Source organism: Amblyomma mixtum, chromosome 1 (genome assembly GCF_055824585.1).
Source record: "Amblyomma mixtum isolate Tamu chromosome 1, ASM5582458v1, whole genome shotgun sequence".
NCBI classification, from domain to species: Eukaryota; Metazoa; Arthropoda; class Arachnida; order Ixodida; family Ixodidae; genus Amblyomma; species Amblyomma mixtum.
The window spans coordinates 64,021,278-64,143,173 of NC_143012.1; the positions used below are offsets into that span (position 1 = coordinate 64,021,278).

Consider the following 121,896-nt stretch of genomic DNA (forward strand, 5'->3'; position numbering starts at 1 on the left):
TTCTTTGTTTGCTGGCAGCGGAGGGCAGGAACGATTTATTGCCACGACCAAGCACCTTTCAAGGGGTGGCAGCTTGGCAACTTTGGAAGGGGACCGAAGAGGATTCCGCAGATTGAGCGAGGAAGACTGCGTTTTGCCCTTACCCCATTGCTCGTTTACGTGGACGTGGGTGCGGGTCAGAGTTCCACCATGTCGCTGCGCTAGGGGCGCGGGGGTCCTTTGCCGTGCGTCTCAGTCGGCTGGGGGGAATGCCACTTAGGTTGGCTTAGTTTGGTTTATGGGGTTTAACGTCCCAAAGCGACTCCCCGAGTTCGCTAAAGGATCTCCCTGCCAGGCCCCCTGGCAACTCATGTCTACACTCTAAAAAAAAAGGTAGTTGAGGTTACTACATTTTGGGGTAGTAACGACTGTCACATACACTCTAAGAACTGATACTCTCTATGATAGAGTATACCGGCTACTGTACTCTCTCTAGCTGCAGTTTACTCCGCCCAAACTGCCTAAGGAGTGAAACGACTCCTTCGGTAAAGAGTAAAACTGCGAGCGCACTCCCTCTAGGGCCTGAGGGAGTTGGAGGTTGTTTATTTTCTTAGCTTTTGTACTGCAGCGGAGCCATATATATAGTCACCTGTGACTCGCATCTCATGCAAACTAGTGATAAGCAAAAACAACCAAACAAGAAAGTGCGCTGTGTTCCGCCCACAGAGCCAGACCTTGTACATAACCGATACTTGCAGTGTACACTTTGGAGATTATTGTGTTGCATTCATACAGCATATTTGATTTGATTTCAATGGATTTTACGTCCCAAAGCAACTGCACTGACATCGCGACATCCCAAAGCGAAGTGCACTAACATCGCGCAGTGCATGAGGCTTTGGAGTTTCGCATTCATCGAAATGCGACCGCCGCGGGGTTCTGAATAGTCTATACCATTCAGCGAAGTCATGCACTTCCGTAGAATGCGTTTAAGAAGACACTGTCGTGGTAACTGTCGCAATTTATCCTAAACATTAGTTTATTGCTGTGTGAATATATTTTATGCCCTTCGGAACCGCCATTCACATTTTGCAACATCTATTTCAGCACAACAACCTCCAAGAAAAAGCGGTTCGCAGAAACGAGCGATACTTCTGTTAAAGGAAAACACTTCTGTCAAATCCCGTAAACCTTCGCGGTCGACGGCGAAGCATTAGTCTAAACACTTTATATGGCATCCCTACTACGGTATGAATGATCGACGAGTGCTCTAGGGAAGCTAAACATCATTTTAATACGAATAATAGTGCATCAGGACACCAGTTAACTCGTTCGCGAAGGGCTAGTCAACGTACTGTGCACCAGGAAATTGCTGTCGAGTAAAGATTTACCGTGGCGTTGTGGCGTTCAGATGTTGCCTTTACTGTTTCAGCATTTACTGAGCTGTGCCAACTCTAACGAGCCAGCGATCTACCAATTTAAAGAACAGAACTCGCGACATATACGCACGAAACTGCCGCTGAACTCAAAATGTTAGCATATATAACTGCTAAAAAGCGTTACCACTCGCCCCAAGCATAGGCGAAAGGTAGCGCACTCGGCTCGCAATGCAGAGTTTCCCGGTTCGAATCCTCCCTCCGGCGCAGCTTTTTTTTTTCCCAGCCATTCGTAATAAAGGAGTGTTTCTACTCCTGCAGAGGGAGTGCGCCTAGCAGGAGTGCGGCGACTCTGGATAAAGGAGTGAAATATGGGACAAGCGTATACTCCATCGAAAGGAGTTCCCCGCACTCCTTTTGTTCTTAGAGTGTATATGACTACCTAGGTAGTAACTGTGCGTAGTAACTGCAAGGTAGTAACATTTACTACCTCTCAGTAACTGTACGTAGTAACTGCGGGGTAGTAACATTTACTACCTCTCGAGAGAAAACACCTTAAGAAATAATCTAATGACTTTTGACATTAGAATCTTATGCATATAAGATAGTAATAGTGCAAAATAAGAGCCAAAATAAAAAAAAAACTAGAGCAAAAAAAAAAATTTGCCTCCTTTCAGGACGATTCGAACCGCCGACCTTTGACTTTCCATCCTCAAGTTGTTCCTAACCTGTTTCTATCCTACCACGCTAACCACTACGCCACGCACCATACATTAACTAGACATCTTATGTGCCGTGATATGTGCAGCCACAGTTGTTTCTTGTTCTTTTCATTGCGTGTAAATGTAGCAGCAGCATCTACATTCTCGCACGGGACAACAATGTTGTTGAGAAGGACCTTTCAGTGGCTGATGGCCAATGACATAAGGAAATCTTCTGTGTTAACGAAAAAGAGTCTCTGCTGAGTTTTTATTGTCGAAAGACATGAATACCCGACTTCGTGGTGACTTTCTAATGTGTCACAAGGAGTGCATGAACATGACATCAGAAACTCAACGCCCATTTTTGTGCATCTTGTAGTAAACCAGAAGGAAAAATGAGCACAAGTCAGGCACAATAGCTTGGGGTTGGTGAAAAAGTGCAATTAAGAAATCAAACTAAAGAATGGAACACATACGCGCTGCGTATATTGTATTGAAAACAAAAAACAGCGCTGTCAATTTTGTTAGATTTGCTGCCAATTAGGAAACCCTTTTCATTATATAAAAACATGGGGCATTGAGTAGCAATGTCACCGGGAATGTTAGTATACCTACATGTGCATATTCCGATCATCCATTTCCAGATCAAGGTAGTAATGAATACTACCAGGGTTATAATGAGGTAGTACAAGTGTAGTAACTGCCAAAAAACGTAGTAACAGCAGAAGTTACTACCTTGTTATACTTAATTTTCTTTCGAGGTAGTAACAAGGTCGTAGCAACATAGTACATAGGTAGTAAGGGTTAAAAAAAGGTTGTAACAGCAACCGTTACTACGTTTTCACTACCTTTTTTTCTAAGAGTGTACGATCACCGCCCGCCACTCGCCAACCATTAGGTCATGGCTGGACAATTAAAAGGGTGCATAACTTGACAATGTACGCACGCGGCCAATTTTAACGATATCCTGCGAGCATCACGGAGCGATGAAGCAATCGAGAATAAGCGCATGCATAGCACAAGCGCTCAGTCTAGCTTCTTTCACCGCTGGTTGCCGTGATAAGGCGTTGACAGGCCGGCGGGTCGATCGATGGACGTACGATACTGTGAAAAAATTGACCGGGTGTAGAACGCGAAGAACTATCCTGCTTAATACATAAGCCCCCTAGTTATTAGAAATTGCTGCAACATTATCGGAGTCACAATGGCTGCGGGGCATGCAGTCAAGCGTTTAAGCGCGGTTAACGTTATCGCTGGCGCATTTGCCGCGCCTCTGCCTGCGGTGTGGGAAAGAGGAGACCTTTTTAATTTTCCTTTGTTCTTGTTCCCAGGTTTGCTTTCAGGCACGATCGCCCTCGTGGCAACTAGAAATTAGCTTAAGACAGCGATCAAACTGCTCGAGGTTCCTCCGCGTTCACAGCAAAAACGAAACTACGCCGCCAGACACTCTGCGGCTTCGAGGCTTTTTTTATTATTTCATCTACTTTTTTCTCATCTCCTGCGGCTTGGATGAGTTTCTCAACTCTGATAGCCGAGAATTCCTTTGGATCAGAGCGGTCAAAGTGAAGAAGAAGAAATGCTCTTGGGCAGCGCATGCGATGCGAAGGCAGGATAACCGATGGTCGTTAAGGGTGACGGTCTGGATTCCAAGGGAATGCAAGCGTGGCATGGGGACGGCGGAAAGTTATGCGTGCGGATGAAATTAAGAAGTTTACGGGTATAAAGTGCCCGCGGCTGGCATAGAACAGGGTTAATTGAAGAGATATGGGAGATGTCTTTGTCCCGTAGGCGTAGTCAGGCTCATGATGACGGTGGTAATGATACAGAAGTGCTTGTTGTTGTGCTTGTTGGCTCATCATAAAATTTTTGAATGGCGCAATTGAACAAACACAGGAAAACTCAGAGGCAGAAATAGCGCCTACTACCAACTGAGTTTATTGCGGAAAACCCCACCTTTGTTTTTATTGTTAACTTGTCCGGGCTATAACATCACTAATTTGTCACTAGCTAACGATCAGTAATTAACCATCACTAATAAGTCACCAGTTAACGATCACTAATTAGTCATCAATCGACAACCACTAACCATCGCTAATTAGTCACGAATCACACTCCATAATCAGTCGCTCATTAACTATAACTAATTAGAGATCACTAATTAACACTGATTATCATACAGCAGCAACAGAAGCAGCAACAAAGGAACACAAATGCTTTCGCATTGATGCAGGTACGGTGTCGTGAGTGCCCCAGAACGTTTTTATTACGGCGCTACAATGAAAGGAGTCAAATAAAGTAAGCTAGAACTGTGAAAAGACGCAGTGTTGATTTCTGGTAGCCAATACCGAGAGGTCATAAGCACATGAGAATTAGAATTCCCTGATGTTCATGACTGCGACTTAACTGTTCACGCAAAATCGTGGGGAATCTACAAGGGTAGAAGTTAGGGCGAGATGGCTGTTCGTGACAAGAGTCATCACCGCGCGAAATGGGCAGCTCGAATACAAGAACAGCATGCCCAACATTACTGGAAAGCTGTTTGTTGCGAAAGCAACACTACGCGGGTCGCCCAGCCATTTCGCGGAGCTGAGGAAAGGCCATACTGCGCATGCGCGAGGAGCAGTGACGTCACACGGCGCACAGCTGGCGCGCCGCCGCCGTCGCTGCGCGGGTGACTCAGAGGTGCCGCCGCCGCGCTCGCCAGTTGCGCATGCGCAGTAGCGGTGCATAGCTAGCGTGCCGGGGCAACACTGGGTCAGGGCAAGGTGGGGTGACGTCAGAGGGTTTGCCGGAGAGAGTGAACAGACCTGCTAGTAGTCTAGGTGGCTCTAGCCGGGGCCGCCGCCGCGCGCTCTCCATCGCCCCCCCCCTCTCTCTCTCCTCGTTGCTTTCGCTATCCTCCAGGTTTAAACAGAGCTAAACCACTGTTTTGAATATTAGAATAGTAAGGTACTGTCAAGGAAATACTGAAGGTAATGGCCCATACTTCCGATGCGTAGCAAAATCTTTCTTTTAAAGGTTTTTCATCGCTTGTCAAGCCGCCGCGGTGGCCCAGTGGTTACGGTGCTCGGCTGCTGACCCGAAAGACGCGGGTTCGATCCCGGCTGCGGCGGTTGAATTTCGATGGAGGCGAAATTCTGGAGGCCCGTGTACTGTGCGATGTCAGTGCACGTTAAAGAACCCCAGGTGGTCGAAATTTCCGGAGCCCTCCACTACGGCGTCTTTCATAGCATAAGTCGCTTTGGGCCGTTAAACCCCATAAACCAAACCAAACCAATCATCGCTCTTATCGAGTAGTTAAGACTGTCATTGAGAACCAGTGAGGAACGTTTTCGACGACAGCAAAAATGTTAATAGGCAAAAACTGCAAGTCTGGTTTGGTTTATTGGGGTTTAACGTCCCGTAGCAACCCAGGCTATGAGGGACACCGTAGTGAAGGGCTCCGGAAATTTCGACCACCTGGGGTTCTCTAACGTGCACTGACATTGCACAGCACACGGGCGTCTAGAATTTCGCCTCCATAGAAATTAGGCCGCCGCAGCCGGGATAAGTCTGTCGAGGGAGGATCTGTGGATATATTAAATTTTATAGTTAAATCTTACAATATGTGAAAAAATTACGTTTTTAAACTCTTTCCCGTCCAAAAATTATTTCGTCCAGAATTGCTGGGGACGCGCGCAAGCCGAATGCGGCTGATTGCTACGCGGCGACGAACTGGAACCTATTTTCGGAATAGTCGCCAAAGAAAAATGTTTCGCTTCTCCGCACCACGTACTTTAAAGCTGTTTAAGAACTATTCCAGAATGTTGAAAAAAATTTCTTTGAAGAGTTTCGAACAATTTCGTGTTATTCAATTCTTGAGCGAATCTGATAGAAGAATAATCGATTCGCTAACCGAAACTTCGGGTGTTCGCCCACCCCTATTAATTCTCACTGACGCGCGGAAACAGTATATCAATAGTTATTAATGTATTATGATCACCAACATATACCTGTCATCAATGAATATGTTTGAGATCCGCCTGCCATTGATGCTGTCTCCAATATAGTGGCCCCAGTGGGCCCAAGGACCCAGTGGGGTCTAAAACTTACCTCCAGCAAATAGTCTGTCCGTCCGTCCGTCCGTCCGTCCGTCCGTCCGTCCGTCCGTCCGTCCGTCCGTCCGTCCGTCCGTCCGTCCGTCTGTCTGTCTGTCTGTCTGTCCGTCCGTCCGTCTGTCTGTCTGTCTGTCTGTCTGTCTGTCTGTCTGTCTGTCTGTCTGTCTGTCTGTCTGTCCGTCCGTCCGTCCGTCCGTCCGTCCGTCCGTCCGTCCGTCCGTCCGTCCGTCCGTCCGTCTGTCTGTCTGTCTGTCTGTCTGTGTCTGTCTGTCTGTCTGTCTGTCTGTCTGTCTGTCTGTCTGTCTGTCTGTCTGTCTGTCTGTCTGTCTGTCTGTCTGTCTCCAATACAGATAAAGCCTTGGTCAAAAATCTTGCGAATGCAGTAATTGCTTTCGATAAGGGTAGCCGGCAACTTACAGCTCCCTTGACGCCCCTATAAGACTGCAGGTATGAGAACAGCCAGTCTTCCTTTTCCTCTCGAGATTCTGAACTCCAGATGTACGGTGACTATCCATCTACACAGCTTAAAGGAGCGCAAGCACAAAATTTCGAACGCAAACAATAGAAATGATTTGTTTCGTGGGCGTGAGGATATTCCTTCTAGCAAGTTTTAGTCGCAGGCTTTAAGTAGAGCATAATTTAAATATAATTTTGAATGTTGTCCGAGGTGCCGCTCGGCATTTCTAGACGCATCGAGTGACGTCAAGGGGCACTTTCCCCAATTGTTGTGACGTCACTAAACCCAGTAATTGTTCACAGGAGCAACCTGTACTTGCCGGTGACGCCGACGTCATCAAGAATGTGGTAGTCCAGGCTGACCTCGAGGTCGACCGGGACGTCAAGCTGCAGTTTAGCTCTGGCGCCGATCAAGACCGGAACTGTTTGTAAAAAATCGTTTCTAATTAATTATTAAGGCTGCGGTTTGGTGTTTGGAGCTCATTTTCATTATTACTAGGTCTGTAGGCCTCTTTCAAGGAACAAAAAGGACACCCAAATACTTTGTTTGTACCCCTTTAAACTCAAGCCCTGTGTCCTGAAGACTTATGCCTAAACTGCACCTATCTTGGACGCACCCTGAATGATACGCCATGCTCCACTCTATGTTATTCGGTCTAGCATACTATCGTATAACGATACAAAATTGAATTAATAAGAACATACACGACGGCTGCACATATGCCGTTTTCAAGATAACGCTTCTTAAGGTGCAGCTTTATTCAGTCTGCGCGGCTTTCTGTATAAACGCTTCAAAGTTAACTACGCTTGCCAGCACGTGTTTGTTCAAGCCTAGCAATGGCTATATTAAAGTTTTAAAAAAATTGTAGGGGAGACTTAAGCTACACCTTAAAGGGAAGCTGAAGCAGTTTTTTGAGAATTCGAGGTTATTCAAGAATTCAAATCTATCAGGCTTCTAGATAGACCATGCAATGTATTTTTGCACTAGGATTTAAAATGGTGACATAATCGTCAATTAAAACCGCGACGATGTTCAGGCTTCTCCTCACTACGCTGAAGGAGTGCGAGGAAACTCGGCAGTGACGTCATTATCGCCGAAACTTCAGATGTCCGCTGCTTACACCTGCATGCTGCTGTGCGTCGTCAGATGGCGCCAAACAACGCATTGTGAGCTTCACCTTCCATGGCGTCGGTTTTATTCCATGAAATAACCCTTTCTTCGCTGGAAACGTAGTGCCGTCATACGTGACGTCATTATCGGGGCCTCTGCCTGTCGCTGTGCACTTCAGAGAAGCCTGAACGCCGACGACGACTTTAATCGGCTATTACGCCACCATTTCATATGCTAGAGCAAAACAATTTCGCAGGCTTTACCTGCACATTTCGGACATTCGGCAACCTTAAAATCAAGGAATTCTAAAACCGCTTCAGTTGCCCTTTAAGTGCACGACGCGATAGCGTAATGGGTTGATTCCCATATACGCAGAAGGCCATTCTTTAATTACATTTATAGGTTCCTGGGAGTCCTCATACCCCTCCTGGTGCAGTGGTGCGGCGGTTAAGCGATGCGCCACTGCCCTGGGATATGGCAGGTGCTGCCATCTGTGGGGACTGTATGAGACCCCGGTTGCTCTTCCCGAGTACCATTCATTAATTTAACCGCCACGGTGGCCACTTCGTTCACAACGCGGCGGGCAGGCTGTGAGGACGCTGCAAGGTCACGTGACCTGGGTGTCCCACCTGCCTCCTATGTTCACATTCAGATTCAGATTTATTTCAACAACACTTGGTTGTAGAGGAGGCTAACAAAAGGGCAAACAAAAGTTGCCTGACGAAGCGTCCGCCCCCTTTACACTCTACCACTGAGCAGTGGGCAGGTTTAACCAAAGAAAACAGACCATATCACCGAAGAGAGAGCCGCCGCGGTGGCTCAGTGGCTATGGTGCTCGGCTGCTGACCCAAAAGACGCGGGTTCGATCCCGGCCGCGGCGGCTAGAATTTCTTTGGAGGAGAAATTCTAGAGGCCCGTGTACTGTGCGATGTCAGTGCACGTTAAAGAACCCCGGGTGGTCGAAATTTCCGGAGCCCTCCACTACGGTGTCCCTCATAGCCTGAGTCGCTTTGGGACGTTAAACCCCACGCAACCAAATGAAATCAACCAAAGAGACATTGCATATAACATTATACACGAAAACTGCAAAAAAAGAAAAAACAAGAAAAACAGCACATATTCACTTAAGGCACACAATTAAGAAATGCTGCAAAAAGTAGATTCGCGAGTTAACATTGTTACACAGAATTGCACATAAAATACAAATATCGGTGTCAGTGAAACATAACAAAAGGCATGAAGAGCTTAACTAAGCGGGCCATAGTAAAGTTTTCTTTTCTAATAAAACATAGATTTTTTCTATAGGGCAGATATGTGCAGAAAGAGTAAGCCATTGCTAATCCATTGGTAAGCCATGTTGCTCTCTGGGGACCACCTGCCAGAGTCATGAGCTCGGGATTTCTCGCTCACCACGCCGACAACGCCAATTCCGGATTTTCTGCGTAACGGGGCCGTTAATGCTATCGCGGTAAATTATCACAAAGCTGTCTGCTAAGTAGTTAGTTGGCCTCAGGCGTTGAGCGTGCTTGGCGTGTGAGTAGCGTCTTATAGCTTCCTGGTTCGCCTTGTGACTCAGCTGCTCTTTGAGTATCAAAGCCAGATCTTGTGGCAAGGAGAAAGCAACGGCACCGGTGTAACCGAGGGTCTCCGAAAGCGGAGGAGCTCGGCAGTCTGGAGAGAGGGTGTTGACGTCCTCCTCCTCCTCTTCCAGCGCTGGACCGGTCGCCGGCACACCCCGTCTCCAGCCGACCAAGAGGGGCCCCCCTCTCAGATTCGCTTTCGCGCCAACCGCGTCGACTACCGCGCTCTTCCGCCGGACAACTCCGCCGGGTGATGCTCGACTGTGCCCGTTTCTGCCGGTGCGTCGTCTTCCCAGCGCTGCACAGCCGCTCCTGCTGAGACTCGTCGAGGGCCGTTCGACCCGTGGCCTCTCTCCAGGACTGACCCAGACGGCGGTCTCACATAGAGGGAGAGGGAGAGCCCCTGTTTCTCTGCTCGATCGCAAAAGCGTCTCGCATCGCCGACGCGCCTAAACGCATTCACGCAGTGCGGTACTGCATTTTCGCCCACTTTTTTCCCCCAATTTCGGTGGCCCGAGGAACTTCAGCGTGATCCCCTATTGAACACGGTGTTGTCTTTTGTCTTCTTCCCTGTGCGTTTTTTTCTCCCTGAACCATAACCGCGATCTTCTGTAGTGACCGGCGACACCAGCTGTTCCATTCGGAAGACTTCGTCTGTCGTGGAAGAGACGGGACAGGCAAGAGACAAGTAACGCCATGACGTGCCTAAGGAGTTTCGCTTGGATGGTCATCGCGGCCGCAGCTGTGGTCAGCGTGGTGAGGGCGCAGAATGGCAGAGGAGAGCTCGAGAAGCAAGTGGACTCCACTGATGGTGAGTTTTGGATTTATCCTGAATCATCCATCCCTCCCTACTGTCTTTGTGGCTGAGCCCGTTGTGTCGCAAGACGGTGCGGGCAGGGCAATTGTTTTTTCTTTACCCCAATCTAACCTCTGTCTTTGTGGCTGAGTATGCCGTTTTCACTTCGTACGACATTCACTTCTAGAAGGTCAGCTCACCAACACTGGGGGTTAAGAGTCTTCGAGGAATCCCTGAATACAAGCTCTCCAGTATTTCGCGCATAATTAAAAGACAGTGAGCACGCATTTCGAACTACCGTCTGCTTTCAGCGTGTGTTTTTTTTTCCTCATTGGTTTCTAACTACTACTAGATTAGCTGCATTAGCACGTGGTTCTGCGGCAGGGAGAGGCCAGTGGCAGACACTGTCGATCAAACCGCATATGCTAAACCTAACCTCCGGCTACTGATCGTATCTTCAAGACAGACCCGCTTTCGCAGAAAAACCACAGTACAGATCACTTTTCTTTCAGAAAAGCTTCCAAACAGCGGTCTGAACACAGTACACCGAAGAAGGCGACCAGAAACTATCAGGATTCTCTTTAGAGCGCAGCTGTTGGGAGCCCGTTCCTGCGTTCTGCGGCGTCGGCGTTGTTGGCGTAACGGGTTATCCAAGTGGCAGAGCGAAACGCCACCTGGAAGGTGGCTGCTCCGGGAACATCCCGGAGGGTGGCTAGGAGTGTAACATGCTACCTGCCAGCGGTTGTAGGTTGCGTGTGAAGAGCTACGCTCAAATCTTGCATTACCGACTATCGTACGTCTGTCAATTTTTTTTTCTCATACAATGAACTAATTAATCCGTAGTTGGTTCGGCAAGCTTTCTATAGCCGAAAGCAATCTCTGGCTTTGCCTAGGAAACTACGCACATGCCTGCCATGCACGCAAACAGCTGAGTCGTTAGCACGTGCTCTTAGATTCAAGTAATACATGATGGCACCTGGGCATTCTTTTTTTATCGGCTCTCGCCAGTGTTTCATCAAACTCAGTCATCGATTACCTCCATGAAAACAGGCAATGCCAAAGCCTGCTTGTGGAGTTGTGCCACCCTCATTGAACAAATATCCGACGGGAACTGAGTGACGGAGGTAGCGGTGGTTCCTAACGTATTGTGTTTGTCTTGTCGTATACAGGGGCTATGCGCAGCGTTGCTTTGAGTTTCGCTTGACGCAATATCCGGCGCGGTGCTTTGCTGCAGCGAAGGACATCGTGCGTCAATCACGTATTGGAGGATCGGTTCACTATCCCGCAAAAAAAAAAAAGCTACACCTCGCTGAATTTCCTTGGTTGTACACGCAAAGCTTGCGGGAAATTAGAGTCATGTAGACCTGCAAGCGAAGTGAGCATGAGTATGTTGCCTGAAAAAGCACTGTCTGCATTATGATTTCACTGATTTTATTTTCTTCTTCTGCGGAATATTCGAATGATGTACAGTAATTAACAGTACTGTGCAGTCGCCAACAAAAATCTGATACGTGCGCACTCCGACAGAAATTTATTGTGGCAGCAAGTCACAGCCCAGTCACGCCTGATAATGATATCATAGGGTGCACATGGAACATGAATGTTCCCTCATAAATACCTGCAGGCATTTCATGCGATTCACTAATGTCTCTGCACAAGTAATTTTTTTTCCGGTACAGCCGCGTCCCGTAAACGTTTGCGGCCGGCCCTGCTTCTGGAGCCGCGTCCCGTCGAATCCGATTCTAGCCAGGTTTAGCCTCCAGCTGAAATAGCGGCGCCAGGATGTCGGTCTTGGTCGAGTCGCAATGTCACTTCGACATCGCACCCGAGAAGTCGTCTATCGCGGTATCGTCTTCTGCTCAGGGGTTTGGGTGACCGCTTGCAGATGTTTGTGGAATAATATGTCTTTGAGTCCTTGTCATTCAGCTGTGAAAATTGTTCGCTCAACACTTCCACTTCCGCTGATTCAGCCAGTCAGTGACGTCAGCGATGGACATCGTTCGGAAAGCACTATCTCTCATCTATGCGTACAGTTTGGACACAATGGATATGCGTGTAGCCTCGGAAAACACACAGCAACGAAAGACCTTGAAGAATAACTGATCCTTCTTTAGCAGCTGTACTCACAAGGTGGCCAACAACTGTTTGCAAACTGGTCACGTGGTTCCTGCATGATAATGCATCACGCAGTCGTGAGCTTCACTTGAAACGTTTCACTCAACATATCGGTCTTGGTAGTAGCATAATGCGCAAACCTGACGACGAACGGAACAAAGGCAGCACAAACGAAACGTTTCTTGTACTCCTATTCATTTTTAGCTCTGCATTCATCATTGTAGCAGAAAATGACTAACAGATTCGGAGAACAACAGCTAACATCTCATTAAATGAAATTTTAAAAATCCACCCTATTTCTGCCATTTGCACTTCGTGCGTTGCCCTTTAGTGCAGCCATACCCAACAATTCAGGAAAAGTCATTTTTGAACGGGAACCAGTTTAAGAACGCGTTTATTCATATATTGTAAGATTTCAGTATAATAATGAATACACCCGCCGATGTTCCGTCGGCGGGCTTTCTTTTTTTTTTTGGTTATTAGCGTTTTTGCTCTTTCCAAAAGCGCTCCCCAATGGTTTTCTAGGGCAGTCTTAACTGCTTGACTCGAGCTAAGAAAACAATGTAAAAGAAAGTACCGTATTTTCCGGTGTATAAGACGCACCCTTGTATAAGACGCACCCGCCATATATGAAGGCTCTCATTGAAAAAGTTGGTATATAAGGCGCACCCGTGTATAAGACGCACCCCAATTTACCCGCTTAGTCTAGTGAGGGTTAATTAAACACGCTTGCTCGACCATCGCGAAATGAACCATGGATGGACTCATCTGATCGCATAAAAGCTCCGTAGCTCCGTAGGCCCGCAGCCCGATTTCCGTTTTCGGTAGCATACTCGACCGCAGATAATTTGAACTTTGCGGTGTAACTCTTGCGCAACTTCGGTGGCATACTGTAGTAAGACCGAGCACGACAGGTGTAGGTAGTGGAAAACACACGCCGAAGTCACCAACACAGACGTAAAACGTACACGGTTGCGAAGCTGCAAAGAATGACTAAAAAAGAACGCCGGCTTGGCTTGTTTTGACAATGGCGTGAAGCGCGACTGTCGCCATCTTTTGGAATTTCACATTACTTTTGCTTGCGCCTCCGAAACGACCGCGTGTTTGCGATTCAGGAAGTCGTCATCCCCGCCGTTTCATGATAAAGTTCACCTAAAGAAAGTTGCGCACGGCGGTCCCCGTATTGAAGTATTAACCGTGTTACTACCGCATCATTGGTAGTGATATTTTTTCGCTGAAAAAAGCTTGAGCATGAACCTGAGTAATTTCTGAACTCGCAAAAAAAAAACGAAAAATTCGCATATAAGACGCACCCTTGTATAGGACGCACCAGCAAGATCTTTGACAAAAAACCGCGTCTTATACACCGAAAAATACGGTATTTGCTGTACACTTGAAAAATTCACGATTCCCTTCAATATTTCCATAGCAATACCTTAAATTTTTCAAATATTCAAAACTTTTTCTCCAAGAATGTTGGACATGATGGAACCATGGAGTCCCTTCAGCTCCCCATGGGTCTGCGTCTAATACGGTTTTGGCCATGTGAATGACCCTAGATAAGCAAAGTGGTTTTATTCGTTCCGACTCCAGGAAGTTTCATAGCCATTCCTTTACTTTAGCGGCACCTAACGGCATCAGCTTACTCACTTGGCAAGGCGTGTAGTCCCTGCCGCTAAGGACACCTAGGCCTCGCTACAGTGAGCTCACTTTCGCTCTTTGTGCGTTGCCAGTTACGGCCGCTGGTCTCGCCTGAAGAAATCTCTTGTGTGTTTGCGCAAGCACTTCAATGTTATTTGCCGCCGTGAGGAGATTCACGCGCCACCTACAGTGGGTCTGGCGAGAGCACTCCACCATGTCTATTGTGTCAGCGTGACTTTATTTTCTTCGCCAAGGACCCAGCGGCCTCGGAAGAGACGTGTCGTGCCTGCTAGCCAGGTTCGTTTAGGACGCCTACCTGTAGTGTTTCGAACGCGACGCGAGGACATCGCCCGGAACCTAGTGTCTTGAGAGCTACCGTTACCAGGACCCTGGAGAAGGCAGGGTCGCTTGGGTGACACGGTCATGACGTCGATGTATGTTCTTCAGACCAGGGAAAAACTTCCGTTTATGAACGTAATCAGAAAATATTTCTCAAATCTGGGTGTTTCCAGGGGCATGCGAAATTTATTTTGCTGCCCTAAGTACAACAGTTCTTTCTCTGTGACCATCTCCTACCATGATTTCTACGGACCACTCTGCCTTCAGGGGCATGCAGCAACGTCTTATGGTGCATATCTAATTAAATAAACGCGCTTAAAAAAGAAAATTTAAATCAAAACTTCTAACATTACCTCGGCGAAGAGTGTGATAGATGGGAAGCATTTGACCACTGAGAGCAGGAAGATGATTTAGACGAAGTTACTAGCATGCAAGTCTGCACAACACGCCACTATTGCGGCAAATTTCTCGGGAAGGTGACATTGTGGGAGTGCAGTCAATAGTTTCGTACTTCCAGTGGATCTTTTAGGCTGCTAAACATATGTTGTTTTTTTTAAAGCCGGTTAAGACATCACGTGGTCTCTAGAGGAGATGTTGACCTTAAAGAGTTGTTGCAATGACGTCGCTGTAGCAATTTGAACTGAAGCTATCCCATGGTACAATGAACAGCTGAGAGTCCTGCGACTTGTATAGGCATCACACATGTAGCCTGTTCTTGCCTAGCACAAATTAATTAGCGAAAGTTTGAAGCAAAAAAAGAGGAAGGCGTGATTTTTTTTTCCAGAAACTCTGGGCAGGGATGTGCCAAACCCTGACAATCCAACCGGCTTCCAAAAATCTGTAAATTTCGAGAATGTTCACAGTAACTTCAAATAGCCCTGCAGATCGACACTTTCACTGCATAATAGGAAAATAAAACAGATTTTCGTACTTTAAAATAGGCAATAATTTAAATGTGGCTACTTTTACTTGGAGCTGAGTCCAAGAACTTCTCGTAGGCATTTTTTTTGTGTGTGTGCCTGTGACACACTTAACAAGTGGTAATGCTGGTTTGATTGGGAAACAAAAAAATGAAAAACTTAGATTCAAGCCGAAGAAAAATCGCATGACCCTCGGGCACCTCATCAGCGGCAAGCGAAAATAAGAAGGACCGTGCGGGTGGATATGCAGGAGAGAGAGACGTTACTTTAATGTTCCAGCTCAAGGCCGAGCCTTGATAAGCAGGATTAGTCAAGTGTAGAGTAACACTGGGCAGTGGGAAGAAAGAAGGGTCCTATACCAACACGCACAAGCAAAACACATTGCCCGAGGACGGAAACACAAAGAAACAAAATCAGATAGCTACTCGCAGCCAATTGTCTTATCAGAGTCCCTAGGCTTTGAAGCAGGAAAAAAAAACCAGTTCAGCGGCTTTCAAGTAAAAACGAGTACGGCGATTTACCATATTACTCTCCTATAGTCCTAAGAAATCTATTCCCTCATCAAGGTTGCCGACGAAAGTGATGCCTTCACCGCCTATGAACTCAGTGTCTTGGCGCTGCTGGCGTTTATTCAACAAGTTCTTCTTGGTTTTGTGGCCTAATTTCTCCGCGCTTGATTACTTACATAACGTCAATATCTCGGTTCTGCGCGCCCAAATGAAGATTGATTGAGGACATGAGCGCGGAAAAGAGCGGCCTGTAAGCTGCGCCCATGAAGGGGGAAAAAAAACGAGACCATTCGGGTATTCCGTTCAATGCACAGCAAACGACGACGGTATCTTCATGTGAAGGTCGATACCGAGTGGTTTGCTTCTCCCTATTAGCGCGAACTGAAGCAGGTAGTCGTGGACGGCCTTCGCAACGATTACGGCGACCAGGAGCCGCCCGGCCAAGCCCACCGCGGCCGGCCGAGTGTAGGAACAGTGTCCTTCGCATACAGTAGCCCCTGAGGCAGGATACCCAGCGGCTGTCGGATCCGAGGCAACGCAAAGAGTTCGGTGTATGCTTGCATGATGGCGCTGCGCACTGCAGATCCGTAGAAACAATTGAAACCTCATACTCAAGTGTGATGGTATCCATCTTAAAGCAGAGCGAAACACAGGACGTAGTGGAAGAAACGAGAGACGACACGAGCGCTATCTAACAACTGAATTTTATTTCCAGAAGGGTTAGATATATAAACACCAAACACAACGATAAAACACAAAGACACATCGCGATAGCCCCCACAAAACCCGTACGCGCATGTAACGGAATGCAAAAACGCCTCATCCCAACAAAGCCATTCAGCATCTTAGCACATGACAGGCACCCGCTATCACCCTGTCGTCACACATTCCCCGAGAGCGCGAATCTCTTTTTCCACGAGATTAATGGAAGGTGATGCGACACATGTTTCAGACTCCTGGCTTATCAGAAACGCCTCAACTAATTCCCTGCAGGTTAACATGAATCCGTTCCAACTTGCCCAGTTTTCTGTTCTCGTTGATGGTATCCATCCGGATGTCAATGCAGGCACATTCACTCTTCCTGAGGGCCCAGGGTTTAAAGATAACAATGGTCATGCAAATAAATCTGCAGTGGAAGTTAGCAAAAAGCGATTGGAGGATTGGTGGCTGAAAAGCAGAGCGGTGACATCAGGTTAGAAGTTTAGGAAACCGTAGTGAAAGAGAATGGCGAATCTTAATGAGAATTAACAACACAGTTGAACAAAAAATAAAGAAAAAAAGCTGAGCATGGTTGCAGTTGCCACTACCCTGTTTCAAAAGGGGCGCTCCTATCCATCCATCCATCCATCTATCGAAGCAACATGGTGATTCTTGGCCGGCCCATTTACACCCTTCCTCCCAGGACACACGTCCTCCACTCAAATCAGTATAGACACCTAAGTTTGGTGGCATCTTCTCTGTAATGATGCGGAATACATTACTATGCATAAATCACCAGGTGGTATTCGTCTACAACCGCTAGATAATTCATAATCGAATTTTTTCTATCATGCTGTTTCGGTTTCGGCTTAAACGGACGAATCATGGCTGTGACGCGAAAAAGAGGTCATAGGTGACGTGAGGCATGGAAAAATTGCGATATAATCACTGCTTCATCATTTTAATTCACTGCAGTGCTGAAGCCAGCCTTCCCCAATATATAACCGATTATACTGCAGTTTTTCGTGCCTCACGTGACCTATAACCTCTCTCTGACGTCACAGCCATCGTTCGACTGTTGAAACCGAAACTGCACGAGAAAGAAATTCGATTATGAATAATTTAGGGGTCGTAAGAGAACAACACGTGATAATTTATGTATAGCAATGCCTTACCCATCATTACAAAGAAGAAAATACGCACCCAAAAGTTAGGTGTCTATACTCCTTTAAGGAGGCGACATTTCGCGTGTACTCACCTGTGTGGAATAAACTTAAAGACTAATGGATAGGCTTCAAATTAAAGCGGGGCCAACGCTGCGAGTTATGGCAACAAAAATGGCAGCGGCAACGTCAATGCACAGGAAGACAGCAATGAAGGTTAGTGAACAAACGCGAGTTAAAGGTATCCTAGCTGAAATCATGGAAATCAGCATGGGCAGGACATGTAAGTTGAAGAGCAGATAATCGACGACACATTGGGATAACGGAGTCGATTCTATGAGAAGGCAAACGTAGCAGAGGGTGGCAGAGATTTCGGTGGCCTAAGGAGATTGGAAAGTTTGCGACCGCTCCTAGCAACGGAAAAGGTTAAACAGATGAATTAGAGAGGCGTACGTCTAGCAATGTGGCCGCATTAATCATGATCATGATATCAATAGTCAAAGCCCTCCACTATAGGACAAGTTGCTGGTCGCATTGGTGCATGTTCTCGATTGAAAGTGCACTACGACGACAACACACGAAAGACGACACATAGGAGCGTACTACCAACTGCTTATTCCACGGAGCAGAAGTCATATATATATGTCGCAAATCCCTTCACATGACTCATAGCCACGGGCCCAAGAACCCAAGCAGCCATACGATAACGTGTAGATGCATAGATGCAGAAAACAAGACACCGGTAGACGACATGCGCAAAGTCTAACGTCATCTGCCGGTGTCTTGTTTTGTTGATCTACGGATCGGTATGTTTTCTATGGATCTGCATGAGTGGTTGGGTTCTTGGCCCCGTCGCATTGAGACGTCATGTGATTTCTGATATTTACGCTACAAATATGCGTCCTTCTCGGCGGAATGAATGTGCGCATGTGTGTCGTATTTCATGTGTTGTCGTCTTACCGGTTTTCAGTCGCGCCCTCCACTACGCCGCGTGCATATGTAGACATCGCAGTCACGCCTATTTTCGTCTTGATTTCGTCTTCACCTCTACACTCACAGGAAGACGGCGAATGGATACAGCACTGAACAAAATCCCAATTACTGCTGTAAAATTGTACCCGTAGTGGCACTGGAGTGGCACTGCAGCGGAAGCAAACAGAAGATGCGGAGACAGGAGGGCAGTAGAACAGGGCACTGGAGTTATCGTGTATCTGCGGAAGTGTAGATCAGAACTAGACACAGGAGGGCACTAAAACAAGCCACTGGAGTTCTCGGGTAGGTTTCCGCAGGAAGCATACACGAGAACTCCAGTGCCATTGTGTAGATAACCACCGTGTCCTGTAGTGGACAGTAGTTCCATCTTTTGCCACTACGCTTCATTCATACATAAATGAGGGTGCGCTTTAAATGACATACAAATCACCTCGAAGCAACGTTTGGACATCCTCCTTGAGTTTTCTTGCCGTGAACAATTCATGTTTCGCCCTTCTTTTTCCTTTCACACCCATCCTCTAGGGAAGCGATTCGAGTAAGTTCACATCTCTTTTATAAAAGAAAGTACGCCTGAGGACAGTTTACTCCGTTTTCACTTCTTTTTGTTTAGGGTGTTATACACTGTACGGTGGGCAAGTCGGTGATAAGGAGCGCTGGGAAAGTTTCAACAGCCTCGCTGCATCCCCAAGCACGACTATACACTGTGCACGTCAAAGCGTCTCAGAATAGTGTTCTTGCAAATCAGTTAGGCGTACAGGAGAAAACGTGCGGGCAAATAGAACAAACTTCAAACAAAATAAGATGGATTTAGTAGGCGGCGCATCTACGAGCTGAGTGGGAGCCGTGAATCAAGCGGGTAGCGGGATAAGGGCAGTATTCATGTACCTTACTACCGACTCCTCACGACTGGCCACTTGGAAAACATCACTCAGCAGAATTTATTTTCCGTCGGCTTTTGACACTTCTGGGGCATTTCGCAGACCGCATACATGCCTGTTCTTTTCTCATCCGCCAAGGAATACTTGATGTGAAGGCTAATAAATATACAGACACAAGGAACGCGGAGTTGACCGCGAAAGTCCACGGCATAGCGCAGGATCGCGGGATGTCGACGCTAACTTGCATTCTGTTTAGTTTTGTTACGACTGACAGCTTACATTACCATATACAGCGTCGCTAACAACACGTACACATCTCGTAGTAGCGTAATCCCACGAAGAAACGTCAGCAGCCGCGCTCTCTCAGTCATCACTGTCCCTACCTCTATCCTATAGTCTAAAACGCTGCTTGACATTGGCCTCTTCTAGGGATCTTGTAGCGCGTTAGTTGCGACACTTTTATACCTGTGGGCTCAATCACCGGTGATACAATGGGTACAAGCTTTCCCCTGGTCGGGTGCTCGGCCTGTTTAGGGTGAAATACTTGGAACATGGATTCTTGACCCCGCCTTGAGTAGAAGAAAAAAACCTTGTGCCATGGCACTCTTTAGCCACAGATGTCCTTGCGCCATAACAATCCATCATCACCATCATGCACCTTTGGACTCATCAATCGATCAGCTCACCACTCACCCGCCGCTATGGTTCAGTAGTTATAATGCCTCGACTGCTGAGCTTGAGGGCGCGGGTTCGTTCCCGGTGACGGCGGCAGCGTTCTGATGGAGGCGAAGAAACGCAAGACGCCTGTGTACTGTGCGATGTTCGGAGCTCTCCACTAATGCGTCCCTTATAGCCTTAGATGATCTGGGCCATTAAGCCGTACATGTCATAGCATAGCATGTCATGCTATGCCATGGCATGGCATGACATGCCATACCATACCATACCATACCATACCATACCATACCATACCATACCATACCATACCATACCATACCATACCATACCATACCATACCATACCATATCATACCATACCATACCATACCATACCATACCATACCATACCATACCATACCATATCATACCATACCATCAACCCATCACTTGATCCAGTGCTGCAGCACCCTACAACTCTTCTGCGGGTATAACAATGGCTGTCCGGTTTATGCGTACTGTCCAAACACATTTGGTCGCCGCCTTCCTGATAGTATCTTTCAAACTTTCCACGCAGACCACACTTGCCATGTTCGTGCCCAGAAATGAGAAGAAACGCAAAAAGTATCGCAACAAATTATCTAGCATAAAAAGCTTTCTATTTAATAAACCCGCAGCGCTAAAGACAAGGACGGCGCAGGAATCGTCAAGACAGGCGCCGATACAAGCTTTGAACCACACCTTGCTCGAGCTGAGGGAACGACATTGAATGCTACGCAAAGAAAAAACGGACCAGCCTATAGGCGGAATGTTACGGAGGCCTTCACGCCCAAAAGGTGACGGCGGAAAGCGGGGATCGGACAAGGCGCGCCGAGCAATAAAGGCCTCCGCGCCCTAACCACCCTCGATGCACCGCGGTCCGAATGCACCTCTCTTGGCGCCAAGGCACGCGTGACCGAAGCGTCCTCATTTCGGGATCGGTCACGCCGACGGGCCGCGCCTCAGGCGTGCTCACGGAAGCCTGCAGAAAGGCGAGAAGAAAAAAAAAGGTTATTAACGACGCTGGCCATTGAGGCTCCGCGCACTGGGGTTTTTGTCCCTTTCGCTGCGGCCGTCTCTTCAAGGACGCCGAGACGCGGAAGGCTCGGTTTCAGCGCGAAGTTCCGCGCTTGTCATTTAGCGATGAGCGCTTTCGAAAGACGCGCGCAGGTCTTGTGAAACTTCGGAGGAGGGAAGTACAAATGTACAGAGGGCAGTGTGAGTCAGTAAGCTTCTGCAGTGCTATCAACGCCTCCAGGGACTTGCGAGAGAGGTGAGGGTTCAAAAGCATATGGCTACAGCACGCGCAGCTCGTAAACATTTACTGAACTCTAATGAAAAGCAGGACTGCCATTGATGACGGCCTCACGAAATACCTTGTCAGTCAGGCTGTGCTTACTGCTTGCGTGATTAACTCGTGTGCGCATGCATGCTCATTCTTTATGATGATTATTTCACTACAGCCGTCCGCATTAGATTTTAAATGTAGCTTTTGATGGGAATATTAATCATCCGCTACTGGATAAAATGTTTGATCATGATCATTTAGTTAGAGTAGAGGTTCACTCTATGTCAAGGAGGGTCTTCAGTTGCACTTCTTTGTGCGTGAAATGCAGTCATTAAGTTTTCCTGTGAAAGGCACCAGCCTCTCGTGCCTTCTTTGGCATAGTCCTGTAGGTGCCCCCAAAGCAAGCTATGTCCATCTAGTGCTTCTGCTAAGACTCGGGCATCCAGCGCTATACCAATGAGACCTCGAGTTTCATCGCTCAGCCAACACCCAGTACAGAATGCTGGCGGATGTAAGAATCGTTCCGAATAATCGTGTCGTGAATCGTGAATATTTTCGAGTCTTTCGTGACGTCACTCCCGGGAGCTGTAGAAGAGCATACACAGTGCCGCCTTGAGTGCTAACGCTAAATCCTCATACTTTTCCGGCCCGGTTATTCAGTGCAAGTTTAAAGTAAATAGAGCCTCAGTTTGCAACACCCTTCGCATGCGAAACTTCGAATAGGTGATGTAACAGTGCCTTGGCTGTCGTCTACATTCATTACCACAGTTGCTCCTTGCAGGGGAATGGGCCAATATTGATGTAAAATAGAACTGCGCGAAGACGACGGGACAAAAGAAGGCACGAATACACACACACACAGCGCACTGTGTGTGTGTATTCGTGCCTTCTTTTGTCCCGTCGTCTTCGCGCAGTTCTATTTTGCTCTAACCATGACCCGACTAGCCCAACATCATGTCTTACTTCGATACATTTCTTCTACTCTGGCCTCTACCACTCTTCCTATGAACAAGGGACAAGCGACAACCACCCATGCTAACCTCATCGCACTGTCAACGTGCCAGTAAAGAGTCCGCGCTTTGTGTGTGTGTGTTCGTGCCTTCTGTTCTGTTTGCTCTAACCATGAACCGACAAGCCCAGCATCATGTCTTACTCCAATATTGAACTCCATCTACGTACGAACCACCGTGTAAACATTGTCCAAGTCCATGAAGCAACGTACAGATCGCACACGGCCTCTGTGCCCCTACCCAGTCATCATCTACATCATTGGAGCTTCTTGTTAACACTGGCTGTCTCTCCTCGCTAGGCGACCAGCTTCTCCTCGTCCACCGCGCTCAGCGCATCGCTGAGCTTGTGAATTAAGAAGACCACCCTGTATACGACGACATAACGTTACCTCTCGCTCTGTATGCTCTAAAAGGAGAAACTGAAAGTGAACGTGCATGTTGCAACGGCTCTTAATTAAAATTCAGGTCACTAACTTAGTAAAGCGGAGCGTGCAGCCTTGTCACACTGGCACTATCAATTAATTCTCAATGAACTCGACCTTCACCGGGCTTTTCGAGCGCCATTGAAGAGGGCCGCTGCTACTCGCTTCGACTCAGTGCTCATTTATGCGGACGATGACCACTAGTCTGTTTTCAGCTAAGCGTGACAGCTTTCCGCGTAACAGAGAGAATCCGCTTAAACACACCCGGGCAGCTCATAGAAGGCAGGGGAAAGTTGGCAAGAAATGTTTACGTCAAACAAGGCCGATGACTTCAAGCGGCGCCGCTCAGACCTCAGTGAAGAGACAAAGACCGACAACATCATTCATTTTCAGTTCTAATGTATACGTGAAATGGAATTATTTGTCTTTGTGCGACCTTCTTGTCTGTCGTTCGGCACTGAAATACATATTTATTACTAGAAAATTGCGAGCTCAAAGTAGAATATTGTTTTTCTCGTCACAGCGTTCAAAGTCGTGACGCTGACGATGACGTCAAGAGAATTATAAACTCCGTGACCCTTGAGTGGAAGCGAATAACTGTGTAATATAGCCTCCGAGATTAGTGTAGAAAACAGCACCTGACGTCATCGAATTTGGCATGTGAAACGGGCCTGCGGTGACGATACGAATTTTATTAATGAGCGCGCAGAAGAAAACGGCGAAGAGATAGATAATACGAATACGATAGCAGACGATACCAATACTTCACCAGACCAGCTTTTCCTATTTAAACGAAAATTAGTTTTCAATTAAAGTAGAAAATTAGTAGCGCCACCTGCCAAAGCACTTCCGGTGTTTGTCTGGTGGCTCCCCCACGCAGAGTGGCGCAGGCCGGAACTAGGAGGAGGGGGGTCTGCTATTCTTGCCCCCGTTGGTATGTATACATAATTCTACACGGTGCTGTCTGCGTCTGGTAGCTGTTGTTTGCATGAGAATCCTCCGTGAAAAGCCACCTCCTACGCCCTGAATCCCACGACGCAGCGTCTCTTAATAGCGATACGTAACCAAAGTTCCGTCTAACTCCACGCGAGTCAGCCCAGCGGAACTAACACATTTCGTACTTCCGCGGACGCTTCTTCCGGCGTGAAACGGTTATTGACAGCCGCCCCTTCTCTCAGTGCGGAACTGACCACAAAGCAGCAGCTCGCCGTTTGTTCTTCCTCGCTGAACGGCCTCGCTTTACATCGCCAACCCAGCCACGACCTCTAACGTCTTTCTTCCCTGCCTTTGTCGCCTCTCCTACGCGTTCATCCTGGCTGCTTTCGTGCCGTCTGCACAGATAACGCCGCGGCCTCAAACAGAAGAGCTCCCGTTCGAAGCCGCGGCGTCTGGCATCCTGCATGGTTCTTAAACCACGAAGCCGCGATGACCGCGGACGCGATAAAGGAGTACATCGGAAAAGAATGAGGAGGAGGAAAGAGTGGGAGGAAGGGAGGAGGCGGAGAAACCGGAAGCATCTCGCATTCCATCCCCCTTCGCCACGGAAGGCTTCCGCACCCAAGCGTGAGCAAACAGGGCCGGGCGATACCAGGTCGACGTCGTCCAGGTGTATAGTAAAGCCTCGGCGACTCGGGGAGAAACAACAAGAGCAGAAAAAAATGGAGCAACCGTTCTTCTGCCGTGAATAATAAAAAAGCGCTCGCCGGAGCGCGCCCGAGAACGCACGCGACGCTACGTAAGCTAAGACGGCCTCTGGGGTGGCCAAAGCGAATGGATTTATCGAAGGCTTGACAAGCGCTTTCGCAATTCAGACCCTGTGCTCCTCCTACAAGCTTCCAACTCTCAGTACTTCGATCGTCCCATCCATCGATGGCCGCTGGTCATTGTGAGCGGGGCGACAGGCCGGCCTGTTTGTTTCCGGCCTTGCTATCGACGTCCAACATTTGCTTTTTTTTTTCTTTTTCCCTGACCGGCCGACTTTCGGGCTCCGCTTCTACACTTTCGCTTTTTCTTTCCTTTTTTTTTTGATTTCCTTGCTTACGCTCGAGTCCCCCACATTTCGGGTCGGCCGCAAGGCGGACGGCGAATGAAACGGAGAGGGGGGGGGGGGACGCGGCCGTTCGCCGACCGCGGCCTCCCCCCCCCCCCCCCCCCCTTTTCCTTCTCTCCGGTTCGTATCCTTGCTCTAATTAAGGCGCGGCCGCGAACGAAGGCAATGCTCCCCTCCCCCCCCTCCCCCCCCCCCCCCCTCGCGCGATGCAATTGGATGCCTTCGGCTAGGGACCTTGGAGCGCAGCGTTGGCGTAAGACAAAGACGAAATGCGAACAGAAATGTTCTTGAAAGGTACTCACGCGCGCGAGATGAGAATATTATCTCGAGACAGAGAGAGAAATGAGACCAAATATAAAAATTCATGAGCTTTTCAGCCTCGAAGCTGCACTGTTAGGCAGCGCCGCCTAGCTGAAAGCTCTAGACTGATAATTCCATCCACGTCGGCTTCATTAACGACCACCAAAATTCCGACACAGAGGCCTTTTTCGTAATTTGCTTTCGAAGAAATGTTTTCGCCGTGCTTGGGAACCGAACTCGCGACCTCGTGTGCTGCAAATGACATAGAGTCATGGCTACTGGGCTACGATAGCCGCAATAGCGACACACCCGCTAATCTTAGTCAAACACGAAATAAAAGCAACGCAGCTATACGTCGACACCATGAAAATTATGGATGGAACATTCTGGACTCAAGATCCCTCATATAACGGCGGCTATCAAAAAAAGTTTTCGGCTTATTCGAAATCCGACATAATCTCAAAGTGACGAAGAATCCTCGCTTAGTTCATCTGTATTGAACGTGTATTCGTATGAGATGTCGCGAATCTGTGACATCACGCCACATATTGTGTGCTCTATGCAGTTAAATCAGCGGTTCATTCAGTCATGCGACTGCACATTTCACGTCTTGTGCAATAACGGTGAGGCCAAATCACAAATTAGGACTGTTGTTTGTTCCGTACTACAAAACCTCTTTACTGTGTTCGTTGTGATGCCGCCAAAGAAATGTATACTTGATTTTTACAAGGGTAGACGTGCAGGCTAGTTGGTGAACCATGATTCTTTAAAACAGCGCAAAAGACAGGGACACAGATAGAAAAGACACACTTCTACTTGATTCTACTTGATTGTAGTTTTTGGATAAGTTCTACTTTATTGTAGAACTTATCCCAGAATATCTGATGCCAGGCGAGGCGATAAGACCGAGCATTAATTCTTCATCTGCGTTCAGAGCCTAAGGCTTGCGTAGCTGGCGAAATATGTCAAAAATTAGCGGCATACGACGTCTCTGACTGTGTAAGGAACATAAAAGGCTCATGGGGAGATTGCTACGTGTGCTCACTCGAAACGGCAACCTTCATTCAGAAGGCATTCCTTTTTCTAAATTACCAACCTACCAACCCTGTAACTATCACATAACACTGAAAATTACAGATAATGTGGTCTAAATTGCTTCACAAGAAATATGGCTGCTTAGACTGTGGAGCGTTTAAAATTTATGCACATTTTTTTCCAGATACGGTCCTTTACGGCATATTTTAGGCACTCAGCCTGCAGTCCGCAGTGGCAATTGGGCTGAAATTAAAAGCAAGTTTCTTTGCTTTTTAGAGTAGGGTTGCTCAGAAACAAGTTTTTCGGTATTTTCGGGAGACTTCTCAGTCCCCTCGCATTACCTAATCCACTGTCAGAATGCGATAACGAAGCAATGACTCAAGTCCAGCCTGTTTGTCGAATTATGTACCAAGGGTTATTATGCATCAAAGCAGTGCCCTAAATGTTGAAACGACCTCAAGTAAACACTCAGCAAAAACTGATATGCGCTGAAAAAAAAAAATGCGTCAGAAAGTATCAACTGCTTTACGAGCCAACCGTAGAAAGCACACATTTTGTTTTTGCTGTCACGCGTTCCAGACTACCTGCCTAGCGTAGCCAAGGCAACCTCGCAGAGATATACAAATGGTCTTTTTAATCGCCGTTGTTTTTTATCAACTCATCGCGCCCTATTTTCCGGCGAAATTATCGCAGTTCAACGACTCCCAATAACTACCTACGTCCCCCAGTTCGCTACATGCGTTAATGCGTCGTAATACCTCCGCTTTGTTTATGCTAATCGGCCCTGCATAATTGCTAATGAGACGCGTAAAGGAAAAAGCAGCCTTGAGATCAACGGCCGAGCCCATCGTTCGCTTCAACAGTGCAGGCGAGCCGAGCCACTCTATAGAGTGTATACACTCTTAAAAAAAAAGTTAGCGAAAAGTTAGTAAAAAGGTAGTAAGTGCAGCAGTTATTAACTCTGACTTCGTTTTACTACTTTTTAGGAGCTATTTACTACAGTTAGTAGAAGTAGCCCTAGCTACCTTTTTACTAACTATGATCGCCAGTTACTACCTAGTTAGTAACCGTTCCTTTAACCCTAAAATAAAGTCAAAGAATACAAACTGACGCATATTGTCGTGCTAATAAATTGGTTTTGTAATTGAACATTTATGCAGGGGCATATGGTTAGGTAGACTAGCCACTTTCTACAATCTCAACTTCATAATCAACGCTGATATCTTAGCTCAACCGGTAAGAACCACTAGCCCGTAAATGAGAGTCTGATTTACGGAGTATATAAGACTGGGAAAGATTTAACTCAATGGGCGGAGGTGGTGACGAAGCGCGGCTACGGCCGCTTATCTGTTTTTTCAGCCAGCGTCCGCTTCGGCGGACGCGATTGTTGCTTCGACGCGCATCTTTTCTCTCCTTTTTCTCTTTCCTCTGATCTTTTAACTCTCCTCTATCTGCACGTGGCAGCGGTGGTGGCTCGGCTTGAGCCAGTCCGGCAGGCAGGCCCCGTGCACTTTCCTTTTCATCCTTCTCTCAGTCGCAACAACTCAATGGGTTAGTAACTGCTACTAATCTTCCCGTTACTAACTGCAGTTACTCACAGGGTAGTAACATATGTGACAACCAGTTACTACCCCAAAGTTATAAGTACTACTACCTTTTTTTCTAAGAGTGTACAGTCTTTGTCAAAAGTAACCAGGTTTGCTTCTAGCTTGTATTGTGGAGCCCTTGTGACTTTCCTAAACATCAAAAGTTGTTGTAAGGTAAGAAGCCTCGCAGTCCTTACCTTTAACAACCATTTCAGCTTCAGGGAAGCTGTAAGGGCTGCACTGTACGAGCTAGAAGCAAACCATGCAGCCTGGTTACTTTTGACAAACCCCAAAGTTAGTACGAGCTAGAAGCAAACCATGCAACCTGGTTACTTTTGACAAACCCCGAAGTTAGTTTCTAAGTTTAGTTTTTTCTAAGAGTGTACAGTCTTTGTCAAAAATAACCAGGCTGCATGGTTTGCTTCTAGCTTGTATAGTGAAGCCCTTGTGACTTTCCTAAACATCAAACGTTGTTGGAAGGTAAGAAGCCTCGCAATCCTTACTTTAACGACCATTTCAGCTTCAGGGAAGCTGTAAGGGCTCCACTGTACGAGCTAGAAGCAAACCATGCAGGCTGGTTACTTTTGACAAACCCCAAAGTCAGTACGAGCTAGAAGCAAACCATGCAGCCTGGTTACTTTTGACAAACCCCAACGTTAGTACGAGCTAGAAGCAAACCATGCAGCCTGGTTACTTTTGACAAACCCCAAAGTTAGTTTCTAAGTTTAGTTTTTTCTCAAAAGTAACCAGGCTGCATGGTTTGCTTCTAGGTTGTATAGTGGAGCCCTTGTGACTTTCCTAAACATCAAAAGTTGTTGGAAGGTAAGAAGCCTCGCAATCCTTACTTTAACGACCATTTCAGCTTCAGGAAAGCTGTAAGGGCTCCACTGTACGAGCTGAAAGCAAACCATGCAGCCTGGTTACTTTTGACAAAGACTGTACGTCCTACAACGTACGCTGCTAGCGTCACGCATAAGTCGGCGCTGGCCACCAAAGCGCAAACGAAGCCTCTGCATTCGACCCGCGTAGCTCATCTTGTTTCTACCAGTTCTCTCCGCAGCGACAGTGTTGACGAACCCATGAGCGACCCTCGGCGCTTATCATCCACACACGCACAGGAGTCGTGTAAGTGGGGCAGACAGACGCGTGGAGAATCTCGCCCCGATTTTGCAGTCCTCTATTGCGTGCGTTGTACTAGCACGTAGAACGTGTTACGACTGACGCCCAGAAAGAAATACAGTGGCTCCGGAAGAGCAAGAAAAAGTGTGCCGCTACGGCCCGACGGATGTGTGCAATGCACGCATCTCGAAGAGGCTGGCGAGACGGAAATCAGGTCGCTGTTGTTTTGACTGGTGTACGTTGCGATTAAAGAGAAAAGCCGCGACGTGTTACTGTCGAGTCGAAGCTTGCGTTAGACAGAAGATACAATTCTTCACGAACTATTAACGAACGTCACTTGAACAACCTTTTCAGCTCAGAAAAGTAGTATGAAAGTTTCCGGCGAAACTAGATTGTATTCCACAGCCTAGACACAAATAAGCGTATTATGAGAGTAAGAATAGTGTAATCTCTCCTCTAGCGCAGCCCCTTCTATGAAAGAAAGTGCGCTTGAGGGCAACACACTCAATTTTTACACCCTTTTCTTTAGAACGCATGCAAAAGTGTTCCACTTGAGCGAATTTTGGGACACTGCCACTATAGATTCAGCGAATTTTTAAAAAGCGTCAACGTACCGCTCTGTGTCAGAATTTTTTTGGTTTGGGTTTATCGGGTCTTAACGTCCCAAATTGACTCAGGCTATGAGGGACGCCGTAGTGGTGAGGTTCCGCATATTTCGGCGACCTGAGATTCTTGAATGTGCACTGACACCACACTGTTCACGGGCCTATATAGCATTTCGCCTGCATCGAAATGCGACCGCCGCGGCCGGGATCGAACACGCGTCTTTTGGGTAAGCAGCCGAGCACCTTAATTCTGAGCCACCGCTTCGGCCGTAGTTTCAGCATGTATAACTAGGGACAGAAAAGCAGCAATTTTTGTCCGCGAAGCTTCGAACACCGCAATCATGAAGATGTGTCGCTTGCAAACTTTCGCTGCACCGTACGTTCACCAGCGAACGTTCAGGATTCTATATCTCTCTTAGTTGGGCATGCCTACGCCACTGGCCTTATTTTGAGGAGTTAGCATAAATTTGGCTTGAGCCCCTGCCTCGCTCTCAGTCTCAGGAAGAAGACGGCTAACGACCTGTTTTCGACAATAAGATTTCCCCCCTCCCCCCCCCCCCCTCGAAAAAAAGTGAGGGAGGGTAGGTATCGCCCTCTGGTTTCCTCAAAAATGCTATGTTACGCAAGAATATGAAAATGGGTTAAGAGTTCATTTAAGCGTCGCCCAATCAGGGCTTGGAAAAACGACTTCACCCATTGCGGCTAAAAACATTCTATAGGCGAACATTGCATAGACCCTGTCAGATCTGTTTGTGCAGAACAATAATTTTTTATGACAATCAAACATTGCATGATGGCTGATCCTTAGGTTGCGCAGCATTGCATTGCGCTCGTCATGAAAACGTGGGCTCAGTGAGAGAAAATGCTGTATTTCCCCCTGGTCCAGTAAAAGAAAATGTTGTGCGTGCGCCCAAACAGCGTAATTCGGTGCTTCGTGGCACGGTGGATCTTGTGCATTGATGCCTGCGTGTAGGACGGAGCCAGTGTGCAGGCGATTCAAGAGAGTATAGCTTCTGCTTCAAGACAGTCCCCGCGTATGATAATAGACGTCTACAGGCGGCCGAAGCGAGGGTAAGTGGTTTGACGCTATAGCCGCCTGGCGAAATGGTGGTCTTGTGAAACTGCCACTGATGTTGTGCAGGATCCCTCACACTTAGAGGGAACACGGCTCCGCGTGACCACGTGCCTGCGGAGTGCCATTGCCTCTAACCCGTTCATGAATCAATGCAGAGTGGCGCGCGATAAAAGAGAATTCCACGTGGTGCTTCGTGTCGTCTGCCCCTTTGCACGGGTTTGCCACCGGCTTGGTCGCAATAGTGCTCCGCGTGTGCGCAGCCACACGGAGCAGTGTTCCCTTTAAGTGTGATTGACCCTGTACGTGCCTGAGCCTAGTGAACAAGGGAAGGCCCTGGCCCGTTTCCAGTGGCTCCGATGTGGGGTCTCTCATCCCGGATCATTGCCATGAACTGCGGATGGAACTGCCAAACCAAACTTTCTTTGCGCTTCCGGCACTGTTAACAACGAAGGACAACAACCATGAAGAGGAAACGTAACCTCGCGTATTTGTTGTATTTTTTTTTGCTTGCGCGCAGTCCTGTAAACAATGGCTTCCCCTCAGCCACCGCCTTTTCTCCTCTCATGCTTAGCCTGGCCGGTAACCAGTTCTCGGAGGCATGTGGCGGCTGTAATCTCACTCGCTCGAACGGAGGCCCAACATCACTTTCTCCCCTCACGGAAGACGACCGCAAAAACTGTTTTGTCAAAAAACTTTCAGGAAGAAAGGAAGGGAGAAAGAAAGAAGGAAGGAAGGAAGGAAGGAAGAAGGAAGGAAGGAAGGAAAAGCAAGGAAGGAAGGAAGGAAGGAAAGAAGGAAAAGGAAGGAAGGAAAGAAGGAAAAGGAAGGAAGGAAAGAATGAATGAAGGAAGGAAGGAAGCAAGGAAGGAAGGAAGGAAGGAAAAGGAAGGAAGGGAGGGAGGGAGGGAGGGAGGAAGGAAGGAAGGAAGGAAGGAAGGGAGGAAGGAAGGAAGGAAGGAAGGAAGGAAGGAAGGAAGGAAAAGGAAGGAAGGGAGGAAGGAAGGAAGGAAGGAAAAGGAAGGAAGGAAGGGAGGGAGGGAGGGAGGAAGGAAGGAAGGAAGGAAGGAAGGAAGGAAGGGAGGAAGGAAGGAAGGAAGGAAGGAAAAGGAAGGAAGGGAGGGAGGGAGGAAGGAAGGAAGGAAGGAAAAGGAAGGAAGGAAGGGAGGGAGGGAGGGAGGGAGGGAGGAAGGAAGGAAGGAAGGAAGGAAGGAAGGAAGGAAGGAAGGAAGGGAGGGAGGAAGGAAGGAAGGAAGGAAGGAAGGAAGGAAGGCATTGAGTGTTAGCTCTAGCAGTGCTCTGGTGCTCTGTTGTAGAAAACCGCAAGGAGGACCGCAGTAGCTCAAACATTCAAGAATATAGTACGATCCAACTAGCCGACTTTGAGATATCATATTAACTGTACCAAGCTTTTACAGCGCCATTCGAACAGCATGACAGACATGGACAATAGCAGTGTTCGCTTAGGTTGCATAATACCGTTACAAGTGTGTCTTGTACGTAATCGGGCTAAGCATATGGGCTAGTGTAGACCTATAGGATCGCCGACCCCAAGAGCGTGTGAGCGAAAGCACGCTCCGTCCCGGACAATCAATTCGTCGCGCTCCAGAGGAGAGGGTCATCATGGGCGGGCACCGCTCTTGGCCGAAATATGTCCTTGGCTTTCCAGCTTTATTGCTTCTTCCGCCCTCAGGCTACACACAGGTGCGCACACAGTGACCCATTGAGCTCAGTCGCCCAGCCCGGGCTGCGGAAGCACTTAGAGATAAAGGGAGCAAGAAAAACGCCCTAGACCGACAACAAAATAGAATAATCGCTACCGCCATTCCTTTTTCCTTCTACACGGGCGCGTCTCAGATTATGCAGCGAACCAATATGACGGCCAGCGCCTATGGAGGCTCCGTGCGGTAAACGCATCGGCCGCTATACGAAGTTGCGCAAACGCCGATGTCCGCTTGCTTCCAGGGAGCTTCGCCCTGGTCGACCGTATTACATAAGGTGGCACGATCGCTTCCGCCATTCGTCCTTCGCACCGTGCAAGCCTTTCCACGCGATTGACCCGCACGAAGAGGCAACGCAGCTGCACATTATACGCCGCCGCATCTGCACGTCCGTCTATCCGCATCATTGCACCACAGTGCGGAGCCTAACGCTAACCACCCCTCCTCGGAGTGCACCCCGAGCTAAACTCCTCCACCCCGGAAATGAGTGGAAGCGGGCGATCGTTAATCAACGCGACCACGGGAGTGAGGCTACCCCCGCACCAGCGTAACTGGAACGTCGAAATAGCAGGGAAAGGGGGGCAGGCGCCTCTTCGAGTAGGAACCTGTTCAAGATGTCCCCGATGAGCGCCCCATCGATCAAACCGCGAGTGAGCTGCCTCTCGGACGCTTGAAGGCGGTCGGACTGGACAATAGAGGTGTTCCGCTAGGAACGTGCTCCCTGCTTTCGATGTCTTCACGGATATTAAACCACCACCATGACGCTGTTTCTTCTCGCATGCATCTTACAGCACCGCTGGGAATCTGCACTCTAAGCACGAATACTCCTATACGGGAGGAAAAAGGCAGCAAGCTATCCTCTAGCGCGCACCCTTTCATAAAGGGATTGTGGAGCATGGGGACGCTGGATGAAATCCCGGCTGCGGAGGCCCCGTTTCAGTACAGGCGAAACGCTAAAGACGTCCTTGTTCATATGGTTGAAATTATTCCGTAGCTCTCTACTAAGGCACATCTTCTTTCACTTTCATTTTTCTTGCTTCCCCAATCAAGGCATGGTTGACGTGTCCACCGAGGAGTGAGACAGTTACTGCGTTTTTAGCAGGGTTCGGGGGGCAGGCCCACACCATGTGGTAGATGTCCGAAGACTTCTCCGCACAGTGCGGACAGCTGCCCGAGAAAGAAGGGTCGAAGTGTTTGAGACCTGCCGGGCACAGCAAAGTATACAGGCGAAGCAGAAGCCGCTCCTCCGCCTTTGAGAGACCTTTACGCCTTTGAGAGACCGTGGACAGATTGATGTCAAACCAGCAGCTCCTAGCGACCAACACAACGCCTCATTCTCTGCACAATCCTTAAACGAACAGAGTCCACTATCTACGCGAGAGATGGACACCTGACGAAGGAAAGTGAGATTACGGGGAGAAACCCCAGAGTCCATGAGCCGGAGCGATTAGAGCGGCGAAAAACCAAATACAAGCGTGCTAAAGCAGGGGCAAAAAATTGCGAGGACACTTTGGCACCTAAAGTGTTGAGAGGCGAAAGCCGAGGACACTACGACGTGACTACTTCCGGTGGATGTGACTTCACACCGTTCCCGTGGCTATATCGACGTCCGCGCTATTTCAACGCAATTTCGACATTTTTGTCTATAATTCATTAACTAATTACTCTACAGTCACCAAACTTGGCGTCTGGATTCATTTTTCCCTCCTCTATCTGAAGAAACCATTGGTTTTCTTCTATCTTGTTTAGTTCCCGAGTTAAACGCGTGTGACACGCTTTGTTGACGGAGGACAGTATGAGCCATTAAAGGCTCTCGCCTTAATATTCATTCTTTGACAATTTTCACTATGCCGTGACAACTTCTGGTGGATGTGACGTCACACCGTTCCCGTTGCTATATCGACGTCCGCGCTATTTCGACGCAATTTCAACATTTTTGCGTAAATAATTAACTAATTAACCTATTGTCGTCAAACTTGGCGTCTAGGTTCATTTTTTCCTCCTCTATCTGAACCAGCCATTGGTTTTCTTCTATCTTGTTTAGTTCCCGAGTTAAACGCGTGTGACACGCTTTGTTGACGGAGGACAGTATGAGCCATTAAAGGCTCTCGCCTTAATATTCATTCTTTGACAATTTTCACTATGCCGTGACAACTTCTGGTGGATGTGACGTCACACCGTTCCCGTTGCTATATCGACGTCCGCGCTATTTCGACGCAATTTCAACATTTTTGCGTAAATAATTAACTAATTAACCTATTGTCGTCAAACTTGGCGTCTAGGTTCATTTTTTCCTCCTCTATCTGAACCAGCCATTGGTTTTCTTCTATCTCTTTTAGTTCCCGAGTTAAACGCGTGTGACACGCTTTGTTAACGGACGACCGTATGAGCCATTAAAGGCTTTCGCCTTAAAAACGAAAGAACTGTCGCCTTGGAGAAAACGGGGTCGCCCACTTCGCTCAAGCGGAGGCGGACCATTTCACTCCGTCACGGCACAACCGGCGGACGTGGAAGGCGCGGCAGCGGTGGCAGAATGACGACCGCGCCGCCCGCTTGATACAACAAATCATCTCCGCGCAGCGTGCTTCGCAGCGAGCTGTATACACACACGACCGCTCCCTGCGTGCTTTCTTCCGAAAGTTAATCGATGATGCGATATCGCCGGCTGCGTTTTTCCAGGGCGCGCCGATCCAGCCTGCTGCGTGTGTCACGGAATCGCGGTAGCCGTGTACGCTCACGCCCAGTTCTTTTCACAGAACGCCTGTTGCGTGTGGCGCCCCTCCAGCCTATCTCTCTTGCAGCCCTCCCCCCTTTCCCCCTTCGTTTCTCTCTCTCTCTCCCTTCTACGAACGTAGCAATAACGTGAAAAAAGAAGAAACTTGAAGAAACGTAATCAAAGAGAAAAGAAACATGAGGCACGTCTACCGACTTCGAGCAGAGAAATAAAATAAAAATAGAAAAAGTTATAAAAAAACTTACTCAGAGCGAAAAGAAACACCAAGCATGCCTACCGACTTCAAGCAGAGAAATAAAATAAATCAGAAAAAGTTACAAAAAAACTGACTCAAAGAGAATAGAAACACCAAGCACGCCTAACGACTTCAAGCAGAGAAAATAAAATAAATAAAAAGTAATAAAAAGCTGACTCAAAGAGAGAACAAACACCGAGCACGCTTACTGATTTCAAAAAGAGTTCCGAACTTCCGATGTAGACGTGTGACACGAAGGAGAGTGGTAGGAAAGAGAGAAAAAAAAAAGAATACCGGGAGCTCTGCCAACGTTGATCACGCGAAAGCGAAAGTTTGTTTTTCTTGTTTTTTTTTCGGCTTTGCTTAATTTCCTGCGATAAAATATCAATCAGGGACAGCTGTCGGAAGTAGGGCCACGCGTTCGGTTGGACAGCTTCGCATTTCATGCCAGTCGTTCCTATAATGTCCGCGTTGCCGACTCGATTTAGAGACGGCGCCTACACGGTGGCGAGTTCAATTTGGAGATGCGGAATGCGCGGAATGCCCACCGGCGATTATTTCCAGCTTCGTTTTGGGGGAATTAGGAGAAATGAGAGCGCCTTATCCCTTGACAGCGCTTGTAGAGCGGAGCGATTTTCGCTTCCCAATGTTTTCGCTCCATATCCGTCGTATGTCTTCCTCGGGTGCGCCAAGTATACCGACGGCATCAGGCTACTCACTGGGAGCAGCCTGGAGTGGATGTCCTCTTGAAAGAGTACAGACTCCTAATTTTGGTGGCATATTTTCTTCTATACAATGATGCGGAAGACACTGCCATACATGAATCACCATGCGGTATTCACCTATGACCGCTAAATACTCGATAATCGTATTTTACGTCAACGAGTGGTCTTATGTGACCTGAGGCATGAAAAAACGTCGCTATAATCGCTGCTTCATCGTTTTAATTCACTACAGCTCTAACGCCTGCCCTCCTAAGAGCTACATAACGTAGCTCTCTTCCAACGATTTGTACACGCTTCGCAAGATTCTCACTCACAAGTGCAAAATAAAAGCACGTCAGAATGGCAGCGCATCACATTTGCGGCTGCGCAACCATCCAGGCTTTTTTTTTTTTTGCTCGCACATCTGTTGCGCTGGTGTCTGGGTCGTTAAGTGCTGTCGGTGGAGAAACACGTAGTCCGCAGGCCGCCACGCAGTCCCAGCTTCGCAAAAAAAAAGAAAAAAAACGGCATGACCGACCCGCCATCCTCGTCCGCATAACTGGTTGACGTCTACAAGAAGAGGGCGATGTTGCTAAGCTGTACGCATTGTGACCCCAAGCGCCACTGTACCGGCTCTCTACAACGCAGTACACGTCCAGTTCTTGCTTGTTTTGCCTTGCAAAGTCAAAAACAAAGTAGGCGTTCTACCGTCAGGCGTCATAGCGCGATAACATCTACCAGACTAGGATTTCTCAATGGATGGTGGGCTACCCGTGCAGAATTGTCTAATCTCAAATTCCAGCCTCCATAAACATAACATAAACCTTGATAACAAAGGAGAAATTTTTATCTCTCTGTCTCTCTCTGAATGCCTAGGAGAGGATAGCGACAGGAGACATATCCGGGCGCATTGGTGTGGCGTGATATTGCAGATTCAGACCCCGCGAAAGACGATGGACATGAAACGACCGCGCAACCGCTTGTGTTAACCAGTGCAATCCAATTTATTTCAACCTCAACACCTACAGAAAGGGATGTTATGGACAGTGGACAAAAATCCTCAAAATAGAGCTTGTCAGCGTCCATTGAACTCCTGACTGAGCGTTCACTGACGGCTGTCGTTACATGTTCCCGCCTTTCGCGCTGCTTGTATCTGCAATAAGATAGCGACAGGATTGGGACGGTGGGGGGAAGAGGCGACAGTTACGCGAATACGATACTTTTACACCTAAAAGTGCCTTGACTTTCACTTTCTTCATGTATGCAGTAAAGGAGTGTGAAGTACTTAAGGGAAGGCAGACGTTTTTCATGCCAGTTGAAGTCACAGATTTTTGTTAGAGTGGGCGGCATGGAGATGTCGAACAGAACAGTCTGGCAAAGAAGTCATGTGCTTGGCAGATAATCGCTTCGGCGGCAGACTGAACCGGAAATGTTGGAATGGTTGGGGCCATCGGCGCTCAGGCCATTTTAATTCTAATGGGGGAGGCAATGGCCAATGTTTTAAGACGACTGTTAAATGATACCAGCCTGGATTACTTGCTTACTAGTTATACAGCTCAGCATGGAAAGATTTAAGGCACGCTCGTCTCGCGCGACGAATACACTCTAAACACGAATACACCTATATGGGAGTAAAAAAGAAGTAAACTGTCCTCTAGTGCGATCTATTTTACAAAAAGGAGTGTGATTTAGGTCAGCTTGAGGACTGTAAACAAAAAGGAGTTAAAAGGTGTAAACTCTCCTCTAGCTGTCTTGAGCATAGCTAGAGGACTCTGAACATAAAGGTGTGAAAAGGGAGTAAAACTGTTCTCTTTGTGCTAGAGAAAGGGTTTGTGCTAGAGAGCAGTTTTACTCCCTTTTTTACTCCTTTCTGTGTGGACTGTGTGGCTCCTGCATGCTTGGCTGAGTGGTCCTACCAGACTCGAAAACAAAGCAAATGTTCTTGTCTCCTTGACATAGTGCCACACTCGCAAATTGCTCTTGTCTCCATACACCTGCAGCAAGTCGAAATAACTCCTCTGCTTCCTCCTCTCTTTCTGCCGCCTGTGATGGTCACGCACCATACAGAAGTCATTTCGACTTCCTGGATGCATACTGACAACAGCCGTAGCTTTGATTCCGGGTGGGGAACCCTGTCAAGGAGCTTGGTTATGACGCAGACGACGTACTGAACTCTAAGGGCGTCATAATGGTGGTGCACACAGGAGCCATTCCGACTTCCCGGGTGCAAAGTGACAATAGCTGTAGCGTTGATTCCGGGTGTGGAACCCCGTCAAAGAGCTTGGTTATAATGCAGACGACGTACTGAACTCTAATGCCGTCATAATGGTAGTGCTGTGTTGAGGTCTTGATTCGATCGAGGGCCCGTACTGAACACCATTTCGGCAGCTGCACCAATGATTCGTCCACTAATTGCTCCGAGCCTAACGCGAAAATTATTCGCTTCCGTCGTTATCACCCCAAGGCACTTTGCGTTCTCGTGGAGTCAGACCTCTTCCGGTGCCGACGTGTTGTTAACAGCGAGCAGTTCGCTTTGTGACAATGACGAGGATAATTCCCGAGCCGGCGAGCTGCGAAGGCGACTCTCTTTCCGCTAATGGCCCGCGTAGTCGTGCTTCGGGGGAGACCCCCTCTTAATACCGGGCCACCGTTTTGTCGGAGATCTGTTCACGGGGCCGCCCGACCCCAATCGACAGCGACGTCTTAATGAGGGGGTCACGCTCCCGAAAGACGGAAGAACAAGACGACCGCCATCTATCGACGCCCGCCATAGGTGTTCCGTACGCTTGTCGAGCTGGCGAAGCGCCACGAGAGTACAGTCGTCCGGGTATTTAACGCAAACACTTTTTCTGGACGCCTTTTCGCTTCTTTCGTCGGCGTAGCCTCAATTTTCTTTCAGCAGAACTTCTTAGCTAGAAGCGTCTGAGTAGCAGTGCATCAAAATTTTCCTTCCACACCCTGTCCATGATGTGTTCGGCTTTTTGGCGGGGTGAAGGTGAAAATCGGCGAGTTCTCGGTTTCCAAAAGCTAGAGCGAGCTCTGTTGCCGCGGGTGCTCCATGATTTTGGCGTTCAACTGCCTTGCCACGCTGGGCATTATCACGCCTGACACCACCACGTCGGACACTACCATGCAGGACACTACAACGCCAGACATTATCACGCCCGACACTACCACGCCGGATACTGCCACGCCGGATAATACCATTCCGGACATTACACAGTCATATGCAGGACACTGCCACGCCAGACACAACCACGCTAGACACTACCACGCCGGACACTACCACGCTGGACCCTACCACGCTGGAAACTACCACGCCGGACACTACCACGTATAGGACACTACCACGCGGGCACTAGCACACCAGACAATAACACGCCGGACCCTAACACGCCGAATACTGCCACGCCGGGCACTACCACGCTGAACACTACCACGCCGCACACATGTCAATAGAGGCAAAAGCGAAAACGCACAACAATGATTGACGCCAGCTTTGATCAGAGGGCACCAAGTTAGCCTTCTGCGATGAAACAATCCTTGCGTATGCCGAGACATTGCTGCGTTGGCAGTATCGGAGAAGAAGCTATAGTTTAATATTAATACAAGTGAGGTTTCGAGGTGATTAGTTTTTTATTAAAAATACAGAATTTAAACACAATTATAGCGCTTTCCTGCTTTTGCGTGTGCTCTAAAGGAAAACAATAAGCCGACCTCTGGGACCATGTGTTGACTGAACAGCTACGATCCCTCTCCATTTAAAAAGCCCTGCTCTCCAGTCACTATAGGTGGCATACGAAGCTCTTCCATTCGGTTACGCACAACTTTCGCGACTAGTACAAAAAGGATCAAGAGACCATGGTTCCGCCCTCGCACTGGAAATCCACCCCGGTGAGGCTGTAAGGTCCGGCACCATTCCACTGCTGACGGAAGGGAGTCATTTACTGACAAAGCACACACAAGCGATCGCAAAGACGGCGGGCCGGACGCCATATACGTGACAGGTCGGGCACACGAGCCAGACACCGATGATGGAAAGGCCCCCGACACGCGACGTCAACGGGCTGTCAGCCGCGCTGCGAGCTCTCGAAAAGGGGCGGAAGGCGGCCTGTAGCCGAAGAACCGTGATAGACAGGTGGGCAAGGCCGCTCGGTCTTGGTCGCATTCCCCGCCGGGCCTGATGGAAAGGAAACCAAATAAAAACAATACGAAAGGATAATAAGGTATACAGACACGTCATTGTCACAGGTCATCTCATCATGGGTCGCGGAGGCGGGAAGGAAATACACTCTATTAACTTGTTGCGTGCTTCACCCGTCAGTTGTCGTGCTTTTTTCGAATTAATGGGCCCCTGTCTGTATACGTTGTTGGCCACGACGAATACTTAATCCGGAATCTTGGCTAATGCCGGCTTAAGTCTGTACCGTCCGCGACCATGCAATACATGCTTTCACGACTCCTGCCCAGAACTGCCGTCAGTTAGAATCGTCTATCCTTTGACATCGCTGAAATCCTGGATAACAGTGCGTTTCATCAAGCTGCTAGCAGTTCCTTTTCTGCGTAAGCGCCTCTCACCTGGATATATCGTTACCTGTTTTTCTTGTGCTTGTATATAAAACTAATGCATCATCTCAATCCTTTTAAGCAATAGCCTCAAGCCGTTACGCTAAATAAATAAAAATCTCACAACGGGTTTGGCACCATTAACACGTCGAAGGCGTCTTACTTGTACCTTCACTAGAGTGTACTTACAAGTGCAACGAACCGAGTAATGAAATAGTAGTCGTGATAATGCGGAAAGTGCGTTCAGGTATGACAAAAATTGGTTACCTCCTAGTGGCCAAGGTTACTGTCTGAAACAGTGGTCAGGAAATGTTCTCGGAACATGCTGGCATTCGCCGCTTTTGCGTTGATTGGATAAAACACGAGATCAAGAGAGTTCAGCAGCCTGCTCAAGCCTGGAGTTAAACGCGGGGTTTCCAAATAGTACACACACTGAGCACGAATACACCTATATGGGTGCAAAAAGGGAGTAAGTTGTCCTCCAGAGCACACCCTTTTATAAAAGGGTGTACGCTAGAGGACAACTTGCTCACTTTTTACAACTTTCTGGTTTTAGTGTAGGACATGTTTCCGGAAGTCTATCCGCCATACGCTACGACTCTCGTACTTGTCCAGAGTGCTCGTAAAACACCCAAGACAAGTACAAGAAAACTGGATATCTTGCGGTGACGTCATATGCAGGACGTCACTGTTGAGACCAGAAGCAAGGTGAGAGTTCTTTTTTAGAGCGCAGCTCTTAGGCACCCGTTACTCGCTTCTGCGTTGTAGCCGTCGGCGTAGGCGTTGTCGGCGTAACACGCTAACCTGACAGGTCACAGGTCACCCTGCCACCTGACAGGTGGTAAGTAGTAGCAAGGCGAAACGCCACCTGTCAACTGTGGCAGGTGTTGTATGAAGCGCTGCGCTCAAATTTCGCATGCCTACTATCGTAACCGTCTGTTCATTTTTATTTAATCGACTGATCGCTAGCTGCTCAAACTTCCTCTGTGAAAGTTGTGAGCAATATATGCTCCAGAACTATGCCCACGGCGTCGCATTCTAGAAATTTACAGAGAAAAACCACGTTTTTAAATTCCCAAGACACGCCCTTAGACAAAAGTGACTAAAAAGGGAACAGGGTGAGTCGTTAGATGTTAACTGCGTTGCCAGACCCATCCATCGTCTTCTATCTATCCATTCGTGCCTTAACAGCTCCTACTACCTCCGAGACTAATTGCAAATAGACGCCGCCGCAATTAGGCCCTTTTTGCGCTAACCGTCCTTCACGATGCCTAAGCTTCTCACTTGGTCCCGTTCTCGCGGGTTTTGCCTCGGAGGGCACGCCTCGCCGTATCTTTAAGTCCAATCGCGGGCACTTTCTGCGGAGATCGTTATATAAACAAAATAAATAAACAAACGGAGATACTACGTGACAGCCGCTGAGTGCCGATGATTTCTGCGTTCCGGTACAATGCATATGCAGCACACATGCAACTTTGTTCCGGATACAAACGTGCTCGGTAGCAGCCGCGCCCAGGGTGCGCTATAAGGATCGGTTGCCGGCCTCGATAACTCTCGCAATCCATTATCGCCTGAAGCGAGGTCCCCGTCTCCTAAGGTTCACATAACCACGTCTGGTTAAGTGGCCCCTCACGGCGGGAGCGGCGATGACCGAGTCATCAGAAGCGCGTCTGCATGCGACATCATCTCACCTAACCTAGCCTAACCTCAGCGGGGGCTCTCTTCGACCTCGCCAGCGCTCCGTGAACGCATAAATTGCCGCCGGGGGCCGTAATCGAACCGCAAGCGAGCTCCGATAACGCATAGCTGCACGCGATTTCGTGGAGCGATACAAAGGCTCGCTCAGAACTCCTTAACGGAGTGTGTTTGGGGCAGAGCTTGAAAAGAGGCGGCGGCGACGACAGTGTGCATGCATGCATGGGTGTGGGCCGCTTCCGTCGGTCTTTGAACGTGTGTGAAGGCTGAACCTATCGGACCGAGACGAGCGCGTATAGACTCTAGGCGTTTCCTGAGGCGTCGCTTGCCGGTCTCTTAACTGGCTTCTCTCTCTTTTACCGGGAAAAATGACGGTGGCAACGTTAAAGAGGCGCTGGCAGACGTCGTTGCGACCTAATAGTCTGCGCAGATGTCGAACTGCGAGCAAAACAAAAACAAAAAGAAAACGAGGCAGCGAAGAACTTCGTGTCTGCTTTCCTTCTCTCCTCACTACAGCAAAGTGGATGTGTCGTAGCCAAGACTACTTTCTCTCTAAGCACGCCTTCGGTGCCAGGCGTTTTTGGCAATGTTTAGGGCAACAGTCAGACGTAGCGAAGTCTTTCTTTCTTTGGTTAACCGTCAGTGGCTTTGGCTTTCGACTGCTCATGCGCCAAGGCCGCGAGACTGAATCACGACCACGACGGCGTTATTTCGATGGAAGCGACTTGCAAACACTTCAGTTGTTGGTCTAAATCAAGCCAAAGACGTCCACTACGGCGTCCCTTACATCTTGCGTGCATCTTCAGGATGTTGCACCCCACAAACAACTGCCTTTCTCCCATTGGTTGTGGAGAGCGGATTCTCGGGTTTATTATTGGCTGTGAGGAAGAGAGAGGAAGGGAGAGGTCGCAAGCAGACGCCCCGCATTGTGCATGCATGCAGGAATTCCCCAAGTCCAGCGCTGGCACACTCCAGAACTGCGGCCAACATTTCTGTCCTTGCGTGTGTTGGTTAGCAGGATACTGGAAGCTGGCAAAGCTTTCTCTGGAAAGAGCTTCGCATTCCAAGTTCGCGAGCACGTGTTTTTTTTTTCTTTTACGGCTCTCGGGCAGCACAATGACACCGTCTAAATATGGGTAAAGAACCAGCCAGAGCGTAGGTTCTGACTTGAGTATAATTCAGTGTGTGCAGGACTGATGCCACTTGCTGTAGCATGGCTCGCATAAGAAGACATTTAGCACAATGAGAAGGGGGCCCAGTGGAGAGGAGGCGCCACGAACATCAATATTAAGTTGCAAGCTAGTTCTCTTGATAATCCTTGCCTTGTCTGTTAAGCAGTCAAGGGGCTCAGCAGATGAGGGGCTCGCCTAGATTAGTATACTAAATGAAGTCAACATTTAAAAATTTCCTTTAGAGAGTCTGTAAACAGTCCATACACGTTTGTTCATAAAGTCAATAGAGTTTCTATAGACAAAGGCAATAGTCTAGTCTAAAGGAAATACAAATCCTACAGGCATTCTTTGGGCAAACTATAGATTTATGGCCGTACACTTTTAGTAGACTTTTGACTAGAGGCACTTCATAGACTATGAATTGACAAAAATAAATATCTTTAAGACAGCTACAGAGCCCATAAGAAGTCTATAGACAGTCTTTAGACCATTTTTATAAGGGAAAGCAGCCACTGAAACCAAGAGTGTTGGGTAATGGTAGTTTTTTGTGCCGGTGCATACTAGTGTGGGAAATTAGTTCCGTAATCACTTTTACACAGACGGTATTGTTTATAGAAAGTAGATGAAAAGAAAACCCCATGCCACTGGCGGGATGTGAACCCTTTACCTCCAGATGCCGCTTGAAATACTCCACCAGACGGCTTAGTTCTGTTGGTAGAGCGCTATATGCGACGTTCATGGGCCATAAGTTCGGATCCCACCAACGGCACGAGGTTTTCTTTGCTTGAATTTCCTATACATACCCTCCCATTCAAAATTATAACGGAACTTATTTCCCGCTGCAATAAAGACCGCCACAGAAAAGCATCACACTCAAAGGCTTTCGTTGGTTTCACCGGCTTTCTGGGTGTTTTGTCTTCTGTGTATCATTTGTATCATGCTCCTATATATGCACACCCTAAATCATATATACACAATATATGTTATGTGCACCTCATGCATGCGATAAGCATTCCCATATTCAACATTCTCTAATGTGCGAGCAAGTTCGCTCAGATTTGAAGGCAGAAATAAATCAATTAACGTAAGTTCAGCTACTAAAATAGCATACCAGGTGATATGAGGTGATCTCCGTACGTCTCTTCTTACGTCCTATTTTTTTTGATACGACATTGCAGCAACTATCCAAACTACAATGTGGCGTCTGGTTTTGGCGGACACAACTTTATAATGATGGTAAGTTTTAACGGGGCTAACGGCGCAAGGGCACCTTTGGCGAGAGAATCCATGGCACTAGGTGCTTTCTACGTACGGTGGGGTCATAGACTCAATTTCGAAGCATTTCACCCCCGAGAAACCAAGCACCAGACCAGAGGAGAGCTTGCACCCATTGTATCACCGGTGAGTGCCCGTTGGCACTGGGGATCGAACCCGCACCTTCCATTGCGATGCGGATGCTCAAACCATTAGGTCACCGCTGCGGCAAAGAGAAGTTTAGTAAGACAGGTTGATAACAGCATGAACATTTAAAACGAATGTTGGAATTACTTACCCCAATTTGGAATCATATTTTTTCCCTTTGCTTTTGCCGGTTCTTGATTCATCTATCCATGACGGCACGTAAGCCACGCCAACTGTCAGGTGCTTGACTAGAAGCATGCGTGCTTATTGAGAGGCTATATGAACTCTAAAAGGACTGTAAATCTTTCTCTGGAGCCCTTTTTTGAACCCCTTGAGCACTGTGCTCGGATTACTCGTAATCCTTCATGGCATCAGGGTTGCGTTTGTTTCGTCCTTCAAAATGAATGAATGAATGAATGAATGAATGAATGAATGAATGAATGAATGAATGAATGAATGAATGAATGAATGAATGAATGAATGAAAAAAGTGGGTCAGGCGTCTTTGTAGGCCGCACGAAATAACAACCAATCCATAAAACTTTAGGCGTGGCTGCTTAATTTCCCGCGACATTTTAGAGCACTGATTTGCATAGTGCATTATCTTCAACGTATAAGCTCCTTTAAGAGCAATTAGAGTGGTATTCTCGGATTCGACGAATTATACTTCCCTTTTTTTTTTCTCGAAAGCGGCATAGCGATGCTTGTCTCGTCCGGTTCTTTCCCAGGCATAATTTCCGATCGCCGTCGGGGGAAGTCAAAGCCAAGAACAAGAGCAAAGTTTCTCCGGCACTCACGACGCACGATCCGGAGAATGCGACACGACATCAATGCATATACCTCCTGATATCACGCTCTCACGCAGCGCATGAGTTCAGAGGTGCATAAAATAAGGAAAAAACGAAATCCAAATTGCCATTGATCTTTACAGACAAGCACAGCGGCGGGATTTCCACGGGCTGCATTCGAGTGCGACCTCCTTGCGTTGCATGACCTCACGCACTCCGAACTGGTTACGCACACAGATATTAACATCTTTCGAGGGGTCGACTCGTGCACTAGTAACGGCCCGCGAGATAGCGACCGCGCATTCATTATCGGAGGTAAAAACCCGTCAGCCATCAACTCAGGGCGTTTCCACATCGAGCCCGCTTCGACCACAACGCTGGCAACGCTCACGAAGGCTGAAAGAGGCGCTGAATCGCGTCGACGGAGACTGTCGCAATAACTTCTGACTCGGTAAGGAGTAAAAAAGAAAAACTCGGACGTCTGCATCAATAGGTATCTGAATGTGCACGCTCTAAGGCATTGCAGAGCCATCGGCGGTAGCGATAAAACGTTACGAATTACATCACAAGCTGAGGACGCCGGTCTGCACTCACCATCCCCCTCTCGAAGGGGTTCGTGTGCGAGTTGAACTCGTGATTCGAGTGCACGATCAAGAACAAATCGTCAGGAGCTTGCGTTTCCGCTACCGACGCGGCAGATTTCGTGTAGCCGTCTTGCAACCAAGTGTACAACAAAAAATGAACAAGGAAAAGAGAGTGTTCTGCCTGCGGAGCTCCCGCCTCTCCCCTCGACCTCCTCTCCACCCTCCTTCAGAGCCTCACGTCGATGACGTCACGGACGAACTAGGGCAGACGTGCGCTCATGAGCTAAGGGCCCTTATCGCCCCCAGACGGCCGGCAGAAATTTCCGTAGTAGGCATATGGAAACGTGCCCGCTCCTTGCGAGATCGCCGCGAGATAAAATGGCGGCGCGAGAAATTTCAAGGACAGTGGGAGAGCTCGGCGGACTCAGGGAGGGGCGAAGAAATGGGTGCCAGGAGACGCTGACTCGACCTCTTTCCTACAATACCGCTCGGCACGGCATTATCCTTGCCAGTGCATTGAACACGAGGTGCGGATGAAAGCGCAAGCGCAGTGATGCGGCTGCATCGGTGCACGCAAGCTGGAAGGCGACTGCCAGCGGCGGGAGATTATGGCGGAAGCTAACGTCACGAAGTGATCATCGCTTGCACGTTAGCCAGAGGGGGACTAATTATCCTTGCGAGAGTCCGGCTGGTGGTGAAAGGCAGGAGGAAGGCTTCCTCGCATTCAGGACAGTGGTACGGTTTCTTTTATGTTTTTCGTGGTTGTTGCGGCCCATAGCACCGAACAGTGCAAGAACTAAACTACAGACGATGAATGCTGGATATCTTAGCCATCAAGCTTGAGAAAGAGGTTTGATCAGCTTGTACTGTAGGAACGCTGCTGAAACGGTTGTGGCTTAAACGATCTGAATGCGATGTGAAAGTGGCCCCTATTTGGCCATTATTGCAGTGAGAAATTATACACGTGTAGAAAAAGAAAATAAATACATCAGTAGAAACATTAAAATACGTAAGCGCTTTATAGTCTTTCTTCACTTTTGCTTCCCTCTTTCTGCTCTTCCACGACGTGGTGCTCAGAATGTGTCCTTTTCGAAAGAACAACCTTATTGCTTAATCTCAGGCGTTTGTAATTTAGTGTTCGCCGCCCTGAGTACGATATTCTGACCACGCCGCTCAGCATATTACACATCATTGGCCTGCTCCTATCAAGATCATGCCAGATAACAGAAAGGAAAGGTGTGCTGGGGATAATATAAACCGCAGACCAAACTTATTTAACTGCCGGGTCCACCGGAGTTGTGCTAGAGGGACTCCTAACAAAGAGCACTTTGTATGCTTTGCGCTTTCCTTTCAATGGCTAAAGCAGTGTACGTTTCTTTAAGAAATGGCTAGATCAACTGCATCACTAATTACCCCATTGCTGTCACTTCCCCACTTGAAGCATGGCCTCAAGTGCCAATTTTTCGTTTCTAAAGCATTTTCGACGCCCTATTATACAGCTGGCAGTTCTAAAAAGTACTCTGCTCACGCGAGCTCTTCGTGACAAGAGACATTACAGCTAGCAAAGCAAGAAATGTCCTCCAAATCCACGAAGGAGGATACTTCGCGGAATTTGTCTTCAAAACCGGGAGCCCAGATCGCATTTTGAATCGGCAGTTGCGACATCCGCTAACATTTCCTCTTACATGATTTCTAGACGATTACACCTATCCCGAATGCAATGTCGCAGAAGCGCTAAGGTAAAAGAAAAATCTCCTCACAGGACGGTTTAGACTATGTAACTCGATTTTCATCTACAGCTGAGGTATTTATATTTCACGATATACTAAGATGGACAATTGGAGAATGACTTCATATTTGGATAGTTTAGTTTAGGGGGTTTAACGTCCCAAAGCGTCTCACGCTATGATGGACGCCATAGTGAAGGGCTCCAGAAATTTCGACCACCTGGGGTTCTTCATCGTGCACTGGCACCGCACAGCACACGGGCCTCGAGAATTTCGCCTCCATCGAAATTCAGCCGCCGCGGCCGGGATCGAACGCGCGTCTTTCGGGTCAGCTGGCGAGCGCCATAACCACTAAACCACCGCGGCGGTACAAGTTACGACGTTCAGCTGCAGCTATTACGGTGTTTATATGTCGCGATATACCGCGGTGGAGAGTTGGAGAATGACGTCATATATGTATAGTTATAGAGTGCTGTTTTCAGTTTTTCACATATACTCGTTCTTCGAGTAGCGCTCCACTCCGATCCGCCGCTCTATAGGCGCGCCACTGATCTCCTATTCGGACGACGCGTATCGCAGAAGACGCCGCAGATTAAACGTGCTGCATTCCTCCGCCCTCTCCCTATTCTCCCTCCTCCTTCCACAGTGAACCCCCTCCCAGTGGTTTCCATGGCAACCGCTCTCGGTTTCGCCGACTACTAAACTACTATAACCGATGCGAAACATAGGAACGGGCGTTTAACAGCTGTCGCTGTATGCACCATGGCCATCGCCACAGATCTGCTGGCCTCTTCGGGATTAAACGGCAGGCCCTGAAATTCCACTTTATCCATACTTCACCCATACTTCGTAAAGTTAAGACTCAGTCTTTAGCACAATTTATTTTTGTCCAATTCATGAAAACAAGCCGTTCACCATAACAGTCACTCAGTTGGCACTTTGGGCTATAACATCCCAGTCGAAATCAAGAGGAAGAAATGGGCTTGGGCAGGGCATGTAATGCGAAGGCACGATAACCAGTGGACATTAAGGGTAACGGAGTGGATTCCAAGAGAAGGCACGCGTAGCAGGGGGCGGCATAAAGTTAGATGGGCGGATGAGATTGAGAAGTTTGAGGGAATACGGTGGCCGCAGCTGGTGAAGGACAGGGTTAATAGGAGAGAAATGGGAGAGGCCTTTGCCCTGCAGTGGGCATAGAGTTTCTTACTATTACCTAGAGGGAAAGCTGGCGGCGCTGCACTTCAGCCACCATGGACGCCCAAAGCATCATGGGGTGGTGAGCTACTTGTTGCGGCAAAGTCGTAATTTTTCGGGAACATGGAGTGGCACTACTAAAACGTTTCATTTCGAAAACGCTGTTCGTGTGTGCGCAGACGACTTTCGCGCGAACGCAGTGGGCAAAACCCATACTAGTGAAAACGCGACGACACACAACGCCAATAAAAGGTTTCACTTTTCCGAAATGCCATTAAAAAACTTCTTAAAGTATCTAAGCAACAACATTTTTTTGGAAAACATATTTCCTTTTAAAAATGCGCCTGTTAATTTCGAAATGTTAGTTTTTATAGTGTTCACTACTTGGCCAATAGGAGAGCGAGTCGTCTCTTATTTTGGGCAAACTTTGCACTTAAATGCTTTTCTGCTCGTTTGTTGCAATCATTAGGCAAGATATTGAATGTTAGGACGTTTGTAGTTACAAACAGCTTTATTTTTCTATTATTTCTTGGCCAAAAGTTGCAGTTCCGCAACAAGTAGCTCACCGCCCCATGATGCTTTGAGCGCCCATGGTGGCTGAAGTGGTCTCGAGGGGTCGCCATGCAAACTCCCATAGACGGGCTGCCAGCTTTCCCTCTAGGTAATAGTAAGAAACTCTATGGCAGTGGGAGTAGTCAGGCTGATGATGGTGGTGACGATAATGATGACCGCGTGAGAGACGGGACACAGAAAGGCAGCGAGTGTCCCGTCTCTCCAGTGGTCTACACTTTACCATAAAACTCCTCAGACCTTGAAGGTAGATCAACCGCGGATAGTGGATACTGCTTGTCCACTGCCCACAAATGCCGGAAGCGCAGCGGCACTTGTTGATTGCTGCCTTAGAGAACGTGGCTGAAATTTCATACATTCAAGCATTTCTTGGCCAGCACATTGTTTTGTTATTTTTTATCTGATGCAGCTTTCATTCGCACGGTACGGTTCCTTCGTATCCTGAAACGACTTATACGCTTCATTTCACCGACTCATGACAACGGAATAGTTGCAATTATTACCCATTTGAGCATAGCAATACAGCCAGAAAGAAAACCTTCGACATTTTCGTTTGTAGCCAAAGGAAAGCTCACAGCTTTCATCCTCCAAGTCAACGACTAGCCCAGGTTCACACTGCCATCTGCGATGCATCCTAGGTAGCAGTTTGGTGAAGCAAGTGCCCCAGTCTGGAGGTCTGTTGGGATGAATTTTATGAATTAGGACAAAAAAAAACGTCTTGAGCTACGGAATGTATGGAAAATCGACACAGTTCTTATTTTTCCCAGACGCTTCCTCGGCGTTCAGGAGGATATTAATTGCGACTGTTCCTTCGTAAAAAGCGGACACCGTCCTTGGAGTTCGCCTAGACAGATTGTGCCGTAACCCGCCGCGGTGGCTCAGTGGTTACGGCGTTCGGCTGCTGACCCGAAAGACGCGGGTGCGATCCCGGCCGCGGCGGTCGCATTTCGGTGGTGGCAAAATTCTAGAGGCCCGTGTACTGTGCAATGTCAGTGCACGTTAAAGATCCCCCAGGTGGTGGAAATTATTCCGGAGCCCTCCACTACGGCGTCCCTCATAGCCTGAGTCGCTTTGGGACGTTAAACTCCCATAAATCAATCAGTCATTGCGCCGTAATACAATCCCGGATTCGGCGCAGAATTGCAGCGCTTAGCGTCAGCTTGACTTTCAAGGAGAGGTGAAAAAGAAAAAAAGAACTCCGCCAGTGCAGGAGAGAGCCGCGCCGAAAGTTCTCGGCCTACACATCGCGTTAGCGGCTCGCCGCAAACGGACGGCCGACTGCGGCGGCGGCCTCTGGCAAGACTGCTGCGGCCGTGAAACTGTGCCACCGGTCACCGCCGCGAGAGAGAACTGAGAAAACCGGCTGCTCGCGTTGAGACAACGACGACGAAAAGATTGACGCTCGTGTCAGTGCACGGCGTCTGGTCCATTACTTTGAAAGGACACAATCCGTATGGTGGTCGACAGGTTGACTTCAGTGACAGCTCTCGGTTCGACAGTGTTTACATAGCTTTCTTATTTTTTGTTTCAATTTGCTCGGGTATTTGCCTAGCTCACTGGACGAATAGAACAGCTGCTGACTTGCTTTTACCGCAGTGCGTCTCTCTTTGACTGCATCCTTCTTTCTCGCAGTCCACTTCAGCTCACACTTGCTTTGAACTTACATAGGATTCAAGGAATCCTTGACAAAAAGCTGTGAGGACCGCTTTACGAGGTCAGGGAGAAGGGGAGCCGTGTTGATGAAATGGTTTCGTTGGTTTTGTTGATGTGGTTTAACGTCCCAAAGCGATTCAAGCTTGAGGGACGCCGTAGTGGAGGGCTCCGGAAATTTCGACCACCCAGGGTGCACTGACAGCGCACAGTACACGTTCCTCCAGAATTCCGCCTCCATCGAAATTCGACCACCGCGGCTGGGATCGAACCCGCGTCTTTCGGGTCAGCAGCCAAGCGCCATAAACACTGGGACACCACGGTGGCTGTTGGCGAAATGCTTTGTCACTTAGCCGCCAGCTGTATATCTTGCCGTATAGACTGACATCACGAGGCACTGCATTAACAGCGATTCTCGCTGCACCCAACCACCTTCCCCTTTACTAATGGTCGGTACTTGCTGTGACGTCATGATCGATGGCCGGGCAACAATTTTGACGCAAGTTCAAGTGTCGAAGACGATGCTGACCAATGGAAGAAGGGCGAAGAACTAAAATTTAAAAAAAAAATGGCACACTGTACAATGGCTGATCGCGGGTTCTCTGGAAAAATCGTGCCGATCAATAGAGGATCGGAAGGCGGTTGGAAGACGGTTGTGGTCAGTCCCATACCTACGCAGACTACGAAAAGTCTCAGAGCTTTCTTCAATGTCAGTAACAGTGCACTGACTACTAATGAACTTAAACCACAGTTCAGCAGCTACTAGGACCGAGAAGCGGTATTTTCAGGTTGCCGTGAAATATGCACTGGTGAGCTGAAGCTTTATGACACGATTCAAAAGGTCATCTTAGTTATAGAGCGCTACTACACAACACAATTGACAGGCTTAGAAATACACGCAACAAAGGAAGCGCTGTTGCTAGAACCAGGGCTAGATGCAAAACCAACTATCCCCTGTTATAGCACAAAAGATCATGCCCTTCGGGATGCGATTCCCTCACACGTTACTAATAGTGTAATCAGTTTTGTGTGGAAAAGAGACAACACTTGCAGACACATACGCAACAAATCTGTAACCTTCTATAAACGTAGCGCGGGCAGCAGAAAGTTAGGGGGGGAGGGGGGGGGGGGGGGTTAAGGTCAATAAGTTTGCGGGAATATGGAGGCTGCAGCTGACAAAGGACAGGGTTAATTGGAGAGACATGGGAGAAACCTTTGCCCTGCAGTGTGCGTAGTCAGGCTGATGATCATGACCATGACCCAAAAAATTTGGACAGATGCATTTTTCAACGGGAAAGAGTTTATGAACACAATTTTTATATATATTGTAAGAATTCACTATAACAATCAATATATCTGTAGATCCGGCCACCAGCAGACTTGAATTTCTTTTTCTATTAATCTTTTTGCTGTAATCAAAAGTGTTCTGCATTGGTTTTCAATGGCACTTTTAACTACTCGATGCGAGCTAAGGAAATACTCTAAACAAAAGATGTTGCTATACACCGGAAGAATGGAACATTACCTTCAATCTTTCCATAACAATGCCTTAGAGTATTTCAGTTTTCAAAATTTTTATCCAAGAATGTTTGACGTGCAAACTGGCGAGCAGTTTTTAGAATGCACTATTACCGTCAATATTTCCATAACAATGCCTTATAGCATTTCAGTTTTCAAAATTTTTATCCAAGATTGTTTGACGTGCAAACTGGCGAGCAGTTTTTAGAATGCATTTCCGTACTGAAAACTTATTTTAAAAGGAATCGTTCGCCCCTTTCCTTCTCCCCCCTCAGCTCCCCCGAGCGGCAACAGCCTGACCCGCTGCTACGGCAAGTACGGCTGCTTCTCGGTGGGCGAGCCTTTCCTGTCCATCCAGCGGCCGCTCAACCTGTTCCCGCTGCCGCCGGACGCGCTCAACGTGCAGTTCTTCCTGCGCACGCGCCGCAACAACGAGTACTACCAGCGAATCAAGGCGGGAGACACCGACAGCTTCGCCGACTCAAAGTTCGACAGCACGCGGCCCACCATGTTCATCATCCACGGGTACCTCGAGCACGGATACCTCAAGTGGATCCTGGTGAGTCCAATGCAGGGGCCGACTTACCCCGCCACGCATAGCTCTCTGGAGGCTTGATTAATTAATTAGTCGTTAAGCGTCAAAACAACATTGCTTGGTAATTGGTAAAGACATCGAGAAAAACCCTTTATTGATCTCTTCAATTCATGGGGGGGGGGGGGGGGGGGGGCGGTTCTCCAATGTCCAGGAGTCCAGGGGTGGTTACTAACCACCTGGCCCTCTTCACCAGCTGAAGCTGGGTCGAGGGGTTCTAGCTAGACAGTAATGCTTCCACTGCTCGAAGGTCCTGCGGTTTAGGCAGAGAGTAACGAAGAATGGAATGATTTCGCCCCCCCCCCCCCTCCGGGGGGATTCCTCAAAGATTAACCAATATCCCATTCGTCATGCACCGTGTATTGAGCTATCGAAGTACACTATATATATATCTCAATATCTTCAGCAATGTTGAATTTTGTCTTTCCCGAAATGCGGTCGCCGAAGACGGGATCGGACGCACGAATTACAGAGATTTGCTTTTCGGGTGTAAAAAAAATCGAGTTTCAATTTCTGGCATTTCCGTGTTTGTGAAGAAGGGAAGCATGCAGTAGAGTGGTCAATCAATCAAGCTCCAAAATAGGTTCACTATCATGTGCTGCAACTTCCACGAAATCAAACAACAACTCTATAAAACGCAACATGCAAAACGCAGGCAAGACCCAGATACGTTTCCCACGTCTGGCGCTTGCCATGATCCTTCTCCTGTGGAACTTAGTCAAAGTTCCGGACTTTGTTACACGTGTCGTCGGGCTGAGCTTGAGCAGAACGCCGCGACTGAGGTGTAACTTCCGGTTTAGGCGAGGGAATGGAAAAGAGCATTTAGGAGATTGTGCAGATTGGTTGAATGGCGTAGAAAATAACACTTCAAAACTGCATTCTTAATTCCTTCATTTCCTGCTTTGTTGATTTCTGTGGGAGTCAAAAATAGACCGTTTCTCTCTGACGGTGTAATCGCGGACATAGAGGGGAACCTCGGATTCTGAATGCATAAACGCTACCTGCATAGCGTTAAAAAATCTGCTGTTATTGAGCAGCCGCCCCACCTTGACGACTCGTTGACAACTTTCTGCTGCCAGCTCATACAGATCGCCTAACCTGTCTTGACTCCTGGCAGCAGTCTTGGTTCCTGCCAAGGCTATCTTTGCACAACAGCCTTGCACGACTACTGGATAGGATGTCATGGCCTTCACAGAAGGTCTCAGACCTTTAAAAAAAAAAGCAATACACGAGCGATCGTACACCAGCCTCAGCAAAGATCTAGCTTAGGCTTAACACCTCATCGACTCTGCCCTGGACTTGATGATCCTCACGATGGCGTTGCAAAGTGATTTAAGACAATGCGTATGCCTCTAAGTTTGCGGGCGCCACTGGCGGATTAGGCAAATCACGAAGTTAAAAAAAAAGAAGAAAGGTTAGCGGGGGATATATGGTTCAAGGGAGAATAACTACAAACGGAAATATGCACCTACTGGATATCAAAAAGCACTCAGATAAGTGCCGCGTGCGGAGGTAGCTTTTGGAGCCATATATGCCAGAGAACCTAAAAGGAGGTCGGTAGCGACGCAACGACAGTAACCTCTTAAGATATGAAGTGCTGATAAAGCTTTTCCGAGGGCAGAAAGGTGAAAATTTTAAGCAGCGAAAAGATGGTTATCGCGCAGTATTGGGGATAGTTAATGGGCCCGATAAGCTTTTGACGCCGAGCTGGAACCCATATATAGCAGAAGCGAATATAAAGCAGTGACTACGCTGCGAACAGCCACCGGCTTAGACCGAATATCAATGAGGGTAGACACTATATCCGAGCAGCAAAATTAACATCCTTGGTATGCTGTTGTGAACAGCATACTCAGTAAAGGAAATTCCGTAGTTCCTGTGAAAGCTTGCAATGTCTGAAGTATGAGTGGAATAGATAAATAGCATCAAGTCTCAGGGAGGTAAAGCAGTGAATTCGGCTTTGCATAGAATAATGATGTGAGAAGGAAACTACAAAAGTGGGTACAAGAGGACGGGATATCGGCGGACTACAAAGTATCTTTGGTCGAGGTCGCCGACAGTGGCCTTCGGTCATATCAAAGAACAAGGGACACGCAAAACATTGCCTTCTGTAGAAGATTCTAGACCTTGATATATTTTCAGTCGTGAAGGTTACCATGTTTTTTAGCGGGGAGCACAACGGAAGAAAAGAACAGGGGACTGGAAGAATTCGCAGCTTTTCCTTCTCCATATTTTTTGTTTTGTACAAATTCTCGCTCTGCGTCCCAAAATTATCAAAATACTCCATTCTTTGTACATGCGTGCGTTTGTATCCGCTATGCACCCTGGCCAATCCCCCGCCGCGGGTATGTACCATTAAGCCTGAGGACATCATCATCATCATCATCAAGCAGTTCGCAGAGGATCTTGCTGTTATGGAAAAGAAGACAGGCATTGTGCTCACCGCCCCAGTGAATGTAAAACATTGGCACTTTCGTGTCGTAACGCTAGAAATGCATAGAGGAAGGAACAGCTTGAGTGAAGCCGTACGTTGTTTAAGCTAGCTCGTAGCGCTTGGTGTATAGATATCAATTTTGGCCATGAAAACAAGCCTATATCTTATGTGCCGCCCACGGTGGCTGTGCTGGGTATCTCTCGCGTCTTTATCGACTTAGCTTTGCAAACTCCGAACTACAAAACGGCAGCCGCTTGACAGGCAGATACCATCGCAAAAAAGGGCGCTAGACAGACTGGAAGATAAATTAAGCATGACAAACTTTTTTCCCTTTTATTATTTTGCCTTAAGCAGTCCGAAAAAGTAACTTAAGCAGATTTACCTACTTAAAAATTGCATAAATAAGTAGTCATAAGCTTGAACATTACCGAAAGAATAGTTACGCCTTCCAAGGTTCATTCTTTGTCATCAGTATGAAGATTCAAAATGTGGATACTTTCAGCTCGAGAACTGTCGGCAAGTAACCTTGGGAAGCAGCCCTTCAATGCACTCTGTGCTAGCACCGCGCCTCTAAGCGCTGAGAAAGCAACAACCACACATGAAATCAGCGTGAGGCTACCTGACTCTGCGAGCTCGTCGTAAGAAAACGAGTCACAAAGAAAGCGAATGTTTCATTGAGTTTCATGGCGCCAGTAGTTGTGATTTCTTTCAATAGGCCAAAAAGGACTGTCTGTTGCCGCTGTTAGGCAACAATCTCTGCTTTCACGTCCGTGTAAATAAAATGAACAAAAGCAAGTAGGCGGAAGTGAGAAGCAAAGCGACGTCTGCGGGTATTCCCATCGAGTGAACACTAACTATTCTAACGCTCTTTCCAGACCGAGCCTCTGCTGACCAGTGCAGACGCACGGAAGAGACGTGGCCTTTCTCAAGGCCAGGTCTCTTCCTACAATGATCGCTATTGGGATTGGCAATGTCTTTAAATGAATAAACATATATAAAAGTACAAGCTGACTAAAAATAGGTGTGCTATAAAGCGCTTCGTGCTTGCACACGGAAAACACTACGCCAGTTTTCATTGGCTAACAGCCATGCAAACAACTCAATCGAACGTGTACCGCTAGTTCCAACCAGGATCCTTTTTGTGCTGCTGTTATTCTGCCTGACGTCGCCCGAAGTATGGGAGTTCCCCGTTCAGGCAGCTGAGTGATCGTCTGCGTCGTCTTGTTTTTCAAAGTAATGCCAACCGCAGACGTGGGGGGTCCCCTTCCTGTAATGATAGCGTTTGGTAACAGCGAAAACTATTGATAGGTATAGTGCTAGACATGATGCCCAGCGTAATGTCAGGTATCATCATCATCAGCAGACTCACTACGCTCATAGCAGGGCTAAGGCCTCTCCCATGTCTCTCCTATTAACCCTGTCATTTGCCAGTTGCGGCCACCGTATACCCGTAAACTTCCTAATCTCATCCGCCCACCTAACTTTCCGCCGCCCCCTGCTACGTTTGCCTTCTCTTGGAATCCACTCCATTACCAACCCGCCGCGGTGGCCCAGTGCTTACGGCGCTTGGCTGCTGACCCGAAAGACGCGGGTTCGATCCCGGCCGCGGCGGCCGACTTTCGATGAAGGCGAAATTCTAGAGGCCCGTGTGCTGTGCGATGTCAGTGCACGTTAAAGAACCCAGGTGGTCGAAATTTCCGGAGCCCTTTACTACGGCGTCCCTCATAGCCTGAGTTGCTTCGGGACGTTGAACCCCAAATAAACCAATAAACCAAACCACTCCGTTACCTTTAAGGACCAGCCGTTATCTTGACTTCGCATTGCATGCCCTGCCCAAGCCCACTTCTTCCTCTTTATTTCAACTAGGATGTCATTAACCCGCGTTTGTTCCCTCACCCACTCCGCCCTCTTCCGATCTCTTAACGTTACACCTATCATTTTTCTCTCCACAGCTCGCTGCGTTGTCCTTAACTTAAGCTGAACCCTTTTTGTTAGCCTCTGTCTGCCCGTCTGTCTGCTTCGTTAGGCAGACAGAAATTACTATCCTTACAACACAAACTACCGAAAACCACTCTCAACCACCGGCAGCTTCCAGGTTCATGTCACTCCCTCATACCCAACAATTCTGGACAAAATAATTTTTGAACGGGACACCGTTGATGAACGCAGTTTTTTCCATATAATGCTAGATTTCAGCACAACAATCAATATATCCGCATATGACCCCACGGCAGTCTTGAATTTTTGTTTCTATCAACCTTTTTGGAATCTTCAAAAGCGTTCTCCATTGGTTTTCTATGGCAGTCTCAACTGTTCGATGCAATCGATGGAAAAACTTCGAAAAATATTTTGCTACACATCACAAGAATGGGCCATTACCTTCAATATTTCCATATCTGTACCTTACAATTTGCCAATTTTCAGATTGTTTGTGCGAGAATGTTGGACATGTTTTACATTTCATTCAATGAATAATGCACCTTACCACTAAGATGTGCCCCCAGATAATGTGCTGTTAAATTTAAGGCAAGGTGGACTGACTAGGCACTATCCGTGCCGTATGAAATGCGAAAAAAAAAATCCAGAATGCCTCAGATGGTGGTGGCCGAGTAAGGGCGTAGTCGATTTTCACTTCGAAGGCTCAAAGACAGCTATTTGGAAAAATTATTAACGGCTGCTCTCGGGCAGCTAACATTTTTGTGCTTTTGTGTTCGGGTTTCATTTGTCCCCTTCTTGTTTCAATCGACGCTGACGGCACTTTCACCATAGAGATGTATCCTTCCAGTACTCACCAATGGCGTTCCATACAAAATTATATATGGCCGGCTTTAGTTAATTGGCCCACATGGCTATGACCTTTTATGTAGCGGTCGATAGCTGTAGTTTCTGGTGGATATACTAATCTATAAACAGCTAAAAACAGTCGTATGGTTGCGAAGCTATAACTCTTGTGGCCTAGATTCTTCAATAGCTAGCAATAAGCACCGCTCTAGGTATGTATAAAGTTTTTCCATAGACACCCATAAACCATTTTTGTATGGGATGGAATCCCGATTTGGGCGGACCAGCGCGAAATGAGACGCACTGAGTAACGAAAAGGAAAATGGTCGGGATATATTGTTATGAGAAATAGCCCCAATAGCATGGTTGGACAATCGCCAGATGACGAACTCCTCGTTGATATCAGTCGGCGGAAATGTACAGCCTTTGTCAAAAGTTTGGAGCCCAGGCGGTTTGCTTCTGAAGCACACTGTCTGGTTCGTAATGCATCTCCAGCGCTCCAAATTTGCTGAAGGTAAGAAGATTTCTGGTCCTGCCTCCTCCAATGGGTAGGACTACCACGAATGTTACAGGAGTCCCACTGCGAGGCTTAGAAGCAAACCCCCTGGGCTCTAAACTTTTGACAAAGACTGTACTTCGGCTCGATTTGTACTTAGGCGAACGGACTACCTGTGATCGGTTGAGGTAATGTAACGAATATCAAAGGAAAGGAACATAGCCGAGTACGGTAGAGAGTCACGTGGGACTATGACGTCAGGAAATTCGCTGGAAAGCGTCCAATTGACGCCATACACGACTGTCTAGCTGCGCACAGCTTGAACAGGTGATGGTGGTCACCTTTTATCGCCATTACCGCGGCTATAGTGTACTCCTAGGTACGTATTCTAGAACTGTTCACTCCTGTCGGCGCCGACTGGTGCGAGCTTCATTCAATTGCGAAGGTGACTGCTCCACGCTGAAAACTGACCTGCCTTTCATACTACGTCATTTCGGCTGAAATTGCGCCTGCCATTACTCCGAAATCTAGCATATTACAGAATCTGCGCTAAAAATACTTGCGATTTGTATTAAAGCACTCAAAAGCAGAAACAGGGGCTGTGTTTAATTTAAAGGCGATGGGGGCTGCAACGTAAGTAACGTGATCCCAGATGGTGGTGAGCGCTTGCCGATTGCTTTATTTATTTTTGGTGTTGTTGTTCTTGAACACCAACAGAACGTACAGTTCCCGTCAAAAGTACACGGCCCAAGGGGTTTGCTTGCGAGGCCTATACAGCGTGTCTCGTAATGCATCCTCAGCGACCGCAATCTCTCGAAAAAGGAATCTCTTCGCGTCCTCGATCCTTCCAAGCTTTGGACTGCTAGATGTGCTAGCGAGCCCCGGTAAACAGCTTAGATTGGTATATTGGTTTGGTTTATTGGGGTTTAACGTCCCAAAGCGACTCATGCTATGAGGGACACCGTAGTGAAGGGCTTCGGAAATTTCGACCACCTGGGGTTCTTTGACGTGCACTGACATCGCACAGTACACGGGCCTCTAGAATTTCGCCTTCATCGAAATTCAGCCGCCGCAGCCGGGATCGAACCCGCGTGTTTCGGGTCAGCAGCCGGGTAAACAGCTTAGAAGCAAATCCCTTGGGCTGCATATTTTCGACGGGGACTGTATACATCTTTCAAGCGACGCATATTAAGACATGACTACTGGGTGCAGATACAACTGCGGGGCTGTAATAACTGCATGGCTGTTTACGCAAACCCAGCTTTCGTGCGCGCACTAGTCTCGGGAAATCCACGAGCGCCTCTTACGGCATTGCACGCGCTTGCACAACCGTGCGCTACTGCCAACAGCGCCACCCAAGACCCGGGCCCTCCGGGCAGGAATTTTGCGCCGTACCGCGCGCCAAACAAATACGGCGCTTAACTCGACGGCGCACTCCGGCAAGTAATTACCGCGCGGACGCGCGAGTCTGTTGTTTCGTTTCGAAACAGAAACGCAGGAGGGAGGGGGGGGGGGGGGGGGGGGGGGGGGGGGTCGTGCCAAGCGTGTGCGTTGAGGGAAGCTCCCCCGCAGGGCTTCGCGTTGCTGCCTTTGCGTGCGGTTGTATAGTTGTTTCTCCGCGCAAGCATGCCTTGAGTTGTGGCCGGGTAGGCCGTGACTGTCGTCTGCTTAGGCACCGCCGCGAGCAGACGACGAGGGTAGAGCAGACGACACGACACTGACACGATTCACACGCGTGACCGCCCGAAACGAAAATTGCACCCGGGAAAAGCCGGCGAACGTGCATTCTAGATAGGCGGCGTTGTTTGTCGCAACCGTCGTGTCACGGAGGGGACGGACGTTAAGCGAATAATAAGCGCGACTGGAAGAAGTGCGTGACGCTTCTGGCATTTTTGCCGATCCCGTGACGAAGCAGCTAAGCGCCATTGTTACTCAGCGACGATAATTGATGTTACACAGTATTTATGCTCTGTGGGTGGATGAAAGCTACGACAAGAAAAGGAAAGGCAGAGGAAAAGTCTTGGAAAGCGAATTTCTTTTGGGGCATGCATAATGAGCAACGCTTAACGGGAACACTTGAGCTCATGGTTCTGCGCCTTGGGCGGCTGGTGCAGTGTTAGTGTGCCCTGTCACACTGTCGTATAGTCACGTCGTCTATGCTAAGTGCCCGCGAGTAGCAGAACTAAGTACTTATGTGTTCCAGCTAAGTGTGGTGCCCACTGTACATGTTCATCAATACTCACTAACCGTATAGTACCGCTTAGCTGTTCATTCTTCTTACATTACAGCACAGCAATGAAAAACTGAAGGCGGCATTAATGCCAGCAGTGTTACTGCTGCGTAGTGGCAGCTGGCGGGAGTCCTGCGTGTATTGCGTTCGCTTGCCTTTTTGGACCGGAAATGTTCTTTCACCGGCTCTTTCTCCTGATTCGCACTGGTGGGCGTAATTGCTTTCACTTCGATTAATTTGCTTTCCCTGACAAGTTTCCGTAACGCTGCCCGCAGCACCGACTGGCACAAACTGTTTCCGCTCGAAGAACTGCGCCAATTTGAAAATTTAGCAATGTCATTCATCAGTACTTGAGGAAGGGGGGAGGGGGGGGATGCTCCCTGTCTTTCTTGAACTCGTAACTCCATTTTCAGGCGGTCTTGAAATAATTGCCAGACAGTGCTTAAAAGCTTGAATTTATTTCACGAGCACTATTCCTTTTTGTTAGTGTAGCTTTAGGCCGCAACAATTTTTTTCGTTATATTTGCTTGGTTTGGTTTGGTTTATTGGGGTTTAACGTCCCGAAGCAACTCAGGCTATGAGGGACGCCGTAGAGAAGGGCTCCGGAAATTTCGACCACCTGGGGTTCTTTAACGTGCACTGCCATCGCACAGTACACGGGCCTCTAGAATTTCGCCTTCATCGAAATTCAGCCGCCGCGGCCGGGATCGAACCCGCGTCTTTCGGGTCAGCAGCCGAGCGCCGTAACCACTCATCCACCGCGGCGGGGTCCCTTAGAAAAATGTCTTTAGACAGACTACAGACGGTCCATAGACTTTTGTCTATAAAGTCTATAGACGTTCTATAGACAAATCCTATAGACCAGTCTGTAGGCAATACAAACCCTATACCCTATAGACAGTCTATACACAATCTAGAAATTTATGGCCCTACACCTTTAGTACACTTCTGTCTACTATATGCAGTCTACAGTCTACGAACAGACAAAATAAATATCGATAGGAAGGCACTTTAGTCTATAAGAAGTCTATAGACAGTCTATAGACCGTTTTTATAAGGGCTATCTTATCTGTCTTCTGTTCCTGTCCGTCTGCGCTGCTTGCCGAAGTATAATGGCCCCAACTATCCCAGCATGCATGTTATCTTGCCCAGAGGGCGGGACTGTGTGGTGTAGAACAAATCTAAATTGTATAGAAAGTCGTTGTGTTAGGGTAACGGTGCTCACGCCTCTGTCCCTTCCATACCCAAAAACGCCTTCTCCGTAACACAACAACTAGCGCCAACACTAACTTGAGGGCTAACTGGAGGCTGACTTCAGGCCTAACCTAGTCGGATTACAGTGGGCTAACGCATTTTATTCTAGCGATAAACCTGAATGAAATACACTGGCGTCGCTGCTCGCTTATATCATCGATTCGGCCCCGTCATTTTAGAGTGCAGCTCTTTGGCGTCCGTTCCTGGGTTTCGCGTCGTCGTCGGCGTTGTCGTCGGCCTCGTAACCAGCTCCGCCCCCCTTTCATCCCCCCAGCGCTAGCAGCGACCGACTGATACCGCTGGATGCCGCTGACGCCGCTAGAGAGTCAAGATAACGCGACTGCATAGAACACCGTCGCCGCCATGCAGAAAGAGGAGGAAAGGGTCCCCCCCCCCCCCCCCTGTTCTTGTGTGGTGGTGGTGGTGGTGAAAAACTTTAATCTAGAGAGCTTGAGGGTTAAAAAAAAAATAAATAACCCTGCTGCATGGTCGGTATCCTTAGTCCGGGACACCGCATGACGAGGCCCCGTCTCGCGCCCGTTTGACCAGAGCCCTTTGGGACTCCAGTGTGGAGCAGTTGAGGAGGGCAGTCTCCCATGCCTCTCGGGTGGGGGTGGGGGAGGGGGGAAGGTGAGGATTCTGAGTACATGCCCACACCATGTGAAAGATATCGCAGATCTCTCCACAGTGCGGGCAGCGCCCATCTGTGTTCGGATCGAAGTGTTTTGCTATTGCAGGACAGAGAAGGGTTCCTGTCTGCAGGAGCCGCAGAGTTCGCTCCTCCGCCTTACTCAGCCCCTTGGCAGGTGCCGGGTAGAGACGGTGGCTGTCGCAATAATAAATTAGGATTTCGCGGAACCGCAGAAGCGGTTTATGAGCTTCTGAGCCACGAGAGCTAGGATGAGGAGCCCGGTGTGTGAGCGCTCGGGCGGCCGCATCAGCGGCCTCATTGCCTCGTAGACCCTGGTGGCCAGGAGCCCAGATCACTTTTGTGCGAGTTGGATCGGCGAGAGCGCGTCTTAGAATTTGCGAGGCCAGAGGTGATATTGTGGCGGATAGGGTGCTCTTCAGTTGCCGACGCGCCGGTTATTTCACGTAGGCCCCGGCACGTCGACGAATACGTGACCACCTTCCCACGGCTAGACCTGGTTCTTAGCGCTGCGGAAGCGAGGGTATCATATTGTTTGTGTCGGCATCGGCGGCGTTGTCCCTGAAACCAACTCCGCAGCTGGGGTTGACCCACTATCGAAAAGGTGAAACAGCTTATTTGCTGCGCTCAAATTTCGCATTAGGAAGTAACGTAATCGTCGGTAATTTTTTTATTGCATGAAAAGTTTATTGCTCCTGTTCGGACCGAAAGAAATCGGCCATCTTCATACACTGCTTGTGACAGTGTGTCTGTGAGGATGGGTCCGAGCACGAGTCGGTAAAGCCGAGTGCCTGCTTAAAGTTGCTTCTTAATTTGCTCTACAGAGCACCGTTTCAACGCTCCATAGACAAGCGTGATAACGATTGTACAAGTTCCTCCAATATCAAAGGTAACCACCAATTCGCAGACAAAGACGAATCTTTGGAAAATTTTTTATAGTAATGGTAAAAATTACTTTTCGATATTATACGCCAAGAGGGAGACTAGTTAGAAAAATTAGAGCAAAACGCTGAGGCAGCGTACGAGTACCGAGCGTTAGCAATGTCGAATATTCAATTAATAAAAAAAGAATAATGCGTCATTAGTCATCTTCGCTGTATCCGGTGCAAATTTTTCGTTATATCCGGATAGCTACTTTTTTGACGCCAACGTATACAGCACAAGAAGACAAATCGTTTGACACCACTTGGAGAGGGGGGGGGGGGGGGGGGGGCAAGTAAGGCCCCCCAATGTTAATTAGTTTGGCCGTAATGGACGTTTGAAGTTTCAAGAAGTCACGGTTTGGGGGACTAAAGGTCGTCGGTGCGAATCCCTATAATATGCTATACTTTGTTTCGACTAGTAATATTATGCTTTGTAACGAGATGAATCGTTTGGTACCACTCCGAACATGCTAAGCCAATTGTGTGGTCCGCAATCTGTGTACCAATGGTACCACCCACTGGTCCCACTTGGGTCCATTGTGTTTCATACTAACGCGACCCTGAGTAATGTCAGTGTTTCAACTAACGCTCCCATGTCCATAGTACTGCCGGGGCTTGCTGTAGAAAGCAGAATGTCGCCGTTAACGACTTGTTTCTGCTGGACACAGATGGACGCCCAGTGCCGTTCTTGGCAACGAAGCAAATCTGCTTTTTGCGTTCGCCCGCCAACGCTCCAAAGCCGTCACTCTCTCTCCGCTGGAGCAAAGCCCAACAGCTTCCTTGCAGAGAGCACAACCTGAAGCTGCGTTATTTCAAGCTCGCTAAATGAGCAAAAAAGTTAAAGGTGATAAGAACGGGAAATTATGCTAAAAACTAATGCGCTTCGCAGAAAAGGGAGTGACCGCATAGTGATTGCGCAGTGCCTGTCCGATGGTGTCTCTGCGCTTACGAGCAACTGCAGCTTTGGCAGGCATGCCGAAGCAGTGTTCCTCGTTACGACAGGGGCCGCCGCCCACGGTGACGTAAAAGGAAGTGTTTTTTTTTTGTTGTTGTTGTTGTTGTTGCGGAAGCAACACTACGCTAGGTGTGAGCGATTTCGCGGAGCCCCGGAGAGCCCCAAGTGCGCATGCGCGAGGAGCGAGTGTGTGAGAGTTACTGTGTAATTTTCTTTCCTCAAATGCAATTTTAGATAATAAGAAATAATTGGTTTTTGAGGACAGGAAATGGCTCAGTATCTGTCTCACATATCTCGGTGGACACCTGAACCGCGCCGTAAGGGAAGGAACGAAGGTGGGACTGAAAGAAGAAAGAAAGAAGGGGTGTGTCCTCCGGAATAATTTCGACCACCTGGGGATCTTTAACGTGCACTGACATCGCACAGCACAATTTTCATTTTCTTCATTACGGCCCCTCTTTCTCTCTCTTCTTTCACTCCCGCTTCCACCCTCCCTCCAAAAACGGATGACGGGTGTCCACCGAGATACGCGAGACAGTTACTGCGTAATTTCCTTTCCTCAATTACAGTTTTCATTTTCTGCATTACGGCCCCTCTTTCTTCTTTCACCCCCACTTCCTCCCTTCCTGTACGGTGCGGTTCAGGTGTCCACCGAGATGACTGAGAATTACAGCGCCATTTCCTTTCCTCAAAAAGCGTTGCGTTCAAAGGGCAAGGCATCGCGCCGAACGGGTGGTGGCGTTCCGTGGACTCCCTGGCAGCGCTACAACACGCTGTCACGTTCCACTCCTAATTAATTATTAGTTAATTAGTATATAGTGATTAATTAGTAATTAGTCATTAATTTGAGTGCCGTCATTCAGTGGTGACGTCAGCAGTGCCACAGAGGCAGTTGTCAAAGTGGTGCGGAAAACGCTTTCGCCTCTACGCACTTTCGACAGTCAAAGTGCCCCCTGAATTTTTAGTAGACCTTTGTCTGTAGACTATGAAAGACTATGAAAAGAAATATCTGTAGGAATGCAGTAGAGTCTATAGGAGGTATTCACATGACGTCATCCGCTAGGGGCGCTAGCAGCGGGCGTGGAATTCGCCATGTTTGTGGTCGCGCGCGCGTCCGCCCCAGCCAGCCGCAGCGTTTAAATAACTGGTGATGTGTGAAATGTGAGTCTATTTCGCGTCTCGCCGCAGATAATTTCCGCCCGACCCGTAACACCGCGTGACAGTGAATATTCCGTGAACTGCGCGAAGCAGAAAAGAGCGGGCACGCTTAAAAGGTTCCAGTTTGTGTAAAGCTCGATCCGTAGGAAAGTGGAGGCGCTGGCGCGATGTGCGACGTACAGGACTGCTGCCGCGCGTTGAATTCACCGGTATCGAGGCCCACCTTGTGAACGGCTTAAGTTTGCTGGCAGGTCAAGGAATTAAAGTATACAAACCTATGAGAGGGTGCTATTACTTGACAAGCGAGTGAGTCCAGGAACCGTGCTTAGGATGCCGACGGCCGAAGTTCCCTTTTTGAAGAGGTGAGTAATTCGAAGGGTCTGATCGCTTAGCTGTAGCGTAACTTGTTACCTCTATCTGCTGAAGGTGACGTGTTACTACTGAATCTAGCGGAATGGCGGCGCACTGCGGTGCTGCGAAATGGCTAGACGTCTTGTGCATTCGAAGCAGCGCTGCGTAAGTGGAATCAAAACTGCAAAACATTCTCGCGAAGTCTACCGTTCGTGCTGCGAGCGCATGACACTATTTGTTTGACCGTTCTGTCGTGTAAATAAGACAGCTATGACGCTTTGCGGTTCTGCTGAAACATCACCTGTGAAGTTACAGCAGTTGAAGTTCGCGGACTACAGCCGCTGGAAATATGAGTTTCTGCGGCGCCAGTTTCAGAATTTCGGCAATCAATCGTGCTGTTTATCCACGATGTGCCCTGCATGACTAGCTGACAGTTATCAATTGATATTAAAAGCTGCAAGACGTGTACATTCTTGCGCGCATGCAGTGCAGCCAGCCAGTTTTGCTGCCGAGTTGAGATATCACGGCACAGAAGAATTCTGCAAAATTCATGCACAATAAGGTTCCACAAATATAAGTGGTTGCTGACGCATTTAACAACGTGTAAATATGTAACGGATCACTAAGAGTTCACGCCGGGTACCTCAAGGCGTACCGTGACACTGCGCGAGCTGGCGTGAAACGACCGCAAACATGGCCGTTTGCCGCGACGATGCTCGCGCCGTCTGGTAGAGCGGCCTCAGTGAATACCTCCTATAAGAAGTCTATAGACTTTCTATAGACCGTTTTTATAAGGGATGCGTCATCGTTTGAGCAGCAGTTAAATGGGCATGAACTTCTGCGCTTCAGTGCCCACGCCTTAGCTCCGGAAGTCAGGACGCTTTCTCATTGCTGTAAACTTCACTGCTCGTATTTTAGTTATGGAGAGTTACTGCGCCTTCCTTTCCCTCATAGCCAATTATTACTACTTTCATATTTAAACGAGCACGCTGCGTTACTGCTGTAAAAGCACAATGCTGACGCAAACGAACATAGACAAAGCAAGCACCGTAAAGTCTTGTAATGAAAACCAAACCGCCCAGCTTGAGATCCCAGCTGCCATAACACATACGTCTTCACCTTACTATTGCCATAAGCTATGAGGAGGTAGGTCGCCTCTGCGTTTAGTGTAGCATGCAGGCGTGTCTGCGAGAGAGAGAGAGAGAGAGAGAGAGAGAAAACGACCCAGTAATAGGCAGCCACAGGTGGCATGCAACCGCCACCGAGAGAGAGAGAGAGAGAGAGAGAAAACTTTATTTACACAGGAATTCCGGGCACGCCCCAGGGTCCCCGCACGACCCCACTGCACTCAAGTGTTTATGTTCCGAAGGTTCATAACACTGGCAGCACGGCCGGTGGCGATGGTCTGCACGGCCGGGTCCTCCGAGCGCAGCAGGGTCTCCCAGTCCTCCCAGGTCTTGAGATTCTCTAGGTCCCGCGGGGGAGGGTCCGCCGGGCAGAGGGAAATGATGTGGAGGGAAGAGGCGAAGGGTTCTGGGCATAGAGTGCATGCCGGAGTGGGGAAGGAGGGATGATAATGGGCTAGGTTAAGGGGTGAAGGGAGTGTGTGTGTCTGTAGTCTGCGCCAGAGTGTTGCGTGTTTGTTATCGAGGGAGGGGTGGGGCGGGGGGTAGAGCTGGCGTAAGGCTCTGTGCGCCTGGGTCAGCTCACTGAATGAGTGCATGCGCTCCTTCGTGAATCCCCGATCAGAGGCCACCTGAGCCCGGTTTAAAGAACCTCGGGCTAAAAGGTTGGCGGCCTCGTTTCCGGGATTCCCGGAGTGCGCGGGCACCCATATCAGCTCCACTTGGCGGGGCGGGGGTGCATCGGGCGAGTCCAGTATGCCAAAAGCAGGAACATGGACTCGGCCTCGAGCAAAATTTAGAATCGCAGTTTTAGAATCGCTTAAAATGAACCGGGCTTCTGTGCGGGTGATAGCAAGTGCAATGGCGGCTTCCTCTGCAGCTTCTGGGGAGGTGTCTGGAGGGAGAGGTAGTGTGAGGAGGGCGGAAAAAGAGGAGTCCACCACAACTGCTGTCGCTTCATCAGCCGTGCAGGCAGCGTCCACCCATACGGCGTCCGGCTGGGGGCCGTACGCTCGATGGAGTGCCTTCGCACGGGCTCTGCGGCGCTGCTCATGGTTGGACGGATGCATATTCCTCGGGAGCGGCCTGATGAGGAGCTCTCGGTGAAGGGATCGTGGGATGGCGAGGAGGGTTGGGTCGCTGGCCGGTATTTTGATTCCGAGGGTGTCCAGGATATACCGACCTGTGGAGGTTTGTGTGAGCCTGATGTATTGGGCCTGTCGGTGGGCCTCCACCAGTTCCCCGATCGTATTGTGGAGGCCCAGGCCTAGTAATCTGTCTGTGGGTGTGTTGAGGCGAAGGTGAAGTGCTACCTTGAATGCCTTGCAAATCAAAGCATCCAAAGCGTTTATGTCATGTTTGGATAGTTGTAAGTATGGGGTAGTGTACAGCACACGGCTGAGGACAAAGGCATGAATGAGGCGACATAGGTCGCGCACCTTCATGCCTCTATGACGTCCCGAAACCCTGCGGATGAGGTGCGATATCGCGCCTACAATCTGCTTGAGTTTCTTGAGGGTGGTGGTGTTTTTGCCATCGTTCTGGATGTGCAGGCCCAATACACGGAGGGTTCCAACCTCATGTACCGGGTCATCATTCAGTTCAATGGCAATGGGGGAGCGGGGGCAGCGGTGGTTCTTAGGCCGGATGAGGAAGAGTTCGGACTTCTCTGGGGAGCAAGACAGTCCGATGGTCCGCACGTAATTTTGGGTGAGGGTGGCTGCTTCCTGTAAGGTGTTCTCTATGTCGCCGTCACTGCCGTGGGTGGTCCACAGGGTGATATCGTCGGCATAAAGAGTGTGCTTGAGGTGGGGAATAGTTGCCAATTTCCGGGCGAGGGGTATGAGGGTAATATTAAAGAGAAAGGGGGAAAGGACGGACCCTTGAGGGGTGCCGATACTCTGAAGAGTGTAGGAGGGGGAAGCCAGAGGGCCGAAGTGTATCTCAGCTGTGCGGTCAGTGAGGAATGCTTGAATGTAGGCATACTTGCGCGCACCAACATTCAAGGGGGATAGAGCAGTCATGATCGCCGAAACGAGCGTTGGATGCAAAGTCAAAAGTTTCCCAAACGAAACCACGTCGAGTCTAATTGGATAGACAGAAGAACTGAGAAGAATAAAGGGACAGACCGGCGCATAGAACGCGAGCTGGCTAGAGGGTGAGAGAAAACTCTCACGATCAACCATTAAATGCCACCTGCCAGGGTGGCAGGGTGGGCGCGCTGTCTATACAGTGCCCGGAACGCACTCAGCGTTAGAGACGTCAAACCGCGTATAGTTTCACGATACGCCATAGCTTTAACTCTGTAACCAGGTTCAGCAGTAGTGAAACCGCCGCTAAATTTTACATATGAGAGAAAAGGGGACACGGGGGGGGGGGGGGGGGGGGGACGTAATGTTGTATGGACCTATAGCCTGATATTCGGCTCACGGTACGGGAAAATTCCCTTGTAGAAATGGCCTATGGACCGTCTATAGACCTCAAATAGACTCTGTTGCCTTCCTGTAGATATTTCTCTTTGTCTATGCATAGTCTTTAGACTGTTTACAGACAAAAGTCTGCTAAAAGTGTATGGCCATAAATCTATAGAATGTCTATAAACTGCCGTGTAGGGTTTGTCTACAGACAGCCTATAGACTTTAGAGAAAGAAGTCTATGGACAGTCTATAGAGGGCCTAAAGAAATTTTTGTAAAGGAAGGATCGGTTCACCATGCATGTGTACAAGTGCATCACATCCTAAAGTGCGACTATAGATTAAATCATGGGTCGGACACGACTCTCACTAGTGAGTGCTGGTGTACCCGCTAATCTCTCAGTTCAACATTCGAGCACTCACGTCAGCCTCGGAGTATAACTGTGCTAGCGGATCTGACGTCATGAGCGCCCCCTTGACGTATTTTTTCTCCCCCTGCAGGACCTGTCCACGGAGCTGCTGACCAAGGACAACTACAACGTGATCGTGGTGGACTGGGGACAGGGGGCGCAGCCCCCTTACACGCAGGCCGTGGCCAATGCCCGAATGGTGGGCGCCTTGGTCGCCGACATGATCATGCACATTCAGGTACGAGAGCGCCTTCGGGCTACCGGAAGCCGCGGCGGGCCATATTAAGGCGAAAGCCTTTAATGACTCTAGCTGTCGTCCGTTAACAAAGCGTGCCACACGCATTTAACTCGGGAACTAAAAAAGATAGGAGAAAACCAATGGTTGTTTGAGATAGAGGAGGAAAAATGAACCTAGGAGCCAAGTTTTAAGACTATAGAGTAATTAATTAATTAACTATAGGCAAACATGTCGAATTTGCGTCAAAATAGCGCGGACGTCGATATAGCCACGGGAAAGGTGTGACGTCACATCTACCGGAAGTCGTCACGCCATAGTGAAAATTGGCAGAGAATGGTCGGAAAAACGTCTGATTTGTGTCAAATTAGATAGAAAAATGTATAATTAAGCGTAATTAACACTTAACGTCCCGAAAGAACGATGTGACGTCACATCCACCGGAAGTCGTCACGGCATAGTGTCCCTGGCTTTCGCCTCTCAACACTTTAGTTGCCAAAGTGTCCTCGCAATTTTTCGGGGTAGAAGGTTGCAAGACCTGCTAGATTCATTATAACTATATAGATTACAAGGGATATACCTGGTCGGATTAACTTAAATTAGTTTATTCCTTCGAAAGAGAATATTGCACCCAAATTTGACTCTCCAGATGGATTAAGGTCAGTGACCAAGAGCTTTCAGGAATTTCGTTGTGCGTGATTTTTAAAACCAAGACTGACCTCGCCCAAAATCAAACCGTGAGGAAGAAACCGAGCGGGTTCCAAAACCTCGGATTCTTACCTGAACCTCAGAACTTGGTTGGCCTTCCCTTCCTTCTTTCTCAGTTTTTTTAAGGCGAAAGTCTTTAAGGCTCGTACTGTCGTCTGTAAACAAAGCGTGTCACACGAGTTTAACTCGGGAACTAAAAACGATAGAAGAAAACCAATGGTTACTTCAGATAGAGGAGGAAAAAATGAACCTAGAAGCCAAGTTTCATGACTGTAGATTAATTGGTTAATTATAGGCAAAAATGTAGTAATTGTGTCGAAATTGCGCGGACGTCGATATAGCCAAAGGAACGGTGGGACGTCACATCCACCGGAAGCCGTCACGGCATAGTGAAAATTGTCATAGAATGGTCTGAAAAACGTCGGATTTGCTCCAAATTAGATGGAAAAATGTGTAATTAAGCGTAATTTACACTTAACATCCCCGAAAGATGTATAATTTGGTTATCGATATAGCCACGGGAACCGTGTGACGTCACATCCACCGGAAGTCGTCACGGCATAGTGTCCTTGGCTTTCGCCCCTCAACACTTTAGTTGTCAAAGCGTCCTCGCAATTTTTTTCGTGTCTTAATGTCCAGTCTTGGTCAAAATTCTTCAGGCCACAAAGTCCACTTCTGAAACCTTGTCATTCTGGTTCTGGTTATACACTGCCTCATAGAATGCTGTCACAGAACAGAAAGCCAAAGCTTCCATTAGCGAATCAAGGGTGCGATCACTGTACGTTTTTATTACAGTATCCGTGTTCTGTATTCCTATTTCCATGCTCTGTAATCTAACGTGACTTGTCCCACCGCAGCAGAACGCCGTCAGGCGTAAAGACTAAATAATTTGATTCATGTGAGACGACAAAGAGAGGATAAGCGAGAGGCACAAGAAGGTTCCGAACCGAAACTATAATTTCGGCCGTAGTCTGAATCACCCCATTATGCATTCCCAACATCAGTGCCGACAAGTCGTTACACATAGTGTGTAGGCATGATTTTACTTCAACACGCAAAACTCTTGTACCTCTCAGCAGCTTCATCTTATCATGCTGGATGTGTGTATGTGGCACAGATATCAAATACGCCTAGAACTTTCTTTTTAAAAAGCCTTAACTCAAGGTGTCAACACCATCGGTTACTGTCACCATGCGCGAATTAGTGAACCAACGTTTGTGCCTCTTTCATTCATGAAGGAAGAGTTAAACGGTGAATTAATTCAAACGCTAGGTGCGAGGCCATCGCTGCCTGTTTCAAACCTGAACGGGAGTCAAAATAGCACTTCTCTTTCTATTGGGAGAGCCCTTGACAATGACCATGGCTAAGAACAACATGAAAGAAAAGAAAAGAAAAAAGGCCAACACTCGGACGAAGCGAGAAGAAATAAAAAAATCCAGCGACGAACAAAAGGCTAAAGCCCCTTCACATCCGTTTAACCATTCCTCTTCTCTCAGCTGTCAATACAGAAGCCACTAGCGAAGCGAGCGCCACCACGCTCAAACAACACGCCCTCTTTTTTCAAGGCCTCCGAGACCGGGGGCTGGGGGAGGCGAGCCCGCAAAATCACGGCCTACAACCCTACCGTCTGCTAACGCCGTCCGCGCGCGGAGGCGCTGAGAGGTTCGAAGGACGAATAGACCAAACGGCGGCCGTCCACACATGGCGGGGCGTAAAAACACAGGGAGACTTGACTACACGCGCCTCTAAAGAACTCTCCACAAGTTCGCTCGGTGTTGCAATGTTTGCCTCCGTCCTTTCTTTCTGCGCCGCCGAGTAGAAGGCCGCGCCCTCTGTTGTTTCCGAGCGCCGTTGGCGAACCGTCTGCCAAGCCGATGCTTGAGCGTTCATTTGCAATGCGTCACACCTGCTTCACGGTCTTCTCGGGTTTGATTAGTTGTTCTCGCTGTTTTTCTTTTTTTCTTCATCGTCAAAGTGATTTTTCATCTAAGAAACTGACTTTGCGTCACCTTGAAGAGCTGGGCGGTTAAACAGGAGTGCGTGTCTGCCGCGGTATTGCTACCGACTTCATAAAAATAGCGCGAGGCTGGCGAATAAACGAATCAGGGCCTAGGGGCAGTATTTTCCGTCGATTCTTTTTCATATTCATTATTTTGGGTCACACTCATTGGTCGCTACTACTTGTGACGTCAGTGCGACGAGCAGACGATGTGCTGCGTCTCCGGTCGTCGCATCAAAAGGCAGTAATGAGACTAGTGAGTAATGTAGCAAAGAAGCAAAAGAATACGCAGGATAGAAATCCTTGTAAAAGCACCTTCGTCTTGTAGGGCTCCACGTGTAAGTTCGGTTATAGGAGGCCGGCGCCCGCCCAGGGTTTGTCCGGGCGAACACAAACCCTCCTGTCGAAAGGTTGCCTAAGCAAACTAAGGCTTCTTCTTCAACCCTTGCTCAACCCAAATGAAATACGTGTGCTTAGCTAGGTGCTTGGTAAATATCGTGCACCGTTATATTAAGCCTCAAGAGACTATCACACTGTAGGTTCTGTTCGGAGAAAACTAAAGTGACAACATTAAGTTTGCGTTAGAGAGTACGCATATCCAATAGAGCATAGGCCTCAGCATACCAGAAAGGCGGCAAACTGTTGCTCTAAAAAAGACATCCGGTCGGCAGATCGTTTTATTGCGTAAGCAATACTGCGCCAGGTTTCGAGCCGTCGCGTAGCTCCCGGCGGTGGCCACGGTTGACCTTCAGCCGCAGCGAGGTCAAGCAGATGGAGCGCCGTTGCCATAGCAACCGTTTCAGCCGCGCTCCACCATGGACTATTTTTTCGTCGTGGACGAATTCTGTGCGTGGAGGCTGAATGTGGGCGGAGCTTCACTGCAGACTTAAGTTGTATCCGACTATGGTGGCTTCATCATCGCCGTCGTAATTCTCCGTATTCAAAAACTCCCGCCTTCACATGGTAGCTATATTGCAAACGCTGCCCAGGGGGATAGGAGCTCTCCAAAACGTCCCCTCTGTGGCCACGTTGTCATGCCTCGGTGAGCCTTGGATGCTTTAGGGAAGGGGGGGGGGGGGGGGCGCAGTACGGCCATCTGTGCTACTGTTTTGGCTTGGAGATGGCAGAAACGTCTGCGAGTTTCTTCTATCCATGTGTTGTCCACACTCAACTTCACTGCTGTAACCGTTCTTCCAAACTTCATACAGAACAAGTTATGACTGACAGCCAAAAGTCAAGCTGGAACAGCCTCTTCGCGTCAAGGAGTCCTTTTTCATGCCCGTGTAGTCAGTTTGACGCCAATAGTTAGTTATTTGACCCACCGGCAATCGTTTCTGAGCCGGTTCAGCCCTAACTGGCAGGCGACTCCCCATAAGGGTGCCAACACTTTACTTCTTTTGTATCTCTGGAATGAAAACAAAACCAACGAAGACTAGAAAACAGGAAACGAACGATTGCCGAGGGAAAGCGACTATAGTGGCGAAACGAGGGGGTGAGTGCGACCCGCCCCCCAAAAAACACATGCTGCCTACCCGCGAGGTGACGCTCGACACGCAAGGCGTGCCGAGACGGCCGGCGGCGGCAGTTCGGGAACCGGGAGCGACAGACTCTACGGGGGCGCGTTTGCCCGGGGGCGACTGACGTTTCTGCGGCAAAGAAACGATCGGCCATCGGTTATTTCGGCGCGCGAATCCAAGGTTAGCCGTGGTGACAGAGAGACCGCGTCCTCGCTGGGTGCGTCCGGCGACTCCCGCGGCCTGCTGCTGGTGCTTGGGAACGTGTGGCCGCGCTCGCGACCTTGAATCCGAGGCGACGCCGTGCAGCGTGTACGCGGGAGAAAGTGAGCGTTTGTCGCAATAGCGGCTGAAACAAAGGAACGAGGACGCGACGGTAAAAAGTGAGAGGAGAAAGAGGGAAAGGATGGACAACTTAGGCACTCCTGGCACGAAGCCGGTGCCGGCTGCCATCGACGTTTGCTTCAAGGCGGCAAGGTGCTTTTGGATTTGGGTGGCTTTGTTGCTTCGTTTCAATAAACTTCTTAGTTCCAGCTTTGGTGTCAGGCAATGAATGAGCAGGTACAGTCATGCCGGAATGAAATGCGAACACCTGTGAACAAAACAAAAAATTGGAGGAGACCCTAAAGCTTCGCCATAAGGGTATGAGGTGATAGAGTAATGGGTTAATTTACATATACGCAGAAGGTCATCCTCTGCTTTGCATTCATAGATCCGTCCGCCGTGGTGGCTCAGTGGTTATGGCTCTCGGCTGCTGACCCAAAATACGCGGGGTTGGTCCCGGCCGCGGCGGTCGAATTTCGATGGAGGAGAAATTCTAGAGGCCCGTGTAGAGTGCGATGTCAGTGCACGTTAAATAACCCCAGGTGGTCGAAACTTCCGGAGCCCTCCACTACGGCGTCCCTCACAGCCTGAGTGGCTTTGGGACGTTAAACCCGAGCCATAAACCATTCACAGATCCCTGTGAGTCCTCATACCCCTCCTGGCGCAGGGGTGCAGCGGTTAAGGCTACTTACTTAAGGAGTTCGGTTTGGCGGGGCACAGAGAGAAAGCCGGCATTTTTCAGAACAATTTCCCGACTATATTCCGAGAAAACTACTGAATTGTGCCGTAGAGCAACGGTGTATCTCGCGTCTAATCGTAGACGGCTTTAAGTTTCTTCATAGCTACCACTGCCGCAGCTTTTCGGGGCCGACCCTCACCACTATCGTAAATGAAGTCATCTTCGGTTCCAGCCACGGCATTACGAATTCCTGCAACTTTAAACCATTTAGCAATGTCCGGGGACACACGAATTCAAGACCCGCGAGCAGACGATACGCAGTGATGTTCTTCTTAGCCGTGCAGTCGGAGTTACTTCGTGGTCAACTGTTCCCAGCCGCTCCGAATGCAGGCGTCTAAACTATGCTTTAAATGGCGGACGGCCACACAGCGGTGCTTCCTGGAAGACGATGATAATAATGTTAGCAGGCAGCTTTCGTCATATGGCAGCTCCCCGGGGAGCGTTCCTCGCAAGAAATTAAATACAGGCACGAAATACACTTGCCACAGGGGCGCGGGCCTTAGGCTCTAGAGAGAAACATGCCTATAGGGGAGTGGAAAGGGAGTTTGGCATGAAATACACTTGTTACACGCACGCTGTCATTAGACTCTTAACAGAAACACGCCCATAGGGGAGTGAAAAGGGAGCATGACATTAAATACACTTGCTACACGGGCGCGTAGACTCTAAACAGAACACGCCTATAGGGCAGTGAAAATGCAGTATGGCATGAAATACACTTGCTGTAGGGGCGCGGGCCATAGCTGAGTCTATACGGTACCTAAGAGCCAGGTTCGGTTCACCCTCCTGTGTGGGGCCAGGAAATAACGACGATAAGAAAATAATTACACCAAGCCGGAATAAGAACGGCCCAGTTTATAAACCCCGCGGTAACTGCGCAGTATTTATTCAGCTCAGCAGCGCAAACAAAGATCTGTCAGTGTCGGAAGGCGGCAGTCTCCTTGAAGGCGCCGACAGCCTTCACGGGGCGTAAACACTGTAAGATGGCTGCAATGGCGAAACAGAGTCCCGGGAGCAGAGCCAACGGGTGGGCGGTGCTGAACCGTGAGACAATAGCGTTAGGGAGAGTCCTAGGGTGCTCCGATAGCTACGAACAATGGTCGGCGTATACGTGCTCTGCACAAAACAGCATGCTATAACTAACAGCCGAGAAAGTGGGTATGCGTTTCGAGGCATACGATCGCATACGGAACAACACCTCTCGTGTTTTTGAAAACGTGCGAACGAACTAATTAACTAACGAACTAACTAGCTGGCTAGCTAACTAACTACACGTGAGACATTTCTGAAGTGTGCCACTTTTGTTGTGAGAACAGACCTTTCGAGAACTCATGGTGTTCGGGAAACGAGCATGAATTTTGCCTGAAGCGCACGTATTCTGGAGCGATGTAGCCAAAATTTGTTGAGCCACAGCTAAGAGGGTAATCGCGTTTTCGAAATTCCAAAAACTGATATCGATATTACTTACGGTGGGCTACACGCCTCCCAAATAGCTAAGGAGCCTAACAGTAATAGTTAAAAAGTTGACCATTCAGTATACGAGCCGTCTAGTTACCACGCCTTGGCTGTATTCTGATCGATGTACTACACCGCTGACAATGGTATGCCGAAAAAAGCGTTGTTTTAAGTGATAAAGCCTGTTTTTTTTAAAAAAAATGCGTAAAGTCTTAGGTGAAACACCCTGTATACTCTGCCTTGCGAAACGTCCGCGTTCCGTGTATGCTCTGTTTGCACAATTACACATACCGACTAAAATGTGTTAGTGGAAAATTGCTGACGTATGCTTTCTGGCAAGCAATACACTCGAAAACGAACATAACACACAACTCGAGCAGCAAAATAAATGGCGGCTTGCATGCCGCAGGTGTGCGCCTCCAATGAGCACATTTATGCAGGTGCGTGCGCATATGAACTTGCGCGTGTTTACAAGATTTGCAGGCCTGCTTTTTTTATTTTGTTCCCGAGTTCCTTGAGTGGTTTTGCAACTTTCCTCCTCGTATTCGCTTACGTTTTGTTACTTAAGAGCGTCGTTTAAAAAATTAGGTTAGGTTTAGCTCTGGTTAAATCGGGTAAGTTGTGTAAACAGCGTGGAGCCTACGTTCCTTGTTACGTAAACAAGAAGCTTATCACGAGAAAAAAAATTATGAGCTCTGGAATTTTGATACGTGGATTGTTTGATAAAGTCAAACGTTAAAAAGCTTATTTGGTTTACAGTTGCGATTGGGCAGCGGAGTAATACAAGACGCCTCGAACCGCGGCCCAGTGTTAGCAACTGCTGTTCTTTTAAGTTGTATCCTACTATAGTCGCAGATATATCGCTGCAAAGCTGCAGCAAAATCCCACTGCCTCAAGAAAAAATTAAGCTTGAGTATTTTCACGGCTGCGACTATCATCATGGTCGTTCGAGTTGAGTTCACTACTGAATAAAAGGCCTATTACATCGATCGCCAATCAGCCCTTTCTTGTTCTCGCATCAGCCGTGAACAACCACACACTTACAAACCTCCTAACCCCATTTCTCCATCTGGCTATCGACACCCTATTGGCTACGTTCCCGTTAATCCAGTAGGCACTATGCCATTACAAAGTGTCAAGGGTTATTTCTTTTGCAGTTATTTACTTGTGTTGCCTAAATGCATATCTACCTCTAGATGCCAGCCCGAACATTAACATCCCGCATTCCTTCACTAATTCACCCTGCCCGGTCTGTGTCTTTTTAACGTTCCACCCCACCTTATTCTTTCCACATCTCCCCATCCTGTCCTTACCTTTAGGTTTCAGCGATCGACTCTCGGAAACATGGTAGCCAGGCCGATCACGAACCTCTGTTACGTAACACGGTGTCGCACATTCAGCTTAGCACGCAAATCTAGCCCGAGGCTTCCAACTTTCGTTAGCGCTTCCCGGCGTTGGGGCCTGCCCTTCGATCACTATATGGTACAACGCCAACTCCATATCCCGACGCCATTATCTCCGTTCAATTGCAGGAAATCATTCGCGATTCGAATCGTGCCGCCTGCATTGCTACACAAGACAGAACGGGCCACTTAATAGGGCTCGCCTTTTATATCCTATCTTTCCTCCCTTCTTCTGTACATCCTGAATTCTTTCGAGTTCTTGACGAGCTGCCAGTTCTTGCGGGGCGACTTCGTAATTGGCGGCGCGCGTCAACCACGTGTGGAAAGCCCCGTGGGACGGAAGGCGGGAAACCGCAAGCCGCTATCACGCTAGGACGAACGCGCTTCCTGGAACCCGCCTATCGGAGTCGGGCCGTTATACGAGGCCATTCCGTGTTCGTTAGGAAAACGTAACGAATAGCGCATGTAAACGATGACGCTCGTTATCGGTGGACACTGAAATCGAATTAGAGCTAAGCCTCGCCATAGACCTGCGACACTTCAGGACGTGCGGGGAAAAACGGAATAGTAATGAGATGGAGCGAGGGCATAACGGGATACGGGAATAGAATAATTAATTGGAAGAAGCGCAATGATTTCAGATCACGTTAGGTTAACGCCTCGCTTACAATTTCCGCGTAAAGCTAACGCGTGGTGATAAGCGATCGCGACACATCTTTGGACGGAAGGTTAACGACGACACCGCATACCCTTCGGGCTTGACAACCACCTAAGCTGCGACGGAAAAATCTGTGATGCGTGCGGCATTAGTTAATAATCAGGTCACTAAATGGGACAGGTTACAAAATGAAAAGAATTCAAAAACTAAAAATTGTGTAAATTCTAAATTGTGGGGTTTAACGTACTGAACCAACGCACGGGTTGTGGGGGACGCCGTGGAGGTGCCCCTTATAAAAATGGTCTATAGAGAGTCTATAGACTTCTTATAGACTGTGTTGCCTTCTTTTTCTTTTTGTCCACTCATAGTCTATAGACTGGCTATAGACATAAGTCTCCTAAAAGTGTATGGCCATAAATCAATAGATTGTCTATAGACTGTCTGCAGCATTTGTGTTCTCTATAGACTGTCCTCTAGGATTTGTCTATAGAAAGTCTATAGACTTTACAGGCAGAAGTCTATGGACAGTCTCTAGACTGTTTAAAAAATTTTTGTAAGGGTGGGCTGCGGATTAATCTAGGCCACTTGGAGTTCTTTAACGTTCCCTGACGTCGCAAACCGCGTGGGCGTTTTCGTACTTCGCCTCTATCGGAATACGGTGCCGTCATGGCCGGGGTCGAACCCGCGACCTTGGGAGACAGCAGCCGGATGACAAAGCGACTGCGCTATCGCGTCGGGGTGAAAGAAGGAGTAACGTAGAGCCAATACAGGTAAAGAAAAGGCGAAAAAAATGCATGAGCATTTCAGGACGACGCTCCCCTTAGAAGTATACCTAATCTCTGGTACGACCCCCGAAATTTAACTGAGGACAGCGCAGTCGTGTATAGAAAACAAAAATGACAGGTGTAACATTAAGAGAGAGGAAGAGAGCAGAACGATACCCCAGAATAAGTCACGAAGAGGTAATGGATATGGGCAGGGCATGTATTGCGTAGTCAAGATTACCGATATTCTCTTATAAGAATGGTCTAAAGACTTTCCATAGACTTCTTATATGCTCTCTTGCCGTCCTGAAGATATTTCTTTTTGTCTGAACATAATTTACAGACTGTGAGTAGACAAAAGTCTCCTAAAAGTGTATCGGCACAAATTTAAAGGTTGTCTATAGACTATAAATAGGATTTGCATTGCCAAGAGGCTCGTTTATGAAATCTGTCTGTAGAAAGTCTTTAGACTTCGTTGACAAAAGTATGTAGACTGTCTAACGAAATTTTCTAGGGGTCTCTTAGGATAACAGTCTGAATTTCAGGAGAAGCGAAATGTGGAATAGGGAACAGCAGAGCGTTATGTGAGCAGGCGAGATAAGAAACTTTGCCTGGAGAGCATGCAGGCATGGCCATGGCTGGCGAGAAGAGGCCTAATTGGAGATAATTGGAAAACGCTTTTATTCTGCAGCCGCCGCGGTGGCTCAGTGGTTATGGTGCTTGGCTGCTGACCCGAAAGACGCGGGTTCGATCCCGGCCACGGCGGTTGAATTTCTTTGGAGGAGAAATTCTAGAGGTCCGTGTACTGTGCGATGTCAGTGCACGTTGAAGAACCCCAGGTGGTCGAAATTTCCGGAGCCCTCCACTACGACGTCTCAAATAGCCTGAGTCTCTCTGGGACGTTAAACCCCATAAACCAAACCAAACCAAACCAAACCTTTATTCTGCAGGTAATGCGGCCAGAGATGACAACGGCGATGATGGTGATGTCTGTTTGGAGAAGCGTTACGCTGAAGCACGTATTCTTCAGTCGCAACGGCAGAAGTTAGAGGGTCATTACTGGAAGCGTATGTCGTCTTCTTGTCCGCATTCTCCGCATCCTTAGTTATTGCATTTTAAGGCGAAAGCCTTTAATGCCTCATCGTTGTCGACAGAAGGTTGTCAGCAGAGGCGTCACTCTTTTCGGTTGGTCGGAATGGTTATGACCTCAGTGTGCGCTGATTCGCAGTAATGAGGTCACCCACGGATGCCTGACACCCCCTTTTTGGAGCAGACGACAACTAATAAAATAGTTGTCATCCGCCTCGACTGGGAGCGTAAGGCGTCCGTGGGTGACCACATTACATACCTCATTACTGCGAACAGAGCCATGGATACAACCGAACTCATCGAAGCAGAGAGGGAGTCGGGCTTCAAAGTGTGTAGTTGTAATGTGTAGTCAAATAAAGCACTAGTAAAGCACAAACAGTCTTGCAGAGAATTCCCAACAGTGCGCCAGGAAAGGATTTCGCCTTGCAGCACTTCAGAGAGCCAAAGTGCCCCCTGAATTTTTTCCCGTTATCAGTACCCATTTCTGTGTATGATGTAAAGCAGTTCTTCCAGGCTAACGTGTCCGGCATCAACTCTACGCTCCAAGCAAATATGTTTTGATATTTCTATATGTACGCGCTGTTATGCCTTGCAACGGTTATACGTGGGCCCTCCGTCAAGCTCTCTATCATAGTTTTAGCCCCACGTAGAGTATCCGAGGGGAAAAAAGTGCCCTGAACTGCGCTTAATCCTGTACCACGTGTGAGCAATGCATCTTTGTCCGTCTTCGCAGGACAAGTACAGTGTTGCCGGCAGCGACTTCCACCTGATCGGCTACAACGTGGGCGCCCACATCGCGGGCTACGCCGGAGAGAGGGCCAAGGGCATCGGCCGCATCACGGGTGAGTGGCGTAGTATACCTCGGAGAAAATGGTGCAATAACCGTGCTTGCTCTTATAAGCAGGGTAGATTCTTTATCCGACCACCTGAGCTCATTAACAGCGAGCAGACTGCGATCGAGAGTTATTCGCCGTTCTTAAATCGCAGATCCCCTTGCCTTTAATGAGCCTTTCCCGCACACCTCTCAGTGATAAAATCTCCTTGGAGTCTGTCAGGATTGATTGATTGATTGATTGATTGATTGATTGATTGATTGAAAACATCTTTATTTGTTCAATATTCTTGGAGCATGTGGGTGGGCCGCCTAGTCCGGTAGTCCATTGGCTGCTGCTGCTGCGCTGGCCCTCCCCACCAGCCAGTGCTGACGGTCAGGTCATCGCTGAGCAGAATAGCCTCCCACTGCTCCTCCGAGGGGTTGGGAATGGGGTCAACTAAGGGATTAAATTGGCATGCCCCCACCATGTGGTAGAGGTTAGCTACCTCTCCACAGTGTGGGCACTGCGGAGAGGGTAGTGTAGGGTACCACTGGTGTAATTAAGCTGGCGTTGGGTATGTGTTGGTTTGTAGTCTCCTAAGGGTGTTAATCAAGAAGTTTTCCGACACAAAGGTGTTCACCAAATGTGCGAGCACAATTCGGCATTTAATTAATTCTATTTAAAATATAACAGCAAAAAGGCACATACCGCTTTGCCAAAAGTAACCAGCCTATCGTGACCGCGGGAAAAGCAGGCTGACGTTGGAGCGGCGTTGCTGAGGTCACCAGCCCTCGTCGTCTGCGAGGATAACCTGCATGAGGATAACCTGCGCCATCGCTACACTCCTCTGGATGGGAGTGAGCCTACCCATGGCATGAGGAGCGGGAAAAGAAGACTGATTACACTTTTAGCGAACTGTTTGCACAATGTACACCACGCATAGCGAATATAATAAAACAGCAGTTCGAGTTGATACCGATACATACATCCACACCCTTTCTAAGAGGCAATCCCCGGCGATAAGAATGGTACGGCAAGCAAATAAGCAGTGCCGAAAGGCGTTAGAGGTTGATCAGACTGGGTTATAGAAGGGGACGTTTGGAAATGGTGGTAATCGGAACAGTATCGCATCATTGTTTTCACCCAGAAGTTCACATTATACTGCCATTTCTCCAGGTATGCTTGCGTCATGATACTGGAGGCGACGAGGTTTTTTGCACGGAGTGAAGCTGCTCTGAAACTTTTTTTATTGAGAACTTACATAAACAGCGCACGGTAGATAGACTGACAAATTTAACTTGACCCGTAGCGACAGATTGCCGAGTCCTAATTACAAAGACGCTGCTTTCAATGATAACGGAGGTTTTGTAAGCTCGTAGAAGGAGTCACAGAAATTTAATGCAGGTGGCGCCACCACCGGCAGCTTTGGTAACCAAACTGCGGTGCTTGAAGATAGTTTTCTTTTGCGGATCACTGAGGCTAGGCGACAACGCCATTGACTTAAAAACCTACGGCTATCACTGAGTTATTTCTCATCTTGACGGGAATAATTAGAATCGAATGCATGGAAGAATTTGAAATTAAATATTAACTCTGCGAAAAATTCCTGTTTGGCTGCCGAGCGAACATCAACCACAAAGAGACGCAAAATTGATTTTGTGAAGAAAAAAAATTGGATGCACTTGTCCTCAGCGTCGATTTAGGTAAAAATGCTGGAAGCTCGACTGACAAACACTGAACAAGCATCTTCTCGAAGTTTCAACTGTTGCCAATGCCATGGCAACAGTTTAAGAATGGCCGCCGCGGTGGCTTAGTGGTTATGGTGCTCGGCTGCTGACCCGAAAGACGCGGGTTCGATCCCGGCCGCGGCGGTTGAATTTCTTTGGAGGAGAAATTCTAGAGGCCCGTGTACTGTGCGATGTCAGTGCACGTTAAAGAACCCCAGGTGGTCGAAATTTCTGGAGCCCTTCACTACGGCGTCTCTCATAGCCTCAGTTGCTTTGGGACGTTAAATCCCATAAACCAAACCAAACCAGTTTAAGAATGCTGAATAAAGATTGATTGGTTGATTGATTGATTGATTGATTGATTGATTGATTGATTGATTGATTGATTCACAATTCACGAAGGGCTCATCACAGCGCCTACTTCAGGCGCAAAACAGCAGTCTTCCTTCTGTTCAAGTCATGGGTATTTGGCTCGGTATTTGAATCATGAAAAAATACGAACAGAACTGTGACCAACCTCCGCATTTGGTGGGGTTAAGACGCAGATCCCCTCATTATCAGGCGATTTATGACAACAATGCAATGCAATGTTCGCCAAACCTCCCAGGTCTGGACCCTGCCGACCCGTACTTCGCCAACACCGACAAGGTCGTCCGCCTGGACCCCACGGACGCGGACTTCGTTGACGTCATCCACACCGGCGGATCCACCTTCGACGCCAGTCCAAGTGAGTAGCCCTGTTAATAACAGGAAACATACGCTCCTGTGGAACCATAACACTGAAGGAGACTAATGACAATCGCGATCGAAGACTTTCAACTAAGGTTTCAGTCTAACTCCCACGTCAGTATGTAGATGCCCATGGTGCTAAAAAACAATCAAACTATTTTTGACAGGTGTGCCAAAACACGCCAATAACGCGCTATCATTTCCACTCGACGTAATGTATAAAACAGGGTGACGGGAAATCTTTCAGCCAGGTAACGACAGTCATTTTGTGTGTTCACTTTGAAGTGAAGACATTTCGCTATCGTCCCTTACAAAAAAGTTTTAGAAAGTCTATAGAGTGTCTACAGACTTCTGTCTATAAAGTCTAAAGACTGTCTATAGACAAAAGTCTATAAGGCAGTACAAATGCTATACACAGCCTATAGACAATCTATAGATTTACGGCCATACTTTCAGTAGACTTGCTCATAGGCAGTCTATAGACTATGAATAGACAAAAAGCAATGTCTATAAGAAGTCACTAGAGTCAATAAGAAGTTAATAGACTGTCTATAGACCATTTTTATAAGGGATCCTTCCTCCCGGGCATATGTTTTCTGGTTATAGATCGCCAACAGACTCAAAAATTAACTCTGTTAAGTTTAATTTATATTGTTTTTGGTGAATTCAGTATAAAAGCGGAGAGTATGTTCATTAGTACTGTTATAATTACTTCTGTTGTAATTACCAGTGTTATAATTTCCACCCCATCATAGTACGTGATGACGCGGAGGAAACGTTGTACGAATGACATCCTGAGAATTCTCCGAACGCTTGCCTCGACAAGGACACGTTACTCTGCCTTACGAATTGGGGAAAAGCTGCATTTACTTTCCCAGTCAACGTTGTTTTTTCAGCATATGTTTCATCGGGATGGTGGCCATCAATGTCATTGAACGCCTTCGAATGGACGCTGACATAACCAGCACAGGCTGGGACATGTTATTTTCCGCTCTGTTTGGCTGTCTCAACACAGTTTTTTGTCATAAGTAGAGCTATGTGATCAGTCACAGAACTCCGTGAATTTGTAATTACTAGCGAGCAGACGTATACAGGACACAGTGACAAGACAACCGCTAGTCCGCCAGTCATCTTTGTGTCCTATCTGTGCCTGTTCATTTACTAGTAATCCCGATTTTAAGAAGCCAGTACCAACTAGCCCAAGTAAACGCTTTATGGAAAGTCTTCTTCGTAACTAAGCTATTCCCAGTGATCAGTTCGCGGGAAGTTCACAGATAGTAACTCCCCCTATGAGCTGGGCAGCCAGCTGCTGACGACTCCCTGCACTCTTAGTTCCTCCTGGTTCCTACACTATATTTGTGTTGCGATCAGCGTTGAGTAGTTTGTCTGAAGGCCACAGGCGGCGTGACAGTTTCGGAGAAATCAGAGTTCCTGAGATTTTGATCCGAGGGTTCCAAGTGAAGTTTCTCAGCTCGCAAAACCAAAGAGCTCTGCTCACAAACACGTGGATGCGTTTTAAAGCTGTCGCTATCACTTCCTCGTCCCGGTCTGAGAAAGCGAAAAGTCTCGGAATCTCCATTACGAGCTTACAACTAGAATTACGATGGACCAATGCCAGGTCTTCGTCGTCTATACGGTCTTTTCATAAGAATTTGCGTAAGTCCTCAATCTTTCAAAGCGACCAAGTGTACGTAGATTTCCTCATGCAGCGGCAAGAACCGGAACACTGACGCTGCCCTCGAGTCCGCAAAATCCACATATCCGCGCTTTCAACACCGGGATTCTAACAAAAATTCAACCGTTCATTTGCCAGCAGTCCACGTGTGCACTGAAAAAGTAAGCGCACACGTGTCGGTCATTTCGTATGCGTCGCGTGCAGATTGCGCACGTCCTAAAGTATCTTATATCAACGACATCTACGGAAGCACTCTGGACGAGCAAGCAGCACTCTCCTGCCGGGTTATTCTGTTATCTCCACTCTCTTTCTTAATTTTCTTTGGAAGGATCGTGACAAGAAACGGAATCGCCAGACCCTGCCCTCTTTCGAGAAAACTTGGCGAAAGAAGGGATGTTATGCAAAACGTGGATGGAACCTAGCGTAACCTAACTATACCGGAAGAAGGCCAGGCTATCGTAAAAATGTCGCACGCATGCAAATCGTCCCCGCCTCCCTTTGGACAAGCGTAGGCAGCAACAGCGTCGTCGACATCATTTGCATCGAGAGTGTCCTCGCGACCCGGCACGCAGAGCGTATATTGGCCACGCTTCATGAGAGGCTAGAGTCGCTGCGAAAGTTTTTTAGAGTACCGCGTTTCCCTTTCTCCATGTTGCGTGGACAAAACGAACCTTCCCGGAATACTATATATTCCTTTCGCGTTGTGGGTGATCTTACGGACGATAGGAAAATTGTACAAACCAGTTTATGCGGTAAAGGCAAGTACCTATATAGGAAGCCAACTTTTGGAATTCACGTCTATGCACTGCTACTTGAGCATCCGTGCACGTTCTACGGGAGAGCTCATATGCACTCTAGGGTCTTCTTCTTTTCGCAAAAAATTTGCCGGAAGGGTTGATGCTCGCTGTGCTCGGTGCGTTAAGCAGGCTGCCGTGGTGGCTCAGGGTTCATTGTGTTGCCGGTGCTGAGCGCTAGATGGCGGGATCGCGTTTCGTTCTAGTTCGCACGACTGCCACCACTTGCTGGGTGGCGCTGAAGACTGAAAATCACTTCTGGGAATTTCTAGCGTTCGGTAAATCGCGTTGATTTTCTATATGGCCGTCGGAAATAGTGTGAGAAAGTCACATCTGGCAACGGGAAATCGTATGACACCAACGGGAACGCTGAACGACAAACGATTTCGTGACAACTTCGGTACGAATGCAGTCGGGAAAACTGGCGTCATAAAGAGGTTGCTCAGCAGGGGGTAAATGCAGACAATACGTAGACGAACAACATGTATATGATTATCTCAAATGGCGGTGCTTGACTTGCTGTGTGCGTCCTACGGCCGCTTGATGACGTCAGCTTATTTCTCTTGCCATCGCTGAGAATTTCTGTGTCATCTGCGAGTGCACACACAACCACACACCGCCGGCTTTTCTGGTAATGGGAGTTTCGCATTCATAATTACGGAGCCATTCACTACCGCTTCCCTTTCTCAATGCAAACTTTCACTCCCTCTTTCATTCGTTCCTTCGCGGTGCGATTCGGGTGCGCACCAAGCCCTTTCCTCACAAAATCTTTGTAGTTCTGCAACCATCCTTTTTCGATGGCTGAGGTTCATGCAAAATGATGGCGATGATTATTTTATTTCAATGGATCAAGGGCGCCTTAGCCCAAGAGGTCCGTTGCCAGCCAAATCGGTCTGCCCGAGGCTCTGTAAAAGATCCATTCTTCAAGCCCCTTCACCAGAGAGGAAGCTGAGCACCAGGCCAGGAAAAAGCTTGTACGTGATTGCAAAGCCAACGGGTACCCGACGACACTGGAGAAGAACTGCAGATTGGGCTAGTTGGTGTTGATGGTGCGTGTGTCTTGTCTCTTTCTTTGTCTGTGTTTGTTTGCGCTGTTAAACCACCATTATGGCACTGGAGAGACCGAACCGCGCACCTCCATATATTAACCAGATGCTTAAACCGCAATGCCACAGTTGCAGTCAAAACGAATATCGTTCCAAGAAAACCATATAGTGTGGTTTGGTTGGTTTGGTTCATGGGGTTTAACGTCCCAAAGCGACTCAGGCTATGAGGGACGCCGTAGTGGAGGGCTCCGGAAATTTCGACCACCTGGGGTTCTTTAACATGCACTGACATCGCACAGTACACGGGCCTCTAGAATTTCCCCTCCAAAGAAATTCAACCACCCCGGCCGGGATCGTGACAATAAGAGAGCGGTCAAAGAGTTCTCGAGTGAGGAACCACGACCGTGGCGATACCTGCGCGCAGACGACAACGACGTGACTGTGCGACAGCTCAGTGCGCCACCTCATGGCCACTCTAGGCATGCACTGATGACAACGGGTCGCCTTCTCCTTCAAGGACCTCCCTCCCACTTAACCCAACAGGGGGCGCCGTATTTCGTAGTCATCAGGCACCACGCATTCATCGCGTGGGCCATGCCCGCGAAGACGGAGTAAATGTGCGCGCGCTATGACTCCGCCGCAAGGAAATGCTTCTCACCGGACAGCCTTTCATTTCTGGTTGCTGGCGCGACGGAGCTCGGCTCTTATCGAAGAGGAAGCGACCAGTGTCCGAGGAAGAAAGAGGAGGCGTTTGCCAAGACCGAATATGGGTAGCCGCGGGCTTGCGTGCAGAGTGTCTTGGCCAACACCCTCCCTTGGCTCGACACCGCAGCATCCGCAGGCTCGAAGCGTTTTGCCTATATTACTGATGCACTGGCGCGGAGTTGGACAGGGGCGAATTACGCGCGCGTGGCATAGCGTGTGGACTGTGCGGACGCCACCCAGGAATTTATGACGGGGGAGTTTGGATGCTGTAGCTGAGGCAGGAGTAGTACCGCGAGAAACACGCATCCAGCGGGCACTGACATCAACGCGTGGCGCCGGCCCAGTTGTATTTATAGCTCCCATAAGCCGCCCCGTACGCGTACGTGGGCGCGACTGGCGGCGCTGATGGAAACAGCGCATTCGAGGCGGTTGGAGGGGCACTACGCCGGAACCTCTGGAAGATGGTCTTTCTGAAAGGGTTGTACTCCATGGGAGGAACAAGCTGCAAGAAAGGGGACGTGGGAAGTGTGCTTCTTTCTTGTCTCTTGGGTCGTCCTGGTCTCTCTCTCTCTCTCTCTTTCTTTCTTTCTTTCTTTCTTTCTTTCTTTCTTTCTTTCTTTCTTTCTTTCTTTCTTTCTTCCTTTCTTTCTTTCTTTCTTTCTTTCTTTCTTTCTTCCTTTCTTTCTTTCTTTCTTTCCTCCTTCCTTCCTTCCTTCTTTCTTTCCTTTCTTTCTTCCTTTCTTTCTCTAACTTCCTTTCCTTCTTTATTCCTTTGTTTCTTCCTTTCTCTCTTTTCACTTCACGTATTACAAAACGTTTGCAAAAACTCTAACCCTTTGCTATGATTCATTGCCAGCCAGCCCAAACAACTATCGTGGCCTTTTTCGGCGTTTGCAAGCGATAAGCGGTACTGTTAAGCAGCTTTCCGTTGGGAAACGAAAAAGAACAAGTTGGCACTCTGATAATAACCTTAGGCGCACCTCCATCAACTTCTCTATTCTTTGTATGAAACGCAGCCCCCCCCCCCCCCCCCCCTTCTCACGACGTAAGACATAACCGCACGCTGAACAAATTCTGAAAGTCATCCGGTCAAATAGCGGTCCAGATGCGTGACTATCTTTTCTTTCCTCAATACCCCTCCCCCATTGAAGAGCAGACAAGGGTTGGGAATTGAGGTTGGCGTCATTTCATAATGAGCCCCCCTTTTCCCAACCCACTGTTCGCTCAATAGCTCAACGAGGGCCTCGGTTCTGGGAGTCTTGATGCCATAGGCACAAGAGGGTTCTCACACAGCTTCCGCCCTCACCGTTCGATTACGTTTCACGTGACACTCCCGATGATATAGGACGTACTGCCTCCGCCGCTATGGACGAGGATGACGCTGGTGTACACTCTCAAGTTAGGTTTCACGCAAAATAAATCCTCCCCAATGTAGAAGATTGGATAGCCGCCGCCTTAGCTCAGTTGGTAGAGCAACGGACGCGACATTAAAAGGTCAAGGCTTCGGATCCCACCACTGACATGTGGTTTATTTTTTCTTCTACTCTCTAATCTATCATGTTTCGTCTATAAAATAATTACATCTTTAATTTTTCATGGTTTAAGACTGCGAATGAAATATATATATATATATATATATATATATATAGAAACATTCCCTTATGCTTTTTTCCTCGGTTTCGGTTACTGTTGGCTTTCTTCATACCCCCAGTGTAGTGTAGACAACTGGGCATAAATCTCGTTAATTTCCCAGCCCTCTTTTCTACCTCTCTTCTCAACGAGACCAGCAGGAAAAAGTTCCTAATGTAGGTGCAATAACAAAAAAAGATCGTGCGCTGCGCGACAAGTAGCGTACGCCCTTACAAAACCTTATTTCGACAATCATAGCCTGTCCATATCTGTCTATAAGTCTATAGACTTTCTTAGACAAATCCTATAGACTAACCTATAGGCAACACAAACCCTATTAATGCCATAAATCTATATACAGTCTGTAGACAATCTAGATTTTCGGCTATGCACGTTTAGCAGGCTTTTATTTATTAGTCTATAGACTTTCTTAGACAAATCCTATGCACTAATCTATAGGCAAGGCAAACCCTAATAAATCCATAAATCTATACACAGTCTCTAGACAATCTATAGATTTATGGCTATACACGTTCAGCAGACTTTTGTCTATAGACAGTCTATAGACTATGAATAGAAAGGTAATAGGAAGGTAACAGCATCTATATGAAGTCTATAAAAAGCCTATGCACCATTTATATAGCGGCCTATTAAACGAAAGTGGGGCCATAACCAAGGGGTGCGAACCGGCACATTGCCCCTCCATGCAGCCAAAACCGGAGTGGCACCGGCTTCCTTAAGAAAGCACGGGAAGTGTTCTGCTTCTTTGTTCGACAGGAGATGCGCTCGGCGGCAGGATGAGCTACCACCGTGCGCGTCCCTGACGCGCATGCGAAAACTTAGCTCTGCGGAAGTTGTTTCCGCCTCGCTCGAGAAAGTTCGGGCGGAGACACCCCCCCGGGTATCCCATTGTCTCGGTCCACCGATACACGCTGCGTCCGTTTCAGAGCGAAAGGAAAGCAGCACACACGTGAAGCGTATACACGGGAGACAAAAGAGGAGACCTGTTGACTTCCGCCACGCGGCGCTCGACACAATGTCTTCATTAGAGGCGGGGTCGCCGTGGCAAACAAAAGAAATTCCTCAACGCCAGAAAAGTTGCCGGCGTCGAGTCGGTGACGAAGCGAGGCACATGACTAGATCGCGAACGAGATAGGCGAGGTGGAGAAAGTGAAAACAAAATCAACGATGCACTCATGATGTTCTGCGAAGTTAAGGTTGCTTTTAAGTGCGAGAAAGTTAAGAAAGAGGCTACTTGTTGTTCCATAAAAGTTGGTATGCTTTCGCAATGAGCTCAGTTTTGAATAAAAAAACACTACACGTTCACAAAGAAACAACGGGTTTTCACAAGGTGAAGAGCAGGTATGAACTCGTTTGCTGCCGGAAAAGTTCGTTTTTTTTTTTCGTATCTTAGACAAGGCGCCTGTCACGGATGGGGTGGTGGTGGTGAAAACTTTTATATTGTAAAAAAGAGTTTGGGAGCCACAGAGTGGCCCCGCTACATGGTCGGCGTCCCTAGTCCGGGACACCGCACGACGAGGCCCCGTCTCTCGCCCGTTTCACCAGAGCCCTTTGGGACTCAAGCGAGGAGCAGTTGAGGAGGGCAGTCTCCCATGCCTCTCTGGAAGGGGTAGGGGAAAGCGGGAGGTGGGGATTTTGAGTACATGCCCACACCATGTGGAAGATATCACAGGTCTCCCCACAGTGTGGGCATCGCCCATCCGTGTTAGGATCGTAATGTTTTATTATTGCAGGACAGAGTAGAGTACCTGTCTGCAGGCGCCTTAAAGTTCGCTCCTCCGTCTTACTCAGCCCTTTTGCAGGGGCCGGGAAAAGGCGGTGGGGATGCGCATGTTTATCTATGGGACTTGTTTGTTTGAGACTCATTTGCGCGTAAGAGCGATGGTGAGCTGATGAAAACATCCTTCTTGTGAAAAAGTCGCCTGAGAGGAATAAACAACCTGATATTTGTGCTTCATTCCGTAAACTCGTTGTTGTTTCTCTGTGTGCGTGTGAAGACTATAGCACATTGCGAAAATAGCAGTTCGTACACTTTCAAGTACGCGCACGCGTAGTTCCTGTTGTTAACGATAGATGTCGCTCACCCTTCGTCGCTAACCCTCCGGAGGTCCCAGGGTTTAAAGATAACAATGGTCATGAAAATAAATCTGCAGTGGAAGTTAGCAAAAAGCGACTGGACGATTGGTGGCTGAAAAGCAGAGATGTGGCATAAGGTTAGAAGTGTAGGAAGCAGTAGTGAAAGAAGATGGCGAATCTTAACGAGAATTGACAACACAGCTGAACAAAAATAAAGAAAGAAAAGCTGAGCATGGTGGCAATTTCCACCACCCTGTTTCAAAGGGAGCGCTCCTATCCATCCCTCCATCCATGCGCGAGCGCCTGCCTCATCGGTACCAATCAGCGCGTGCAGACTGGCGATGTGCGGGGCCCTGGTATATTCAAAGTACACGTGGTTAGGTCCGCGCATGGCGTTTCAACAGAGCGCACACCCACACACGGCAGAGAGGCCTCCTATGCGACACCCATGGCGACACGTGTGCCACTTTGTATTGTTGACCGACGCGGCCTCCAGAGCTAGTCCGCTACACCACCTGCTGAGCCTCTGGCGCGGTGCCAATGAGCCCAGTCTACCAACTCTGACGCGGCTAAAAATGAAAGATACTGTTTTATACTTCATTAAAAAAGGGATACTGTTTTAAAAAAAAGAATAAGGGTAGCAGAAGATACCGGCCACGTTTTTCCAAGCATATTTTTATTTCCTTTCACGCAACCCGAGAGTCCAAGGGGTACGGACGAAATGCGCATTTCGCCTTGAAATTTAGTCCCCACTGCGGACAGCACTTGGGGCCATTTCGCGACAGCGGCGTTTGATTAGCGTTTTTCTTATTCCTGCATTCCGAGCTCTTTGGTAATTATTCCGTCTTATTTTTCTTTCCGCGATCGCACGGGGCGTGTCAGGGCCGTTCGGTGCGCCCACGGCTGTTGCACAACGGTCTCAATTCTGCCCCTAATCTCTGTTCCCACAGCAACGCTCCTTTCGTTTTCTTCTTGTATGCTTGTACGTACGCTCTGCTAGATCCTCGTTCGCTCGCTGTCTTTTCGAAGTGCTACGAGATGGCGCTGGTTGAAACGCCATCGTCGCCCCTAGCATCTCGCGCCTGTCCTTTCATCTTCTTTGGTCCTTTCATTTCGTCATCATCATTATCAGTGCAGGGCAAATGCCTCTCCCGAATCTCTCCAATTTACCCGCCGCGGTGGCTCAGTGGTTAGGTGCTCGGCTGCGGGTTCGAACCCGGCCGAGTTTCGATGGAGGCGAAACGCAAAGGCACTCGTGTGCAGTGCGATGTACTACGTACGGTTCCACGTACTACGGCATGTGGATGGATGGAAAAACTTTATTTTCGTCAGAGAGCATGTGTGGACGATTCCGTGTTAGATGGCCATCAACCCGTGGCTGACGGCGACCTGGGTGGCCCACTCCACGGCCCTGGTCTGGACGACCGGGTCTGAGCTGGCCAGCACGGCCTCCCACTGCTCGAGGGAAGGATCACGCATAATGTCCGCCGGTGGCGGTGCTATGCTACAGCTCCATAATACGTGGTCATAGGTTGCCAATTCGTGACACCATTTGCACTCCGGCTGAATGTCCGGGTAGATTTTGCTCAACACGTATGGGTTGAAGAAACATCTGGTCTGCAATCGGCGCCAGACGCATTCCTGCGCCTTCACCAATTGCTTGTCCGGGGGTGGGTAAATCCTCCGGTTAAGTCTGAAATGAGTAGTAATGTCATGAAAGGATACCAGCCTGCAGGAAGTTGCCCTGTGCCTGTGGACGTACTACGGCACCTCTATATGTCTCTTTCACTCTCACCTTCCTCCCTTCCCGTACGGCGCGGTCCACCGAGAGGCAAGAGAATGACGGCACCGTTTCCTTTTCTCAGAAAGTAGTAGCAAGTGGTTTAATAAAACATAATGAATGGAAGAAAAATATTGTTGCCAGCCCCGGCATCTGTCATCGCTGCTGGAAGCACCTGAGCTGGGGCAGCGGAAGTGAAGGATAGCAAGCAGTGTACGTGTAGCAGTCAAATGGAAGGGGTGAGGGGATAGTTATAAAGGACAGGGGGATAGGTACACTGGACAATAAATATTTTAAGGCGAAAACCTTTAATGTCTCATCGTTGTAAGCAGCATGCAGTTGCCGACAGAAATGTCATGCTTTTCAGTTGGTCGAAACGGTCGTGACGTCACAGTGCGCCAATTTCAAACGGGGCCAATTGTACTTTGGCTAGTAACCAGGCAACCAATTGAAGGGATCATATAGTGATGCTCCAAGTAAGTGGGAATGGGTTTAGTTAATTGCTTAATTTACCAAATCAGCCTAATTAACCTTTCTAATCAGGCCAGACCAACAAATAAGACCGAGCAGGAAATTAGTCGAGTTCGGGAATCGAACCCCGGTCTTCGGAGTGCGAGACGAGCATGCTATCCACTCCGCCATGCCATCTCGATTGTTCGGAACGAACAAAGGCGCGTCTAGTGAATACGGTGTCTTCGCTCACTGCCATCCTCCTCCCTTCCCTTCCGGCGAGGTTTAGGTGTCCACCGAGATATGAGAGACAGATACATTTCCTTTCCTCAAAAACCAATTTACCGACGAGCGAGGCGTAGAACCGAATGGGCGATGGCGTTCTATGGACTCCCTGGCAGCGTTGCAAGACGCTGTCGCGTTCCGCTCTTAGAGGCGAAGCTTAACATCTTAACCACACAGCAGTGACCGCACTTTAGGTACAAAAAAGTGCACCCCCCCCCCCCCCCCCCCCCCCCCATGAATTTTGACGGGTGTCCACCGAGATATGTGAGACAGTTACTGCGTAATTTCCTTTCCTCAAATACAATTTTCATTTTCTTCATTACGGCCCCTCTTTCTTCTTTCACTCCGACTTCCTCCCTTCCTGAACGGTGCGGTTCAGGTGTCCACCGAGATGACACAGAATTACTGCGCCATTTCCTTCCCTCAAAAAGCGTTGCGTACAAATGGCAAGGAATCGCGCCGAACGGGCGGTGGCGCTCAGTGGATTTCCTGGCAGCGCTACAACACGCTGTCGCGTTCCACTCCTCAAGGCAAAGATTAAGCGGCATTAATCAGTAACTAACCATTAATTAGTGATTTGTCATCACTTAGTAATTAGTACTCAATTACATGTGACGCCACCAGTGCCACAGAAGCAGTCAAAGTGTTGCGGAAAACGCTTTCGCTTCTACGCACTTTAGACAGTCAAAGTGCCCCCTGAATTTTTTACATATTAACACAGTAAGATATGTACAGGTCGCACGCGCGTGAGTATCTTGTTGAGCACAGTACAAACACGCGCGCACGACACAAAGCCCAATACAGCTGGAGTGGGGCGCCCAGTTTCCTCAGAAACCAATTCCAAATTTTCTGCCAGACGCCTGTCCTTTCATTTCGTCGTCACCATCTTCATCATCATCAGTGCGGGGCAACGACATCCCCCAAATCTCTCTAATTAACCCATTCTTGTGCTAGCTGCGGCCACTTCATCCCTGTCTTCTGTTACCTTCATCTGATTGGTCATGCATACTGGAAGCCGCCGATCATGTCAGGTTCTCGAGACTGTAACGTCATTGCTTAAAGTAACCATGCAGTATGGTTTCCTTCTCGCTTGCACAGTAGAGCCCTTACGGTTTCCCTGCTGAAGACAAAAAGGTCTTGAAATGTAAGGACACAGGGACACAAGGACACAGAGTTTTAGAGCCTGGGCTGTGGCATAGTGTTCCTCTATACGAATGAGACGCAAACGACGCTGCAAGCTTACAAAAATGCCTCTCCCGTAACCGAGAGTAGAGTAAGCATGAAATGTTTACGGGCCTAACACAGGCTTCATTGCTCGGCATAAGCAGCTGTGACGGTGGCGGCATTGAAATCCAGGACGATGCAGAAGCGTGCGTGGACACGACGAGACGCAGGCCTGACAAGAATGTATATGCAGCGCGTTCGAATACTCCGCGAGCGTGTATACATCTGCCTGCCAGAGGGGGAAAGGGCATGAAGGCCCTGCGGCCGGTCTTTTACATGCGTGAGTGTAGGACCGCAGCGCCATCCTTGGGGAGCGCGCGAAAGCAGTTTTTCAGCCGAAAGCCCTTCTCGCCCTGGAGCTCCCCTCTTTCTCTAAGCGGCCTTCTCTCAAAGCCCTTAACAGATCACGTATTACAACGAAGTGTATTGTGGCATGTATGTGCTTTTTGCACGCGTTATTAGAAATCGGAAATTATAATTCCGTGCATTATCAAATGCAAAGCTCGACTGATATCTTGATAAACATAGAGAAGACACTGGCAGCAGTTATTTTTTTACTTGTTTGGAGAGCAACCGGCGCTTGTATGCCGGTCCCGTAGGGGGGCTTAGAGAGTCTCGTTGAATCTCGAGCCATCATCCGGCCGAGAGCCATCGGCTCCGAAACGAGAACATCCGGGCACCATACGAGAGCCGAGAGCCATCATCCGGGCTCTGAAACGAGAACATCCGGGATAATTCCGTGCATTATCAAATGCACAGCTCGACTGATATCTTGATAAACATAGAGAAGACACTGGCAGCAGTTAATTTAAGGCGGAAGCCTTTAATGCCTCATCGTTGTAAGCAGCAGTTGTCGACAGAAATGTCACGCTTTTCAGTTGGTCGAAACGGTCGTAACGTCACAGTGCGCGAATTTCAAACGGAGCCAATTGTACTTTGGCTACTAACCATACTAACCATACTCATAGGGGCTCCGTCCTGTCCCCTTTCCTTTTTAACCTCTCCCTCATCAAAATTCCCCCCAAACTGGCACAAATACCAGACCTACATCACACGTTCTATGCAGATGACACCACACTTTGGGTAACCAAAGGATGCGAAGGCTACATAGAAGACACACTCCAAGCAGCAGTGGACATCATTGAGGCATGCGCATGGGAATCCGGCCTCACTTGTTCTGAGCAAAAATCTGAACTCTTCGTGATCCGTCGTAAACAAAGAGGTAGGCGTACCACGACATCCCCCCCGCAAATAAACGTCTATGTTAATGGACGATCTGTCAAAGAGGTACAGACCATGAGAATACTGGGGTTGTATTTACAAACAAATGGAAAGAATACTGACACACTCACTAAGCTAAAACGCACGGTAGAAGCGACGGCGCGATTAATCCGCCGCATAGCTAACCGCAGACAAGGGGTGAGGGAAAGAGATTTATGCCGCCTAGTGCAGGCCTTTGCGCTGAGCAGGATACTCTATGCCACCCCGTATCTCAAATTTTCGAAAGCAGAAAAGGACAAATTGGATAGCATGATACGGCAGGCCTATAAGGCTGCGTTAGGACTCCCACTAAATGCCTCAACCGAAAGGCTTATGAGGTTAGGAATACATAACACCTACAATGAACTGAAAGAAGCCCATTTAATGGCTCAAACAGGGCGATTAGCCAATTCCAGAACTGGCAGGAGTATTCTTACCAGGCTCGGAATTAACTTTCAACCTACGAATAACGATGCTAAAGTAGACTTACCCCGCGACTATAGGACGGCCCTACTAATCAAACCACTCCCCAAAAACATGCACCCCTTACACCATGAGGGTAGAAGACAAGAACGAGCCAAAGCCTTACATAAGAAATACAGACAGTGCGCTGCAACACTTTATGTAGATGCGGCAGAATACAAAAATACCAATGCCTTTGCAATTGTGGTTGTGAACGAGAATGGTGACCACATCGTCTCGGCGACAATCAAAACGAAATCCTCTGAAACGGCAGAAGAGGCGGCTATAGCCCTCGCCCTAGCACATACCCAAGGGAGCATCATCCTCAGCGATTCCAAAATGGGTATCAATAATTTCGCTAAAGGGCGAATTACAAACACCTCCCTTAGAATCCTTAACGCAACCAAATTCTCACCAAATTATTCCGAATTGATATGGGTCCCAGCCCATTCGGGGAATCCGGGGAACGAGGCAGCCCACAATAAAGCCCGAGGTTTCGTCGACCGGGCAGTGGATGAGTCTGGCTCCCTGAATTTCACGAAGGACTCAATGATCACATATCATGATCTCACCAATCATTTTAAATTAGAGAGGAGAATTTTCCCCCCTCCAGACAAAAGACTTACTAAAGAACAAGAGGTTACGTGGCGTCGTCTACAGACGAGATCGATACGCACCCCATCACTCCTCGCGCACATTTATCCAGATCTTTACAACCCAAACTGCAAACACTGTGGCCAACGTGCTACCTACGATCACATCCTGTGGGACTGCAAAATAGAGCCACCTCCGGGTGATCTAGTTACAGCTCCTTCTCTTGAGCGGTGGGAGACAGTGCTGGCTAGCTCTGACCCCAGAACGCAAGTTTTGGCGGTGGAGTGGGCTGACAAAGTCGTCGAGGGCTATGTACTCTCGACCACTTAACGCGACCTCTTGCCAAGCTCTTCCCGGCGAATAAAATGTTTTACAATCAAAATACTAACTGTCGTGTCCGGTCGCTGTGTTGAATGCAGCGAAAGACGCACACGGTACTTTAAGACTTCGTTTATTTAAAGCCGATGAGGGTGCGACCAGCGTCGACCGAGGCAGGAGCCGAACTGGCCGCCCGAAGAAAGGAGGGAGCGGAGAAGCGTCCACGGGAGGGAGTGGCTTCCCAAAACAGGAGGAGGATGCGGGGGCGCACCATGGGGGGGCATCTGGCGACAGCGTGCGACGAGGGGCAAGTGGTCGTTAGGAGGAGGATGCGAGTGGTCGTTAGGAGGAGGATGCGGGGGCGCGCACACACAAAAGCAATAAGGGGACACAACACTTCCTTCCCCCTTAGAAAGTTGCCTGGTATCGTGCAGGGGGTCGGCGCTCACGCGTGGAGGCGCGCTGGCTTTGTGCGCTCGGGGGAGAAACACTTGTAGGCTGGCTGTTGTTCGCTGTGTCTCCTAGGTCTGTCCTGGGCGAAGTCTCTTCTTCCGGGAAGAGGTGCCAGGCTATGTGGGAAGATGGTGCACGTGTTCTCTCCGCTGGCGGACAGCTCTCAGACGGCGTCGTAAATCTACGCAGCTGGTTGAGATGTCGGCGTGCTACTGTGCCATGTATGTTGACGAGCCAAGAGCGCAGGCCTATGCGTCTGACAATTGTAGCTTCCTCCCAGCGTGGCTTTTTCAGAAACTGTCGGGCGAGGACGCGCTGCCCCTCATTAAGCGTGCCGCAGCGCGGAATTGCTTTTTCTTCCCGGAACGTCTCTGCCTTTGGCTCGGGGAGGATGGCTGTGAGCTGGGTTCGCATTTCACGCTCGAACATCATTTTCGAGGGGGTCTCGCCTGTTGTGCTCTGAACCGTCGTGTGCTGCTTGAAGAGAAAGCGCGCAAGGCGGCGCTGCAGCGAGCCTGTCTGATCTCTTTCAAGGGCGCGTTTTAGCTCGGCTACGTAGCGCTCGGCTTGTCCGTTTGTCGCTGGGTGGTAGGGGGCCGATGTAACTGATGAGATCCCGTTGTCGCGATAAAACTTGAGGATCTCCGCAGACACAAACGGTGTTCCGTTGTCCGACACTACCTTGCGCGGCAGGCCGAACGTTGCAAATAGTGATCGGAGGTTGTCAATGACTGCTGCCGAAGTCGTCTGTCCCATTTGCCTTATCTCAAGCCACTTTGTGTAGGCATCTACGACCACAAGGAAAGTGCAGCCCTCAATTGGTCCTGCAAAATCAATGTGCAGTGTGTGCCATGGTGTGTCTGGCTTTTCCCATTCTGGGACAGGAGCTTTCGGCGGGGCGCTCCGGCTGCTCTGGCAAGGCTTGCATTCTCGCACCACTGTTTCGATGTCGTTGTCAATGCCAGGCCACCACATGTAGCTTCTGGCACACTTTTTCATTGCAACGATGCCCCGATGTCCGGCGTGGATGAGAGACATAGCTTGTGCGCGTAGTTCTCTCGGCATCACAACTCGGGACCCAAATATGATGCAGCCGCGATGGGTGCTCAACTCTGTAGCTCGCCTGCGGTAAGCGTCGAAGTTGTCCCCTTTGAGTTTATGCACGTTGCCTTGTTGAACAGCTGTGTAAACTAGCCGGAGAGCTGCGCACTTCTGCGTAGATGCTGCAACTGTGCCTGCTGTAAGCGGAGGTTCTGGCAGTGCTTCGAACATCAGAACGTCTCCTGGTGGAAATGGTTCGTCAACAGTTGCGTCTAGTGGCAGACGGCTTAGCGCATCGGCGTTTTGATGTTTACTCCCATTGCGGTAGACCAGAGCGTAGTCGTACGCTGAGAGTTTGATGCACCAACGTGTCATTCGCGGAGACAAAGTTGGTGGCATAGGCCTTTGTGGTCCCAGAATGCCCAATAGCGGTCGGTGATCGGTTATAAAGGTCACCTTCCGGCCGGCAATGTACTGGTGAAAATGTGTCGCCGCGTAGACGATGGCTAGCCCTTCTTTGTCAAGTTGCGCGTAGTTGCGTTCTGCTTGCGACAACGTACGTGAGGCGAAGGCGATGGGAGCTTCCCTTCCTTGCTCGTCAGTTTGCGATAGAACCGCGCCGACTCCGTACGGTGATGCGTCGCAAGCCAAAAGCAGAGGCTTCCTTTCGTCGTAGTGGCGGAGGACTGTACATCTTCGAATCAGGTCTTTCAGGGCATCGAATGACTGCTGATGGCGTGGCGACCATGTCCATGTCACATCTTTCCGAAGGAGTTGGTATAAGTCGTTGGCCACGGTAGCTCTTTGTTCCAAGAACCGGTCGTAGAACGTCAAGAGTCCGAGAAAAGCCTGTAGCTCCTGCTTGTTTGTTGGAGCTCGTGCTTCTGTGATCGCTCGCACTTTGTCCTCGGTAGGGTGAATGCCTTCCGCATCAATTCGGTGTCCCAGAAATTGCACCTCTGGCACCGCAAAACAGCACTTCGATTTGCTTATGCACAAATTAGCGTTTGCTAGCCTTTCGAGAACGAGCTCTAGGCGCACTGCATGCTCTTCAGTGGAAGTGCCACTGATGATGACATCGTCAAGGTAGACACAAACTCCTGGGATGCCCTGAAGCACTGTCTCCATGAATTTTTGAAATATGGCCGGGGCTGCAGCTACGCCAAAAGGCAGTCGCTTGACTTTGTACAAGCCTTTCAGTGTGTTAATTGCCAATAATTCAGCAGTTGACTCGCTCACCTTCAGCTGCTGATACGCCTGGGTGAGGTCCAATGTGCTGAAGACTCTTGCGCCACGTAGTACACTGAATACTTCTTCAGGTGTCGGTAGCGGGTAAGAGGACGCTTTAGTCGCAAGATTGACGGTGCTCCGGTAGTCTCCGCAGAGGCGTATGGTTCCGTTCTTCTTGCGAACTACGACAAGTGGTGTGGCCCATTCTGAATGCTGCGTCGGCTCGATGACACCTTGCTGCTCCAGTTTGTCCAACTCTTTTTCAACTGAATCTCGGAGAGCAAACGGCACCGGCCTGGCCTTCAGAAATTTGGGTTGCGCGTTGTCCAACAACTCCAGTGTGACCGGGGGCCCTTCGTTTCCTGGAATCTCTTCCGAGAATACTCTTTCGTATTTCTCTTGCAGTTGCTCAACCATGTTCTGGCTCGGCATCTGGTGTATGCCGCATATCATCACGCCTAGTGGAGAAAACCAGTTTCTCCCTAGAAGGCTTGATCCTGTGCCCTTCACAACAAGCAGAGGTAGCGTATGGGTCTGGCCGTTGTAGTTAACCTGCACGTTGGCAGAGCCCAATAGTGGCAGATTCTGTCCTGACCACGTTCGCAGGTGCGTGTCGTCTTGTTGCAGGGCGGGTGCGTCAGATGGCCATGAAGTTCGGAACGTGTCCTCACTGATCAGAGTACAGGCTGCGCCGGAGTCCACCTCGAACTTAATCAGCTGGTGATGTACGCTTACTTCTGTAAAAATCTTCGGTCGCGTGCCGAGATTCATGGTGTTCAGGTCGTACAACACAGATGGTGTTGCTGATGTTGTCCCATGGAGATCAGATAGCGGCGTATTCTCTGAGGCGTTGACGCTGTGATTAGGCTGGGAAGGTGACTTTATCTTGGCAAGTCTCCGTTTCGTAATGCATGCTCTTTCGATATGCCCTCGCTTGTGGCAAAAATTACACGTGGCTGACTGGAATCGACATCCCTGGGGGTTGTGTTGGTCGTCACACCGCCAGCAGCGTTGTGCCTTTTTGACCGATTTTACAACAACAGAAGGCTTGCGCACCTGGTTGCTTGTCTGGTGTACCGGCTCGGTGTTCCGGCGAATCCCTCTCTGCTGGTGACCGGCGCTCTCCGCTCGAACGGCGATGTCGTAAGCTTTGCTGAATGTGAGGTCCTTCTCAGCGAACAGGCGCTGCTGCAGTGACTCGTCACTCAGTCCGCACACAAATCTGTCGCGTAACATCACGTCCAAGGGAAGCATGGTGGTGTTAGCAGAAGAAGCTGCGTCTCCCTCCTGCCCGGTAGCTGTTGTCGACAGCGTTCCAAAATTGCAGTCGGCAGCGAGCTTCTTGAGCGCGGCTACGTAGGCGCTCACAGTTTCTCCTCCCAGTTGATCTCGTCGTTGGAAGCGAGCCCGGCTGTAGACCTCGGATGGCCTTGGGTCGTAGTGCTTTTGCAGCGCTTTTACGATGTCGTCGTAAGACACTGCCGCTGGTGTGCTTGGCTGAATAAGGGCGCAGACAGTATCGTAGGTCTGCTCCCCGCACAGCGTCAGCAGGTTGGCCCTCTTCAAGGCTGGGTCTGTGATGTTGTTAGCTTCAAAGTAGAACTGAAGGCGTCCAACCCACGATGACCACGATGAGCCGTTGAATTCTGGTATCTGATTGGGAAACCCTCGCGTAGCCATGGCTTGTCAATAGCGTTGCGTAGCGCGGGTCGAATCCACTTTCTCGTCGCCACTGTCGTGTCCGGTCGCTGTGTTGAATGCAGCGAAAGACGCACACGGTACTTTAAGACTTCGTTTATTTAAAGCCGATGAGGGTGCGACCAGCGTCGACCGAGGCAGGAGCCGAACTGGCCGCCCGAAGAAAGGAGGGAGCGGAGAAGCGTCCACGGGAGGGAGTGGCTTCCCAAAACAGGAGGAGGATGCGGGGGCGGGGGCGCACCATGGGGGGGCATCTGGCGACAGCGTGCGACGAGGGGCAAGTGGTCGTTAGGAGGAGGATGCGGGGGCGCACACACACAAAAGCAATAAGGGGACACAACACTAACCATACAACCAATTAAAGGGATCGTATAGTGATGCTCTAGGTAAGTGGGACTGAGTTTAGTTAATTGCTTACTTAACCAGTTACCCTAAATAACCTTTCTAGTGGTTTGGTTTATGGTTTATGGGGTTTAACGTCCCAAAGCGACTAAGGCTATGAGGGACGCCGTAGTGAAGGGCTCCGGAAATTTCGACCACCTGGTGTTCTTTAACGTGCACTGACATCGCACAGTACACGGGCCTCTAGAATTTCTCCTCCAAAGAAATTCCAGCCGCCGCGGCCGGGATCGAACCCGCGTCTTTCGGGTCAGCAGCCGAGCACCATAGCCACTGGGCCACCGCGGCGGCCCTTTCTAGTCAGACCAGATAAATAAATAAAATCGAGTAAGAAAATTCAGGGGGCACTTTGACTGTCTGAAGTGCGTAGAGGCGAAAGCGTTTTCCGCACCACTTTGACTGCTTCTGTGGCACTGGTGGCGTCACATATAATTGAGTACTAATTCCTAAGCGATGACAAATCACTAATTAATGGCTAATTACTGATTAATGACTGAATGCTAATTCACTACTAATTAATGACGCTTAAGCTTCGCCTTTAGGAGGGGAACGCGACAGCGTGTTGTAGCGCTGCCAGGGAGTCCACGGAACGCCACCACCCGTTCGGCGCGATGCCTTGCCCTTTGAACGCAACGCTTTTTGAGGAAAGGAAATGGGGCTGTAATTCTCTGTTATCTCGGTGGACACCTGAGCCGCACCGTACAGGAACGGAGGAAGTGGGAGTGAAAGAAGATAGATAAAGATGGCCCGTAATGAAGCAAATGAAAATTGTATTTGAGGAAAGGAAATTACGCAGTAACTGCCTCACATATCTCGGTGGACACCCGTCGAAATTGAGGGGGGCACTTTTTTGACCTAAAGTGCGGTCACTGATGTGTGGTTAAGATGTTAAGCTTTTCCTCTAAGAGTGGAACGCGACAGCGTCTTGCAACGCTTCCAGGAGTCCATAGAACGTCATCGCCCATTCGGTTCTATGCCTCGCTCGTCGGTAATTTGGTTTTTGAGGAAAGGAAATGTATCTGTCTCTCATACTCGGTGGACACCTAAACCTCGCCGGAAGGGAAGGGACGAGGATGGGAGTGAGCGAAAACACCGTATTCACTATACGCACCTTTGTTCTTCCCAAACCATCGAGCTAGCATGGCGGAGTGGATAGCATGCTCGTCTCACACTCCGAAGACCGGGGTTCGATTTCCGAGCTCGACAAATTTCTTACTCAGTTTTATTTATTTATATGGCCTTACTAGAAAAGTTACTTAGGCTAATTTAGTAATTAAGCAATTTACTAAGCTCAGTCCCACTTACTTGGAGCATCACTATACGATCCCTTCAATTGGTTGCCTGGTTACTAGCCAAAGTACAATTGGCCCCGTTTGAAATTGGCGCACTGTGACGTCACGACCGTTTCGACCAACTGAAAAGCGTGACATTTCTGTCGACAACTGCTGCTTACAACGATGAGACATTAAAGGCTTTCGCCTTAAAATTGGCCGAGCTTGGGAATCGAACCCCAGTCTCCGGAGTGCGAGTCGAGCACGCTACCAATCCGCCATGCCGGCTCGATGGTTTGGAATGAACAAAGGTGCGTCTAGTGAATACCGTGTCTTCGTTCACTCCCATCTTCCTCCCTTCCCGTTACGGCGAGGTTTAGGTGTCCACCAAGATATGAGAGACATATAATTTCCTTTCCTCAAAAACCAATTTACCGACGAGCAAGGCGTAATTGTCCGCGTTTCAGATTGGTCCAAATTGCCGTGATGTCACCGCGTGCGAATTTTTGACGGGTGTCCACCGAAATATGTGAGACAGTTACTGCGAACTTCTTTTCCTCAAATACAATTTTCGACTAGTGTCTACTGAGATATGTGAGACAGTTAATGCGTAATTTCCTTTCCTCAAATACAATTTTCATTTTCTTCATTACGCCCTCTCTTCTTTCACTCACACTTCCTCCCTTCCTGTAAGGTGCAGCTCAGGTGTCAACCGAGATGACAGAGAATTACAGCCCCATTTCCTTTCCTCAAAAAGCATTGCGTTCAAAGGGCAACGCATCGCGCCGAACGGGTGGTGGAGTTCCTTGGACTCCGTGGCAGCGCTACAACACGCTGTCGCGTTCCACTCCTAAAGGCGAAGCTTAAGCGTCATTAATTGATAGTTAATTAATGCACCAACAAAATGTGCAGTGAACAATCGCGTAGCAGAATGCAGCACTCAGGCTTTCGCCTTTCACCACTTTAGCCGCTGAAGTTCCTCGTAATTTTTCTGTGACTTGTTTGGAGAGCAGAGAGAGAGAGAGAAACAACTTTATTGCCATAGATTGGCGGGATTTAGGGCAGGTGGGCTTGGTGTGGCCCCCAGGTGGGGGCGACTTCCTGGGCCCACGAAATGAGTGCCAGTTGGATGCTCTTGTCTGGCCTTCTGAGGAGTTGGTTCCATCCGTCTTCGGAGGGAGCTGGCAGTAAGTTTCGAGGGGGCGGATTTCCCGCGCAACCCCAGAGGATGTCAGCTTGGGTGGCGATTTCTCCCTGGTAACAATTTTGGCAGACGGGGTCGTATTCCCCGTCTGTGATGAGTGAAAGTCTAGAATGGCTAAGGATGGAGTGTGTCTGCAACCTGCGGAGCAAGGTGGCTTGCGCTCGATTCAAGTCGGGGTGTGGAGGCGGGAACTGGCGTCTCATCTCTCTGTAGAGGTTGGTAATTTCGGCAAAGGTCTGGGGAGCCTCGGCAAGAGCGTCTGGGTCCGTGGGGCCGGCCGCCCGGTTGGTTAGTCCTCGGGCTAGTCGGTCGACCCCTTCGTTTCCAGAGTTTCCCGCGTGGGCGGGTACCCAGACCAGGTTGATCTTATGGTCGGGAGTGCAGCCGCGAAGGATGCGTGCAGCGGGGCGGCAGATAAAACCTGCCGAGTAATTTTGTATCGCTCTTTTGGAGTCGCTGAGGACTGTGCGCGTACGTGGGTCAGCGATGGCCAGCGCGATGGCGGTTTCTTCTGCCGCTGTCGGAGAGCGAGCTACTACTGTGGCGGCGGTGACGATAGTAGATTGTGGCGTGGTTGCACAAGCCACGTATGTGTTTGCACTTTGCCGTGCAGCATCTACGTATATTGCGTGTTCGTCGGCAAGGTATGTGGCATCTAGTGCTTGGGCTAGCAACCAGCGCTTGTATGCCGGTCCCGTAGGAGGGCTTAGAGAGTCTCGTTGAATCTCGTTAAGTCTCGTACGGTGCCCGGATGTTCTCGTTTCAGAGCCCGGATGATGGCTATCGGTCTCGGCGTGACGTCACCACACTGCCGACAACGAGAGCTAAAAGCATTTCATGCTTAATAGCATGCATGATACGTATTACCGCTGTTTACCCCCTTTTAAGCGTGCGAAAGGCGGTTGTTGGTCGTTTCTGTGGTATGTTTTGACACCAGCGGACCTAATAATGCGCAGGCGCTACGTCGCCTTTAAAGCGTCACGGGTCCCGAAAACCAGGGCTGTGATCCGAAGAAGCGGTGATGTGTCAGAAAGGTTATGTCGTCAAACCCTATAGCCCGTAGCAGCACGCAATTCCCATATATGCAGAAGGTCATTGTATACTTCACATTGATAGATTCCTATAGGAGTCCTCATACCCCACCTGGTGCAGTGGTGAAGCGATTTAAGTGATGCGCCACTGCCCTGCGATGGCAGGTGCTCCAGTTGAGCCTTGTGTGGTCCAGGTTGCTGTTCCTAAGCGACGAATCATCAATTTACCCGTCACCTGCCACTGTCTGGTGCGCAGGTTGTGATGACGCCCCAAGATCACGTGGCCTAGGTGGCTCACCTGCCTCCTAGGTTGCTCTCTAAGGACAACCTGCCACACTGTAAACACAACGGAGTAAACATGGAGTAAACTGTCCTCTAGTGAACACCCTTTTATAAAAGCGGGTGCGCTAGAGAACAGCTTACTTTCTTTTTAAGGCGAAAGCCTTTAATGCCTCATACTGTCGTTAGCAGCCGCGTCGGCAGATGTGTCGACAGCCGTGTCGGCAGATGTGTCCGTGTTTTGACGAATGTCCACTGAGATATGCGAGAAAGTTACTGCTTAATTTCCTTTCCTCAAATACAATTTTCAGTTTCTTCACTACGGCCCCTCTTTCTTCTTTCACTCCACTTGCTCCCTTCCTGCACGGTACGGTTCGGGTATCACCGAGATGCCAGAGAATTACTGCGCCATTTCCTTTCCTCAAAAAGCGTTGCGTTCAAAGGGCAATGTTCGGCGCTGGCGTTCCGTGGACTGCCTGGCAGCGCTATAACACGCTGTCGCGTTCCACTCCTAAAGGCGGAGCTTAAGCGTCATTAATTAGCAGTGAATTGGTACTTATTCGTTAATCAGTAATTAGTCACTAATTAGTAATTTGTCATTACTTCGTCATCAATTATGTGTGACGTCATCCAGTGGTGAGGTCACCAGTGCCACAGAGGCAGTCAAAGTGGTGCGGAAAACGCTTTCGCCTCTACGCAGTTTAGACAGTCAAAGTGCCCCTGAATTTTTAAGGCGGAAGCCTTTAATGCCTCATCGTTGTAAGCAGGAGTTGTCGACAGAAAATGTCACGCTTTTCAATTGGTCGAAACGGCCGTGACGTCACAGGGCGCGAATTTCAAATGGGGCCAATTGTACTTTGGCTAGTAACCATGCAACCAATTAAAGGGATCGTATAGTGATGCTCCAACTAAGAGGGACTGAGTTTAGTTAATTGGTTAATTAAATCAATTAGCCTACTAAGATAGAGAAGAATAAAGAGGAAAAGAAAAGAATATAAAGAGCCGCGTAGCAGTAACAACCGCGTCCGCAAAAACAGACGCTGCCGAAAAAAAAAAACAAATAACCGGCCGAAGCCTCGTTCGCTCCACCACCACCTACTCCTCCACCCAGTTTCTCGTTTCATATACATTGTGTCGAACATCCCAGACAATTCCAACATTTGAGAGGTGAATGACAGAACGCGATGGATAGAATTGCAATAATACAAATATCAAATAGCCTAATTAACCTCTCTAGTCAGACCACATAAATCAATAAAACCGAATACGGAATTGATAGAGTTGGGGAATCGAACCAGGGTCTCCGGTGTGCGACATGAGCACGCTAGCCACTCCGCCATGCCAGCTGAACGCTTTGGAATGAACAAAGGCGCGTCTAGCTAACGGCGTCTTCGTTCACTCCCATCTTCCCCCCTTCCCTTACGGCGAGGTTCAGGTGTCCACCCAGATAGGCGAGAGAGAGAGATACATTTCCTTTCCTCAAAAATAAATTTACCCTCCAGCAAGGCGTAGAACCGAATGGGCGATGGCGTTCTGTGGACTCCCTGGCAGCGTGGCTAGACGCTGTCGCCTTCCACTCTTAGAGGCGAAGCTCAACATCTTAACCACACATCAGTGACCCAAGCAGACAGCCAATGGACGCGTAATTCGCTGGCAGCACTTGAATCATCATTCACAACCACATTCGTGGCAGAATGCTGTACTCAGGCTTTCGCCTTGCACCACTTTAGTCGCCAAAGTGGCTCCTAATTTTTTACTCCCATATAGGTGTATTCGTGTTTAGAGTGCACAGTCATGCTCGTGATTTTTCGCTCACATCGCCGACGCCGACAACGCCAACACCGGTTTTTCTGGTGACCGGGGCCTCTCACGCTATCGCGTCAAAAGAGTCGAGCAGGTCGGGCGCTTTTCCCTACGAACAGAGCGGCGGTCTCGTTGGCCATTGAGCAAAGGCTCAAGCGTGTAATCCGTTCGTTCTCTTCCTGTTCGCAGACCGACCCACAGTGCAGGACTACGGCCACCTGGACTTCTACCCGAACGGCGGCCTTCCTCTGGACTGCCAAGAACCAGGTCAGGAGTTCCTCAGGAACGACGGTTGGGTCAACGGTAGGCTGCTGCTGCTTCTGCTGCTTTTGCTGCTCACACTCGCACTCACTCTCGAACGCTGCACGCCCTCTCCACGCCCACGTTTAGCAGGGATGCGACGGTGACGAGAGTGGGGCCTGGAGCCTGTTTCTGTGTGCACGCGTGAAAATGTATTTGTCTCGACAGTGTTGCCGCGTCGTCCGATTTTTCGGTCGATAGAGCGAAACGCAAAAAATGATCAGAATCTCCGAATCCTAAAATATTAGTGGAGAGTCGTGTCTCCGGTCTACTCATGAACAGAGTTGCCTGAAGTCAACGATGCATTTCATTTTGTTAGCACAATGTTGCCGTACTTGTATTTTATAAAGACGTATCCGGACGTCATCCGATTTTTCGGTCGACAGAGCGAAACGCAAACAATGATCAGAATCTCTGAATCCTAAAATAGAAGTGGAGAGTCGTGTCTCCGGTCTACTCATGAGCAGGGTTGACTGAACTCAACGATGTATTTTATTTTGTTCGCTTTCAAAAGCACGCTCGATTCGCCGGCTTTGTAGTCCTAGATAGCTCGACTCTAGACCGTTTTAGCGCAGCCGGACAGCCGTACGGAAATTACGGTAACATGATGCCGTTGCTACCGTTGCCAGGGTTGCCTAGCAGCATTTGTCGCACGGTAGCAGTCGCCGTAGTTACCGTATAGCGGAGCTAAAACTCGCTTATGTTAGCTTGGAGCCGCGCGGAGCTCTTACAGGTGCTCTTCCACGTGATAAAGTAAAATTACCACGGATCAATAGTGCGAACATTGATTGGAAGTCATGTGCTCTCGGGAGCAAGCGAGAATGGACGTGTTGTTTGTTCATAGTAGCTTTGTAGTCATTGCCTTAAAGCAGTTTATAACCTCAGGAGTGCAACTTGTGCTGACTAGTGGCTGTTCACCACAGAGTATATTGTGTTGCGTTCCCGGAGGGAAGGTGGGTTTAAAAAGCCCTTTTGCTTTCGAAAGCCTCTCCTCAAGGAAAAAAAAAATACGATCTATGGTATGCCGCGTGACGTGAAATTAGTAAATTAATTCAGAAGAATCGTTATTCTTCTCTACAGATTTCGATCGCAATCTACAAACTGTTATGTTTCAAGAATTTCTTCAGTGAGATTAACACTGCGTCCTGGCGACTGGCTTATGTCACCTGGCAACCACTGTAATTATAGAGCAACAGAAACGGCCTTCGGGCGACAAACACTGACCAATAGAGTTCGGTGGCATGCGCGGAAAGAATGCACTCTAAGCCTAGCCCTAATGCCTCACTTATGCCATGCGCCAGACCTTAACTTGGGGCAAAGTGCAAGGCATACCCTTCATGCACTCTTTATTAAGCGCTTCACAGCACCACAACCCTGCGTCTCGTGGCTTCGTGGGATCACGTCTCATGTGCATAGTCAGTTCGCCTTTGTATATCGTTCAGTGATCCAGGCACTATGAGCCTGCGCTGAAGTAAGCAATCCGTCTCGTCTTTCAACAGGGAAAGCGTAACCCTTAATTCAGTTGTTGCTCTAATTAGATGAAATATATCAAAAAGTAAAATGCTGTTTCCGCAAGAAATGAGAATTCAGCACAATGCACAGGCAAAGACCAGCCATTGCGCTCTAAAGCTGTTGTCTTTGGTCTCTTGCGCAATAACCTTCTTTTTCTTTCCTGATGAGGTGAAGAAGGGTGTTGAACGTTTCGACCCGAAGGCGCCGGAGAAAACATCGGCAAAGAGAGAAGTTTGCTTTTTCATTGCCACTCTGTGCCTAACCCCACAACATGCACAGCGAATTCAAGTAATAATGCAGCACCCTTGTCATATTTCACTATCTTTCTCTCTCTCTCTCACCTTTCCCGCTCTTCCCCCGTGACCCACTGTGTCTCCCTGCACTCCCTGTTTTTCCCTCCTCCTCACCCATGTCTCACGCCGCACGCACTGCATTGCACTGCACTGCCCTGACCCTGCGTGGATGCCTACCCTCTGTGCCTTGTTGTTTACCCGTGCGTTCCGCGTACGGGATCTGTGTTCCCTTTTCATGTCTGTCCTTTGTATGTGTGTCTTCCTCGTTTGTGTCTCTCCCTGTGTCTACGCTCGCTATGTCCTGTGTTCTGGCCGCGGTACTTTTTCCGATAATTTCAACCTCTACACTCCTAACAAACACATCGCGCCTCCCTATTGGGGACTTTGTTAAACTTACACGACTCCCAAAACTTGGATTCCTTTCCCTTTTCGTTTCATTTCCTCCTTTTTATCCCGTCCTGCCGTTCTAACCGTCTGTCCTCAACGTCTGCCGAAACTTGGATTCCCTTATCCGCATTGCTTTCATTTCCCCCTTTTTATCCTGTCCCGCCGTTCTTACGTTCTAACCGCTTGTCCTCCACGTCTCCCTAAACTTTGATTCCCTTTTTCCCACTGGTTTCATTTCCACCTTTTTTTTATCCTGTCCTGCCATTCTACTTCAACCATCTGTCCTCGCTCTTGATAAACCAACAAACTTAATTCCTTCCCGACTGTCCCTTTTCTTTCCATCCCTACACACGGCCATTCATTCCCGTGTGCCACACCATGGCCACTCCCTACTATTCCCGGATTGGCCCGCACCTAACGGGTCGCCGGAACCCTTCATACCCTGTCACATTTCGCACTTAAACCTACCCACGCAATGTTTGTTGTCTTTTGCACATTATACCACCCTCACCACCGTACACGCCACAATGTCCCCTCCCTATACGTCGTCTTGTCCTGTCATCGTGGAAACTCATCGTCGCTCCCCATCTCCCATCCCTTACAACCCAACGCGCGTCCTTCTGAATCCCTGTTTTACCGTCCGTCCCCATTTCCCCCTCCACATTTCGCACTTAAACCTACCCACGCAATGTTTGTTGTCTTTTCCCAATTATACCACCCCTACCACCGTACACGCCAAAACGTCACCTCCCTATACGTCGTCTTGTCCTGTCATCGTGGAAACTCATCGTCGCTCCCCATCTACCATCCCTCACAACCCAACGCGCGTCCTTCTGAATCCCTGTTTTACCATCCGTCCCCATTTCCCCCCTCCACATTTCGCACTTAAACCTACCCACGCAATGTCTGTTGTCTTTTCCCCATTATACCACCCCTACCACCGTACACGCCACAACGTCCCCTCCCTACGTCGTCTTGTCCTGTCATCGTGGAAACTCATCGTCGCTCCCCATCTCCCATCCCTCACAACCCAACGCGCGTCCTTCTGAATCCCTGTTTTACCGTCCGTCCCCATTTCCCCCCTCCACATTTCGCACTTAAACATACCCACGCAATGTCTGTTGTCTTTTCCCCATTATACCACCCCTACCACCGTACACGCCACAACGTCCCCTCCCTACGTCGTCTTGTCCTGTCATCGTGGAAACTCATGGTCGCTCCCCATCTCCCATCCCTCACAACCCAACGCGCGTCCTTCTGAATCCCTGTTTTACCGTCCGTCCCCATTTCCCCCCTCCACATTTCGCACTTAAACCTACCCACGCAATGTCTGTTGTATTTTCCCCATTATACCACCCCTACCACCGTACACGCCACAACGTCCCCTCCCTACATCGTCTTGTCCTGTCATCGTGGAAACTCATCGTCGCTCCCCATATCCCATCCCTTACAACCCAACGTGCGTCCTTCTGAATCCCTGTTTTACCGTCCGTCCCCATTTCCCCCCTCCACATTTCGCACTTAAACCTACCCACGCAATGTCTGTTGTCTTTTCCCCATTATACCACCCCTACCACCGTACACGCCACAACGTCCCCTCCCTACGTCGTCTTGTCCTGTCATCGTGGAAACTCATCGTCGCTCCCCATATCCCATCCCTTACAACCCAACGTGCGTCCTTCTGAATCCCTGTTTTACCGTCCGTCCCCATTTCCCCCCTCCACATTTTGCACTTAAACCTACCCACGCAATGTCTGTTGTCTTTTCCCCATTATACCACCCCTACCACCGTACACGCCACAACGTCCCCTCCCTACGTCGTCTTGTCCTGTCATCGTGGAAACTCATCGTCGCTCCCCATATCCCATCCCTTACAACCCAACGTGCGTCCTTCTGAATCCCTGTTTTACCGTCCGTCCCCGTTTCCCCCCTCCTCCTGCCTCCCGTGCCATGCTTCTGCAACCCCCTTCCCCGAATGACCAGGTGTCCGGCGCTACGTGACCTGCAACGACCAGCGCTCCCAGCAGTACTTCACCGAGTCGGTGAACAGCGACTGCCCCTTCTACGGATTCGCGTGCGACAGCTACGCAAACTTCACGGCGGGCGCCTGCGGGCTGGGCTGCGGTGCCGACGGCATGCAGTGTGCCCCCATGGGCTACCGGGCCGTCGACTGGCGACGCTTCGCCGACGAGACCCGCAGCGTGCGGATGTTCCTCACGGCGGCCTCTACGACGCCCTACTGCCGTGAGTGACGTCGCGCGTGAACTTGGAAGTGTAGCAGTTCTGTTGTGGGTGTGGTATGCAGAGAGAAGATGGATGAATAGGTTTTATCGGCACCTCTTTTGAATCGGGGCGGTAGCTAGTGCCACCTTGCGTACCAAGTAGACAGTGCTTACAGTACAAGAGAAATCAGTGTTTAATATTTCTCCTATTTTGAGTCATCATTGAGTCGAGTAGAATACCGTACTCAGTTGTAACTCTTGCAAAATGTTTTTATACAGTCTACAGACTGTCCATAGAATTTTGTCTATAAAGGCTATAGACATTCTAGAGACAAATCCTATAGACTAGTCTATAGGCAATACAAATCTTATAGACAGTCTATAGACAATCTATAGATCTACAGCCATATCCTTTTAGTAGACTTAATTCTGTAGGCAGTCTGGAGACTGTGAATCGACAAACGGAAATGTTTATAGGAAGGCAGTAAAGCCTATAAGAAGTCTATAGACAGCCTATAGACCATTTTTTATAAGGGAACTTATCCTAGGCTGTTCGTTGGAGTCGTGAGGAATTTCTGATCTATTTATTTAGATCATACCTCTTTTTTGCGTTAATTACTATTGTTGTTCTTTACCATTCTAAGCTATTTGCTTCATGAGTTGTAAGTTATATTATCTCGATTTCTGCGACGGTTCGTACCATCCCGCATTTGTAATTTCTGTGCAGGAAATAAAACATTCCTTATTACTATTATTACAGAAGTAGGGTGCTGAAATTTAATACCGATGGAAGCGGCCTCTTGCTGGAAACATTATCCGGGTGTAAGGTCGAAAAGAAATCTATACAAGCAATCGTAAAATCGAGGTGTAGGGAACCACGATATAAGCAAAAAAGTTTCGAGCAACAAATTATTAAGCAGGGAATGACAGACAGATCGAACATCCTAGGCTGTTGATGAAGAATTTAGGGACTTTCACGCCGTTTCGGCCAGTGCGAATAGAAGAAAGAGGAACGGTAACCAAACTATTGTGGTCTAATGGATCTCAGGTCACTGCGCAGTATATTAAGGAATTAAAAGGCAGGTGAGGTGACCTGAAAAAGCGACCACTACTGAAATGCGATGGAAAATACAAAAATTACACGAAATGCGGTGCATCCTTATTTTGAAGTAAGTGAGCTCACAACAAAAACAAAAGAACAAGGATCGCCTCCGTAGATTATGCTTTTCTACATCCGACTGACCGAACCCTTGAATCAAGGCGTCCACTTTCTTGTAGTCTCTTCAAACACTGCATTTACAAACAACTACCTGTAGTTTAGGAAAAAGTACCCGCTCGTACCGTTCACATATTCCGATTCCGTTCCGGTCTCCGACAGCACGTACTGCCTTCTCATTTCCCTTTCCTCGCCTTCCGTGGCGCAGGCAACCAGTACCACGTGCAGATCGGCGTGTCGAGCACGGAGGAGACCCGCAAGCAGCACGGCAACCGAGGTAACCTCTACGTCCACCTGCAAGGATCCAGGCCGGAGGCGTCGCTCGCCAACGTCGTCATCAGGTGCGCCTATGGCTACCGGCCTACACGCTGCTAGCGCCGCCCCTCGGGCACCACAGCGTCCGCTGCAACAGGCCATGATCCCCGTAGAGTCAGACGCGACAGCATGCAGCTGCTAGTCGCAGCTTCAGACACGAAACAGAATTGTGCAGCAGTAGCATCTGTAGCCGCGTTTACATGAATGCGACAGCAACGCATCGCATTTCCTAGCGTATCCCGTGGAGCCGATTCGCTACCGTTTACACGTACAGCATCAAGTCCGGTGGGACAGTAGCCGCGTTTACATGAATGCGACAGCAGCGCATCGCATTTCCTAGCGTATCCCGCGGTGCCGATGCGCTACTGTTTACACGTACAGCATCAAGTCCCGTGGGACAGTGACCCTTCACCCATTGCACGCGGCAGAGGGGCCCAGTGACCACCATCATGAGCCAAGTCTGCTTTGTTATCCGACGGGGGGGGGGGGGGGGGGGGGGGGGGGGTATTGTATAGGCACGACAAGGAGGAGGGACACCTCCAAACCTCTCCATTCACCACTGAAGTCGACTTACCATTCTAGATCTACCCTCATCTGGCGCATTGATGCGATGCGCTTTCGTAGCGCATTATCACGGTTTACATGAATACGATGCGCTAAAAAGTTGATGCGATGCGCTGCTGTCGCATTCATGTAAACGCGGCTGTAGATCGAGAACGGCAAGTCGACTTCCACGATGAATGGAAACAAGTTTAGACGTGCCAATCCTCCTCCCAGTCGTGGCTATGAATACCCCCCCCCCCCCTCCGCAAGCCGGATAACAAAGCACAAAGCAGACTTCACTAAGGTCGGAGGTGGTTGAACCCGTCTGCCGCATGCAATATACGTGGGGTAACTGACCCGCCAGACTTGCCGCGGTACATGTAAACAGTAGTAGCGCATCGGCTCCACGAGGTACGCTAGGAGATGCGATGCGCCACTGTCGCATTCATGTAAACGCGGCTACACTAAACTACACTCTAAAAATAACGGAGGTCATAAGGAAGGAGCCAACCAGCTCTTTACTCTCTCTTTCAGCTCTCTATTCCTTTATTGTAGCAGTCCACTGCGTCTAAGCTTCAAGAAGAGTGAAATTCCTCAGTCGGCAGAGCGACTGCCTCGGATAAGCGGTGGTTCCAGGTTCGAACCCCAGACGAGGACGAGTTTTTCTTCAACTGCCAAGATGTTGTGAAAACCGTATTGCTGCGCTTTGGTGGATGCTAGTCGCATTTGGTAAAACAGCATGATAGCCTTCGTTTTCGAAGCCGCAGTGTTATTTCTTACTATTAAACTGAAGAGTTCAGAAGATTTCTGCAGTTTATGTCTAGTACTAAGCGCCTAGCATAAGCTTTGAGCTTTCAATATTGTGAAAGAAACCGCTTCAAATGTTGTAACACCTGACCATTACTTCGGTTCATGAAAATAAGTGACTGCATCGTCATTTCAGTCAACGAACTTTCACTAATTACTTCGTCCTCATACTTCCCGCTTTTTCTTTCTTCGGATATTTCATTGAAAACTAACTGGTTTTGAGGAAAGGAAATGGCGCAGTAACTGTCTCACGTATCTCGGTGGACATCCGAACTTATCTTTGCAAATTAGACTCACAGCCAAAGGCCAGTCAAGGTATAAAAGAACTACATGCACTTGGCGAACATTTCCTGAAGATCTCCCTAAAGTTCGTCTAAACAGTATTAAACTGCCACAATCCCTATGGGGCAGAAACGTGGAGGTTATCGAAGAGGGTTCAGCTTTTAAGGACAACGCAGCGAGCTACGGAAAGAAAAATGATAGGTGTAACGTTAAGAGATCGGGAGAGGGCGGAGTGGGAGAGGGAACAAACGCGAGTTAATGACATCCTAGTCGAAATCAAGAGGCAAAAATGGGCTTGGGCAGGGTAAGTAATGCGAAGGCAAGATAACCGCTGGTCCTCAAGCGTAAGGGAGTGGATCCCAAGAGAAGGCAAGCGTAGCAGGGGGCGGCAGAAGATTAGGTTGGCGGATGGGATTAAGAAGTTTGCCGCAACTGGCAAAGAACAGGGTTAATTGGAGAGATATGGGAGCGGCCTTTGCCCTGCAGTGGGCGTAGTCAGGATGATGATGATGATGATAAAGAAACCGTACGCGATGCCCGGCATCGAGAAGGCAGTGGACCACACTCCCCCTTGATGCGGTGGACTGTTCGCAGGAAGTACGACGACTTCAACTCGGGCAAGAAGTCCGAGTTCCTGGTGACCGCGGGCGACCTGGGCCGCATCATCCGGCTGGACCTGGAGTGGCGGCCGGACCAGGTCTTCTACCCGGACCAGAACCAGGTGTACGCGCAGCAGCAGCCGCCCCAGAACGGAGCCGCCACCCCGGGCTTCGAGCTGCCCCGCCTCTGGATAGACTACGTGCAAGTGCGCAACCTGGCCACCGGAGAGAAGTAAGACGCTGCTTGCCGCCCTGTCGACGTTATCATCCCTGCGGGAGACCTTATTTTTAAGGCGGAAGCCTTTAATGGCTCATGCTGTCGTCTGTTAACAAAGCGTGTCACACGAGTTTAACTCGGGAACTAAAAAAAAGATAGAAAGATAGAAGAAAGCCAATGGTGTCTGCAGATACAGGAGGAAACAATGAACCTAGAAGCCAAGTTTGATGACTGCAGATTAATTAGTTAATTAATTATAGGCAAAAACGTCGAAATTGCGCGGACGTCGATGTAGCCATGGGAACGGTGTGACGTCACATCAACCGGAAGTCGTCACGGCATAGTGACAATTATCGCAGAATGGTCGGATTTGTGCCAGGTTAGATACAGAAATTTGTAATTAAGCGTAATTAACACTTGCCGGCTGTTATTAAGAGGCATGGAGGAAAAAAAACTGAGGAGGGAGCGTCCGGCGACAACCTTGAAGCCTCGTCTTAACAAGTAAAGATATAGCAAAAAAAAGAGAGTGTGTCCCCCCGTGATCGCACCGCGTGATAGCGTGCGGTAAAGTCTAGCCCCGCTGCGCGCGCGCATGCGCCGATTAGCGCGGCAGACTAACTGTAGATCAACTTACTTGCTGTAGACGCCCGCGCCGCGGGTCGCGCATACGCGCGCACTAAAACATACCGGAATCAAAACATAAAGGACCGGCTCGGAGAGCGAAAAACTGAGGGAGAAAACGACTTCAAAACACTCGGCTTGCGAACGCTAGCCGCGTGACGTCATGCTCCCTCCTTAGTTTTTTTACTCCATGTTAAGAGGTATCTACGCCATCACTTACGAATGAGAACATGCAACATAAAACGTCTTTGTGGGCACATGCATTCCTGGCTCCATGCCAAGATCCCCGAAAGATGTACAATTTGGGTATCAATACTCCACGGGAACGGTGTGACGTCCCATCCACCGGAAGTTGTCACGGCACAGTGTCCTCGGCTTTCGCCTCTCAACACTTTAGTTGTCAAAGTGTCCATGCAATTTTTTCTTTGACGCGAAACCATTACTTGGCTATGTCGACGATTTCGTGTCCGCAAAACGTGCCGGCAGGCAGCGATTTCTCCGTTCGTGTGAAAAAGAATGATTGTGTGTGATAGAGGGCGATGTGAGAATGATGGACGTCAAAATTTGCTCGATGTGGAGTAATTAGTTCCTTAATTAGAGCCAAAAATGTCACTTAGACGTCAAAAAATTGGCAATGGCTTAGCTCGGCTATGCCAGGATATATGTAGCGTGAGGTGAGCTCAACGACGAGGCAAGCAGTGTGACGTCATACCAAACGGCGGCGGCGGCTCCTCGCGCGGTGTGACGTCATGCCAGATGGCGCGGCGAGCGCGCGGCGTCCGCCAGCTGCGGCGGTTGCTAGGCGACGGCTCAAGGTCGGTCTCCGTGCCTCCTCGGAGCACCGCCACAGCCAAATCGCAAGTTCGCGGCCAATGTAGCTTTCGCTACAATAGTATCACAGGTCGATATAGTGTGAGGACGTAAAAACAGTACTAGACGTCGAAATTGCGGGCAACCGACTGTAGACCTTTGCAACAAGGGCTCCCTGGGCGCTGACATATTGTTCACTGGACTGTCGTGAGCACATCGCAGTAGCACGGTGGAAACGGCGGCGGAACCGGTTTCCTACAGTCCAGAGAGGAGGTGTTTCGACAACTCCCTTGCCCGATGCAAAGGTCTATAGAGTGTGTGTGTGGAATCTCCTTTTCTCCTCTAGACAAAAGAGCGGGGACTCCTATTTACTGACGTCGACCGTCTCTCTCCGCGTGTGCGCAGGTTCGTGTTCTGCGGCGAAGGCACCTTCCTGCAGCCCAGCGTGGCCAAGACCCTGTTCACCGGGGGCAGCTGCGAGTTCGAGGTCGGCTCCTCGAGCCCCTAAGAGGACGCGCGCCGACGCGCCTGCCCCCGCCGTCGCCCCCCTCACCAATGCCACTTGCGGGGGCCATGCTACCAACACCACCACCCAAGGGGGGAGGCGGTCAACCGCTCTGCAGTAGTCGGCCGTGCCATACATCGCCCCTCTCGCGGAGATGCCTCGACGGCGTGGTCGAGGACTCCGGGAGAGGGGCGCGTCGAAGGAGAGAACAAAGGGGTTCCGCGAAAAATGGAACCCTCGTTGTTGTTACGTCCCGTGTTGAAACATCGCCAATTAAAAACGACGGTTGTTGACAAAACTCCCGGCGCCTGCAGCGGTCGCCTCAGTCTTGACACACTTTCTTGTCGCTGTCGCTCCTGGAGTCGTGTCGACCCGATTTTTTTTTTCCTTCTAAGTGTTAGCATTTAGAGAGACGCCGACCTCGCGTGGAAAGCAAATCCAAGGCCGGTTCAAAGACCGCGTCCAGGAAAGCGCTTTGGTGGGAGTGGAGCAGATGCGTGACGCCACCATACTGCGCTCTCACTGGCTGACGATTCTGTAACAAGAGCAGTAGCGAAACTACTCGCGTCTTTCCAATAATTAGGCCAAAAATTCAATTTAGCAGACTGTCACGCCACCTGCAGTCATGCATCAAAAACTTTCACAAGAAACAAAAGTTCAAGGGCGCACAGATAGTTGGTTTCTTAGCCAAAAGGTGTCGCCATTATCTGTTAACCACCGCAAGGTGCGTCCCAGTTTTTAAGCGTTTTGCAACCGCTGTATACGCACGCTGTTGAGGGTCCTAAGTGAATTAATTTGAGCAAACCTACAAAAGCACAGCCTCAACTCGCTGGCACCTCTTAATATTATTGCATGCAACTCAAGCTTGTATGAAAGGATGCCAATATTTTCTAGTTTTTCTTCCTTCTTTTTACCCGTTCTTCCGTCTGCGATTTGTCATGTGTATGATACATGTGTGTATATAAGGTCCAGTAGAGGTACTTCCGGCGATGCGCATATTTCGACCAATTTCTCTTTGCTATATAGGTGACTTATCTTTCGTAAGCTCAGCGCCACACACACAAAAAAGCTAAAACTTCCTCTTCATTACGCACTAGTGCAGATAATTTGAGCATTGTCTGAAACTAACGCTATTAGCGTCGACGGGCTTCAAATTATCCCAAGTTAGGCTTCACCACAAGTGTCGCTAGTAAATCGGTTGTCGATTTAACTGCATCAGAAGCGTCTAAACGCCCACCTTCCACATGTAATAAAATACAAACGTTAAAAGTACGAAGCGATGTTAAATCTGCTAAGAACTGCTCTGTTTATGAATCCAAATGCCCGACATACACAGCAATGCGAAATGATCAGAAATTACCACTCACCAGAAATACAGAGAAATTTCTGGAATCTTATTCACTTCTTTTTGTAATATTCTTTTTCTCTTTTGTAAAACATTTCTATCCCGCATTCAAGCTACAGCTGAAAAGACGCGAAAATGAATAAAGCGACAAAGAGTTGAGCACATGTCTCCGATTTCTCTTCTTGGCGTCTTCTGTCGCACGAAGACAGCAGGTACAGTCTTTGTCAAAAGTAACCAGGCTGCATGGTTTGCTTCTAGCTTGTACAGTGGAGCCCTTACAGCTTCCCTGAAGCTGAAATGGTCGTGAAAGGTAAGAACTGGGGTTCTTCTTATCTTACAACATCTTTTGATCTTTAGGAAAGCGACAAGGGCTCCACTATAAAAGCTAGAAGTAAACCATGCAGCCTGGTTACTTTTGACAAAGACTGTACGCCATTCCGTTGCATGCAGCTTTGCCAAGCGTATGCACCT

The 121,896-nt window shown here is 48.8% G+C and overlaps 1 protein-coding gene across 2 annotated transcripts; it reads left to right on the top strand.

Annotated features, from left to right (window-relative positions):
* The first annotated feature begins 9,458 nt into the window (after nt 1-9,458).
* LOC149366514 (pancreatic triacylglycerol lipase-like) lies at nt 9,459-121,584 on the top strand. Of its 2 annotated transcripts, none has more exons than XM_089551123.1 (10): nt 9,459-10,111; nt 53,069-53,352; nt 70,656-70,802; nt 82,186-82,294; nt 84,602-84,721; nt 109,641-109,718; nt 113,927-114,187; nt 115,590-115,722; nt 117,923-118,159; nt 119,981-121,584. In XM_089551123.1, exons 1-10 carry the CDS (start codon nt 9,997-9,999, stop codon nt 120,081-120,083), a joined length of 1,587 nt encoding a protein of 528 aa, XP_089407249.1. In that variant the 5' UTR covers nt 9,459-9,996; the 3' UTR covers nt 120,084-121,584. The 2 variants fall into 2 exon arrangements, with proteins under 2 accessions (XP_089407249.1, XP_089407243.1); XM_089551117.1 differs by having other exon boundaries at nt 9,460-10,111; nt 109,641-109,754.
* The last annotated feature ends 312 nt before the right edge of the window (nt 121,585-121,896 follow it).

Bases quoted from the DNA above. Each gene is read 5' to 3' on its own strand.
- LOC149366514 (XM_089551117.1), top strand. From the start codon at position 9,997: ATGACGTGCCTAAGGAGTTTCGCTTGGATGGTCATCGCGGCCGCAGCT. The intron at 82,295-84,601 runs GTGAGTGGCGTA...CAAACCTCCCAG, and splicing joins GGGCATCGGCCGCATCACGG to GTCTGGACCCTGCCGACCCG. The intron at 109,755-113,926 runs GTAGGCTGCTGC...CCGAATGACCAG, and splicing joins GAACGACGGTTGGGTCAACG to GTGTCCGGCGCTACGTGACC.